At 40.2% G+C, this 102,629-nt stretch overlaps 6 protein-coding genes and 1 long non-coding RNA gene across 9 annotated transcripts; 6 read left to right on the top strand and 1 right to left on the bottom strand.

The window, feature by feature from the left end:
- The first annotated feature begins 4,270 nt into the window (after positions 1-4,270).
- Positions 4,271-5,678, top strand: LOC102784341 (uncharacterized). Its single transcript, XR_004843339.2, has 3 exons — positions 4,271-4,430; positions 4,991-5,051; positions 5,640-5,678. It is a non-coding gene; the product is annotated as an uncharacterized LOC102784341 (long non-coding RNA).
- Positions 5,679-5,864: 186 nt separating this feature from the next.
- LOC148102055 (uncharacterized) lies at positions 5,865-7,490 on the top strand. Its single transcript, XM_087843443.1, has one exon. The coding sequence runs from the start codon at positions 5,973-5,975 to the stop codon at positions 7,437-7,439; it is 1,467 nt and encodes a 488-aa protein (XP_087699569.1). The 5' UTR covers positions 5,865-5,972; the 3' UTR covers positions 7,440-7,490.
- A 21,974-nt stretch (positions 7,491-29,464) lies between these two features.
- LOC102784230 (uncharacterized) lies at positions 29,465-33,325 on the bottom strand. The gene is made up of 2 exons (XM_087843437.1): positions 33,318-33,325; positions 29,465-31,085 (listed from the first exon to the last, which is right to left on the bottom strand). The coding sequence occupies exons 1-2, from the start codon at positions 33,323-33,325 to the stop codon at positions 29,465-29,467; spliced, it is 1,629 nt and encodes a 542-aa protein (XP_087699563.1).
- Positions 33,326-37,590: 4,265 nt separating this feature from the next.
- wdr36 (WD repeat domain 36) lies at positions 37,591-50,222 on the top strand. The gene is made up of 22 exons (XM_087843434.1): positions 37,591-37,846; positions 38,619-38,646; positions 38,739-38,839; positions 39,163-39,280; positions 39,373-39,505; positions 39,931-39,985; positions 40,079-40,211; positions 40,303-40,478; positions 45,904-46,024; positions 46,176-46,241; positions 46,517-46,606; positions 46,688-46,830; positions 46,917-47,034; positions 47,548-47,713; positions 47,815-47,923; positions 48,005-48,084; positions 48,175-48,282; positions 48,405-48,636; positions 49,024-49,143; positions 49,254-49,335; positions 49,742-49,929; positions 50,024-50,222. Exons 1-22 carry the CDS (start codon positions 37,700-37,702, stop codon positions 50,171-50,173), a joined length of 2,664 nt encoding a protein of 887 aa, XP_087699560.1. The 5' UTR covers positions 37,591-37,699; the 3' UTR covers positions 50,174-50,222.
- A 2,024-nt stretch (positions 50,223-52,246) lies between these two features.
- LOC102789935 (alpha-mannosidase 2-like) lies at positions 52,247-68,093 on the top strand. Of its 2 annotated transcripts, none has more exons than XM_035914825.2 (24): positions 52,247-52,497; positions 55,419-55,561; positions 55,876-56,094; positions 57,215-57,359; positions 57,448-57,535; positions 58,152-58,235; positions 59,471-59,598; positions 59,683-59,856; positions 60,148-60,334; positions 61,021-61,198; positions 61,716-61,906; positions 61,995-62,192; positions 63,795-63,909; positions 64,205-64,272; positions 64,670-64,838; positions 64,910-65,146; positions 65,390-65,515; positions 65,597-65,711; positions 65,815-65,948; positions 66,039-66,180; positions 66,317-66,450; positions 66,714-66,908; positions 67,087-67,197; positions 67,278-68,093. In XM_035914825.2, exons 2-24 carry the CDS (start codon positions 55,421-55,423, stop codon positions 67,446-67,448), a joined length of 3,450 nt encoding a protein of 1,149 aa, XP_035770718.2. In that variant the 5' UTR covers positions 52,247-52,497; positions 55,419-55,420; the 3' UTR covers positions 67,449-68,093. The 2 variants fall into 2 exon arrangements, with proteins under 2 accessions (XP_035770718.2, XP_006782214.2); XM_006782151.3 differs by having other exon boundaries at positions 52,247-52,558.
- Positions 68,094-82,395: 14,302 nt separating this feature from the next.
- On the top strand, positions 82,396-90,358 carry LOC148102054 (uncharacterized). 2 transcript variants are annotated; one of them, XR_015719273.1, is made up of 3 exons: positions 82,396-82,752; positions 85,474-86,175; positions 89,203-89,263. XR_015719273.1 is itself a non-coding variant. In XM_087843444.1 (2 exons), exons 1-2 carry the CDS (start codon positions 82,477-82,479, stop codon positions 89,875-89,877), a joined length of 951 nt encoding a protein of 316 aa, XP_087699570.1. In that variant the 5' UTR covers positions 82,396-82,476; the 3' UTR covers positions 89,878-90,358. The 2 variants fall into 2 exon arrangements, 1 of the variants encoding a protein (XP_087699570.1); XM_087843444.1 differs by lacking the exon at positions 85,474-86,175 and having other exon boundaries at positions 89,203-90,358.
- Positions 90,359-93,639: 3,281 nt separating this feature from the next.
- On the top strand, positions 93,640-100,553 carry LOC148102053 (uncharacterized). The gene is made up of 2 exons (XM_087843445.1): positions 93,640-93,703; positions 98,745-100,553. Exon 2 carries the CDS (start codon positions 98,877-98,879, stop codon positions 99,624-99,626), a length of 750 nt encoding a protein of 249 aa, XP_087699571.1. The 5' UTR covers positions 93,640-93,703; positions 98,745-98,876; the 3' UTR covers positions 99,627-100,553.
- The last annotated feature ends 2,076 nt before the right edge of the window (positions 100,554-102,629 follow it).

The raw sequence follows: 102,629 nt of genomic DNA, 5'->3' as shown, positions 1-102,629 counted from the left end.
TTCTTTTTGTTTTCATACTTTAATTTATATTTTATTGTGTTGTGGTTTGCAGTGTTTTGTGTTGTTTCACTTTAAATTTGTTTAAAAGGAAAAAGTTGAAAAATTTAAATAGTTAAAAGTTGAAATGTAAATATTTGGTTTTTGTATTATATGATTTTTTTTTATTACATTTTATGTGGAGTTAATAAATAAAAGTATATTTATGGTGGCCCCTAGAGACAAAACACGTACGAACTCCGAAGCACATAAAAACTCAAAACACGTACAAAAGACAACAGAAGTGCTCCAGGATGCTAGGCACAGTGTTGAGCTTTTGTTACCTAGTGGCTACACAAGCCAGCAAGTACCAACGACCTGATTTGGTGTGTGGTAGTAACAGGTAAATGAACATTTTTTTGAATTATTTGAATATATATGAGTGCTTGTGTATAAATACACAAACAATACACATATGCTTTCAATTGTGTAATGTAAGTGATCTGGGTAGCTCTGTTTTGGAAGTTCAGTTAACGCTAGAAATGTGTTTTGGAGTTTGTACGTGCTTTGTCTCTAGGGTCCACAGTATATATTTATATATAAACATATATAAATAAAACCACGTTTTTTGGTTTTTTTTACATTACTAATTCCTTTTGTGCATAATTTTATATTGTTGTTAATAATAAATTAATTAAAGCAACAAAACAACCTGAAGAGCCGGTTGGGAGCCGAAAAAGCCGGTTCTCTAAAAAGAGCCGGAAATCCCATCACTACAAACTCGCAGGCCCCCTTGTCCCTTGTCCCCCTTCGCTCACATGCATAAGTGCTGTGCTCAGTCGCCTAGTGCCTGAGTTTGGATCATGCCAAAATTAGGGTGAATTTGCCCTGTGTTCTTCGAATATTGTGTGTAGTCTTTGTCAGTGTTGGTCAAGTTACTTGAAAAAAGTAATCAGTATCTAATTACTGATTACTTCCCCAAAAAAGTAATCCCGTTACTTTAGTGATTACTTATTTTCAAAAGTAATTAATTACTTAGTTACTTAGTTACTTTTTAAAAACACGATTTACAACCTGAATAGGTGATAAAGTGATAGATCTTTCAGCCCAATTCTACTTTTTCTGCAAAATCCATCATACAAAATGTAATCAAATGGAAAAGTCCCTTTTTAAAACTTGTTTTATTAGTTTTAATCTTTTAACTTTATGCATCAAGAAAAAATTTAATTATATAAAACATTCACTGACTGGAAGAAATTTGTTTAACATTTAAACCTATTTTCTGCACATTCCAGCACATAATTTTTTTGTGTGTGTGTGTGTTTACACTCACTCTTTCAAATAGATGCAAGTAAAACACAGCAGAAAATAAATAAAGTCAAAGACTAGCGGTCCTGTTGCTCTATTTTCACCTGTAAAGCAGGAGTGGGGTAGGCGGAGGTTTATCCTGGTGCAGGTGTGCCGCAGCGCTCAGTTGAAGAATCCGCGAGTTTCTCTGTGAGTTTCCCATTACGTCGTAGCGCACTCGGTACTTGCTTGGAAGTTTAGGGGGGTTTTTTTCGCTGTAAAAAGAAGTTTTCTTCCCACGCCAGGGCTCTAGAGTGCGACCAATTTGGTCGCAAATGCGACCAAATTTTTCAGTGGTGCGACTAAAAAACATATTTGGTTGCACCTGTGCGACCAACTGTTCGGGTAGCAAAAAAAAAAAAAAAAAATCTGCAACCTTCCCTGTGGTCAACAACAGACCCTATCGTGGACTAAACCAATCAGAGATAGTAAGGGGCGGGACCTCTCTGATTGGCCGTGGTCCAGTTGAAAGTGCAGGTGGAAGTGGGAGGTGAGTAGCTTGAATAAAGCTATATCAATTCATTAAATCCTGAATCGACTTTTAAATATAACTGTGTTTTGCCAGAAACGCCAGATTCTCAGATTAAAGCTCACAAAACCATTTCAACAACAACCAAACAGCAAATGAGAGCAGGTACACGGATTCCACACAAAGACGCAAACACAGAACGGACCTGACGCATCAGAATCAACTTTGTCTTTCTCGGCTTTCTCACCCGACGGCCCGAACACGGACACACTGTCGGAGCTTAGCGATTCTGATGCGTCCGGTCCGCGCTGTGATTACGTCTTTTTGCGCTGATTCTGAGCTGCAGGTTTTGTCTCTCTCCAACCAAAATTCACCGAGCCAGCAGCAAAAGAAGCAGCAAACTGCGCTTCACATTTGTTTCACACTGTTTTGCTTCCACGACTATTAAAATCACACTTCATGCACAGCTAGCTCTCTCTCCATCTCTGTACTTCAAGAACAGTTTCCCGTCTCCAATCTCTGTTTTCTGTGTTATTCATTCGCTTATTACCCACCAGTCTACCGTTGTTTACAGTGCTGTCGGCTGCTGTCTTTTTCTTTTCTTTTTCTTTTTTTCACTTAAATGACCTTGGACAAGAAAGCCTATTTTTTCTGTTGTTCAATACTGAAGAAATTTAAACTTTATATGCAGAACATTGTAGAATATTTTTAAGGTTATCTGCTATAAAAAGCCAGACCAGGAAAATCTCCTTCATGTTTTTCTGTGTTTTATTCTCAGTTACTTTCACACAAAGGCATCTGCTGTGATGTTCACAATGAAGTCAGTACTGATAAATGATCAGAATTATAATATTTCTGACTGTCTGAGGCTAAATTGAATCGAATCAGGACTTTGAAAACCGGAATCGAATGGATTATAGAAATCAGTGATGATACCCAGCCCTAGTGAGCAGCCTAGGCACGACAGAAGTGGATGTAGCTGTAATAGGAAAAGAACTATTGCTAACTTTTCTGTTAAGGCCTGATCCTTCTGAAATTCATTGCCAGTGCTCTGACACGGTGTCATCAATCTTTGAATGCTGAAAAAGCACAGTGTATCCAGAAAAACACATTATATTATATAAATTATTATAAAATTTGTGTGCGCCTAACGTTTTAAAGTTAGGCGTACCGGTACGCCCATGGCAAAAAGTTAGTCTAGAGCCCTGCACGCACAACGGACGCTAATGTTTTTGTCACTTTTTATGGAATCAAACTTAAAGTAAGGTCAGTACTTCCACGCTTTAAACGCTGCACGCTCATACTCTCTCCCGCACTCGATATATTATCCATTGTTGATCTGCACACAGCTGTTGTCACGAACGTCGCACTCGCTTACGTCACTGTCATGAGACATTCTCGCAAAAAAATCACGGTTTTAGTAACGCAGTAACGCAGCGCTCCTACGGGAAAGTAACGGTAATCTAATTACCGTTTTTGCAATAGTAATCCCATTACTTTACTCGTTACTTGAAAAAAGTAATCGGATTACAGTAACGCATTACGCGTTACTGCCCATCTCTGGTCTTTGTTTTATACTGTTGTCAGCCAGGCATCTAACTATGAAAAAATTACACTCCAAAAGACCCCGGGCTTCTGAAAAAACAACCCGGGCTTAAGCCTAGTAAGTCCACGCCCCCCTCTGCCGGTGCAACCGCCCATGTCGCCCATATCAAAAACCGCTACTGGGTGGGACTGAATCAGGATATGTTTGTCTATTATATTTAGTAGTATATTTTCTGTATTCCATCTACACAGATAGTGGCAGCCCCAGTTTGACATGTGTGTTACCAGAAAGATTAAGAAAATTGTTCAGAAATGTGTTGATTTATTTATTTCTTTTTTGTTAATAGAACTAAACTATTCAAAAAAGTTGGTTCCATCTGTGTGAGTACAGGAAGTGACAGAAACTCTCACATCCTGAGTGCGACAGAGAGGCAGAACACAGGCAGCAGCAAACATCCGGTGGGTATACAAAGAGCTTCGAGTTTCTCAAGAGAGGCAACGGCAGGGGTGACACAGGTATAGATATTCTTCACTTATCTACATGTAGAAGTACAGATACATTTGTCTAAAATTGTCTGGCATAATATCATCACTTCACAGTGATGATATTATACTTCTTATCTTAAATTAAAGATGCTTGGTCTAAAGAGCCTGGAAAGAAAAGTGTCTGGACTTCTTTAAGTTGCTTGAAAATGTTTCACCTCTCATCCGAGAAGCTTCTTCAGTTCTAGGGTCAAGCAACTTAAAGAAGTCCAAACGCCTTTCTTTCCGAGCTCCTTAGACTACGATGACCTGGATGACTGACAACCTTCAGAGATATGATGCTTGATTTTCAGTGATCTTCCATATCTCAGTTCAAAGTACAGTAAAAGTTTCTGATGATTTTCTGTCTTACTTATTCTCCTAATCTGTTTGTGCTGTTGATGTCAGCTCACTGAAAAATTTATGCAGCTCTCCAGCCCGAAGAGTGACATGATGGAGAGGACAACTTCTCAAGACGCTGAGTTTGGATCCCCTTGCCTGAAAATGGCTTCTGATTCACAACGGAGCATGGAGTCAACACCAGACTTTTCTTCATCACAGATAACAACAGGTAGAGAAACCAAAAGCTGTAACAAATACAAATATAAGACTTTGGCATGTAACGGCTTTCATAAACTTTTTATAAATCATTTTAGTGAATACAGCCAGATTGTTTAGTCAGACAACAGACCAATATTTGAACATCAAACAGTTGAGATAGATTAATCTGAATCTTCATGTGTAGTGTCTTTGGACACACCGGAGATGTGACAAGTACATGACACAAAAATGTGAAATACTTCGCATAAAAGGGTGGTTCAGCATCTTTTAGTAAAACAGTCAATGAAACTTTAGTGGACAGATAGATAGCTGAACATTGGGCAACATAAACAGTCTAACAATTGGAAGGAGGCCCCGGGGCAGAACCAGGACACGCTGGAGAGATTACATTTTTCAGCCAGGCTTAGAACGACTTGGTGTTTCTCTAAATAAGCTGGAGGTGAGGGCTGGTGCAGCTGCACCCGTGACCCAGCTCTGGACAAGGAGAAGAAAATGGATGGATGGACAGATGAATTGACATCTTTATCTCAGATTAATTTAGTTAATCTATTTTGTGTTGCTGTCATTCAGAGATTCAAGAACAGCCACCCCAATATGAAAAGCTCTATGCACAAGACCACACTGGGAGAAAGTGAGTAACAAAATCACATTTATGTGTTCAACTGAATTTTCTTTCTCTTTTCTGCAAAGTCTTCGCCCTTCAACAGATGTCTCTGTTTGAATACAGATATGACTGCTCAAATGAACAGTTTTAATTTTGTTGACTTCATGGAGTGTAGTGTAGTCAACAATGTGTGACAAAAGACAGAATGCTTGCTTTACAAAAATACCTTCTTTTTGTTAGGCAATGAAATTACAAAGACAAAAAAAAAACATTTTATACAAGAAGATGGGAAAAAATAACAGAATGGTTCAAGTTGTTGTATTTATATTTGGTGTTTAATTTATTAATTAATCAGCTTATGGACTGAGTAATATGCAATTTAAACATCCATGTTAACTAGTAATAAGTTAAAAAGTTCAAAAGCTACCTTTCATCTTTAAAACACATGATAAAGTCTAGTAAAAGCAATGTTTATGTAAAATTTAAGTGGCATTTGACCTATACTTACCTTAATCTGTACAGAACCTTTTTTAGCATTTTTTTTTATCTGCTCCCTCTTTGCTAAGGTCCTGCAAAGACACTGCAGAATAATAATCACATATTTTATTTTAACAGTCTAATCATAGCAGAGCATTACACAACAACCAGACCGGCTAATGACAGTGGTCACAGTTTCAGGTATTTCCTTCAATTTTTCATCTGTCTGTAGATATATGATTTTGAATAACTCTTTAACTTTAGAATAGAAAACAACCACATATTTAATTTCAGAAAGAATAAAATTTGTAACCCAGGTTTAAAGATTTACTGAGCTCTTTCACTTTTTTCTACAGAAACATCTCATCCAAATACAAGGACATTATATGCAGAAGTATTAAAATTCATCCAGGATCTCCTGCTGTTTACCAGTTCAGACCAAAGAAACAAGAGTTTGGAACTCTAACAAGAATGACTGTTGGTGAAAAAAACCCAAACAAGACAAATAAAACCATCTTACTTGTGGGTGAAACAGGAGCAGGAAAATCTACTCTGATCAATGCTCTGTTCAACTACAGCATGGGAGTGAAGTGGGAGGATGAAGTCTGGTTTCAGATTGTAGAGGAGGAGGAGAATAATCACGCAGGCAGTCAGACATTAGATGTGATTGTGTATGAAATCTTTGGTTTTGAAGATAAAACTCTGCCCTACTCTCTGACCGTCATCGATACTCCTGGATATGGAGACACCAGAGGGACTGAGCATGATGACATTATCTACCAAAGGTTATTGGACCTGTTTCAATCAGAGGATGGAGTTCATGAAGTTAATGTAGTGGGTCTGGTGATGAAGGCGACAGATAATAGACTGAGTGACCGATTGATGTACGTCTTTGATGCAATGATGTCTCTGTTTGGAAAAGACGTAGAGAAAAATATCATAACTCTCATCACAAATTCAAATGGAATTGCACCTAAAAATGCTTTTAAAGCTCTTAAAGCTGCAAAATTTAAATGTGCCAGAAATGAGAAGGATCAGCCCATTCACTTCCTGTTTGATAACCAACAGAAGGAAGATAGAACAGAGGAGGATGTGTCTGTCTTTGAGTTCTCTTGGGGAGTAACAGATAAAGGAATGAGAGAGTTCTCAGACTTTCTAGAACGATCTGCACCTCAAAATGTAAAGAAAACACAGAAAGTATTGACAGAACGAATCAGATTGACAGCCTCCATCCAAAACCTGAAAGAGAGAATCGAACTGGCAGAACTAAAGCAGACAGAAATCAGACAGAGTCAAGAAGCTCTGAAGAAATATAAAGAAAAGATAAAGAAGAATGAAAACTTCACTGTAGAAGTTGATGAGCCCTACAAAGTTAAAGAAGATATTGATGCTGGGATGAGGGTTTGTTTTTACAAAGCAGCTACCTGCTGTACTGTCTGTAAGGAGAACTGTCACTATCCTGGATGCACAATGGCCTGGTATCCTGAACACTGTGAGGTCATGAAAGATGGCCACTGCACTGTTTGTACCAATAAGTGTCCTGTATCAGCTCATGTGAAAGAAAAACGAAGATATGTGACCAAGACAAGGAAAGTTCAGAGGACTTTGGAAGAAATGAAGAAAAAGTATGAGAAGAATAAATCGGAAAGTGACCAGAAGTCAACTCTTTTGGAAGATCTTAATAAAGAAATGAACCAACTGACAGCAGAGAAGTCACTGTTCCTGGATGAGTCCTACCAACATGTTGTCAGACTGGAGCAGATTGCTCTGAAAGCTGATTCAGCGTCCACATTTGTCCACCTGGACTTCCTGATTGAAAAGATAGATGAGAAAGGAGACACAGAGAAGGTCCAGAAACTGGAAGAGATGCGAAGCAGAGTGGATGAAGGAACCAGAGGAGCTCTGCAGTACAAGTTTGGAAAACAGTTTAAGAAATAACCCCCCCCCTCGAATGAAGGATGATACTTTACTGTTTTGTTATAACTGAAAGGTGGGATTAAATGTAAATATGGTTAATATAGATATCAAATATGTTCATCTGCTCTTTGTTGTTGTGATAGTTTATAATTATTTTTTTTGTCAAAATAAACTGTAAAAGTGTTTGCTGTTTCAGAGCATCTTTTCACTCCATGGAGGAGTTTATTTTGTTGTTGTTGTTGTTGTGTTTCTTCTTTCAGATGCTTTGATTTTCTTCATGTTGTAAAATAAACAGATTTCATTAAGACCCTACAAGTGTTTCATGTGTTTTTGTTATTCGGCAGTTTGTGACAGGAGCTGCTCAGGTTCCTCCTCCTCCACGAACCTTCATGCTGAGAACATTAAAAAGGAGTCAAACAGGATGAGAACTTCAGCCATGAGTCTGTAAATTAAGCTCAGATTTTGAGGGAAATGTAGAAAAAGGTGAGCTCCTGTCGAGGTCAAGACGCTCCTCAGTAAGGAAACATTCCCACAGAAATTCTTTAAATCTGACGATTTTCTGCTTTTCTTTCAGCTAAACTAAAGATTATTTCAGACTACAAATAGATAATTTCACAGACTTCAGCACATCAGTTCTTCCTGCAGGCTAGATAAAAATATCTCTTCATTACCGAGGCCGGAGTTTGAAAGGAAAACGGACAAACAGCCTCTAAAGGAAAATGAAATGTTTTTCTCAGTGAGATCAGTTTGTCATCTTTCCTCTTCTTACTGCAGAGATGATTCAGTGTAACTCCTCCTTTATTCAGGCTTCCTGTGACTGACAGTACAAATGATAAAAAAGAAATATAAATCTATAAGGTACAAAAAATAATTTAGGATATAAATACATAAGAATAGAAGCTCTGTGTGATCTGTGTTATAGAGGAGCAGTTATAAAACATGCAGTTGTATAACTCCTGGTCCCTCCAGAAGTTATAGAAAGAGATAGAAGCTTTCAGTTGTTTGTCCTGAATGGCACAAATGCCAAAGCTCCAAACTTACTCCACGTGTGAGTGCACTTACTGAAGTATATATCATTCTCACCTTAAAAGTAGGAGTTTAAGCTGGAGTATAATGCCAGAATATTTTCCTTTTAAATTACACATTGTTGCCTCCTTGTTTTTCTCTAATTACCTAGGTATTTTGAAGTTAGAATTACAGCACAAGTTCAGAGAAATGAAACATTAATGTCAGTCTCCTGACGATTTGAAGTGTATATGTGGTTTTCATATATGAAAATAGGAAAAGCCATAAAGCCTTTGCATGAAAACGACTGCTTTGATGTACACTGCCTTGTTGGTATATATGTATCAATCTAATAAACTTAAACCTACACCATCCTCCCTATTCTGGATTTTAAACAGTACACAGCGGAAACAAAAAGACTGCTTGGTCGAGTTGACCTCCTGAACTATCTACAACACATGGTAGAAACCTGAAATGTTTCTACCTGTAGTTTTCTCTGGTCCCCTCCCCAATCAGACCAGGAGTGACATGTTTAGCCGCATGTTCTCCTTAAATTGCTGGCTGTCTGAGTGGTGTCCCAGAAATGATGTGGGCTTCATAGATAATTGGCAAACCTTCTGGAGGAAACCTGGTCTTGTTAGGAGAGATGGCATCCATCCCACTTTGGATGGAGCAGCTCTCATTTCTAGAAATATCGACAAATTTATTAAACCCCTCAAAACATGACTATCCAGAGTTGGGACCAGGAAGCAGAGTTGCAGTCTTACACGCCTCTCTGCAGCTTCTCTCCTCCTGCTACCCCCCCAAAAACCCATCTCCATAGAGACTGTGTCAGCTTCCAAAAAGACAAAAAACAAACTAAAAACCAGCAACAAACAACTTAAACATTTACAAAGAAAGAACAATACAGTATCCACACCTGAACCAAAGAGTAAAACAGTGAAATGTGGATTATTAAATATTAGGTCTCTCTCCTCCAAGTCTCTGTTAGTACATGACTTAATAATTGATCAACAAATCGATTTACTCTGCCTTACAGAAACCTGGTTGCAGCAGGATGATTATGTTAGTTTAAATGAATCAACACCCCCGAGTCATTCTAACTACCAGAAATCTCGAAGCACAGGCCGAGGGGGCAGTGTGGCAGCAATTGTTCACACCAGTCTATTAATTAATGAAAGACCAAGACAGACTTTTAATTCATTTGAAAGCCTGATGCTTAACATTGTCCACCCCAGCTGTGAAACTCAGAAACCAGTCTTACTTGTTATCATCTATCGTCCACCTGGGCCTTACACAGAGTTTCTGTCTGATTTCTCAGACTTTATATCTAATTTAGTTCTGAGCTCAGATAAAATAATTATTGTGGGTGATTTTAACATCCATGTTGATGCTAAAAATGACAGCCTCAACATGGCATTTAATCTGTTGTTAGACTCAATTGGTTTCTCTCAAAATGTAAAAGAACCCACCCACCACTTTAATCACACTCTAGATCTTGTTTTAACATATGGCATAGAAACTGAACATTTAACAGTGTTTCCTGAAAACCCTCTCCTGTCTGATCATTTCCTGATAACATTTACATTTACAATAATTGATTACGCAGCAGTGGAGAGTAGACTTTATCAAAGTAGATGTCTTTCTGAAAGCGCTGTAACTAAGTTTAAGAATATAATCCACCCACTGTTATCATCGTCAATGCCCTGTACCAACACAGAGCAGAGCAGCTATCTGAACGCTACCCCAACAGAGGTCGATTATCTTGTTAATAATTTCACCTCCTCACTACGTACGACTCTGGATACTGTAGCTCCGGTGAAAACTAAGGTCTCTAATCAGAAGTACCTGACCCCGTGGTATAATTCTCAAACACGTACCCTAAAGCAGATGACTCGTAATCTGGAGAGGAAATGGCGTGTCACAAATTTAGAGGATCATCATTTAGCCTGGAGAAATAGTTTGTTGCTTTATAAGAAAGCCCTCTGCAAAGCCAGAACAGCTTACTACTCATCACTGATTGAAGAAAATAAGAACAACCCCAGGTTTCTCTTCAGCACTGTAGCCAGGCTGACAAAAAGTCAGAGCTCTTTTGAGCCAACCATCCCTTTAACGTTAACTAGTGATGACTTCATGAACTTCTTCACAAATAAAATTTGTATCATTAGAGAAAAAATTACCAATAATCATCCCACAGATGTAATATTATCTACAGCTACTCTTAGTTCCATTGATGTTAAGTTAGACTCTTTTTCTCCAATCGATCTTTCTGAGTTAACTTCAATAATTACTTCCTCCAAACCATCAACGTGTCTTTTAGACCCCATTCCTACAAAACTGCTCAAAGAAGTCCTGCCATTGATTAATTCTTTGATCTTATATATGATCAACCTATCTCTAATAATCGGCTATGTACCACAGGCCTTCAAGGTGGCTGCAGTTAAACCTTTACTCAAAAAGCCATCTCTAGACCCAGCAGTCTTAGCTAATTATAGGCCAATCTCCAACCTTCCTTTCATATCAAAAATCCTTGAAAGAGTAGTTGTCAAACAGCTAACAGATCATCTGCAGAGGAATGGTTTATTTGAAGAGTTTCAGTCAGGTTTCAGAGTTCATCACAGCACAGAAACAGCTTTAGTGAAGGTTACAAATGATCTTCTTATGGCCTCTGACAGTGGACTCATCTCTGTGCTTGTCCTTCTTGACCTTAGTGCAGCATTCGATACTGTTGACCATAATATCCTGTTAGAGCAATTAGAACATGCTGTAGGTATTACAGGTATTGCACTGCAGTGGTTTGTATCATATCTATCTAATAGACTCCAATTTGTGCATGTAAATGGAGAGTCCTCTTCACACACTGAGGTTAATTATGGAGTTCCACAGGGTTCAGTGCTAGGACCAATTCTGTTTACATTATACATGCTTCCCCTAGGCAGCATCATTAGAAGACATAGCATACATTTTCACTGCTATGCAGATGACACCCAGCTCTATCTGTCCATAAAGCCAGATAACACACACCAATTAGTTAAACTGCAGGAATGTCTTAAAGACATAAAGACTTGGATGGCCACTAACTTTCTGCTTCTTAACTCAGATAAAACTGAGGTCATTGTACTCGGCGCTGAAAAGCTTAGAAATATGGTATCTAACCAGATTCTTACTCTGGATGGCATTACCTTGGCCTCCAGTAACACTGTGAGGAACCTTGGAGTCATTTTTGACCAGGATATGTCCTTCAACGCACATATTAAACAAATATGTAAGACTGCGTTCTTCCATTTGCGCAACATCTCTAAAATTAGAAATATCCTGTCTCAGAGTGATGCTGAAAAACTAGTTCATGCATTTATTACTTCCAGGCTGGACTACTGCAATTCATTATTATCAGGATGTCCAAAAACCTCACTGAAAAGCCTTCAGTTAATCCAAAATGCTGCAGCAAGAGTACTGACAGGGACTAGAAAGAGAGAGCATATTTCTCCTGTTTTGGCTTCCCTTCATTGGCTTCCTATTAAATCCAGAATTGAATTCAAAATCCTGCTCCTCACATACAAGGTCTTAAATAATCAGGCCCCATCTTATCTTAATGACCTTGTAGTACCATATTACCCTATTAGAGCACTTCGCTCCCACTCTGCAGGCCTACTTGTTGTTCCTAGAGTATTTAAAAGTAGAATGGGAGGGAGAGCCTTCAGTTTTCAGGCCCCTCTTCTGTGGAACCAGCTTCCAGTTTGGATTCGGGAGACAGACACTATCTCTACTTTTAAGATTAGGCTTAAAACTTTCCTTTTTGCTAAAGCATATAGTTAGGGCTGGACCAGGTGACCCTGAATCCTCCCTTAGTTATGCTGCAATAGATGTAGGCTGCCGGGGGATTCCCATGATGCATTGAGTTTTTCCTTTCCAGTCACCTTTCTCACTCACTATGTGTTAATAGACCTCTCTGTATTGAATCATATCTGTTATTAATCTCTGTCTCTCTTCCACAGCATGTCTTTTATCCTGTCTTCCTTCTCTCACCCCAACCGGTCGCAGCAGATGGCCGCCCCTCCCTGAGCCTGGTTCTGCCGGAGGTTTCTTCCTGTTAAAAGGGAGTTTTTCCTTCCCACTGTCGCCAAAGTGCTTGCTCATAGGGGGTCATATGATTGTTGGGCTTTTCTCTGTATCTATGAAGCGCCTTGAGGTGACATTTGTTGTGATTTGGCGCTATATAAATAAAATTGAATTGAATTGAATTGAAATTAAGACCAAGAACACTAGAGGTGAGACATGATCATTAATTAATATTAAAATTAATAAATTACAAATTTAGTGATATTTTCATAAACTTTATTTACCAAAACAGTACAAAACAGCATGGTAGCACAATATATTTTTTTAACACAGCAATCTTTAAATATGAAAGGAGACAGAGAAAGAAAGGTGAGAAAGAAGAATAAGAATAACACTTAATTGAGTTTTTGATGGCATTTTACACACAGTACTAATACAGTATCTAGAAAATATGGGAAAATACTGGCATCATATACAGTACTTTCTTCTGAAGAAATTATATGGGACCCTGAAAAACAGGACACAAGTAAAAGGACAAAGAACAGTGAATGGCAATTGATGGACTTGCTCAGATGATCACAGTACTGGCATCTTTATTCCACAAAATTAGAGGAATCATATACAGCAGTACTTACGTTGATGAACTTAAAAAGTTGAATAGTCTAGAGAACCTCTTAAACAAACAAACAATGTATGATTTGACCCTGAAAAACAGGACAGAATGGAACAAAGATTAGATGAATATTAAAATCGATAAAGGACAGATTGTGATTGAATTGTATCGCCAAAGACTATTCACTCATCAATAAAAGGTCACCTACAACACTTCCACAGCAGCAACACTGAACAGATCTTAAGACATGGAAACCTTTAAGAAGTGAAAGGACAGACAGTGAAGGTTGAGAAAGAATTGCACTTAATAGATTTTTTCAGATGATGACAGTACTGGTATGCTTACTCTAGAAAATGGTTGAATCATATTCCATATAGTACTTACTTAAAATGAACACACTTCAGTCCTCCTTAAATGACTGACAGCATCTGAAATGAAACAATGACAGATTAAGACTGTAAGAATATATGTTTATAAATGCCTAATGCTCCAATCTCATATTTATTCTATCTATTAAGATGGACAAATTCTAAGCATTTACCGAGCACTTGACTTGTTTGAAGTGACGGTAGATACTAAACGTATTCATTTGACTGCACTTTAGGCAATAACAATAAAGCTGAATTTAATATTAACAATAGATAATTAGGAATGTTTTGCTCATTTTTATTTCACCTCACCAGGTTACAAAAGGAGCTTTCTCAGCAGGTCACTCTTCTCAGCTCCCCTGTCAATGACCATGTCAGAGTCCAATGACACGAGAATGTCCTTTGCAGTTGCCATCAGCATAAACATCTCCAGCTTGTTTGCAGACAGGCTGCTTCGGAGTCTGCTTTTAATGAACTTGAGTGTAGAGAATGTTCTTTCACAGGCAACCTGAGTGAGGGAGAGGGTCAGCAGGTACTTGTATGCCAGCCCAAGGAGACGATAGGCATCAGACAGCATGTTGAACCGCCTGAGTATTTGATAGCAGCACAGTGGGCAATTTTTGCAAGAACCACAGCTTTTGGTCACAATTTCACTTTCTTCGTCCCATTCTTCAGGTCTGTCCTTTGCTGTTCTGGTTCTGTAGTCATCTACATGTGATGTCTTAAGCCTTTCCCACTGTTCAGCAAAACGTTTCAGTTCTGACTGAAGGTTATTAACTGTAGCCCTGCTGTCAAATTTAAGTAGACGGGTGCTGAGGTTTTGAAATGCATTACTTGGAAGAGAAACTGTTCTGACCTGGCTAAACTTCCTGGGGTCCAACCATGCCAAATCCGCAAGAAGAGGGCCATGTATGACAAATCGTCTGTGGATTGCTTGAATAACTGTATCCAGGATGATGTTGTGCACTTTTACCTCATATGATTTCTCAGCATTGATTTGCGACTCATCTTCAGGCATCTCTCCAGCCATGCCTTTTCTCTTCTTGGCTCTCTTTTCAGGTAGTTCAGCCTCCACTTCCATGTCTGCGTTGTTCTCCCTCTCCTCTAGTTTTTGATTTGTCTGTTTCACAAATGTGTCTGCAGCTGCCTTCACAGTTGGAAAGTCCCTGGCAATACTTTTGAGGCTATCTTGTGTGGCAGTCACCATATGATGGGCAGAGAGAATGTCCATCCCCTTTGACTGGAGGTCCTTCGACAGAGAAGTTGTTTGCTCAAACACTCTAAGAAATATCTGTGCTGTTAACACAGTTTCATGCTTCAAGAGACACTCTTTAAAGCCTCGTGCTTTGGCGCGAACAGCTGGCTTTTCTTTTTCCCTCTTTTCAATGGCTTCCAGGGTCAGCGCTACATCAACGAAGAGGCCATCATCTGGTTTTCCAAAATGTCCAAAAATTTTTTGGAGGGCATCGTGCTTGGCCCACCACCATGTCTCACCTATTGGACTGAGGCATCTGTGACTTTTCTCTTGGGTTTGCTTCTCCCACAGATTAACCCTGTGATAGGACTCCTTGATGAACACAGCTATGTCATTAAGTAAATTAAAGAGTGATCCACTTTCAATGACACTTTGTGTTGTGTCAGCAAGCACAAGATTAAGTATGTGTGCATAGCACCACACATGCACATGAGTTGGAGACTGGGCAGTCATAAGTGCTGAAAAGCCTTTGTACTGGCCCTGCATATTTGAAGCACCATCTGTTGCATTCCCAATGCACATGGCCTTGTCTAGATTCAGATGCTCTAAAACTCTGGAAAGCAAGTTTACAAAAGTACTGCCCCGTGGATGCTTCGCACCTCACTATGGAGACAAGCCTCTCCTGCACAGCCTCAGTAACATACCTGATGATTACTGAACACTGATCATAACCTGTGATGTCTTGGGTTGTGTCTACCTGAACAGAAAACATCCCAGCTTTCTGGACATCACTGGCGATGCTCTCTTGAATGAGATGGCCAAGTGCATCAATCACTGAGTTGACAGTTGTTTTGGAGAGTAGGGTGATGAGAGATCCTCTACCTCTTGATCTACTGGTCTGATGCAACTTCTTGCTTTTTTCAATGCAGTCATTCAAATGTTCTCCAAGGCACATATCATACTTGCCTAATAACACAATCAGTTCCAGAAAGTTACCATGATCGATGGTGTTATCACCCAAAGTGTATGCAGCCTCATTCTCCACATGCCTATAGCTGAGTCCCCTCTTCCCAAGTACTTTGATCACATCCACTATACGCTCTAAAACTTGCCGTCTCTTTTTCACTTGTGCTCTGTGAGCTGACAACTGACTGCCAGCAAACAAGCTCCTGATGTTGCCTTTTGAGCACCTTAAGAAAAAAGCTTCAGCACAGGTCTGGTGTGTAGTGCTCTTTTCATGCTCCTCTGTGCACAGATGTATATGTTGCCAGTCACTCATGCCTGTTATAAATGCGCTGGTGTCAGTCCGCCTTGCAAATGCCAGACACACAAAGCAGAACAATAAATATCGTTCTTTGCAATAAGTAAGCCACTTCCTGTTGGTGCCATCTTTACAGCTGAACACCCTCATAACAACTAGTGATGGGTCGTTCGCGAACGAAATGGCTCTTAGAGCCCGCTCTTTGAAGTGAACGACGCGAGCCGGCTCCTTATTGGGAGCCGTGAGGTTTTTTTTTTCTTTCTCTCACCCTCTCTCTCGCCCTTTTTTCCGCTAAACTCGGGCGCGGCCTGTACCGGCAGAGGGGGGAGGGGCGTTAGTTACACTCGCAGTAGCACAGGATCAGAGCCAGAGAGAAAGAGAGCGAGGGACAACAACGTCATATTAGAAAGGTATAGTAATCATCCACTATTTTCAGTTGCAGATGATAAAGGATTCAGAAATTATGCAGGCCCATATGACAGAGAATGTGCATCTTCTTTTTGTTTTAATATTTTAATTTATATTTAATTGTGTTGTGGTTTGCAGTGTTTTGTGTTGTTTCACGTTAAATTTGTTTAAAAGGAAAAAGCTGAAAATTTAAATAGTTAAAAGTTTGAAATGTAAATAGTTGTTCTTTGTATTATATGATTTATTTATTACATTTTATGTGGAGTGAATAAATAAAGTATATTTATGGTGGACCTTAGAGACAAAGCATGTACAAACTCCAAAACACGTAAAAATTCAGAAGCACGTACAAAAGACAACAGAAGTGCTCCAGGATGCTAGGGCGCAGTGTTGAGCTTTTGTTACCTAGTGGCTACACAAGCCAGGAAGTATCAACAACCGGATTTGGTGTGTGGTAGTAACAGGTAAATGAATTATTTTTTTTTAATTATTTGAATAAATATGAGTGCTTGTCTATAAATACACAAACAATACACACATACTTTCAATTGTGTAATTTAAGTGATCTGGGTAGCTCTGTTTTGGAAGTTCAGTTCATGCTAGAAATGTGTTTTGGAGTTTGTACGTGCTTTTTGGAGTTTGTATATGCTTTAGAGTTTGTACGTGCTTTGTCTCTAGGGGCCATATATAAACAACCACTTTTTTTAACATTAGTAATTCCTTTTCTGCATAATTTTATATTATTGTTAATGATTAAATAATTAAAGCAACAAAACAACCTGAAGAGCCGGTTCGGAGCCGAAAGAGCCGGCTCTTTTTAGTGAGCCGAGCCGAAGGAGCCGGATCTCTAAAAAGAGCTGGAAATCCCATCACTAATAACAACTGCACTGCTGCTGTTCTGCTGTGGGTGGTAATCTAAGAAGGCCTGTAATATGGCAGGTTCAGGGCGAGCAAAGTAATCGATGCCCTGGCTCTCTCTCTCCTGCTCTTCTGTCTCCTCTGTCACAGACTTCTCCACTTTTGATGATAACTCAGTCTGATGCAACATGTAAGGATTGGCACAATTTGTTAAGATTTTGAGGAGTTTGAGAAACTAACCTTAAGCATAAAATAAAATTCACTATCAGTAACATCATAGCACCCGCCCAGCAGTATATAAACTCTGTCATGCTAGCTAGCACGCAGTACGAGTTATTCTAAGCGACTGTAAAAACTCAGCACAACGAAAATAAACTACAACTAAACTTAGTTTATATCTGACCCAGATACACTGCAGGTCATAACGTTTTACCTGAAGTTCAGTTCACCTGACACTCGGACCGGCGGCCGCCTCAGGTCTCTCCTCCTCTTGCCTCCCCTTCCCTCATCCACCTGCTGGCCTCCACCACTTGCTGATGTTGCTAAATCTGTGAAATCTCCACCATAGCCACCACCAAACAATTCAGTTATTTTTACACATTTGGCAGCGTCTGACTGAAGAGCTTGTTTCTTTTTGGCCCTAATTTTTCTGCACCTCCTTTCCTTTTTTTGTTCTCCATTTTCTTTAGTTCGTCTATAAGATTGCTAAACAAGAGGCAGGGTGCATCCGACCTCCTTGGCTGTAATTGGTCCAGCCCAGAGTCGATCATGACCAATTGGCCAATCCAACACCTTTCATTATTTATACCCTTCCAAAAAAAAAAAAAAAAATCCATCGGCCCATAAAAACAAAAAATCGCCAGCGGCCCACCTTGCAAATGCCCAATATGCCCGATGGCCAGTCCAGCTATGATTATCTGCATTGCTCATGGTTTAACACTTAGTATTTTTATAAGATGAATTTAATGCCTAGATTTTAAAATGTTTTTTTTTTTTCTTTGCTTGTTTTTAGCATGACAGACGAGTTTCCATTTGATGCCCCAATTCTTTCATTCCCAGAATTACTGTGGGCTACAAATGAGTTAAGGACAATTAAAATAAGAAAAAAGAGGTGTTATTAAAGTTTTTTCATTTATTTTGAAGGGTGGAAACTTGTGCGTAATGCTACAAACAAGCAATAAAAAAAAACACTTTGACGTGTAGACATAAAACTCAACTTATGAAAATACAGAGAGTTAAACCATGAGCAATGCAGATAATGGAAAGTGAGACCAAAGTGAATCTGATGTTTAGGTCTTAGTTTCACAGACAAAGCTAAAGCCCTTCCTGCAGGATTTCCTTTAAAGAAAGTTGCCTTCTAAAAGGAAAATACAAAAGAAAACACACACACAACTTCTTTAATTCGACCTCAGAGCTGTGGCTTATTTATAATATATGTATTATAATGTAATGTATGAATTTAACACAGCTTCGTAAATTGTACATTTCTATTTCTTTCTTCTTCTTCTTTTGTCTATTTTTACATATGCTACGGTGGGTGCTTTGGTGTCTACCATATGAGACAGGGAGTGCTTCTAACAAACTTATTCCACTGCTTTCATCTGGAGCCCAAAGATCTGCAGAATAGTTTAATTGAAACCAGCGAGTAAGATCTTCTGGTTTTTGACTAAATTTAACCTGATAACCTCGGTAGCCCACTGCGATGTGCGCATGTGATTCGTCTTTAGAACAAAGGTACTGTTTTAGAAAACAAAGTTACACAATTAAATACAAAGGCCTGTCCTTACTTCCTCCTGCTCCTAGATCAAAAACTTCCAAACCCTAACCAACCGACCTCAATCACTCTGACTCAGCCCCCTCCTCCTTTAAAGAAAAAAAGAAGAAAAGAAATTTATAGAAAAGCTGACAGGATGCCACGTTGGATGGCATGGCAGCTCCTCAGCACATGTACAGTGGGGCAAAAAAGTATTTAGTCAGCCACCGATTGTGTAAGTTCCCCCACTTAAAATGATGACAGAGGTCAGTAATTTGCACCAGAGGTACACTTCAACTGTGAGAGACAGAATGTGAAAAAAAAATCCATGAATTCACATGGTAGGATTTGTAAAGAATTTATTCGTAAATCAGGGTGGAAAATAAGTATTTGGTCACCTCAAACAAGGAAAATCCCTGGCTCTCACAGACCTGTAACGTCTTCTGTAAGAAGCTTTTCTGTCCCCCACTCGTTACCTGTATGAATGGCACCTGTTTGACCTCATCATCTGTATAAAAGACACCTGTCCACAGCCTCAACCAGTCAGACTCCAAACTCCGCCATGGCCAAGACCAAAGAGCTTTCGAAGGACACCAGGAAAAGAATTGTAGACCTGCACCAGACTGGGAAGAGTGAATCTACAATAGGCAAGCAGCTTGGTGTGAAAAAATCAACTGTGGGAGCAATCATCAGAAAATGGAAGACATACAAGACCACTGATAATCTCCCTCGATCTGGGGCTCCACGCAAGATCTCATCCCGTGGGGTCAAAATGATCATGAGAACGGTGAGCAAAGATCCCAGAACCACACGGGGGGACCTGGTGAATGACCTGCAGAGAGCTGGGACCAAAGTAACAAAGGTCACCATCAGTAACACACTACAACGGCAGGGAATCAAATCCCGCAGTGCCAGACGTGTTCCGCTGCTGAAGCCAGTGCATGTCCAGGCCCGTCTGAAGTTTGCCAGAGAGCACATGGATGATACAGCAGAGGATTGGGAGAATGTCATGTGGTCAGATGAAACCAAAGTAGAACTTTTTGGTATAAACTCAACTCGTCGTGTTTGGAGGAAGAAGAATACTGAGTTGCATCCCAAGAACACCATACCTACTGTGAAGCATGGGGGTGGAAACATCATGCTATGGGGCTGTTTTTCTGCCGAGGGGACAGGACGACTGATCCGTGTTAAGGACAGAATGAATGGGGCCAAGTATCGTGAGATTTTGAGCCAAAACCTCCTTCCATCAGTGAGAACTTTGAAGATGAAATGAGGCTGGGTCTTCCAACATGACAATGATCCAAAACACACCGCCCGGGCAACAAAGGAGTGGCTCCGTAAGAAGCATTTGAAAGTCCTGGAGTGGCCTAGCCAGTCTCCAGACCTCAACCCCATAGAAAATCTGTGGCGGGAGTTGAAAGTCCGTGTTGCTCGGCGACAGCCCCAAAACATCACTGCTCTTGAGAAGATCTGCATGGAGGAATGGGCCAAAATACCAGCTACTGTGTGTGCAAACCTGGTAAAGACCTATAGTAAACGTTTGACCTCTGTTATTGCCAACAAAGGTTATGTTACAAAGTATTGAGTTGTATTTTTGTTATTGACCAAATACTTATTTTCCACCCTGATTTACGAATAAATTCTTTACAAATCCTACCATGTGAATTCATGGATTTTTTTTTCACATTCTGTCTCTCACAGTTGAAGTGTACCTCTGGTGCAAATTACTGACCTCTGTCATCATTTTAAGTGGGGGAACTTGCACACTCGGTGGCTGACTAAATACTTTTTTGCCCCACTGTACATCAAAGAGAAAGAACATGAATTTGTTGCATATACCTAACTCCAGTCCTCGAGGGCCAGTGTCCTTCAACTTTTCCACCTGTCCCTGTTGCAACACACCTTAATATAATTAGTAGGTCATTGGCAAGACTCTATAGAACCTGACTGCATACTGAGGTGGCAATTCAGCCATTTGAATCATGTCACAGCAGCTCATGAGTGAATGAACATGGTGCAATAAAAGTACTTTTAAAAGTACATTTTTCCGAACACTTACATTTACTTAATTTTACTTGAGTAGGGTTAAGAGTTGCCATTTCAGCATGCAGTCAAGTTCTATACTCTTGCTAATGACCTACTAGTTTTATACAGGTGTGTTGGACAAATGGAAAAGTTGCAGGACACCGGTCCTCGAGGACTGGAGTTTGAGACCCCTGGCCGAGGGGCTGAGACACTATCATGAAACTTTTCCACACCGTAGTGCCAAATAGGATGTTTTTGAGACAGGAGTACATGATCACCCCCCAACAATTATCCTGATCTGCTACATTTCCTACGGCTTCGTTCCAAACCTTATAACACAATAGAGCCCCCCAATGTGGGGTGGTCAGAGGGGTGGGAAAAGTACATAATACCTACTACTAATTATTTTACTCATTTCATATCATTTTTATTTTTGATTTTAAGGGTAAATGAGCACAGGACCCAGAGCATGTTAGTTTGTTTAGGTACTTGGGTATATATATGGATATATGGATATATATATATATATATATATATATATATATATATATATATATATATATATATATATATATATATATATATATATATATATATATATATATATATATATATATATATATATATATATTTATTTATTTATTTAAAGGAAAGAACATGTTGATTTTTTTAATGTGAAAATTTTGTTACAATTTCTTTGCTGGTTCAGGTTTTTTAAGATAAGATAAGATAAACCTTTATTAGTCCCAGACGTGGGACATTTTTGGTAGAAAGTACAACACCGTAAAAAAAAGAAAAAATCTTAAAAAAACAGTAATATTCCGGCAGCTGGAGCGCCAAAATAATACCATGAAATTATTTAATTGAAATAACAGAAAATAACTTTCTCATGAAAATACGGTTATTTTCAGTAATGACAATACAGTTTGTTGCCCTAATTTTACATGGGATTTTGCCTTTTTCAAGTACCTTTAAACATTAAATTAGGTACATTTTAATATGATCAAACAATGACATTACCTATAAACAAGGTCAATGAATGCGGCAATATGAATAATAATACTTAAATGTACAGAAATATACAGTTAACAGTTGGTTTAAATAATAATGGATTGCATTCATATAGTGCTTTTTGAGACCCTCAAAGCGCTTTACAATTCCACTTTATAATTCCCCTCTGGCCATCACCAGTAGGCAGTGTTGGGGAGTAACGGAATACATGTACCGCCGTTACGTATTTAAAATACAAAATATGAGTAACTGTATTCCGTTACAGTTACCGTTTAAAAAGGTGGTATTTAGAATACAGTTACTTTGTTGAAATAAATGGATTACACGGCGGTACTTCCCTGTTTCATATTGTGGCGGGTCAGGACTGTTTGGGTTTTGTTTGACAGCTACGTTCTGTTGCTCCAGGCGGCAGCGTTACGGTTGCCATGGTTACAGGGTGACGCTCTCTCTCTGCGTGTTTCCTGGGTGAGAGAGGCCTTTTTGTTTTTGTTGTTGTGCTAAGCTAACAGGCAGAATGCTACCGGTATAGCTCTAAAGAATGTAGCATCATAGGCAGTGTAGTCCGTGCTGCAGGGAGAATGGACTGCCATACAGTGTCTGTGAGCGAGGGAGGGAGAAAAAGGAAAAGTATGAGCTGTCAGCAAAAACGGGAGCTGGAAGCATGTAAATATATTAATAACCACTGCAGCCAAGAAGAGTGCCTGACGAGCCCAGTTGTAAGTAAGCTATTAAGACTCGACTGTACACCGTGTTCGTGTTTTCCTCCAAAAACAATAAGATCCGTTGGAGCAGCCTTTCAACGCCTCTCTCTGTCTCTCGCTAGCAAACTTGACCCAGACAACAAAGTAAAGCTATTTTTCGGCTACGAGCCCAACACGAACCCCAGGTATTAGCCAGAGGTCCCTTTACTACGGTTCGGAGCCGCGGACCTGTTTTATATACGCGCGGAATAGTTTTAAATCACACAGCAATAGTACATTCATGTAGTTGTAAACAGCATGATAATATATTAAGTAATCCAAAGTATTCAGAATACGTTACTCTCATTGAGTAACGTAACGGAATACGTTACAGAATACATTTTGAGACATGTATTCTGTATTGGAATACATTTTAAAAGTAACCTTCCCAACACTGCCAGTAGGTGGTAGGTGAAGTGTCTTGCCCAAGGACACAACGACCAAGACGGGGCTGAACCGGCAACTTTCTGATTACAAGGCAAACTGCCAACTCTTGAGCCACGATTGCCCTAAATGACAATAATAATTATTATTATTTGATGTAAAAAAAAGGTTATAAGAATCATTTTATTTTTTCCATAGCATTAAATTTGAATTTAACAGTTCAATCTTTCAAATAACGGACAAATATTTGTGAAATTATGATACATTTGTGAATGTATTTTAACAATCTAAATATGCATATGTACAGAAAAATACATTTAAAAAACAAGAAAATTATGTTTTATTACATTTACAGTGATTTTACGTTGATTTACATTTGAAATGTAAAATCACAGTCTATTTATGTAAATTAAGAGAAAAATAATAGAATAGAATACGATAAACAGAATAACATACTATACAAAACAGAAAGAATACTATATACAATAGAGTGAGTACTATACAAATAGAATAAAAATAAAATACGTTGTTAAATAGAAAATATGGGGAAAAATTGCACTTCATACAATTCCAAATTGCACATGTGTGTTTGGAGTGAGCTGTGAGGTTTTTATATATATATATATATATATAACTGAACATGAACCATTCAGACAAAACATCACTGCAGAACGTCAGACCCACATCAGCAACTGTTTCAGTCAGTTAAGATAAAGAAAAAATGTGTGCAGTGAAATATTCACTGAGATTGAGACTTTCAGTCAGTCAGTTTAAGAGTGAATGACATGGCCGGCTGGGGGAGCAACATCACAGACCAACAGGGCCTGCACACACTGAAGCATCTCAGCTTATGTTGTCTTATTGCTCATCTGAGGTGGTATTTAAATGACGCCAACTAAAACCAGATGATTTATTTTCTCTTACTTCAGGATACATTATATTCTCATGTATGAAACCTTGGAACTGATGGAGGTTGTACTCTCTTTATCTTAACTGACTGAAACAGTTGCTGACGTGGGTCTGACGTTCTGCAGTGATGTTTTGTCTGAATGGTTCATGTTCAGTCTTGTTCACTGACGTGATGAGATTTCTCAGAAAGAGTTCATGCCGGTAGAAGATGAAAACTTCTCAGGTCCTCTGACATCTTGAAGAGTGACTCCTCTGAGATGCTCAGACTCATGGCTTCTGCAGAGAAATAGGTGAGAATAAACTCATGATATCAAACTAAGTAGGTAGGAGAGAGAGAGAGGCTGGAAGGACTCACATTGTAGGATTTCTGCCTGTTAAAGAAGCAGCACAAACTTAATTTGGAACTTAATGCAAAGCTTTGAACGATTGATTAGTTTTCTGCAGATCTGTGTTTATTCCTGATGTATGAAGCACAGCACTGAGTGCAGTTTTTATCGACTGATCAGTGGTTTTAACTGAAGGATGAGCATTTGGTGGCGATGGAGTGACCGTGTGAGGGGATGATGGGACTTTGCTTTGCACATGCTTTGTTTGTTAAATGGGGATTTTTACATCCAGATCTGTTGAGCTTTGTAGATATGAAAAAGTTGGACCAACAGTAATCTGGGGTTTGATATTTCTTATTTGCTAATTTGATTAATTATTACTTCTAATTTGCATTAACCTAAGGTAAATTTCAAATGTAAAGATGTTTTAAACATCGTTCTAGTTTCTTCTCTGCTGCTTTTGGCGTGGACACTTTGTGATCACATACTTGTAATGGTTATATCTCCACTCCACCATTTTTGCACATGAACTAATGTCAGCTGATTGTAGACGAATGTGCAGGAAAACAAGACATTTATTTTTTGTTGTTGTTGTGTAGATAACTGAAGGCCATTTGTAATGCAAATAATGGCATAATTGTGATTATAATGCAATCAGTGAGTTTAATAGAACATTACATTAATGACAAACAGAAAAAATGTAATGTGATTACAGTAACTTTACACTCAGCAAAAATCAGTAAACGCAGAGTTTCTTCATGTTCTGCATCTCTGCACCTGAACTATGTGTGTGTGCTTTTTGCCAACTACATCAAAGTCTTACATTCAGGACATGTTCAGACAAGAATCACTGCTGTGTGAGAACAAGTTTTCACATCTGTGCATTTAACTTTTCAAAACTGGAGGTATTGGCTTTGTTTTTTTTTTATTGTATTTTATTCTATGTTAGTCTAGTGCATTTAACACATTCTATCACTGCAATACTTTCTTATATCTACTGGACTAAGCTTAAAAATACATAATTGTTATTTCAGATTTATGCACCATGTGGTTTAAAAGCTTTCAGCACAAATTTCTCAGGAATTTATAGATAAAGATAAATTCTTAGCACAAATATCAGTCTGCATTCAATGAGAAACATTTATTGCTTTCTTAGGGAGACATAAGAAATTCTGTCAGAATGTGATTGATTTGTCATTAAAACACACCCTTTCTTTTAATCATTTATGCTGAATAGAGTTAATACACCTGCACTGAAATTAAAGCTTTACTAAAGTCACAGGACCAATAATATTTCTATTAAAGTTGTTGTCCTCATATGGGTTAAAGTATAGTTGTTGATATGAAGTTCAAGTCTAGTAAAGTAAAAATCTAAGAGGAACAATTTGATGTTAAGCTCCTTTACTTTACTATCTAGGCCTTTATTGTGAAACACTTCCAGGAACATAATGTGAATAAATGTAATCCATGAGGTCGAATAGAGATTATCTCTGGGTGACAACATTTACTTATTTTACCAGAGAAGAAGAGAAAGAGACAAACTTCACATAGAGGAAGATGAATATTAGAAGAAAAAACCCTCTAAATAACAAAAAGGTCTTGAAACTGTGGAGGTTAATGAATTTAAAGGTTCATTAACCTGTACTAATGATGAAGGTCTTTCATCAGGAGGGACACACGCACAGTCTCACACTGGATCTGTTTTCACTGCTTTCACTTATCATACAGATTTTAATTTGTAGACTACAGTTTGGTCTCTTCCAGTCCGTGATGTGTTTGATTCACCTACAGTCACCCTGTAAAAACAATATGTTTCTGCTTGTGTCCGCAGAGTCTAACTGACCAGAGTTTGATTCACAATCCAAAGCAAAAGGTCAGAGGTCAAGCTGCTCATCAGACTGTCCAGAGGAAAACTAGTCAACAAGTTTTTAGTTTGAAGGAAACTTCACAAAATGTCCTTGGCTCCCAAAAAAAGAGGAAGCAAAGACCTGCCTCCTAGTTTGTCTGACTTCATGGGCAAACGTGTTAACGATGCATCTTACATCCAGCAGTTTGACAGCAGAAATCCAACACTGGGAGAAAGTTTAAGAATGTTCTTGAGGATGTCTAAAGATGTAAAAGTAATACAGAAGGCTACAGATGTACAAAGGACAGCAGGAGGACTGGGGGAGCAGGAGGCCGTTCATTCACTGGAGGACTGACTTCAGCTTTTGGATTTTAGCTGCTGTTGCAGGTGGAAGTGCTGTTGTGTAGGAGTTCTAACTACAAAAATATAAGTGCTGAATGTGACCAATCAGCTACTAGCTCTCATATCTGGAATCTTCAGAGTCACTCCTGAAGAGCATAAAAAGGTATGATGTTGCCATCTAAGTCAGCTGAACAGAGTCAAATGAGACAAAGAACAAACTCAGAAATTTTTCCTACAATTAAAGAGAATGAAAATAAAACCCCTTCCTGTTCCTCCACCCTGTGAGCCTGTACTGTTCACACTAACTAAGAAATGAAGTATGTGAATAAAGGATCATCAGACTGTGAACTGGACTGTATGACGTGTTCCCTTAAAGTCATTTAAAAAGCAAACAGAGGATAGTCATGCTCTGTAGAAATATATTATGAACTAGAGTGGAAACTTTACAGCGACAATGGAAATTTGGAGAAATATGACTGGAAAATAAACCAGGGGAACTCTAATCTCTAATCACATCTCAGTCAGAGGAGACACCCGACTGGCCTGAGGACTGCCACTGCTTCCCTTGTACAGCTTCTTGATTCCTCAGAAGGAACATTTCAGAGCACCACATAAAGATATTTAATAATCTGACTCAAGGAGACTGAAAAGTGTTTTCTTATTGGTTATAATAGCTGTGTTCCACCACAGGGTGCAGCTCTGTATAGTAAAGCACATTTCCACTGTTTTCCTTAAAGTTTCTGTTCCATGTGGTATCATCTCTAGTGATTACCTGTTTCTGTTCATGTTCCTTTTATCTGGCTTAATAAATGGCACGCCCTTGGTTAGAGTACAGCTTTGTCTCCTGTAGTCTGCAGCTGCAGATTGTGGGTTGCAGATAGAGAATAATTTCAGTTCTGGGATCTTATTTAATCTGATTAAACAGATTTTTAGGTGAAATAAATCTTTTTAAATCCTTAAAGCTGGATATAGATGTGTTTTTAAATTTTGTAAAAGTGTTTTATTCTAAGGTTTATTATAATGTCTTAGTTAAAGTTAATAGTTTATTATTAAATTACATAAATTACTGACATCTGCGAAGTTCAGCTACAGTGGGGCAAAAAAGTATTTAGTCAGCCACCGAGTGTGCAAGTTCCCCCACTTAAAATGATGACAGAGGTCAGTAATTTGCACCAGAGGTACACTTCAACTGTGAGAGACAGAATGTGAAAAAAAAATCCATGAATTCACATGGTAGGATTTGTAAAGAATTTATTCGTAAATCAGGGTGGAAAATAAGTATTTGGTCAATAACAAAAATACAACTCAATACTTTGTAACATAACCTTTGTTGGCAATAACAGAGGTCAAACGTTTACTATAGGTCTTTACCAGGTTTGCACACACAGTAGCTGGTATTTTGGCCCATTCCTCCATGCAGATCTTCTCAAGAGCAGTGATGTTTTGGGGCTGTCGCCGAGCAACACGGACTTTCAACTCCCGCCACAGATTTTCTATGGGGTTGAGGTCTGGAGACTGGCTAGGCCACTCCAGGACTTTCAAATGCTTCTTACGGAGCCACTCCTTTGTTGCCCGGGCGGTGTGTTTTGGATCATTGTCATGTTGGAAGACCCAGCCTCATTTCATCTTCAAAGTTCTCACTGATGGAAGGAGGTTTTGGCTCAAAATCTCACGATACTTGGCCCCATTCATTCTGTCCTTAACACGGATCAGTCGTCCTGTCCCCTCGGCAGAAAAACAGCCCCATAGCATGATGTTTCCACCCCCATGCTTCACAGTAGGTATGGTGTTCTTGGGATGCAACTCAGTATTCTTCTTCCTCCAAACACGACGAGTTGAGTTTATACCAAAAAGTTCTACTTTGGTTTCATCTGACCACATGACATTCTCCCAATCCTCTGCTGTATCATCCATGTGCTCTCTGGCAAACTTCAGACGGGCCTGGACATGCACTGGCTTCAGCAGCGGAACACGTCTGGCACTGCGGGATTTGATTCCCTGCCGTTGTAGTGTGTTACTGATGGTGACCTTTGTTACTTTGGTCCCAGCTCTCTGCAGGTCATTCACCAGGTCCCCCCGTGTGGTTCTGGGATCTTTGCTCACCGTTCTCATGATCATTTTGACCCCACGGGATGAGATCTTGCGTGGAGCCCCAGATCGAGGGAGATTATCAGTGGTCTTGTATGTCTTCCATTTTCTGATGATTGCTCCCACAGTTGATTTTTTCACACCAAGCTGCTTGCCTATTGTAGATTCACTCTTCCCAGTCTGGTGCAGGTCTACAATTCTTTTCCTGGTGTCCTTCGAAAGCTCTTTGGTCTTGGCCATGGCGGAGTTTGGAGTCTGACTGGTTGAGGCTGTGGACAGGTGTCTTTTATACAGATGATGAGGTCAAACAGGTGCCATTCATACAGGTAACGAGTGGGAGACAGAAAAGCTTCTTACAGAAGACGTTACAGGTCTGTGAGAGCCAGGGATTTTCCTTGTTTGAGGTGACCAAATACTTATTTTCCACCCTGATTTACGAATAAATTCTTTACAAATCCTACCATGTGAATTCATGGATTTTTTTTTCACATTCTGTCTCTCACAGTTGAAGTGTACCTCTGGTGCAAATTACTGACCTCTGTCATCATTTTAAGTGGGGGAACTTACACAATCGGTGGCTGACTAAATACTTTTTTGCCCCACTGTACATGCTTAGCTTTTGGCTTTCAGAGATGGACATAAAAGACTGTAAAGCGTTAAATTTAGGGTTTGTTGGGGTTTTTTTATTGCGGAGTCAGAACAGAATATAGAGAAATTGAACAAATCAAGTCCAACGTGAAAGAATCCAAATGTTTCCACTCGGTCTGAGTCATCAGAAATATTTCAAGCAGTCATTCAGAGCATGAACACACATGAAGAATCCAAGGTATCAATCAGGTGAAAGAAGATCAGATTTCAGGACTGGACTTTTCTCTTTTTCCCATATGCTGTTAGTTTGTCAAAAATGTTTGGCCCTGATTTGTTTGCTTCAGCCACTCTCTTTTTCATCTCCTCCAGTTTAATGACTTTCTCTGAGTCTCCTTCACCCTCCTCCTCCTTAATCTTCTCAATCAGTAAGTCCAAGTTATCAAGAGTGGACGCTGAATCAGTTTTCAGAGCGATCTGCTCCAGTCTGACAAGATGCTGGTAGGACTCATCCAGTAACTGTGACTTCTCTGCTGTTAGTTTGTTCATTTCCTCTTCAAGATTTTCAAAAAGACTTTGCTTGTTCTGACCTTTAGTTTTATTCATTTCATATTTGTTTTTCATGTCTTCATTGGTCTTCTTAACGTACCTTGTCTTGGTCTCATAGATCCACTTTTCTTTCACATGAGCTGATACAGGACACTTCCTGGTACATGCAGTGCAGCGGCCATTTTTCATGACCTCACAGCTTCCAGCAGACCAGGCCACTGTGCATCCAGGATGGTGACAGTTCTCCTCACAGACTGTACAGCACACAGCTCCTTCATAAAAACCTAAGCCCCACCACCCACCATCAATGGATTTTTTGTCTTTGTAGTACTCTGGAACTTCTACAGTAAACTTTTCATTATTCTCCATCTCCTTTCTATGTAGTTTCAGAGCTTCTTTTGTCTCTGTGATTTCTTTCTGTTTTTCCTCCGTGAACTTGATTCTCTCCTGCAGGTTTTGGATGCATGCTTTCAGTCTGATTTGTGAATTCAACACTTCGACCATTGTCTTCAGTTTCTGAGGAGGAGTTTTTTCCAGGAAGACTTTGAATTGATTCATTCCCCTCTCTGTCACTCTCCATGCTGTGTCCAAACCAAACTCATTATCCTCTGTTATTGCTGTGTTCAAGCAGTTATTAAACAGAAAGTGAGCAGGCTGGTTCTTCTCATTTATGGCACATTTAATGTTTGCTGCTTGAAGAGCCTCAAGAACATTTTTAGCTGGCATTCCATCTGAGTGTGTGATCAGAGCTTCGATGTTTTTCTCCACATCTTTTCCAAACAGAGACATCACTGAATCAAAGATGTACTTCTGTCGGTCACTCACTCGATTCAAAGCTGCCTTCATCACCAGACCCACTGCATGAACTTCATGAACTCCATCCTCTGCTCGAAATAATTCAAATAACCTTGTAATGACGATGTCATCTTTTTCAGTCCCTCTGGTGTCTCCATATCCAGGAGTATCGATGATGGTCAGAGAGTAGGGCAGAGTTTTATCTTCAAAACCAAAGATCTCGTACACGATCACATCTGAAGTCTGACTTTCTGCCTGACTTCTCTTCTCATCCTCTACGATCTGAAACCAGACTTTATCGTCACACTTCACTCCCATGGTGTAGTTGACCATAGAGTTGATCAGAGTAGATTTTCCTGCTCCTGTTTCACCCACAAGTAAGATGGTTTTATTTGCCTTGTTCATGTTTTTTTCACCGACAGTCTTTCTAGTCAGAGAACCGATCTTAGTTTCCTTTGGTCTCAGCTGGTAGACAGCAGGAGGTCCTGAACGGATCTGAACACTTTTGGAGATGATGTCTTTGTATTTGGGGGAGATGTTACTGATCCTAAAAGCAAAAGTAAAACATTCCTTATTTCACATTTACACTTTTAATAGATAATATCAGTAACATTTCTATCTGCATTCAGAGTCCAAGATTATGGAGATTCCATTTTGAGTCTTTGTTTACCACTAAAGTTTAAAACTTAGCATTTTATCTTTTAATGGTTCATAGACGTTGTTCTAATCCCTAAAATTAACAGATACCTGGAGTATTTTTTTCCTGGCTTCTAAAGTACAAACTAACTATTTTACCAAGAACGAGGATCTATAAGAGGAGAGCTGCCATGAACAGGTGTGGCTGTTGATTGCACTTAACTACAAGGCTGCGAGTGTGTTGCATCATCAAAGGTTAGTGTAATCAGCATCTGGATGTAGGCAGTTAGAGTTAAATTAGTTTCTGAATCACCTCCAAGGGTAATACTCTGTTTGTAACTAGAATCTAACAACTCCCGATGAGTGTCTCTGTCAGGGTTCTTCTGAAAACACAATGATCAAGTTGTTCCGTACGTAGACCCGACTGCTCAGCTGATTTTACATCAGGACTTATCTCACCTACTCCTCGTATCCAGTATAAGAAACAGTCAGAACTAAAACAAGGCTTTTGTGATTTCATTGATTTACATTAATGTACTAAGATCATGTTCAATGGACAAAATAATCTCTTTACAAAATGTGTTCAGAGTTTGTTTGAAATTAAAGTTACAGCATGAACTTAGACAAAAAAGGTTTTTAAAACAGGAGAATAAATAATAATAAAGATTTATATTATTAAATGTGACGTGGAATAAAGAATATGTTGTTTACTACATAAATAAATAATAATTTAAAAGTAAGGAAATACATATAAAGCATATCAAGCATATCATTAAATATTTGTTTATTTATTTATACTTAATCACAGTTTTTCATTTGTTTGTGGTGAAATCTACGCATGAATATCACAAGAAGAAACAAACCTTAATGAACCTCAGTCTGTTAACTGTCAGAAATATGACTCAGGGATGGACCAAAGTTAATAAAATGCAGGAGTGGAAAGAAGTGGAAGTGGATAATAAAGTCGGCCAGCAGCCTGAGCCTCAGACTGAGGGGAGTGTTTTCTGTTTGCTGATGTTTTCTTTAGTCAGTGTATTTCACCTGCCAGAGCCACTGCAAAGGAGTGATTATGGTCCTAATTAAAAACAGTGTAACACAGTTTTTACTTCTCTCTGAAAACATTGTGACGGTGAATGGGTGCAAGCAATAATATCTACATTATTGCTGGTACTATGCGAGCTCTGAAACTCTTCTGGATGAATCCTGCACTTCACCAGAGCTGCAGAGATCTCTGTTACTCTGACATTAGAGATAAATATACTGCTTAACAGATTTATTAGACCACCAAACAGCACAAGGTTTATGCCACAGCTGCTCTAAATTAAAAGTATTGCTAATTATGTACGAGCTCTTTTATCAAAATGACATTTTTATTGCTAAAATGCATTTGTGTTAGTAAGTGTTTTACACAGAAGCAGAAAAAATAGTAAAGCATGTTATTATATTTTCATTAAAATGCCAGATTGCAGTTATTTAGTTGCAGAACCCTGGAGAACAGATCCTGAAGACAAAGAAATTACAAATGGGTGGCTGTAGCTCAGGAGGTAGAGCAGGAAGGTGATCGGAAGGTTGGTGGCTTGATCCCTGGCTTTCTCTAGTCTGTATGACAAATATTCTTGGGCATGATATTAACCCCAAGTTGCTCTCCGATGCATCCATCTGATCTGTTTGTGAATTGTAATAAGCACTTAAAAGCATAGAGGACAGTCCTGGTGTGAATGGGTGAATATGGCATTACGTATAGAGTGCTTTGAGTAGCAGAGGGTAGAAAAGCGCTATATAAGAATAATTCCTTTCTTGAACAGAAAAACTTCATTTTAGTGGTTGAATTTTGCACTTGATTAATTTCTGAAATGATAAATTTGTTTGATATTCCTGTTCAAAATAGTAAAATGCTGAGAACTCACTAAAAAGCAGAGTCCACATTAAAACATTTCATGAAGCTGAACGGCCTTTTTGTTTTTATGACAGCTGGTCTAATGAATTTGCAAAGCACTGCATATCATCTACCTCTGAAAATCAGTGGAATTCAAAATTCACTAGAGCATAAAGAAGGGATAGAAACTGTGTGTGTATAAGAGAGAGGACACCATCATAAACATGAAGCTGGAGTAAAATCTTAACTGTTCGGTGTCATACTTACGTTGCCATGTTGATGAATGAGATCTACACAGTCAGGTCACAGTCGGCTCTCTAGTTTACAAAATATTTACTATTTTTTCTGCTTCTGTGTAAAACAGTTAATAACATAAAGAAGAACAGAATTCACCTGCTTGTTGCATACAATGCTACTACTGCACATTCACCTAATGTATATAATATATAATGTTCTTCTTCTCTCCCCCTTTTGCACAAGTCGAGGTGCGGGTCAGGTTATATTTCACTGCTAGTTCTACTTGTATAATGTGCATGTGACGAATAAAGAATCTTGAATCTTGAATATATGAATTGAAATATGCAGATTTTTAAATAGGTTAAAACATTTGCGAGATTTTAATGGCATGAATCTGCATAACAGAACGATGTACCTGCTGCCTTATTGGTTAATCTGCGCTGTCACATTCATTCATGATTGGAATTAAATTAGGAGAATAAATGAAATTAGGCTTTTCTTGTCTTTCTCAATTAAATAATCTCTCTCTTTAATTCATCACTAATTTAATCTCCTGAGACTAACATTTGAAAAGATCTTACCTGTGCTGTTAGTGTCAGGAGGCCCTCTGATTCTCAGGAAGCAGAAAGAGTAGAGGACTGAGAATTCAACCTTTTTATATGCTCAGAGCCATCCTATTGAAAATGAAAGTGAGTCTAGAAATGTTGTTACACCTAACTAACAGTTGCACAGTTATTGTATTAGAAGTGAAAGAACAGTGGGGAACCCCCACCCACCAAACGTGAACACACACCTAAAAATGTTGTTTTACTAAACTTTGCAGACAGACGGTTATTTTTCTTTTGCATGTTCATTGTAAATGTTGTCAAATGTTCAGTTTCTTTGCCTTAAGTCAGAGCAACAGGGTCTGATTAAAATGGTAAGTGAATTCAATTACACTTTTAAAAAACCATTTTAGTCTAACAGCCACTTAGATGAATTGCTGAGGCCACTGTATTAAACATCTGTGTGAATAGCAAAAAATATTATGGTGTTTTATGTTTTCCAGTTAGGTTGCACAGGGCTGTGGTTTAGATCTTCAGTGGATGAGAGTTAATACAGCTGCCACTGCTCCTCGTCTATCTCCTGATCAGTTAGTTCCCTTGATATCTTTCCTCTATTAGATTTAACAGGAAATCAGATTATAGACAGTAGAGGGATTTTTCACTGTGAAGGCTGCTGGTTGTCTCTGGGTTGGTGACTTGTTAGTGAGAGGTGGTGCTGCAGGAAGTACTCTGATCCTGGCTTACAGTCAAAGTATTGAGCCCACTCTGTAGCAGTCCTCCATAGCACACAGTGGTGTTTTGTGGAGCTTATCTGTTTAATTAAAAATCTATAGAGAACGACTCATTTCATAGTGTAAACTTTACATGCTTTATCCAACACACAGTCTTTGCTGAATCACCTGCTAATTTTATTCACAGTGTTCATTTACTGGGATTTGCTAGCTTAGCTTGTAGCCAAGTGACTACCAGCATGGCTTCTCCTCATGTAAGTGAAGTTATCCCCCCCCCAAATCCAACAAAAGTGGTGTCACATGTTTGTGCTACGTTTGTGCTGGTTTGTGCTGCAAAAATTGTCATTTGTGCTGCTTCTGTTTCAAAGATATTAATGAAAATGTAAAGGTCAAAAGGTCAACCAGCTCCCCCACATTACCCAAATTTAAAAAACAATTGATGTCAAACATTTGTGCTACGTTTGTGCTGTTTTTGTAAGCTGTTTGATGCTCCAACCTGAGGCCTGTTGGTCAACAAAATCTTTAATTCGGGTCCGACTGATATGCACCAACTGGCAGGCTCCTTTGAATTTCTTCAGAAATGTTCTTTTATTAATGATTTTAAAACAGAAGCAGCACAAACAACAATGTTAGCAGCACAAACCAGCACAAACGTAGCACAGTTGATTGACACCAATTCTGTTTGATTTCATTAATGTGTGTGTGTGTGTGGGGGGGGGGGGGGACCTTGGATGACCTCTAGAAACTTTAGTTAATATTTTGAAAATGATAAATTATGTCAAACATTTGCACAAATGAAAATTTTTGCAAATGTTTGACATAATTTCTTTTTTAATTTGGTTAATGTGGGGGGGCTGTTTGACCTTTTGACCTTTACATGTTCATTAATATCTTTACAAGAGAAACAGCACAAATTACAATTTTTGCAGCACAAACCAGCAAATCCACTTTTGTTGGGTATGAAGAATTTGGGGGGGGGGCAACTTCACTCACATCGTCTTCCACCTGCTCCTCCTGCGCTTTTTTGCTCAGTGTGTCAAATTTTTCGTTAGTATGCTTTAGTCTCCATGAGTCCGGTTATTGATTATCTGCATCTGGACACATCAAATCAGACATTTCACCTCATTTCATTTCTGTATTTTATGTATATACGTTTAGATTAGTTACTTATAGTTGGTTTACACAGCGTTGTGTGTATGTATGTGTATGTATGTGTAATGTGTGTATATAGACACGTGTGTGTGTGTGTGTGTGTGTGTGTGTGTGTGTGATTTACATTGCTGTGCTTGAGAGCCACCATCTACCGGAACCAAATTCCCTGTATGTGTCTGCATATATACTTGGCCAATAAACACGATTCTGATTCTGATAAAGGGAGTCCTCCTGCTCTGTGTGACACTGATGGGATAATCTGTGAGGGTTTTTCTCCTGTCTGTAACGTCTGTCCTCCTCTGGGCCAGAAACCAGCGTTGGCCCTCCATGTCCAGTCTCCTTCTTACATCATTAAACAATAATGATGTCATCATGTATTAAACTACCAGCTCCTGGTATTTATCAAACCTGTATCTCAAGGCTGCTCTGCTTCCTTACCCACTCTGCTCCTCATCTCCTCCAGTGTCTCGACCATCTCTGTCTCCCTTCTGATTTATTCTTCTCAAACTTCTTCACATGTTTTATTGTCTTCTGAACTTGTAGGGTGTATTCCACATAGAACTGGCTGTCTTACACACGAGCATCTGCAGAAGACTTGTTGATACAAATTGTGCATTTTCCACTTTTGATTTTCTCACAGTCCCTAGGGTTCTTTGCCTTTTTGCATGGCTTGTGACAGTTCTCCTCACGCTTAGTGCACCAGGTAACTCCATAACATTAACTCAAATCTGCATACTCAAATATTTTTGTATCTTTGTAGAACTTAGCTTCAGGTCCTGTATAGGTTGATTGTTCCCCATGTTCCTTCAGAGCTTCTTGATCCTGTTTGATTTCTGCCTGTGTCCCTCAAGCCAGGTTGATTCTGTCTTTTAGGGTTTGGGTGCTGGCAGTGCACTAAGAAATTTGGAGATCAGTCTATAGTTAACCAAGACAACTGGATTACAGCCAACTTAAAACTTAATACCAATTTATCAAATTTAGTATTAAAGCATTAAGTCTTGTTTGATCAGTGTTGTAACTTAAGAATGGGACCTGTGCTGCTTATGTGTTCAAACTGTTATCTATTTAAATAGTTATAACCTGTTACTCTAATGTAAATAACAAAGTCATAATAAAAGTCATCAGTTATACTTTCATGTGCCAGCAGGTTCTTATCAGTCAGTCTGAATAGCTCAACATAATATTATTATTGTAATTTTGACCTCCAGATCAGAGGTCAAATGTGACTTTTATTTTCTTCATGTCAATGACACACACCACATGTGTAAAAAATTATAGTTCCCGGGTTAAAAGTCTTTTGTCTGTTTTCTACCAATTAATGATTAAGTTGATTCATTTGGTTTATGTTGTCCTGGTAACCTGGATAAGTGACACAAAGTGGAAGGATGAAAGCAAACATGGCTGAAACACTGATGTCACCTCCAAAATGGACCCAGAATAAAACCTCCCTCACACAGAGAAAAAAATATAAATCAGATTATTTCAAAGAATAAATTAAATGTTTTTAATTAAATGCTACATTTTAATATGAACTGACTTCACTCAGGAGAAATGAGTATACATCTAGATTAGATATAACTCAAAAATGAAACCAGTTCAGTTTCTAATGCGTCTCAGCTCTAATGTAAGATCATCCCATTATGCAGAGAACTGTTTTCTGTATTGTTTAAATCTGAAGCTCCTTCACAGTTTGAGCTCCTTCGGCATAAAACCAGGAAAACCAGGCAGAATATTCCAAAGTTGTATTTCTCATCCTGTTCCGACTCTGCGCTCACGGTTCTGTCCTGTTTCCGTCCAGCAGGTGGCGGCACTGAGCCGAAGCGGAACCTTGCTGAGCCGGCGCGATGTGTTTCCTGCCGGACTTGATTCCTCGTGGCTCCTTCGTGTGTGTTTTCTCTGCTGCTCCTCGCGGTGCCTGCTGTTTACCTGTGTCTCCCTGTCTATTCGGTGCTCTCTCAGGTGTGCTGTTCTCTGGTGAGCCGACATGCCGGCCGGCGGCAGCTCTTTGTTCTCCGGTTTCCGGGTCCTGGGACTTTATTCCAACCACGTGCCGCACGCGCTCCGGTACCACTCGAAGCACCGGGAGTTCTATGTGGTGACGGCGGTCGGCCGGAGCTTCCACACGTTCAACGTAAGAACAGCCGCACGTGCTCACACACACAGTCTCACACTCAGTGTAAACCTGACTAAGACCGCCTGCAGGAGGGGGAAAGGCCGAGACTTTATAACCGCTTATAAACACACACGGAGTTACAGTGGCTTTACTTTAGGTTATGACGTTATGTCCACTCACCGCCCACTTTATTAGGCGCACTTTGCTGGTACCGGGTTGGGCCTCCTGCTTTAAAATATTTTGGTCCATGTTGACATGACGTCATCACTTAGCTGCTGCAGATGTGTCAGCTGCATCCATGATACAGATGTCTCAGCACGTCCCAAAGGTGCTCTATTGGATTAAGATCTGGTGACTCTGGAGCTTACTAGAGTGCCGTGAATGCACTGGCATGTTCAAGAAACCAGCTTGGTATTAAATGAGCTTCATAACCATGTTCATCAGAAGATGTTGATCCTCATCTGAGCGTCTGAGCTCCCTCTGTTTATACTCCTTACTGATCTATGCTCTGATTGGTGGATTGCTGGTAAGTTTTTTAAAGTGCACCTGCAACCTGAACACATTTGTAAGACCCAGGTTTAATCAGGGTGGTGATATGATAATCTTGTTATGACTGAGACATACAAAGAGGATCAGCGATGAAGGTTTTATCAGGAGTATTGTTTTATTTGCGGATTTCTGATCAGTTTCCTGTGTGGAGTCCATCCTGAGCACCTGTTACTCTGAAAATAACCTGAATGCTGTGGCTGATATCTGTTGATTATTGATGATCTGTATTGGTCTCCTGCAGGTGAACAGGTTGGGGATCGTTGCTGTCAGTGAGTACTTAGATTTTTATTTTATTTTATTTCTCTCTGATTGGCTGCTCTGTTGTGATGTACTGTAATGAAATTGTGATGTTGCTGTCCAGGTAACAGCCTACCAGATGAAATCACCTGTTTGGCAGCCGACAGGATGTTGGTGTTCGCCGCCACCGGGCGGCTCATCAGCGCCTATGCCAGGAACAAAGAGGTACCAAAACTGTAACCAAACATTATCTTTTTTTTTTTTTTTAATTTTAAATTCTGACTTTTACTTCTCTTTTTTTTTAGTTAAACAAATTATTTAATTTTCAAACATAAAAACAATAAAAATATTTATAATGTTTGGTGCTTTTGCTTTTCTGAAATTCAAATTATAAAACAAAATATTCAATTTTATTTAAATAACTAATTTAAAAATCAGTTTTATTTCTATTTGAATAATTTTTTTTCTTTATGGTCAGATAAATTTAAATTTAATAATAAAAACGAGCAGAAAATAAAAAATGAACCAGTAGTTTGCTCTCCGTACAGGTGGTGATGCATTACAACGGTCATGAACAGGAAGTGCGCCTGCTGCTGCCTCTGGGTGATCAGCTGATCTCTGCTGACAGTGGCGGTGATGTCATCGTGTGGGATGTCCAGAGTGGGGGTGAGTCTGAAGTGGTGTGGCTTGCCCTGCACTCACCTGCTGTAGCATACATGTGCTCTTACCCATCATGCCTCACTCTCTCTGCCTCTCAGAGGTGTACCTGCGGCTGCACTTTGACCCAGCAACCTTTGACGTATCGGCCATGATGCACCCGAGCACCTACCTGAACAAGGTGCTCCTGGGGAGCTCCCAGGGTGCACTGCAGCTCTGGAACATCAAGACCAGGTGAGGGTGTAGCGCTCGACTCTGAACACTGACAGAAACTCACATTCAGAAATTCCCAGAGAGTCTGTCTGATTTTAGGTTTCCTTCCATGTCTCTGTGATGGTCGCTGTGTAAAACATGCAAACTGCATACAAACACCAATGACACAACTACCATCAGCATGTTCAAAGGAGCCTCGACTGTCTCAGCTTGTGGGCCTTAGTCTCTTACAAAAGTATCTTCTGCTGCAGCATGCTGTCAAAAATTAATTATTTTAAAATCTTAAACATTTTTTATTCTTTTATAAAAAGTGACACACGTACATGTGTTTTAAATAAATATTTAAATTGTTGATGTTAATACTGTAAGCTACATGTGTATCCATATTCCTGCGTCAGTGTTAATGTTAAAGTGATGAGGTGTTAGTAAAGTTGTTTGATCCTCAGTAAGCTGCTCTTCACGTTCGCTGGCTGGTCGGCAGGAGTCACAGTTCTGCAGCAGGTCAGGAACTTCACAGACTTTTATTGTTGGAAGTAAATACACACCTGATTCTTTTATTTTGAAAGATTTGTAAATGAACACTTAACTTTCCAGAGTCCTGCGGTGGATGTGGTTGGTGTTGGCACCGCAACAGGTCGCATCATTATTCACAATATCCGACTGGACGAGACATTGATGAGCTTCACACAGGACTGGGGACCAATCACATCGCTCTCTTTCAGAACAGGTACACGTGATTATGTCATGCCCGTGGCGCTCGTTGCCCTTGGCTCCGTCTCTCTTCACGTATTCACCATATCTTTACCTCTGTCTGTCAGACGGCCCTCCCATTGTGGCGTCCGGCAGTCCTCAGGGCCACATTGCATTCTGGGATTTAGAACGTTGCCAGCTCGTCACTCAGCACAGACACGCCCACAGAACGTCCATCGCCGGGGCAACGTTCCTGCAAGGAGAGCCGATATTGGTTACCAACGGCGCCGACAACGCCATCAAGGTAAAAAACAAAACAAGCGAGAGAGATTTATGAAAACCCTTTGATAACTTTCTAATGTTTAACTTTATTTTTAAATATTAAACAAAAATTAAAAAAACACAATCCCATTAACAAACAAACACACAATTTTAGATGTGGTGCTTAAAAGTGCTTGAAAGTGTAACTGTATTTCATTCACCACAAACAACTGATTGAATAGTTTTCTTATCAGATAGAAATAAAATGAGTCGCAAAATGTAAAAGCAAAATTTCCCCACCTGGGCTGCCTTGCGTCTGTTTCAATGTGTGACCCCGCCCCTCCCTCGGTCAGTCGGGGATGAGTGTGCTAACATACCTGTAGGTTGCTGTTTTAATGAGTGTTTGATGGAAAACGACAGTCGCATGATAGGTGAGTCCTAGTAAATAATTTTCCAGTACGCGTACGGTACACATGCTATTTTTTAAAATTATGATTATTATTTTGCTGTCAAACTCACTGGAGAAATGATTGAAATGAACTGAGTGTGATGCAGTATGGCAGCGCTATTATGGAATATGCTGTGAACTTAGCTAACATTACTTAGCAGCAATGTTCCCTCTAATTTTTCATGTGTCTGAGCGAACACACAAACTCCTTGAGCGATCCCTTGGACCACTGTGAGCGACATCAGACGTGTGCACTGTGGTCACGGCAGCCTCGAATCCATCCAAGTTACATGGTTTATTAAAATAATCAAATTACAGCATTTACATTTATGTTAGACTACTTTTAATTAACTGCTTTAGCCCACTTACAATGAAAATTTTAAAAAATCTTGTTCATGACCTGTGTAGTATGTTAACACTATTGGAAGTAAAAATAACTTGAACTCCAATTTTGAAAACACAACTTTTTTTTTTTTTTCTTTTTTTCTTTTTTTTTAATATAAAGCTCTGACTTGTATTATGAGTCTGTGGTCTGGGAGAGAGTCCTGTAACTCTGTCTGCAAAATACAGTATATAATGACCAATGCTGGGCAATTAATTATATAGTTACTTCTTCAAAAAAGTTACTGAGTTTTGCAAACAACAAAGTTTTTTGCAGCTGTTTACCTAAAAATGCAGCCAAGTTTTTTTAAATAAACATTTGAAACTATTTACAGAACAATCAGCTGTTCTGCATCAAATTTGATGCCACACAAATTATTTGTGCCACTCCAAAAATAATTTCTGTCCACTATGAGATAAAGGAGAACAACAGCCTGATACCTGCAGGCCTGACAACAGGAGATGTATCACTCCTGTAACATCTGTAACATTCAGCAGTCGCCTCATTGTTCTGACACACACAACAAAACTATTGACTACACTACACACTAACTACACAAGATTTCGTCGCAAATTTCTCACATCTCAAAACCGCCGTCACTCCTAAAACTTCCTCCCGTTTCTTAACAACGAAATGCCATGTTTTGATTGGTCGACATGGTACATTTTTCGACCAATGGGAAAGGGTGGCTTGTTTTGGTTTCGTCTTTGCTCACAGGCGGAGAGGGCTTTTGAGCGTTTTCCTTATAAAACGCCGTTTTTACCATTTCTTCCCGCACTAAATATAAACAGCGATAGTATTCAGGAAGGAAACCAAACATTGCATATATTTTTATCATAACTCTGGTTTTACGTGGCCTATCAACACTTTAAAAACTGGTATAAAGTCCACACTTTTTCCGTCAATTGTTCGTCTGTCCTGCTCACATCTCCAATGGTTGTACACGTTGTCATTAACGTGGCTTCACTCCTCATCGGCCGCTTTGCTAGCTAAAACACCGGTGTCGGCACATAAGGACGCTGTCATAGCCTGTCAACGACGTTGATTAGCTGCGTATATACGAATGTGAATCGCATCATTGGACTGGACTATGGGATAAGGTGGCATCGTTCTAATCCCATACTGGAGCAGCCAGTCACTCACTGACTAACACTGCAAAACAGAATTGTTAACGTATTTACTTTAATTTCAATTCAGGTTAGATTTTTTTTTGTGTGTGTGCGCAACGCAGACTTTTTCTGCGCAGAGACCGTGCCAGCAGTGCGCAAATGCGCACGCACGCAGCTTAGAGGGAACATTGCTTAGCAGTAATATGAGTTAATTTACTCAAGTGAAAGCTTTAAACATTAGCCCGATACATAACTAGCTAACTTAAGGCTTTCTGATCAACCCTCTGGGGTCGACGGACCCAGAGTCTCCATTTCAACTTGGGTCGAACATGCGGACTTCAAACTATATACCAGTGTTTAAACTGTGTTGATAGGCCACGTAAAACCGATGTGTTTTGAATAAAACAGTGGCGTTTACTCTGGGAGGAAACGGTATAAACGGCGTTTTCTAAGGAGGGTGCTAGCAAACACGCTTTGCTTATGAGTGAAAAAAGAAAAAACACTTCTTCCCTATTGGTGGAAAAATGTACCATGTCGACCAATCAAAAAAGGTTATGGCAACATGTGACATCTGGTTGTTTGGGAAGAGAGGGAAGTGAGAGAGCACGAGTGAGCGAAAAAGAGAAAGAGAGTTTTGATACGTGAGAGATTTGTGACGTTTGCCGTGCTTGGAGTCTCAAGTTAGTGTGTTGTCTTGTGTAATTAGTGTGTAGTTGTTGTTTTGTTTTGTGTGTCAGTTCTACTAGTGAACGTCACAGTTGCTGCCTTAAAGCCACCAAAGGCAGATTGCAGTGTAAACGCTGAGTGACACACCTGCTGTCAGACCTGCAGGTTTGTCCCTGTGCTGTTCTCATCTGTGTTATAGTGGACACAAACTATTTTTTGGAGTTGCATAAATAATTTGTGTGCTTTCTTATTTGATGCAGAACACCGGATTGTTCTGTAAATAGTTTTAAATGGTTATATGAATAACATCTAAGCCTTGGCTGCATTTTTAGGTAGATAGTACCATATAACTTTGTTGTTTGCAAAACTTGTGCATATTTTTAAAAAATGTACAATTTCAATTTGCATTACAAGTTATGAAAATGATTCCTTAAACATGCTTGTGGTTTTTACAGTCAAAAATATCACTTTCTACTCGTATTTTAAATTATGTCTGAATTTAGATAAATTGTGCTGACACATTATGTCATAACGAGAAAATAACAGATTGGCAGGATAAACAGTTTTTAAAGGTAAAATATAGAGGCCAAATCAAAAGTAGTCAAAAATGGCCAGTTATACCCTGGACCCCAGAGGGTTAAAGGCTAAAAGCAAAGTTGTCACCAAGTACTGTTTATATTTGTGTGTATTGCTGCAGCTTTTTTGAATATTAACTTGGTGCCTTTGGGTGAAATAATGGTAATATGAGGGACTGATCCATATGGTCACAAAGAATAGCCACTTGTTTCTGTGCTAGCAAAGTTCCCCGGCTTTCATTCAAAATGTGTTTATCGTCAGCACCGACACATTAAGCTACTTAAACATTATAAATGTCTTCACGCTCACACTGAGGCCTGTGGGGCACTATCAGCCACTGAGACAGTTCACACATTTATGTGTTTTTGTATATGAATATTTCATACTTTAAGGCTGCCTGTTTATTTAAGGGAGATACAAAATACACTGGAATTGTACATAATAATATCATGGATGATAAATTAAATAGATTTTAAGTAGATGCTTGTGCATTCTTAAAGTCGTATATGTTGAATTGAACTATGTTGAACTATGTTTGTTCAAAGCCTCCCAGTCAGTGCTGTTCTCCATGCCTGTCTGACTGTACATGATGTTATTAGCACAAATTTATCATCATGATTTGTTCACATTTTCTTAATTTTTAAGTGAAATGTGCATTTTGAGTTTATACACTATGTGTATAAGGCGACCGTTTCCTTTTGCAGTATTTTTGTGTGGTGCTTTTTTTTTTTTTTACGGGGAGTGGGGGGATGTGCTTGAAAAGGGACGTTGAAAGTGCTTAAAAAGTGCTTGAATTTGATCCTGAAAAAGGCGTATGAACCCTGAATAAAGTGATTAAATTTAAAAACAACAAAAATACAACTTTTAAAATTAACTACATATAACTAAATAATAACTAAATATAACTAAAATCAGAGACTACAATGAATAACCCTCTGGGGTCCAGGGTATAATTGGCCATTTTTGGCTACTTTTGATTTTATCTCTATATTTCACCTTTAAAAACTGTTCATCTTGCCTTGTTTGGTATCATTATTTTCAACACAACCTCAAATTAGGGGATTGTAGAGTTATTTTTTCATTTTGACATACTGTATTAACACAGTTGATCTAAATTGAGACAAAAAACATAAAATCCAAGTAGAAAAAAGTTATAATTTTTACTGTAAAAGCCACAAACATGTTTAACTTGAAATGCAAATACAAACTGTATATTGCACAAGTTTTGCAAACAACAAAGTTATATGGTACTATTTAACTAAAAATGCAGCCGAGGCCTCAGGTGATAACCATTTAAAACTATTTAAGGAGCAATCGGGTGTTTTGCATCAAATAAGAAGGCACACAAATTGTTTACTCTGTCCACTATAAGACCGAGGAGAACACCACAGGCATAAACCCTGCAGGTCTGCCAGCAGGAGGTACATCAGCCCTCCTGTTTTTTAGCTGGAGACAGTTAACAATACATTCTGCCCTTGGTGGCTTTTTTGCACCAACTGTGACGTTGAGCAGTATAACTGACACACAAAACAAAACAATGACTACACCACACACTAACTACAGCCTCCAAACATGCTAAATGTCACAAATCTCTCACGTATCAAAACACACACTCTCTCTCTCTCTCTCTGTCTCTCTCTCTCTGTCTCTCTCTCTCTCTCTCTCTCTCTCTGTCTCTCTCTCTCTCTCTCTCTCTCTCTCTCTCTCTCTCACCAGTGTCGCTCCTAAAACTTCCCCCTCTTCCTAAACAACCAAATGTCACATGTTGCCATAGAATTTTTTTGATTGGTTGACATGGTACACTTTAACACCAATAAGGGGGAGGGGTGTTTTTTCTTTTTTACTCCCAAGCGGAGAGTGTTTGCTAGCGCTGTCCATAGAAAACACTGTTTTTACCATTTTTTTCCCGCTGTAAACATCACTGTTTGAAAAAAACATTGCTTGTATTTTTTATGATAACTCTAGTTTTATGTGGCCTATCAACACGATTTAAAAACTGGTATATAGTTTGAAGTCTGTGCATTCGACACAAGTTGAAACAGAGACTCTGGGTCACTGCATCTTGACCAGAGGGTTAAAACCAGAGATCAATAAACAAAAAAAGAAGTATAAACAAGAACTGCAGTAATAATAAAAACAAAGCAAAAAAAAACTCCCAACCAAAGTCAGACATTGAGGAAAATATAAAAAATAACTTATATTATAAAGAAAATAATGAAAAGCAACATTCTCAATTAAATAATTACAACAAAATATAAAACAGTAAAAAAACCTTTTCCCCCCTCAGGTGTGGATTTTTGATCAGGAAGGAGGCGGAGCCAGACTGTTAAGGATCCGTCAGGGACACAGCGCCCCGCCCACCACCATTCATCACCATGGCAATGACGGAAAAAACATCCTAAGTGCAGGTAAGATCAGATGATAGTATACATATTTCTTTATTTATTGTGCCATTTTTATTTTTTCTGTCCTCCTGTTTTGAACCCGCTGTTTATATTTTCTGATATTTTTTTAACTTCTTTATATTTATGTTTTGTGTTGCTTTTGCCCGCCCTGCAGGTCAGGATGGGACACTGCAGTCTTTCTCCACCGTCCACGAGCGCTTCAACAAGAACCTGGGTCATGGTAAGCTCAGCCCTCCCATCAGACTCTTTCAAAAAATGTGACATTTTAGAGTCGCTTTCTCAGACTCAGTGTGTCTGTTGGCAGCCGCTTGATAACAATAACACAAAAATGATGACACAGAAAACTGAACTCTTACTGTTCAACCTATTTCCTTTATTGGTTAAGAACATCCTCCTGACTTCACCCACTGCAGTTTCATGTTGGACACTAAATGCTGCTGCTTTAATAAAAATCTTTTTTTTTAATTGAGTATGGTTTACATTTATTTCTTTTAGGCTCTGTTAACAAAAAAAAGGAAAAGAAGAAGAAGAAAGGACTGACGTATGAGGAACTGCGACTTCCTGCCATCACAGCGTTCTCCTCCTGTGAGCACTATGACAAGCTGTGCAGAAGTCCATACACAAAACGTTCCATTAAAGCTGACACTGTCCTTTTTCTGTTCACAGCTGTCACTCGTCAGTCAGACTGGGACGGCATCGTCGCATGTCACCGTGATCGCCTAGCAACAACCACATGGAACTACCAGAGGTGCACGATGGGAGCGCACCATCTGCAACCACCAGGCTCACGAAGGGGTGCCATTGCTACGGTAATAGCATCTTTAAACCTGTGTTTCTCTAAGCTCCTCTCCTGGATGGCTCTGAGGGTCACATGACTTCCTGTTTCTGCTCCCAGGCTGTTGACATCACTTCCTGTGGTAACTTTGTTGTAATTGGGTCATCTTGTGGCCGCGTGGACGTCTACAACCTGCAGTCCGGACTGCATCGGGGTTGCTACGGTGACAATGAGAAAGGTGTGTCTTTTTTTCCTGTGATTGCAGAACTGTCTCATTTTATTAACCCAAAGCCCCCGGTAACTGCAGTTTAATCTGTCATGCTATCGAGCCTTTTATGCAAATATGAACATGTATACACAGAAATCTTAGAATCTCAGCTAAATGCTCATATAAATCATTTCTACAACTACCAAACACAGCAAAAACAAGCGATGATTAAAAGAGCAGTTGCGTATTTGCTAAAAAGTCCACTAAGCACAAACAATGGAGCCCCAAACCAACCCCACTTCATGTAACACGGTAAACAATGCTCGTTAGCTCTCAGAGACCTCCGTCAATAATTGCACAACGCCTGAATAGTGCTGTCATTTTTCACTTTTTGGCTTCAGAAGCATAAATCTTTGCACATAAGATGTTTATATGTTGATTAATGATTTTCTGGATTAAGATGTGAACTTGGGTGTCATTTTCGAGCAGGAAGCTCAGAAAGCCCTGTAGTAACAGGTTAACCCCGATGTCTTGCTCCTCCAGCTCACAATGGTGTGGTGCGAGGCACCGCCACGGATACCCTGAACCAGCTGACCCTTACCACAGGCTCTGATTGGCTGCTGAAATTCTGGCGCTTCAAATCAAAGAAGCTGGAAGAAGAGATGAAACTAAACGCTGCGCCGGCTAGCATGAAGCTGCACAGGGAAAGGTAGCTAGGAGCTAGCATGATGCTAATAAACTGCATGATTAGCTGCAGTGAATGCTAACAATTAGCGTTCCCTAACACTGCTCACTCTGTTTTTCTGTTAGTGGGATGCTAGCATTAGCACTGGATGACTTCACTCTGGTGGTTGTCGACATAGAAACCAGAAGAGTCGTTAGGAAATTTGCAGGTCACCACGGCAACATCAACGACATGGTGGGTTGGATGAAGGTGTTAGCATACATACACTACGTCACACATTATGCTAACAGGAAGCTAAATGTTTTTATTCCTCAGACATTCAGCCCTGATGGCCGATGGCTGGTTACTGTGGCAATGGACTGTACCATCCGTGCCTGGGACCTCCCCTCTGGAAGGTAAGACTCTGAAAATTTTAATGAATGACTGCGACAACTAATCAGAGACATTAGCTGATCATCAGATCCATCATTTTCTTCTATCCTCAGTCTAGTCGACTGTTTCCTGGTTGCCACGGCGCCAGTGAGCGTGTCGTTGTCCCCGACAGGTGACTTCCTCGCAACAGCTCACGTTGACAGTCTGGGCCTCTACCTCTGGTATGAACTAATCACAATGCAGCCTTTGCTACAGCAACCAATCAGGGGCTTTTTTTCTTATTCACAATTGGTCACATGAAAGTCCATTATCAGCCAGTCACAGTGCAGTTGTCCTCCTTTAGGACCAATAAGAGCCTGTGTGGGCCTGTGGGGCTCCGCCCCCTCCCAGCTGACTACCAACCAGTTGTGGAGACTTTACCGGGCGTCACGGTGGAGGAGACAGAACAGGAGGTGAATTCTGAGGAGGAGGAGGATGTCTATCAGTCAGCTGAACAACTGGGGGCGGAGCTTGTAACTTTGTCTCTGCTGCCAGAGTCTCGGTGGAAGAGTCTGCTGCACCTCGATGAAATCAAGGTGAGGAACTGTCACTTTATTAGGAACACTGTGAGCAGCTGTGGTCCTTGATTTCAAAATCATTTTAGTGGGGAGGACAAAATATAAGAACCAGTGATAGCAGTTAAAACGTGAAGTGAAATGATCACTTTTTCACTTCGGTTGTTGCCAAAAATAAAAACAACATCATCATATGTTTTGTTTTTTTCATGTTCAGTCTGCTTCCTTTTAAAACCTCCCTGCAGCACATACTGTTGATTCTTCCACATACCAGCTTCACCTGGGAGTGTGATGAGTCAGCTCATGAACAGATTAATTCTTTACATGATCACAAATCAGCTGATGCTCTCTAAGGATTGAGTACTGATCATGTAACAACCTCTCACCTGTGTGATTTGGTGTTTGTAGAAAAGAAATAAACCCATGGCGGCCCCTGCTACTCCAGCTGCTGCTCCCTTCTTCCTGCCGACAGTTCCTGGACTCACTCCTCGATTTGCGACACAAACACAAACCGAGCACGAAACACAGGTAACATATGCCTGGGACCCGCTCACATCGGGACACGAGTATGTTTTAGTCCAAACTGAGGATGTGCACTTTAATCATGTGTAAATAAAGTCGTGTTTCCTGTGTCTCAGTCTAAGGTGCTGAACTGGGGCATGCTCTCTCAGAGGTCAGAGTTCATCTGCACTCTGGAGTCAGCTCTGACCACGGGATCATGTGAGTTGGGACAGGATTGGCTCACCTTCATGCTTTTATTTTTTAATACTAAAATCTAAAGCTGGTATTTAATCGGAATTTCAAAATAAAAGCTGCTTACTGAGCTGACAGAAAAACAAAATTAATGATAAAGAAAGAAAACAGCTTAATTTTTTTATACCTGAGGAGAGTCTGTAATGACAGTATCTGAATCAAATGTCCAGTGATTGATTAAGATGTTTTTGTGGTTTTTAGTCCATATCTGATATTGTCCGTAACATTATACTTACTTTATCAGAGTTATATATTATATATATATATATATATATATTATACTTTTGTATTTTATCAGAGTATAAATAGATGGTTTTCATCAAAGTTTGAAACACAAACCTGAGTTCTGATCAGAGATAAATACTCTCTGCAGTTGTTCAGCCGCTGCGTCTCCTGAAGGATTGTGGGCCAGCGGCGCTCTCTGTTGAGCTCAACTCTCTGGCTCCAGAGGGGGGTGGAGCCAGAGAGCTCCTGCTAGTGTTCATTCAGATGATTGACAGCATGTTGGCCAGTGGGCAGGACTTTGACCTGGCCCACGCTTACCTGGCGCTCTTCCTGAAGGTTAGCCAATCAGAACACACTCGTCAACTGTGCCGTCTTTTATTGTGGAAGTCTCTTCACGATTTCCTGCTAACTTTTTTTTTTTTTTTTTTAGCTCCATCTTCGCTCTTTATCACAGGACGCCACCGCCATGGAAGCTTTGAACCACCTCTTGTCCCGGTTGGAGAAAGGTTGGGCGGAGCTACAAGCATCATTTGACCAATCGTTATGTCTGCTTTCATACGCAAAGAGCGCCCTGCTGTGACACACATACATACACTTTTTGTATTCTAATAAATTTGTTTTGGATTCTTCTTCTGTGTTTTTATTTCAACCATTCAATGAATCTTCTTAATGAAAGATTTCAGTGCTAATGTGCTTTTCTTCATCACTTTCCTAATGCATGATCTCGATGGCAACATCTCAAGCTGAAGGAGAATAAATGAGAAGTTTGGTGTTTGAACTACACAGTGGATGTCTGCCTTATATAAAAACTACAATATCCAGAAATTGGACTACAAAATGCATACCTTACTTCACTCAAATGTTTTTACTGAGATGTTTGAGCAGTTTTTATAAACGTGACATTCAGAGTTCAGTTGTGGGTTTATCAGCCGTTCAGGAAATAAAAAACACCATTAATGAACATCTTTGTGATCTGAGTCTGTCTCATGAACATTTCTGTGGATTATGAGTTGGTATCATGTCCTATTGCGAATAGTATGTAATAATAGAATAGAATAAAAATGGTAAATGGCCTGTATTTGTATAGCGCTTTACTTAGTCCCTAAGGACCCCAAAGCGCTTTACACATCCAGTCATCCACACATTCACACACTAATGATGGCAAGCTACATTGTAGCCACAGCTGCCCTCGGGCGCACTGACAGAGGCGAAGCTGCTGGACACTGGCGCCACCAAGCCCTCTGACCACCACCAGTAGGCAACGGGACAAGTGTCTTGCCCAAGGACACAACGACTGAGACTGTTGGAGCCGGGGCTCGAACCGGCATCCTTCCAATTACAAGATAAACTGCCAACTCTTGAGCCACGATCGCCCAAAAACATAAACCTTTAATTGTCCCACAGGGGGAAATTTGGTTGTAACAGCAGCAACAAAAAAAAACCCCAAACACATATACATACAGAACAGGACATAAATTTTTTACATATTTACACAATCTGCACTTTTTGTGTATTGTACCTCTGCATTAAAAAGTGACATGTAACTTCCAATAAGTTAGTATATATAAACTGAGAAAAGTAATGTGCAATAAAGGGAGAATAGAAGCTGCTTATGTCAGAATTTAGGATTTGAGCATCTCTGATTGAGGCTGCAGAGACTTTGAACCTCAGTTGCTCCACCCGAGAAGTGGAAGTGGTAGTGTCAGGAACAGTGGATGAATAAACCCCTTTGAGTCTCCGCCGTGTACAAACAGAGCATGTGTCTGTATTATCAAGGACATATTTACACACATTTGAGAAGCAGTTCTACACACCAATATTTGTATGGGAGAGTGAAAACATATTCTACATTAAGAGCTCGTTCAGTCCTTTTCTGTGTAAACGCCATTATTGTTCTGGGACTGAGGGATGTTCTGATGGAGGAGTGTTGAATTTTTAAAATCCCAGATTGAAATGCTGTTGTCAGCTGTGATGGAGTAGTTGGTTAACGTTACAGCGTAGTCGCTTAAATCTGAACTATAGTGTGATAAGTATTTAACTTGAGTGACAGTTACAGTCACCAGGAGCTGTTCATAATTAAAAAGCTGTTCCATAAACATGTTTTCAGACCAACAAAGATGTTTTCTGTGTGTGATGGTAATATTGTTTCATATCAAACATCTGGGAGGAGAACAGCTGTGCTGGTGCAGAACACCAAAGAAAAACATCTGCACACATTGGCATTTCTGGGTAGAGCCACAGGAGTCGCCCCCTGCTGAACATTATTTTCACACATTGGGAACATAAAAGGTTTTTTACATTAGAAGTTTCCCGATGAACACAGAAATGTTTTAATTATTCAACAGGTTCCCAACAACCAGATAACACCTCTGAACAATGAAACGAGCATAAAACAGAGCCACCTTTGTTTTTCTTTCAGAACGTATTAAACAAAGAATGTTACTGAACAAAGATCTGTTCCCAATGTCAGCAGGTGACAAGAAACAAAAACATAAAGGTATAAACAATGATATAAAGTATTTTGGTGATATTCAAGAAAGTTGCAATCTGCTTACTGAAAAAAGTCAAATATAACAGGGCCACCTTTACACCACGTGACTCAACGGAAGTGACGTCGTGCTGAGTAAGCTCAACCAAGCAGGAAGGAAAACAAACGGCAGTGCGCAGGCGCAGCAGCAGAAGCAGGCTGGTCTGACTCTGCCAAAAGTCCGAACATTATTTTTGTTCGAGTTTAAGAAACTTTTAATTTATTTATTGTTTTTTATTCGGTTCGTTTTCGCGGGAGGCTGAGGTCACGCAGTGTCGTCATTGCGCACGTAAACTGCGGCACAAGACGCAGGGAGAGCGCGAGACCCGCCAGCGTTTGTACCACCCGGAAGTAAGGAAGGAAAAGTCTGAGTGGAAGTTAGTAAAGTTTGATGAATTTTTTGTCGGAGATTCTTAGACCTGCAGCGGAGAGCATCAGGTGAGCCGGCAGGTGAAAATATTCTAAATTATTTCTATTGGTCAGTTTTACTGCTGCGTGACAAGTTTGACTTAAAGAGCAGCTGTTTGGTCTCCGGAGAGCTGACGGGAAGATTTTACTGCAGGAAACGTGTGAAAGTTTCCTGTGAGCAGGAAAATTGTGAAACATCCACAGAAACCCTGCAGACTTGCGCAGTTTATCCGAGCTCGGAAACTCACATGTTCATCACTTGCTCACCTTTTAATGTCCCACAGAGGGAATGACACTCTGCTGCTGTACACGAGACACGAGGACAGGACATAAAGCCAGTGAACACATCAAATAATACAACATAAAACACATGGGAAACCTCAGAGTTTATACAAATAATGTAAACCTAAAGAAAAAACACACACTTAAACAAACGTAACTTTATGGGTCATGCTCTGTGAGCGCTTCAATACTGTGCTTTCTCCTTCATATGCACTAAAAAGTGAAAAGTCTGCACATATTAAATTTCTTCAAACGCACCTTTAAACTCAGAGTTTGGAGCCAGAGGATGGTCTCCAGATGTGCGTCACATGATGCTTCGTTTCCTGTTCGCTAGTAAAGTTTTTGGCAGGAATTTTGTGCTTTTTTAAATGAATCAACTTACAGAAAACACAGAAACCAGACAGCAGCTGACAACATAAAGATTAAATATAACACAGCGAGTCTCACATTTAACTCTTTCCTCCTGAAAGTGTGCTAGGAGGAACCGTTGAAGCTTTTTTCTGAACCATCACATTTCAGAACAAAATGACTGCATGTGTACAGGCTGCTCTGGTACAGAGGAGGGCGTCAGATGTCGACTTTATGGGAGAAAAGCTTAAAAACTTTCAAACAGCCAGGTAAACGGTCTGTAATGTGCTGTAACTCACTCTCTGCTTTGGAGGGCACAGCTGGATCCTAGAGGAGGACTTCTGAGAGTCCGGCCTGTTTTTCCTGCTCTGTGATTAATGATGATATTTTGATGTAAATGTTTTTATCTGTGTAAAGGGAAATTCAAATGGCAGACAGCAGGTTGTACTTTATATTTAAAGCAGAGATTCTGCGTCATTTACTAATGATTATTAATAAGGTTTCAGTTCATTTTCTGCCTGCTCAGACTCTCTCTGCTCTCCTCTGCATGTTTGCTTTTAAATGTGTAAAGAGTTAAACTTAATGCTACAGTTTGTAGAGCTAGTAGCAACTTCATGAAGAAAAGTTCCAAGTGTGCAAAAAAAAAAGTGAGTGTGTGTGTGTTTTTTCTTGTTAATAATATCAGCAGCAGTGCCCTCCTGAACTCTATTAATGTCTAAAAACTTAGCCTGACTCCTCCCTCAGAGCTAACCTGCTGGTTTTAAGACTGAAAACTTTGCTTTTATGGAAACGACTGATCTTCCTGGACTGAGCAGTGACACAGAAATGAAAAACAGGTTCAGCAAAAGTAAAAAAAAAAAAAAAAAAAAAAAAAGTTATTTCAGCAGAAACTCTGAGTTCACTGTCCTCAGGAAGGAAAGTGCTCACATCTGCACGGACAGATTGAAACATCCAGATCTCTGAAGGTTTCCGATATTTAAAAGCCCCAGCATGTTTAAAACTGAGTTTTCTTAGATCTTCTGATCATATCTTTTATTTCTTTAAAGATTCCCCCCCCCCCCTCCTTTTTTTAAAGGGAAAGACTATGAAATTCATCCTGCAACATGACTGACTTCCTGTTGTATGTTATGCAAAGCAGAGGACAAGTAAAGCGAGTCAGGAGAAATGCACAGAATTCATTAACAAGTCAAAAATCGTCTCTGTGAGCTGAGCCGCTCCGTTTGAGCCATGGAGGCAGCGTCACTTCCAGACTAAGAAATCATGACTGAGTGTTTTCAGATGCTATCTCATAGCCTTAGATCTGAACACCTGCAGCTTTCATGTGATTGGTCCTTTTCTTCTTTGTATTTGTGGCCATAAACTCTTTACTTATCGGCTGATAGTCTGTCATCAGTGTCAGCCAGTCAGGAAGTATTCATTCAGTATTCCTGCAGGAAGAGGTCACGCCAGGTGAAGCGACTGCTTTAACCTCCAGATCTACAGAAGAACAAAAACAGGAACCATGTGTTAGACTGCCAGGTCAGCCTGGGGTTCACCTGTCAGGTGTCCTACCTGTCGGGCAGACCCTGTCCATCTGTTGTGGTCCCATTGGTCACAGGGTCTGTGGAGTCTTTAAAGAGGTCAGACAGTGAATTAACACATCAAGCCTAAAAGTAGTCTGATTACTCTGCGGCACTAATATAGAGATGATTGTAAACTTCTGGGCCGATGCAGGCGGTTAGAATATCAGTAATTTATTTTTAGTTTGTTTATTTTAGTCCCTCTGAACTCTTGAGCAGTGAAACATTACAGAAATAAAGTCCTTCAGCTCTCTGAACATTTAACCGGTGCAGCAGTGAGAGCAGACAGCTGCTGGGCACTGATAAGAAAACATCAGTCAATAATTCTGATATCAGCTCTGAAATATTTACTTTGACAAACGGACTCTGAGGTTCAAAGTCTCCACAGTCTGTTTGTGCTGACCTGACTTTAAACTGTTTCCTGCTCAGAACGAGCCTCGACTGCACCGCTAAGCATTAACGATCAACCTGTTGTTTTATCAGTGAAATTAAATTAAATAATTTTATTTGATCATTTTTAATACATTTCCAGCATCGAGCTCATGAGCCTGATTTTTTTTGCACATGCACATTATAAAATAAGTGTAATGTATAAAAATTATTGCATGACATACAACTTACAGTTTTCCTAAAAATCAAAGCAGAAATTATTGAAAAAAAAAGTTAACTGATAGAAAATGTGTTTTTTTTTGTTATCATAGCGATGAAGAGGAGTCGGATGTTGGCGGTTCTGGTGGGCGGAATCTTCTGCGTGGCTGTGATGTCACTGTACCGCATGCTGGACCTCATGCAGGGGTCAGACTCTAAGCGATATGGGGAGCCACCTGGTGGACAGGTGGATGCGGTGCGTCCATAAAAGTTTTAATTTTTTTCACAATAAGAGCCTGTGGATTTTCAAAATAGTGTCATTTGTGAGAAAGAAAATTTAAACTCTTTTTTTCACATTAACTTAAATTTTCTTTTTAGCTGTTATTCTTGTCATTATTCATAATAATAATAAAAATAAAATTGGCCCATAATAATAATAATAATAATAATAATAATAATAAAGTGGTAGTGGTAACTTTTAAAATTATATAAATATTTCATTACCAAGGAAAGAGAAACGAATTCAAACTAATTATAAAAATTGAACCAATCAGATCTGTGTTTTTTTAGGATTTGGCCCACCTCCAGCAGAAGATTGACAGGTTGGAGCGTCTCCTTAGCGACAACAACCGATTGGTTGCCATGCTCCGTGACACTCTGCTCCAAAGCAAAGCATCAGCGTGGAAAAGAGCCAACAACAGTATAGACTCCGCCCTCGGCAGGAGGGGTGAGGCTCTTCCTGGCTGCCGATTGGCTGAAGAGATGAAGGATGGCGTGGACGGAGTTCAGGTCTGCAAAATTTTACATTTATATTTTGTTCAACTTTAGAAGATTTTTCTTTTTAAAATGAAATTTTAAAAATAAAATTGACAACATTTACTCAAGTTTTTCAGTTTTTAATTTTTTATTACTTTTTATTTAAAGACGTTGATATCAACACTTTATCAAACGGGAACCAGCAGTTTAACGTGTGACTAACATGGCATTGGCGTGGATCGGCTGTAATGTCAAATGAATCAAACACTTATTTAAGATCAAATTTATTGATCTTAAAAGTATTTGACCCTGAACACAGGCAGATATGGTTAGCATGTTTAGCATGTAGCTGCTGAATAAATAAAAAAGTAAATCAATGATGTTCAGCATCCAAACACAGGCTCAGGGAGTCTTTCAGAACACACTGGTGTGGATGTAAACGAGCAGCTCGCACACACTGTGTCAGTTTCATGGATGTGTTCGTGCTTCCTGTTTACCTTTGGTTCCTTGACGTCACAGTTACGTGATTCTGGTTTGGCACCTCAGGTGAATACACTGTGAAAGTTCATCCTCCTCACATACTGACACACATTCTGATCTCTGTAGATTATAATACACTAAACTATGAAAGGTACACTGGCACACATCCAGCCTGTAAGGACAGAAATGTCCCTTTTTCACTCTCTGAATATCTAGAATAACATCCCAGCAAATATTTCTATGCAGAGTAATGGTTGTTTGAGTGTGTCCACCTCTAGTTTGAAAAGTCATGCTGACATCAGAGGGGTTACCTCACCGTCTGCTGGACATCCTCCTTGGTCTTCCTGTGTTTGAGAATTGTCTCCTTTTATTGATTAGAACAAAATTAAATAAAAGAATCTTAATGAGAACAGCTTGAAGGGTTCATAATGCTGGAGTCTGGAGACAGAGAGTTTCTCTTATTGATAAAATCATGATAAAATCATCAGTTGCTGACTGATACAATAATGATTTTATTTTTTAGTTTAAATGGGTTTCGTAAGTTTGAATGAAGAACTGAAAGTTACAATAAATATAAATATTCATAGGAAAATGTGTGTAAATCTGTATTAACATATTCAAAGTTTTTATTAACATAGAAATAAAGTTTTAATAATAACCCCTCCTCCCTCAGCTGCTGGATGTTTATGACCTCCTGCCCTTCGATAATCCCGATGGCGGTCCCTGGAAGCAGGGCTTTGAGATCACTTACAAGGGCGACGAGTGGTCGGAGCAACCTCTGGAGCTCTTCCTGATTCCACATTCACACAACGACCCTGGTGAGTGAGACTATGAGACTCTGATGGCGTGACGGTGGCTGAACTAACACGTGGAGGTGATTTGTTTTTTTTGTTCTTGTTGACACAGGCTGGATAAAGACGTTCGACACGTACTACCACGACCAGACGAGACACATCCTCGACAACATGGTGGTCAAACTGAGCGAGGACAGCAGGTACGCCCACTTCCTGTGCACTGACGCGCCTCACAGACGGCTTCCTAAACCTAACCCTAAAGTCAGGTTTAATATTAAAGCAGCATTTATCAGCAGATTTGTATCTTATTATATTAATGTTTTTATTAACCACAGAGAGGGTTTAGAGGTTAAAATCAACCTTCATAACCAGGCTAGCTGAAAACGACCCCACCCAACATTCTGTTCTCTGATGGTGTAAATGTATTTATTTATATTTTTCTTTGGTTTTCCCACCATGACACAGAAATGAGATCATTTTAGACACCTGTTAAAAATGTTTGGAGCTTTCAGAGTTTTATAAAAAAGTATGATGTGAAGTATGAGTTTTGCCATCATCCAATGAGATCAGGAATAAAATACAGATCAGAGTGACAATAAAACAACAACAATAAAACACAAAAACAAAAATCATGACGTGAAACAAAGACACAGCAGCACAGACTGATGTTGGTTTGACTCTGAATAGGAAGAAATGATGTTCATATTTTTAAGTTCATCAGAAGTTTGATTTCTTTATCAGTTTGTGCTTCGTGATGCTGTTTATTGATCGAGTTCCTGACAGATTATTGATCATGTCATGTTTTCTGCTCCTCAGGAGGAAGTTAATCTGGGCTGAAATCAGTTATTTCTCCAAGTGGTGGAACGACATCGACGACCAGAAGAGAGCAGCAGTCAAACGGTAACTTCTCCTCAAGCTTCCTTTCATTTTCATGTTTGTTTGGGGTTTTTTTGTTTGGTTGGTTGGTTTTTTTTCCAGTCACTTTTGAACATGTCCAGAAAAAATGAAAGTAATTATTGTTCATTTCTGTTTCTGAAAATTAAACAATTAACCAATGTTGTTTAAATACCAGAAACATCTGGAAAACAGGAGGAAGCACAAAAATAAAATGTGATAAAGTGATAAACACAGGCAAGGATGTGCAGAGCTCAGGAGTCGAGCCGCAGACAGTTTTGGTTCATTGAGTCTGTATCTGATGCCATTTCTCCTCTCTCTAGTCTGAGCGTCTGCTTTGAGTCTCATCTCTTTATAACATGCTGGATGCCTCCATCCAAAAACCCACCAGTCATCATTCTCGTCCTCTCTGGCTTTTTATTAGCACTGTTCATGTGCAGCTCGTCTGTATGCTCAGTTTTTAAAATCACAGCCCATCACAGCTTCCCAAATATTTGAAGGATTTAGAAGATTTCAGTGGACATGAAGCTCAGGATCAGGACTTTCTAATATAAACATAAAGCGCTCAGCAGCAGATTAATAACAACCTCGTGCTGTGGGGGAATCCTCTCAGACCTTTTTTGAACTTTGGGTCTGTTTTCAGCGACTACTTCCTGTCTTGTGATGGCGGCTGTTAAAACAGTTTAACCCTCATCCTCTATCTTCATTAATGCTAATGTGTTAATGTTAGTCTAACCAGAGCTCTGTAGCTAACCATCAAGTAGCATAATGTCAGCTAACATGACTTCACTGACCCTGCAGACATGGCTGCGGTGTAGTTTTCATCCTCTTTTACAATCAGAGTGATATCAGTGCCTTTCAGTGTTGTTGAAATCCTTCAGTCAGACCGTCGTACAAGATGTCATCCTTAGATGGACGCTAACCCCAGAAAATTGTGGCTGTCTGAATGTTAAACTTTATTGTAACAGCTGGGAGGAAACAAACAGAAGCAGACTTTATTTTTTTAAACTATAACTAAAATTGTAAGCTGTTTCTTGCTTATTCTGAATTTTCCTTTCAGTTTAATTTCACTTTTTCTCTTATGTCATATTTCCTTTAAAAAAAACTTGTAAGTTTTAACCTGCTTAAATAAATGTAACTAAATAATTTCTGTTAATTTTTGTAATTAAAAAAATATATATTTTCATCATTTGAAGCCATTTTTTCCCCTGTTTTCTGTTTCCTTTCGTGTGATTGGCCAGCCTGGTGGAGGCGGGGCAGTTGGAGCTGGTAACGGGTGGCTGGGTGATGCCCGACGAGGCAAACTCTCATTACTTCGCTATGCTGGATCAGCTGATGGAGGGACACCAGTGGCTGCAGAAACACCTGGGTCACATGACTCCCCTGGTTGGCACGTTGTTGTGATGATGTGTTTCCTGTTCGCGTGGTTAACCCTGGCGTTTTCTCTGTGCAGGTGTGAAGCCGAGGAGCGGCTGGGCCATCGACCCATTCGGCCACTCCCCCTCTATGGCATACCTGCTGAAGGGGGCGGGGCTTCACAACATGCTCATCCAGAGAGTTCACTACTCTATCAAGAAGCACTTTGCCCAGCAACAGACCCTCGAGTTTCTATGGCGACAAAGCTGGGGTAAATAATGTTTTTTCAGTGATGGAAAAATTAATCATGAACAATACAAAAGACAAAAAACATTTGGAATTTTGACAAAATATAAAACAAATATTTGAAATAAGAATTTAAATGATTAAATATTGTAAGTCATTTAAAATGTGGATTAAATTCAGATTTTTATTAAATTTTTTAATTTAATGGTGTTACTGAAGAAAATATAGTCAAAAAACTTTATTAATAACCAATGAAATACAAAAAGGGAAAGGGGCAGTTAGAAGTGTTTAACTCTGCCCACTTCCTGTCCATCAGACTCCTCCTCCCGTAGTGACATCACATGTCACATGATGCCCTTCTACAGCTATGATGTGCCGCACACGTGCGGTCCAAACCCAGCGGTCTGCTGTCAGTTTGACTTCCAGCGGTTGCCTGGGAGACGGACCTTCTGTCCATGGAAGATCCCACCAAAGCCAATCACAGACCAGAATGTCCAGGAGAGGTGAGCAGGAAGCGGGGCCAAAGAGAATAACAATATTATTATTATTATTATTATTATTGTTATCATTAGGTGTATTATTGAATTTTGGAGCTTTCTTCTTTTTAAAAGTTATGAATAGATGAGGTTATTTTATTTTATTTTACTTTCATTTTTAAGGAATTTTCGTGATTCATTTATTTATTTACCATTCAAATTTAGGCAACTTTTAAAATTGTTTTAAACTTTTTTTTTACATTAAGCAATTTTATTGAAAATAAATTGAAATTTTTTATTCAAAACTGTTTCATGGATGTTTTATGTTTTAACATAATTTCCACCTTTTTAAGTTTTTTATTTTTCTTCCTTTAAACTTTTTTTCTTGACATTTTAAATTTTGATTGCTTTATTAATCTTTTTTAGTTTTATTTTCCTTTTCTTCTTTTAATTTTTCCTTGACATTTTCTTTTTTTTTAACCGTTACTTTGAATTTCAGGTATTCTAAGTAGAGTAAAGGTTATTGTATCATTATCATTGTCATTTCCTAGAATGACAGTGATAATACAAATAGTTTTCTAACAAACTTCATTAATTTAACATAGCAGCTTCTCTTCTTCTTCGGTTACTTTGCTGTATCTCTGCTAGTTTTGTGGTTTAATAATCACTCTGATTGATCAGAGCTTTTATTGATCCACCTGTCGTCCTCTCAGAGCGCTCCTCCTGCTGGATCAATACCGTCAGAAGTCGCGACTCTTTCGCTCATCTGTCCTTCTTGTTCCTCTTGGCGATGACTTTCGATACGTGGAGTCAAGCGAGTGGGACGTTCAGTTCAACAACTACCAGAAACTCTTTGATTACTTCAACCAGCACCCAGAGCTCCACATCAAGGTGAGCTCCCAGGACACCTGGTTCCCAGGTGGGACCGAGTATGCAGCCATGTGGAACTCCACGTGTGATTTTTGCCTGCTAATATTTATCATTACTGCCTGACAAATAGGTTTCTCTTTGCAAAAATGATTCAGACAAACTTGACGCAGTTCCACAGGGTCTCGATCACTTTTCTAGAATATTTTATTTTATTTTCCATTTGTTGAATGTCACACTAATATCCAGTAAATACCCATGCAAAAGAGTTTTTTAAATTATTATTATAATGAATCACAACTCTGGCCATTGTTGTTTCAAAAATTTATGTGATTAAAAACTATCAGTGTGTTTATGTCTCATGTGAAAAATGGCAAACACAAATATGATTCATGATATCTAAAATATTCTGAAACAACATCTGGACATACAATACAAAAATGACAAAGGAAAGCAAATGAGGTTGTTATCAGTGCAAACAGTCAAGTCAGTAACATCAGCTCTTCGCTGATTGACAGCTTTCTTCTTCTCTTATTTTCAGGCTCGTTTCGGGACGCTTTCTGATTACTTCCAGGCTCTTCATCGGCGTCTGAGCACCACGAGAACGACTCTGCCGAAGCTCCGAGGAGACTTCTTCTCGTATGCCGACCGAGACGATCACTACTGGACCGGGTACTTCACATCCCGGCCATTTTACAAACGCCTCGACAGGAAGCTGGAGGCCACGCTGAGGTACCGCCGCTCTGTGTGGTTACACGATACACATCATGATGTTGTCTTTATTTTTATCGTGACTGTCTGAGTCTTCTTTCTGTGTCAGAGCAACAGAAATCCTCTTCAGCCTGACACTGGCTGAGATGCGTCGTTCCCATAGCGATGGTCGTCTGGCTGAAAATTTTCCAGCACGTGAGTACTTCCAGTGGCTGACAACGGGGAGGCGGAACCTGGCGCTCTTCCAACACCATGACGCTGTCGCTGGCACCGAACGGGAACATGTGGTGGTTGACTATGGGACCAGGTAGTTACTTCATGATTAGCAAAGTAGCATGTTAAGATAATCGGGAAATAAAAGCAATACATTTAACTTAATAAAAGGTCAATCAAACACAAACAGAGCATTAATCTCTGCCGTGTGAAAGAACAGCCAGGTAAACGTAGAAGTTTGCAGTAGACACATTAGCAAGGAGGGTGGAACAATAGAAGAAAATATGTACAGCACTTTCTTTAGTGAATTGCTTTTATAACTTTTTTAAACTGACAAAAATGACCTGAGAAAATGCAAAATACGGTGTTTTAAATAAGGATATCTAAACGATTTCATTTATTAAGCAAAAACCGCTGATCTGTTCCTGTGTTTAAAAAAACTTAACAAAAATGTCCCTTTTTGTTAAAAAACAAATTGTGAAATAACAATTTCACAAGAACTGGAATGTAGCATTTGAGATAAAGTCTTGTTTTTCCCTTTTATCATAAGAAGTGATAGTGTTGGCCCATTCCTCTCTGCAGAATTGTAATAATTCAGCTACACTGGAGGGTTTCCTAACATGAATGGTCACCTTAAAAATTAGATTTTGTTTTGAATTAGAGGGGTGAGTTGCTAGTGTGTTTTGGATCATTGTCTTGCTGCATAACCCACAAATGTGTGGTTTTATTAATTACAGCAACTCGTACAGGTCCCAAAGGACCAAAGCAGCCCAGACCGTCACACTACCACCCCCATCTGTTGCTCTGATGATCTTATGAAGTGCTGTTAGTTTGATGCCAGATGTAATGGAACGGAATCAAGGTGCAGCTTTTTTTCCCCCCACAGAGTATTTTCCCAGCAATCTCGGGATCATCCATATGTTTTCTGGCATATGTGAGACAAGCCTTTTTGGTAGCAGTGGTTTTCCTCTAGAATTCTCCCGTGAGATCCTTTAGCCTGCTTCAGTTTGTAAAACAATTTCTGTTTAAGTGAGTTCTGATTCAGCAGGTCTACCAGGAATCAGGTCTGGGAGTGGCAGTGAAACTGAGCTTAACTTTCCAAAAAAATGTGCTCAATCACAGTTACTTCATAATTAAACAAGAGGGATAATTACTTTTTCACACAGGATAACATTTTTTCTTAATAAATAAAGTTATAATTTAAACAGATTCATTTTCTATTTAAACAAATTGCCTAATATCAAAATTTGTTAAACATGTAATTGTAACAAAACTGCAAAGAAATATCAGGTATGGGGAAAAAATGCCTTTTCACAGCACATCAGTGTTAGCATCACCTGTATCTGTGTATTATTTTTAGCATTAGCCTGTTTTTTGTCTCATTTGTTTCCTCCATGCTTTCTGTTGAAGGACGGCGTCGCCACTGGCAACGGTAACAGGTACCACCACATCTAGTGTGTGCAGTTAGCATTTAGCATTAGCCTCCCATGACACCCATTCATCTAGGTTTAGCATCTAACACTAATAGTCCATCACTCCTGTTAAATAAGCGTGTTGCTGGCATGTTTTTGCCGTGTAGACTCTCAGTTGTCTTGTGTTTGAAGACTTTAAATATTGAACTGTTTCCTGAATTTAAAATTAAAGGAAAAAACATAAAGAAACAGAAAATTTTAGCTAATGTTTGTTTGTTTTCCAGGTTATTCCAGTCGATCCTGAATCTACACCAGGTGTTGCAGAGCTCCGCTCATTGGCTGCTCCTATTGGACAAGAGCCAATATCACCACGACCAATCAAAGCCCTTCTTACAAATGGTGACTTTTAACTTTCCTCTGGACTTCATATATTTATGAAGAACCTTTTTAATGCTTTCATCCTTTAACGTGATTTATATCCAGGTCCATGTTTTTATTCTTGGTGGAGCAGCTTAGTTCATAATAATCCTTCTTTATGTCATACTGAGCCTTGGTGCAGATCCTCAGGTCATCCTCCATTTCTTTACTCCTTAAAGAGGCTTCACTGACTTTCAAAGAGGAAGTTAAAAGATGAGTTTAGACAGTTTTAATGTTAGAAACGATAAACTGTTTTAATGTTGTGACTTTCCTCCAGGACGAAGTGATCTCGGCGCAGGACGCTCTGCCTCAGAAGACCACGCTCTCACTCAGTTATGAGCCCAGGTAAGTGGGTGGAACTGAAGAGGCCTTTTTTTCCCCTTTTTTAAAAAAAAAGTTAAGGTGTGAATTTAATAATGAAATAATCCGGTTATTTTATTATTTTACTACTGCTGTTTAAACTGAGCTTTATTAATACTTTTGATATTGTGAATGTGTAAATTGAACAAAGGGGGGAAAGAGCAGATATAATCTCAATTTTGTATTTACAGTTCAGATTTTAGACGATCGTCTTTATGTCAAAACACAAAACAATAAAGTAGAAAAAGTGTCTTTAAAAAGTAATAAAATTAGTGAGAAAAAAATGGCGTGCCTCTGGGAGTGTAAATGTCAGTAACTCCTGTTAGCGGCTGACTTCAATCACAGAGCAATCACTTCTATTGATTATTGGATTCTGCTTCAGGTCATTGATCATCTTTAACCCCACCGAGCAGCTCCGTACCTCTGTCATCAGCGTCGTCGTTGACTCTCCGGACGCACGGGTTATTGACGCTGAAACGGGCCGACAAATGTCCACTCAGATCTCTGCGGTGTGGGCGGAGCCTAGCCGGCCATCCACAGACACTTTCCAGGTGAGAACCAGCTCACTGATCAGGTTATTGATCACTGCGGTTTGCTTTAAGTTCCTCTTCTCTCACTCTAGCTCTCCTTCGTGGCTGAACTTCCTCCTCTGTCACTTGTCGTGTACCATGTGACCAAAGCATCCTCTGGCTCCACCCCTCGGACACGCTACACAGTTTATCGTCGTGGCAACCCGCCAGATATCCACACCGAGCACTTCCAGGTGTCCAGCCTTCAAGGATCTGAGGCAGACGCACCCGTGTCGCTTAGCAACAAACACGTCCAGATATGGAGCTCACCTGAAACGGGCTTGCTGGAGGTCAGGATTTTCAAACTAAAAGTCTGTTGTGTGAATGTTGTTGGCAGACTTCCGTATTCTTAGTAACAAACTGTAAGAACTGATACATTCAGTAAAAGGGATTAAAAATAATGAAAATTCAAAAACATGATTATAAATTGTAAAAATCTGAGTCAGGATTGCTTCAGTCTCTGTACGATTACACCTTCAAAACCAGCAAAGAAGAAAATCATCTTGTTTACCAGCTTTTATTTTGAAATCCAGAAGCTCCGCCTGCAGTCCGGTCTAGTCCGTAAGATCCAGGTTCAGTTCCTGTGGTACGGAACCAGAACCGGATCCCGGGACAAGAGCGGGGCCTACCTGTTCCTGCCCGCGGATGAGGGGGCTCAGGTAAGACAAGCATGAACACACCTGAACCTCTCGCTCTCTCTCTCGCTCTGTCCTCTGACTTGTTGTTAATGTCTCCTGCAGCTCTACACATCCTCTGAACCTCCATTGGTCCGCGTCTCCAGAGGTCCCATCTTCTCTGACATCACTTCCCATTTCCCACACTTTACACACACAGTGCGACTCTTCCACCTGGATGGTAATGACTTCATTCATAAATTTATAAAATAAATTATAAATGATTCTAAATCTGAATTTGCTTTGAATAATTCTTAAGCATCTGCTCTGCCTGCCTGTCCCAGGGCATGCTGGGAAATCCCTGGAGATTTCAAACTTGGTGGACATTCGGTCTCAGGTCAATCGTGAGCTCGTCATGAAGATTGTTAGTGACATTGCCAGTGGCAACCGCTTCTACTCTGACCTCAACGGTTTCCAGGTTTTTACACAATTCTGCTGCTTTTAGTTTGAAATGCAGTCCCTTCATCACTGTGATTCCTTACTGAGTATTGATCTGTTATCGGTATAGATGCAGCAGCGTCGAACGCTGGCGAAGCTCCCCCTGCAGGCTAACTTTTACCCGATGACATCAGCGGTGTTCCTGCAGGACTCGACAAGTCGCCTGTCACTGCTGTCGGCTCAGAGTCAGGGTGTCGCGTCACTCAAACCAGGTGAGCCCACAGTTTACATCACATTTCTATTCTGTTTTAATAGTAGCAAAATTATCAGATCAGTAACGTTGCTGTTTACAGAATCACTGCAGACGGTGTGTTGACCTTTGACCTGTGTGACTCCTTACCTGTGCAGGTGAACTGGAGCTGGTGTTGGACCGGCGCCTGCAGCAGGACGATAACCGTGGCCTTGGGCAGGGTGTCACCGACAACAAGCTGACAGCGAGTCTGTACCACTTGCTGCTAGAGGACCGTGGGGGCGGGGCTAAGGTAAGGGACAGAAATAATAGGTGGCAGAAATAATAGCTAGATTTGTGGGTGGGGCCTAGTCTCACGGCACGGTGTTTTGTGAGATCAACGCTCATCACTTTTTCGCTTTTGTTTTTAAATCAAAGGTGACCCGATTACTTTGAGCAGATAATACTCGGAGTAAAGTTCTCGATATGACACAGAAACAAACCGCCGTCGGAGCTTCGACAATAACAACAAATACTTTTTCTTACTCTGGTTTTATTGTGTTTTTGTTCTGACAGGAAGTGGGAGGAGCCTCAGTTGATCACCTGTCGCTGCTTGCCCACCTGGCCTCCCTCTCCCTCTGCCACCCGCCCATGATCATGGTCGCCCCCAGCAACAGCCAGCTGCCAAAGCTCCGCCCTTTCCAGCCGCTCCACTCGTCGCTGCCGTGTGACATCCACCTGCTGAACCTGAGGACGCTGGAGGACACGCAGGTGAGAGATGCACCTGGAGTACAGGTATAAAATGAATGATGAGATAATAACCTGTGTGATGTCACTGCGGTAACAGTAAGGAAACACCTGTCGCTCAAGCTTCCTGTCAAGGTTCTTGATCAGCACAAATTGATCACCTGTCAGAAACGAGGTCATTTTTTTGTGTTTGTGTAAACAGGAAGCAGATACACCATCACAGGAAACCGCCCTGTTCCTCCACAGGAAGGGGTTTGACTGTAGCACCGCCCCCGAGCCGACACCTCAGTGCACGTGGAGCGAGCATGAAGAGGTGATGACACACTCGCCATTTATTTAAGATTTAAAATGACAAGATTGTATGACTTGATTTTCTTCTTGTTGTGTTTCCAGGTGAACCTGGACGACCTTTTCTCTCCGCTTCAGTTCCAATCAGTCCGTCGGTCGGGTCTCACGCTGCTGCGAGCTGACGACGAGCCAGAGACCGCGCAACAGCGGCATCCGCCGCGCATCGCACAGCTGCGGCCAATGGAAATCAGCGCTTTCCGCGTACAAATGGACTGAAAATGATGACGCTGCTGCAGCCACTGAGCAGAGATTGGTACTCATGGTTCTCACAATCAGAGAGCAGACAAACAGGGACTGAAAAAAGTCTAATTTAAGGTGAAAAGAAGCGGAAAATTAGAAGATTTAACAGAGAATTTTTTTTTTTTATCTCAGATGATTGTCAGATTCGGAAAGAAAATCTTTCAGGGACTAAACAAAACAGGAAACGATAAATAGGAAGAAAGGATTCTTTCAAAATAAAAGCCATGATGTTTTCTAGTTTTAGTCCAATCAAAGGTCACATTATTTATTCAAATGAAGAAACACTGAAACTGTGATCAGTTGGTTTGTCCGTTCGGTGTCCAATGAGCATGTGCGAGAGTGTTTCTATGGTGATGGTCTGTTACTGCTGTTTTACCTGTGAGAGTGAAAGTGTGTGTAATTTTGTCTCATTCCTCTGCTTCTAAATGCACATATTGATATTTTTTTATGATTTAGTTTGTTGTCGCTGTGAAAAGAGAAGTTGCTGGGAATTCTGGGAAAGCTTTTTTTAATGTAGAGATTCTCTCGGGTGAAAGAAAAAAACAGAAACGATTTGTTAAAATGCTTTTACTGCTGGATAAATTTGTGTTAATATAAATAAATAAAAAAAGTTGTTTTATACTTCTGAAAATTTTTTTTACAATAAAGTTCCGAGTTTCCTGTTTAAGGACTCAGTGATGCTTTGTGTTTGAAGGCTTCAGTCTGGTCACATGGGTTCATTTTTAAGGTGGTAATTGTAATTTAAATATCTTTAAAAATAGTTTCAAACCTTCAAAATTAAAAATGACAAAATCGGGGTGAAAACAAAAAGTTGTCGCATTTTCTTAAACGACTCGTTCCTTCTCTCTGCTTATCTCTTCCTGTGCCCGCCTCTCTGGTTGGAGGGGCCACAAATACAGATAGACAAGAACTGAACTAAAAATCAGTGAAAACAGGTCTAAATTTGAAATTTTTGGTTCGAATTATTGTCCGCATGTACAAGAGAAGTCCAACAGTGAGTGTCTAGCCCTCTGTAAAACACAGTAGCGGGTCAGTCGTGGTTTGTGTCTGCGTTTGAGCCCGTGGTGGGAGATCTTTGGTAAAGATTTTGATTCACCATGTTAAACCATCTGGAAAGAATCTGATTGGCAGACGCTTCATGTTTCAGTGTGACAGCGACCCTAAAACACACCGACAGTGCAGTAAAAGCAAATCTGAACAGAAAAACACACAGTGGGACATAATCAGTCAAGAATTGGCCTCCCAGAGCTGCTTCATTAAACACATTTGGCAGTTTATCTGGATACAGATTAAGACAAGTTAAATTTTACGCTTACACTGAGGCTGAATTTGCAGCTTGAGGGCCCCCTAGTGGCTGTGGGATAGTCTGAAAATGGGGAAAAAAACAGCTCAAAAACTAAGTATGAAAATGAAAATAACAGATTGGCTATGGTTTATTTATTTATACATGGCAGATCTGTGTAAGCTCTTTAGATAACTGTAAATTGTAAGCTTGGATCTTCTTAACTTGACTTAAAATAATAATATTTCTTCATTACATTACAACTTAAAAATCAGAAAAAAAGGTACAAACAAGGAAGACAACATGAAACATTAGAAAGCAATTTAAGGTTAATCCACTCCCATACATGCCAACCCTCCCAATTTTTCCGTGAGAATCCCGAATTTCAGTGCCCCTCCCGAAAATCTCCCGGAGTCACCATTCTCCCGATTTTCCACCCGGACAGCAAAATTGAAAAACCATGTCTCAGATTGGCCCAGCCAATTCCAGTTTCCAACAATGGCTACTACTACTGCAGCTACTTAGTTTTAATATTACTCTTATTACTCTTTCTGGGTCGCAAAATAAACTTTTGACATATTTTCATGCAAGAATGTAGCTGTGTAAACTTCAAATATCTCCTCGGTTTATCAAGACATCACATATTTGCAAAAGTGCTCTTAAGGCGAGAAGAGTGGACTCCTGGCACAACGTTTTCAAACCCCCCGCGGTCTTTCGCTACTCAGGCTAAACATGATATATAACCCACATAGCAAAATTGGTATGGCCCAGATCTGGCCCACACAATGTGCTTACACATGGCCCACATACCACAAAGAATGACGGCCCTTTGGTGGCCCAGATCTGGTTTACCAGAGTCAGCATGGGTCAGCAGTCACATGGGTCAGCACAAGGCCAGTTGCAGACACACTGGTGGTCCTGTGCTGGGCCACGTGTGGATTACCTGGCAAACCTGATCTGGGCCACCAAAGGGCTGTTATTCTTTGCGGTATGTGGGCCATGTGTAAGTTGTGTGCAACCACGGGCCAGTTTCAGACACACTGCTGTCCCAGAACAGTTTTAGCTCTGGCCCCAGATGTCAGCCTAAAGTGTACCTTAATCAAACCATGTAATAAAAATGTGCTGGAACATGATAGTGCAAAAGAAATATGACGAAACTCTGTTCAGACAGTGAATGGACTGATTCTTATATAGCACTTTTCTACTCTCCCGGATTACTCAAAGTGCTCTACAACATACCGCATTCACCCACTGTCTCTAAACCAGGGGTCAGCAACCCTGGGCACGAGTGCCACAGTTGGCATGCGAAGGGTTAACTGATAGAACGACCATAGCTGGACTGGCCATCGGCCCACCGGGCATTTGCCCGTTTTTATGGGCCGATGATTTTTTTTACATTTATTTTTATAACAGTATAAACAATGAAAGGTGGTGGATTGGCCAGATGCTGGCAGATGTGTAAAAATAACTCAGTTGTTTGGTGGTGGCTATGGCGGAGCTTCCACAGAGGCCAGCAGGTGGATGAGGGAAAGGGGACGCAGGAGGAGGAGAGACCCGAGGCGGCCGCCGGTCCGAGTGTCAGGTGAACTGAACTTCAGGTAAGAAGTTATGACCTGCAGTCTATCTGGGTCAGATATAAACCAAGTTTAGGTGGAGTTTATTTTCGTTGTACTGACTTTTTACCGTCAGTTACAATAACTCGTACTGCATACTAGCTAGCACGACAGAGTTTCTACAGCTGGGTGGGTGCTATGTTACTGATAGTGAACTTTATTTTATTCATAAGGTTAGTTAGTAGAGTTGTCAACCGTCCCGTAAAAACTGAATCCTCCCGCATTCAGAGAAAATATTACACGTTTTGTATTAAGGTGAAAAGGAGCACAGCATGTCCCGAACTTCAGCTAGAATGACACAAAGCTGGAGTTATTCTGTGTCTTTACGCTGTCAGCTGCCTCTTCTTCTCTCATTCAATCTTGAAACTGATCAATAATCAGCTGATCGGCTTTTCTCTCTTGTTTGTTTATCGCCCACTTTGCACCAGAAAGAGGAAACCAGCGGATGTTGCCTTAAACAACAGCAGCGCGTTTAAGCTTGATCAGCTGTGGTTAGAATTTATTTAATATTAATTTCAAGTATCAGCTGATGTTTGCTGGAGCCACAGCTGTAAAGCTGCTGGTCATGATATCAGTTTGGATATGCAGTGAGAGGGAAACATGAAGATGAAACCAGGAGATGTCCTTACTGAATCATCAGAGCTGAACAGGTGATGGAGAAACAGGTTTACCTTTGAGGTGACATGAATGAGTTGAAGGGAAGTTATGAACTGTTTCTGAGAGACAAATAACACCAGGATCCTTTTCTAAGTAGCTGACAGCTGGTAACTGTGCAGGGGCGGGTCTAGCAAAGTTTTGCCAGGCGGCCAGGTAGGGCATTAACAGGGAAAGGGGGCACAAAGAAATACTTTTCTTTCTTATTCTCATTTAAAATGTCTAGCTTTTAATAAATAATTATCTGAAGATTACAACCAAAGTTTTTATCTGATGTACAATGTATAGAAATCATACATATATACCAACAAGACAGTGTCCATCACTGTCACAACAGCGTTTGTTTTCATTCAAAGGCTTTATGGCTTTAATACCTGGTGGGCCGGTCTCTAGTCAAAATGCCTGGGCTGATTTTTTGTCCCAGTCCAGCCCTGGGCACGACACGCAGTGAATTAATCTGAGAGGGTGCATTAAAAAATAAATGGCTGCGCCAGCGGTGCACATCGCAAATCAGCTTGCATAGACGCATTAGTTGTGTCGCTTCTTAATGACAGTATCTTAGCTAACAACCCCAACTACCAGATTCAACTTGTAATTGGCTAAAAAACACTTAGCCTACTGGTTAGAGGGACGTTGCTAGCTGTCAGTTTTTTCAAGCGATGTTGAAATTTCCACATTTCGACACTTCAAATGCCTCAGGAGCTCTTAGCTCAGCGCAGCAACTGTTAATATAGAGCGTTATTAAATTTATTGCTAATGCAATTATAAGGCACATTGACTTCTGAGGAAATTTTCGATGGCACTCGTCATCAAAAAGGTTGCCTACCCCTGCTCTAAACTGAGTGCTTCCTGACTACATTCATACACGTTCACACTTTTGACATGCAGACTGGATTAGCCAGGGATCGAATCACTAACCTTCTATTCAATAGGTGTCCTGCTCTACCTCCTGAGCTACAGCCACCCAGTGATAAGCATGAGTAAACCCTCACTAGGTTTTGGATAAAATGTACACTCACAAACCTGTCAAACCTGCATTTGAAACGTTGGCTACCATAGCACTATAGTATTGCAACATGGCATATGGGTCTTCTAACTAAGACAGGAAAATAGGAACATAAATAGCACCATCACTGCCAGACCTGGCCCACATCTGGTTAACATACACCCTACCATGACAGGCATCAGGTAACAGGTTTTATCGCTATTCCTGGTGCCTTTAGGTGCAAATTCAGCAAACCATTCTTCCGAAGACATATGGTTGTTTAAAAGGCTGCTTTGGTTCATTTTCCTTAGTTGGAATAAACATATCTGTAATCACTTTGATGTTTTTTTTGATGTAGCTACTTTTTAAAAACAGCTCAAAGCACATCTGTTTAGACAGGCATTTAGGTAATATTGATGTGTAGTAAACTGTTTTATTGGATATGCTATTATTCCCATGTGAAGCACTTTGAAATAACTTCCTGTTTTAAAAAGTGCTATATAAATACATTTTACTTACTTACTTACTAGTGTTTTATGTGAGTTAGTGCTAAAATCATAGCACTGAACATGCAGTATAATGTTTCTCCAGACCCTTCCACGTCTGTTACGTGTGAACCTGTTCTCATCTGTAAAATTCTGGAATTATGTGGCAAATGCCCACCAGGCTCCACGGTGCTGGAGTGTGAGTATATTGGATGTTCAGCCTCAGGCCGCCCTCATGAAGTCTGGTTGTGATTGTTTGGTCAGAGGTCATCATCAGTTTTGCTCCCTTTAAAAGGTGTTTGCTGTTGCGTTTAATAACTTCTAACAATTCTCTATAGAAGTTGATATTCCTTAACAAGCTGGTTTTGTTTAGAAAGTGTAAGACTCACCTGAGAGGTGTTATATGTGTTGAGACGAGACGCGTAAGTGTGATGCGTAAGTGACTGAATAAAAATATTGGTGGCGGCCAGTGGTACACCTCAGCCTCCTAGGAGATGCACTTATGGTATCAATTAAAAAAAAATCATATATAGCCTTATTCTCAAATTATTGCATTTACAGGTTTAAAAAAACTTGACCTCTGACCTTCAACCTTGAGGACAAGCTCTCTTACATTCAAACTCTGAGATCTGAGATTTTTAATAGTCACACCTACACACCTATGGTATCAATTTGAAAGACCTACATCACTTCATCCTCGAGTTATCGCATTCACACACTCGGGTGTCAATGTTTCCCACCTGGCAGGGTTGTGATAACACTCCATCAAAGGCTTCAGCTTTCTGAAGACTTAGTGTTCCTCAGGCACACAGCTTCTACAGCCAAACAGGTAAGAATCAGCACACAATATCAAACTAACAGCTGACAGCAGGTTGGAGACAAAGGGCTGGTTGGCAGACAGTACATAAACTGTGGAACTGAAACCAAATGTTACCCAAAAGGTAAATCTGTGTTTCTCTGCAGGATTTTGGGAGTAAATCATAAGGCCAACACTCATAAACATCAGTTTGAGAACTGATACTGACGCTGTTATTGTGATACCTGTGGGTGTGAATGATTTTCTGTTTCTGTTTTACAACAAAGGGAGGGAGAGGAGTCTTCCAGTACCGATGTTTTTTGTTTCATGGAGATGTGATAAAGTGGGTGATCAGGGTTGTTCAGGGTGGCTTCAAAGGTCTCTAGTGTGCATCTTTCCACCTCCACTTCACCTTAGTTATTAGTGTGCTGATAGTGTTAGTGCAGCTGTCCCTTTAATAGTTCTGATACCTGGTGACATCACAGGAAACAGGAAGCAGGAAGTAGTAAGGTTTAGTGAAGTTGCACATGGCCAAGGAGACTGCCATGAATCCACATGCATCTGTCCTCAATCCTTCGTCTTTTGGAGCATCGTCTGTATGTATATTGTTTATTTGATACTTATCTGTAGTTCTGTGGTTGTATTTTGTGACATGAGGGAAGTTTAATGTGTAACTTTGATACGTTGTTGAAGCCACATGTTCAGAGCACGGCTAATGCTTATTCTTGCAGCTAAAGTGCTACGCTATGTTGATTTAGATTATTGTAGACTTGTAGGTACAGTGTATATGTAAGATTTAAAGAATATACTGTAATTGTAATTGTGTTATGCTTGTTTCAGTTTCACACTTTCTACATCATTAAACCTGTGGACAAAGAGTAATGGTCTTCAGAGTCTTGATGGAAGAAAAGTGTTGAACCTTGCTGCCGGTTCCTCTTCTGTGCAGTGCGAAGAGGGAAAGACAGTACAGTGAAAAGACGTTGAGTTACAGACAAGGTAACACAGTGCATGTGACAACAGCTACTGCTATCTCGCTACATAGCCTCTACTTGCCTACACTATGGATTCAAAGCCATTGTCAGTGAAGACACGGTCTTATGCTTCTATGTCAACCACACGTTCTCATGGATCGGCTACCAGCACTGCAGCTGCAAAAGCTAGGGCTAATGCTGAAGCAGCAAAGGCACGTTTAGCGTTTGCAGAGCAAGAAATGAAGTTAAAAATGGAAAAGGCTCGTCTGGAAGCTTCTATAGAAATGCTGACAACAGAAAAGGAAACTGCTGCAGCTGTAGCGAAGGCGGAAGCTTTAGAAGCAGCGGTTGGCGTTAGCGAAGGAAAACACAGTTGTAAACTTCCTCTCATTGCAACATCAGTCGACTCTGCTGAGCGTACAAAAGTGTATGTGGAGAAACAAGCTGAAGTATCAAGAGACATCCAGATGGCATCACAGGAGGATTTACCCTTGCAAGACGAGACACAGCAGCCGCTTCCTGAGGAACCTTTGCATAATACGGTGTGCATGCCACGTCTCAATTCGCTGAGTGATGGTCCCCCCGACGCTGCTATTACTGTCTTTGATACTCCACTGCATCCTCCACGTAGCCTTAACCCCTTTGTCACATCAGATGTGAATCGCAACTCAGCTCAACAGACAGAGCACCACTACTACGGAGTACTCAAAGAAAATGATTATGAAGATTTTCTAAAGCCTTCATGCAGTGTAACTGCACAGCAGCCACCCTGGAAGACCAACAGCGCCATGGAAGCTCTTCCCCATCACCCATATGGTAACTCTCAGCGGCCTAGTTACTCCACTGAGCCACATGTGACAGACTTTGTCAGATTTCTAGCACGACGTGAGCTCGTTACAAGTGGTCTACTACAATTTAACGATAGACCGGAAAACTACAGGGCCTGGCGACGTTCATTCCAGAATGCGGTGAGAGACTTGAATCTAACAAGTGATGAAGAAATGGATCTTCTTGTCAAATGGCTGGGAAGTGAATCAGCTGAGCATGCAAAGCGTATTAGGTCCATCCACATAAATCAACCAGCTAAAGGGCTGAGCATGATCTGGAACCGACTAGATGCTTCTTACGGTTCATCTGAAGCTATTGAGAAAGCTTTGTTCCAAAAACTGGATAGTTTCCCCAAAATTGGCAATAAAGACTACTCCAAACTCCGGGACCTCAGTGATTTACTGATGGAACTAGATGCTGCCAAGGCCGAGGGAGATCTGCCTGGTCTTTTGTATCTTGATACCCCCAGAGGTGTAAATGCAATAGCCCAAAAATTACCATATGGTATACAAGAAAAATGGCTTTCTCATGGATCCAGTTACAAACAATCACATTGTGTAACATTCCCCCCATTCTCAGTGTTCGTTTCCTTCATCTACCAGCAAGCACAGATGAGGAATGATCCAAGTTTCAACTTTGTTTCTCAAACCGAGATGGTTAAAACGGAAAAACCTCCTTGGAAAAACAGTAGACAAAGGGAGATTTTAGTCAACAAGACAGAAGTGTCACCTGCTGCTCGCTCAGACAACAGAAACAAGAAGAATGTGGAGGATCCAGATAGGAGATGTCCTATACATAAGAAACCTCACACATTACAAAGGTGTCGTGCCTTTCGAGAGAAACACTTCCAAGAAAGAATGAACTTTCTCAGGGAGAATGGCATCTGTTTTAAGTGTTGCAACTCCTCAACGCACACCGCGAGGGAATGCCAAAGTATCATTAAGTGTACTGAATGCAACAGTGATAGACACTCATCTGCTCTACATCCAGGTCAGGCACCGTGGATAAAGAACATAAGCATGCCTTTGGAGCATGGCGGGGAGCCAGAACATACACAAACTTCAGAAGTTACTGTTCAGTGTACCGAGATCTGTGGAGAGGACCGCACTGTTAAGAACTGCTCCAAGATCTGCCTGGCCAGAGTCTATCCTAAAGGAGAACGTGAAAAGGCCATAAAGGCCTATGTTATTATAGACGAGCAGAGTAATAGATCTTTGGCTCACTCAGATTTCTTTGAGAAGTTTGACTTGCAATGCCCTACTGCATCTTACACACTGAAGACATGCTCTGGTATGACTGAGAACATGGGGAGGATAGCTTCAGGCTTCTGTATAGAGTCAATGGATTGTAAAACAGTTCAGCTACTACCAAGTCTGTTGGAGTGTAATGAGATACCAGACAACAGAGCAGAGATTCCATCACCAAGTGCTGCTCTCCATCATGATCATCTGAAACCAGTTGCTCACCTTATTCCAGAGTTTGAACCTGATGTTCCCATTATGCTCTTACTTGGACGTGACGTCATTAGACTTCATAAGGTTCACAAATACATCAATGGCCCCCCTGATGCCCCCTATGCTCAAAAACTTGAGTTGGGATGGGTGATTGTGGGCAATGTCTGTTTGGGACGTGTTCATAAGCCACGCAGTGTAAACACGTACTTCACTAATGCTCTTGAACAGTCTCGTCCTACTATTTTTGAACCATGTCCGAGTGTTCTCCAGGTTAAAGAGAGATACGGTCCCGAACATTCAAAGTGTGCCTATGATGTAGAAGATGATGGGCTAGGCTGTACAGTGTTCCAGCTTACCCGAGAGGATAATAAACCAGCACCATCGTTTGAAGATCTTGCCTTCATGGCAATAATGAAACGAGAGCTCAAGAAGGATGCCAGTAACAGCTGGGTAGCTCCTTTGCCATTTAGGCAGCCAAGACCACACCTCCCTGATAACAGACAGCAAGCTCTTAACCGCTTCAGCTCCCTCAAACGCAACTTAGCAAGGAAACCTGAGATGTCCCAACATTTCTTCTCATTCATGGAGAAAATATTCGAAAATGGTCATGCTGAAGTTGCTCCTCCTCTCACTCCAAACCAGGAACGATGGTATTTACCCATTTTTGGAGTGTACCACCCAAAGAAGCCTGGCAACATCCGTGTTGTTTTTGACTCAAGTGCACAGCATGAGGGAGTGTCTCTGAATGATGTTCTCTTGAAAGGACCTGACCTCAACAACCTACTCCTGGGAGTTCTGATGAGGTTTCGCAAGGATGCCATTGCAGCAACTGCAGACATCAAGCAGATGTTTCATTCCTTTCTTGTGAGAGAAGAAGATCGTAACTTCCTACGGTTCTTCTGGTTCAGAGACAACAGTCCTACACAGGAAGTCATTGAGTACCGCATGACTGTACATGTGTTCGGTAATAGCCCTAGTCCAGCGGTTGCCATTTACTGCCTCAGGCAGTCCACGATGGATGGAGGACCACATCATGACCCCGAGGTGAAACAGTTTGTTTGCCATGACTTTTATGTTGATGATGCACTTAAATCTTTTTCAAGTGTAAAAAGTGCTGTCTGTCTGTTGAAGAAAACTCAGGATGTTCTGGCAAACTCCAACCTGAGACTCCACAAAATCGCCTCTAACAGCAAGGAGGTCATGGAGGCTTTCCCACCTGAAGATCGCGCAAATGACTTGAAGGATTTGGATCTGAGCTCAGATATTCTACCTGTACAGCGCAGCTTGGGACTAAATTGGAACTTGGAGTCCGACATGTTCGTTTTTAAAGTCAACAAAGAAGAGAAGCCTTTCACACGCCGAGGCATCCTATCAGTGGTAAATAGCGTGTATGACCCCTTGGGATTTGTGGCTCCCGTGACCATTCAAGGGAAGCACATTCTAAGAGAGCTCACACAACAAAGATGTGACTGGGATTCTCAGCTCCCTGAGGGGATGCAGGAAAAATGGAAGTCTTGGCGGGATTCACTGAAAGACCTAAGTGGCGTGATGATCCCAAGACCCTATACCAAAGCCTTTCTTTCAACAACAAAGACGAGAGAACTGTTTGTCTTTTCTGATGCGTCAACGATGGCTATTGCAGCAGTTGCCTATCTCAGGGTGGTGGACGAAGCAGGGAATACTCATACTGGCTTTGTTATGGGTAAGGCGAAGCTGGCACCCAGACCTGAACACACAATCCCTAGACTTGAGCTTTGTGCAGCTGTACTGGCCGTGGAGTTAGCAGATTTCATATCATCAGAGCTTGACATGCGCATCGATGCTACCACCTTCTACACTGATAGCAAAGTAGTGCTCGGATACATAAATAACGAGACAAGACGCTTTTATGTGTATGTCAGCAATCGTATTGTCCGCATCAGAAGGTCCTCTCATCCTAAGCAGTGGAAGTACGTGTCTACAGGGGAAAATCCAGCAGACTGTGCGACAAGGTCTGTACCGGCTGCCTTTCTCTCAGATACCTCTTGGCTCACTGGACCTCCTTTTCTGACTGAGCCTATGCAAGATTCTCTAGAACCAGACTCCTTTGAGCTTATGGATGCAAACATGGACGCTGAGATCCGCCCGCAAATCTCTACTTTGCAAACACAGGCTTCTCGCACACTACTTGGGTCCCACCGTTTCTCCAAGTTTTCTTCCTGGCAAGCTTTGAAACGTGCCATTGCTAATCTCCTTCACATTGTGAACAGCTTTCACACACGTAAGGCCAAAGGGACCATGCAATGCAAGGGGTGGCATTTCTGTCAGAAAGCAGGTACACCTGATCAACTCAGTTTATCAGAGCACGTCATTATTCAAACTGTGCAGGAAGAGGCATATGCTGAAGAGTTGGCCTGTCTCAAAAAGAATAAGGTGATCCCTCAAGGGAGTCCTCTTAGGACCCTGGATCCCTTCATTGACGCACACAACGTCCTCAGAGTTGGTGGTCGGATAAGACATGGAGAGGTTCCTCATGAAGAAAAGAACCCTAAGATCATTCCTTGTAAGTACCATATTGCAACATTGCTGGTCAGACATTTCCATGAACAAACCCTGCACCAGGGACGCCACTTCACAGAGGGTGCCATCCGTGCAGCAGGCTACTGGATAATAGGTATGAAGAGATTGGTGAGCACTGTCATCCACCATTGTGTCACATGTCGAAAGCTCCGTGGTCTCCCTGAACAACAAAAGATGGCTGACCTGCCATCAGATCGCCTCTCTATGGAACCTCCATTTACCTACATTGGACTGGACGTGTTTGGCCCATGGAGTGTTGTTGCACGGCGTACAAGAGGTGGTCTCGCCCATAGTAAGAGATGGGCAGTTATATTCACTTGTATGGCCGTTAGAGCAGTCCACATAGAGGTCATAGAATCTCTGGACACCTCATGCTTCATCAATGCCCTCAGGAGGTTTCTAGCTATTCGAGGTCCTGTGAAACAAATACGTTCGGACAGAGGCACAAACTTCGTGGGTGCGTCAGCTGAACTAAAGATTCCATCCAATATTGATTCCACGTCTGTTGAAAAGTACTTAGCTGGAAAAGGTTGTGCATGGGTTTTTAACCCTCCACATGCGTCTCACATGGGTGGCGCATGGGAGAGGATGATAGGAATAGCCAAAAGAATCCTCGATTCAATGTTCCTGCATCTTGGGACATCAAACTTGACCCATGAGGTCCTTACTACGCTGATGGCAGAAGTGGTGGCAATTATCAATGCCAGACCTCTCATACCAGTATCTACTGATCCAAGTGACCCAGTTCTACTAACCCCAGCCACTCTCTTAACTCAGAAGATGGGTACTCCATCAGCTCCACTTGAAGACTCCAATGTCGAAGATATGTGTAAACAACAATGGCGTCAGGTTCAGCATCTGGCCCAGACTTTCTGGAGCAAATGGAGACGACAGTATCTTTCTTCACTGCAGCCAAGAAGAAAGTGGCAGGACAGTCAACCCAATCTGGAGCCTGGGAGCGTTGTACTTCTCAGAGATCAGCAGCTCAAGAGAAATGAATGGCCTCTTGGAGTAATCACCCAAGTCTTCCCTAGCCAGGACAATAAGGTCCGCACAGCGGAGGTGAAGGTATCCAGGCAAGATGGGACAAAGGTATTTTTGAGACCTGTGTCGGAGCTCATTCTTCTGTTACATCCAGACAAAGACTGAACTGTTACTCTATATCTATATACATATATAACCATGTATAACTGTTCTGTATTGTATGTTAGTTGTGGCATTCTATCATGCCAGGCGGGGAGTGTGCTGATAGTGTTAGTGCAGCTGTCCCTTTAATAGTTCTGATACCTGGTGACATCACAGGAAACAGGAAGCAGGAAGTAGTAAGGTTTAGTGAAGTTGCACATGGCCAAGGAGACTGCCATGAATCCACATGCATCTGTCCTCAATCCTTTGTCTTTTGGAGCATCGTCTGTATGTATATTGTTTATTTGATACTTATCTGTAGTTCTGTGGTTGTATTTTGTGACATGAGGGAAGTTTAATGTGTAACTTTGATACGTTGTTGAAGCCACATGTTCAGAGCACGGCTAATGCTTATTCTTGCAGCTAAAGTGCTACGCTATGTTGATTTAGATTATTGTAGACTTGTAGGTACAGTGTATATGTAAGATTTAAAGAATATACTGTAATTGTAATTGTGTTATGCTTGTTTCAGTTTCACACTTTCTACATCATTAAACCTGTGGACAAAGAGTAATGGTCTTCAGAGTCTTGATGGAAGAAAAGTGTTGAACCTTGCTGCCGGTTCCTCTTCTGTGCAGTGCGAAGAGGGAAAGACAGTACAATTAGGATAACAGGATGATTAAAAAAAGATGAAGTTTCTGAGCAGTTATGAATGTGATTCTTGGTCTAATGGTGTAGAAATGAATGTCTTTTACAGTGTTAGTCAGTAGTTGGTTCATCCACTCTACCTTTTCCCCTTTCTGTTGTGTCATTGCAGCTGTAACCTTGAGTCTAGTTTCAAAACATATTTATATTGTCTGGAATGTTTCCCTTTGCAAAACTCTATTAAAAGTTGCAGTACTGCCTCAGGGTTGTACATCTCCACCAACTGGTTCAACTGCAGTTTCCATCCGTCTGTCAGACTGCCTGCAATAAGTACAGTAACGAGTCTGCAGGAATTTAACAGGTGGGCCCCAAAGATTATAGTATCCATTCGGTTTTTAGGTCAAATATAAATTATAGTCACAGTTTAACTTGGAGCTGGACATTAAGCTGGACATACAGCTGTTTGCATCAGCTTAATGATTGTGACAGCAAAGAAAGTGATGCTATAAGTTTCTAGGTGTTGGCTCAGGAATGTGGAGTTGAATGCAGCTTCTAGAGGTTTGCCCTACTTTCATAATCACAAACTGTCATTTTCAGTGTTGATGTATAACCGAAGAATGCTCTTTGGTGTTGTCATTACATCTTGAACTATTGCCACTGGCTTATTGGGTTTCTCAGAGTAATGTTGTAGACTCTTTACCAGCGTTGAGTGTAACCCATTACCCATTATTCAGTAATTACTTTACAGTTACAATTATGTTGTTAGTTACAATAAAAAGTGTTTTCAGTTATCTGTATGCCAGGTGGATAGAAGGGGAGAGAAAGAGTTTTAGTTCACATGTGAGGAGGAAAATGGTGGAGTGATACAATAATAAGGCTTTTGAGCAGTGGGGATATAGACATTACTTTTATTTTTATTGCAGAAAAGGACGAGAGTGCGTGGGTGAAGTGCAAACTACGTCCAGGACAGAAACATCTGCATTATACTGTTAGCACAACTTTGGCTATTCGCAAGCACCTGCACAAGCTAGCCAAGAACCCAGAGTGATGACACAGCTGAGTGAATGCAAACCCCAGCACGCCCTGAAATTTAACAGGTAAGAAACTGATGAGCAGTTAGGCTTTCTACAGTAGAATCACCGAGACAACCGCTTTAAACTCTCTTTGTGCTGGTTTTCATCTTTGATTTGTGCTGTTGACTTTGTGTTCATACATGAATACTAGGAGGAGGATAATAAGTGTGTCCTCATTAGGATAGGGATCTGTGTTGTTTGTGTAGGGCTGTAGCCTCAGGTTAATATTGTTAAATGATAATTATGTGACAATGTAGTTTATTTTTGTTTAAGTAACATACTAAATTACTTTTATGAAAAGTAACAAGTAATGTATAATACATTACTTTTTTCAAGTAACTACGCCAACACTGGTCTTTACTTTACAATATAAAGTGTCTTGACTTTCTTTGACTGGGTTTTTCCAGTCTTGAATGTGTTTAACTCACCTGCATCAACGCTTATCCACAGTTAACCTGTCAGACATGAAGCTGTTCACCAGACTGGGCAGAGAAAAACTTGTCAGTACATCCAGTTTCGAGGAAACTGCAGAAAATGGCCTTGGCTCCAAAAACAGCAGAAGGCACAGACATGCAATGCTTATCTAGAGTAATGGAAAAACTTATTAAAGATGCAGATTCATTCTTCCATCGATTTAAAAGTCATCAATCAAGGATGAGAGAGATTGTAGAAAAGCTTAAGGGGATTTCTGAAGAAGTACATTCAACCCCTGAAGAAGATGAAAAGTTAAGAAATTGTATCATCCAATCAGCTAACAAGACTCAGACCCTCGTTGATGTGTGTGCTGTAATGAAGACTGACCTCAGAGAGGTAAGTAAAAGCAGAGTTTCCCATCACACAGTAATCACTAGTAATCTCTAATCACAGTGTAATCACACTGTGTTCACATTTTTTTAATTGATGAGTTCCATCAAGAGGAAGACCAAAATGTTGGACACTTAAGAAACAAAAGACACACTACAAGTAACACAACTGTAAGAGAATAATTACAAAGATGTAAAACTGAACACTAGATTCTGTCAACACAGACAACAGGATGACTGACAGAGAGAAACCTCACAGACCAAACCCCCTCTACACTCTTTTCATTAAGCAAACTTAAATTTCTTCCTGTGATAATTCACAAGGTGAATTATGCGTGTTGCTTGTCCTGCTTCCTTGCATCTCTTCTCCCCCTGCCCGACAGCCTCACTGGGAAGATCTAAGATGTGTAGAAGATACATACCGTAAATTAAATTCTGTGCTATATCAAAGTAATGATAACAGCAACATTAACATTTACACAGACATATATGAGGCTGACATGTTTTATAAAATGATCACCATAAAAGTCTTAATATTTCTGCTTCTAAATAAGCTAGAAAATTAATTTTAACTAGTAAATCTACACATTTAAAGGCCAAGTAATTCAGTTTTGCCAAATAAAATTAACCTAAAGAGACTATAATGCACTGACTGTACAGCACAATGTGAAAGAGAAGATGAGAGTATGATTAAGAAACCTCAGTCCTTTGTCATAATCATAATGTGCGTGCATCAGTGCTAGAAAACTGTCATCATTCTTGCACTAGAGCAAAATATTAATAACAAATATTTTCACGCCCCATCTCAACAAATAATACAATAAGAGAGGTGTAACTTTATTTAGATAATAACTCATTCACATTGAATTCTTCAGTAGTTTTTCTTGTAAAAATAAAATAAAAACTTTAATTTCAAACAACTGTTTGCATCACTATACTGCTACATCAGTCTTCCCTTTTCTTTTTTTTTTTTTTTTTTAAAAAAAACAGTGACAAATTAAATAGACTGGGTCCTTTATCAGAAATGCAACAATAAAGTTCAGTCTTATAAAAAAGAGCAAATCCAGAAACTTGTGAAGAAAGATGGAAAAATTGTTTAGTGAGAGTTTAAAACGTTTCACTCTTAGTGGCTGCAGTGAGCCTGTTTTTCACTGCGCAGCTTTTCAAAATGTTTTTTGAGGCTTAATACTGCTGCTCTCAAGTCATGTTCAATATTCAGCCTCAGTCACTGATTTTGTTTGCTACAAGGAAGATTTTTGTCTCTGCCTTTAAGCGGAAGATTTAAATCATATAGCTTTCCAAATATATCGCTAAGATAGGCCACTTTCATCAAAACGTTTTCATCATTAAGCTCCACCTCCAAAAACATCTGAATTTCCTCTCAGAGCTCATCAGCTGTTGCTGTACTTGGGACATACTTGCAAAGCAACACATCCTCACACAGGGCCTCTGACATGACAAAGCGAACATAAGAAATCAAAAGACAGTCTTTATTGCTGTCTGTAGCCTCGTTCGCCTGTAAGATGAAAACTTTGTCCTTCAGCACTTCCAACTGTGTCACAGGACAGAGAGAGAGCCTTTAATTTTGCAGCGCTTGTCTCATTGAGCATCGATGACACCATATCTAAAGTTGCTGTATGAGCTTCTCTGCTATCCTGTGAGGTTTCTTGCTCTGGGCAATTTTGTATGTGACTTTGTATGATGCCGTTAGTGCTTTGCTGTTGACTGATGCAGATTTTAGAAAGCATCTTCCTGCTGAAGATATTCTCCAAATAGAGTGGATTGTTCATGTCACTGGGGTGTAATGTCCCTAAGTGTCTTCCTAATTTGTTGGGCCTCATACTGTCAGCGTGCAGAATGTTCAATCATAAGATACACTCGGGTCTCTCCTCATCATGTACCACACTCACCATGAAAGCAAGAGAAAGATAAGATTCATCATCTTTCCTTTTTGGCTTGGTTTTTGGCTTATTATTGGTTATTATTATTGGTCTCAGACGTAACACCTCTATCTCTTGATTTTGATGTCCATCTACAGTGAATGAGCAGATTACTATACCTGAGATTAATTTCTTTGTTCTGCTGTAGAAACTATGTCGATATTAAACATTAATTCCCACATGACATTTTTTGTCATGTAGCTCACACTTTAAGAATCACAGCGCTGGCTTTAATATCTGCCAAAAGAACCGCTAGACTGATATTTGCATCAGACCTTCTCACTGATCACGGAGGTGCTGTGGTTGATGTTTCAACTCAGCATCTGAATGATTGACATCTCTATTTACAGGTGAACCACAAATGGAGTGGGTGTGGTTTTCAGATTCATGTAAACACAGTAGACTGAGTGTGCTCCATGCTATCTTACTTGTTCATTTTGTGGCTCTTTTCTCAGTTTTTATACAACACAGACAAAATGTTTCGATCTTAAAATGCTCAGTCCTGTGGCAAATGTGTTTCTGACTCAGTAATCTCGCAGCGGAGTAAAACAGTAAAACAGTAAGTGGCCCTGAAAGTGAACTCCCCGACAGTCTGGGAGGTCAGCTGCAAACTCCCAGACTTGATAACATTCAAAAATCCACCAGCTGTAATCAGTGTGTATGACTGAGCTTTTAGCTTAAACCTCAGTGTGTGACTGAAAAAATTTGGATTCCCTGATATGTTTGATGAACATGTTTATTCAGGTGGTAACTCTGTAAAAATTATGTCTCTCTTTGTGTGTCCACAGATACTAACTGAACCTGAGGATTTTTACAGCCGTCACACAGCTTCATTTATCCAGCACGCAGCTTCATATTTCCAGCATTCAGCATCATTTATTCTATATGCAGTTTCTTTCCTCCAACATGGAAATTCAATCATCAAACAATTTTCCAGCCAAGACACAAAGGCCAGAGAGATTTTATCCAAGAGGATTTTTGAAGACATAAAAGAAATGCAGAGGAGAATAGGAGCTAAAGTCTTAATGTCAGCCGCCCTTGCAGCTCCGCCAAATCAAGGACTAAGTTTAGTTGCTACTGCTGATGGTGGAGCTACTGCTCTAGATGTAAATATACTCATTTCAGAGGATAGAAATTTCATAGAAAATGTTGAACTACTGAAAAAGAGCCTAGAAGAAATAAAGAGTACATTTAAAAAGCTGGAGAAAGAATCAGCTGAAGCTCGGGTTGAAATTACTCCAACTGACATGAAAGAGGTTTGGATATCACACATCTACGTGTTTACACTGAAGGAGATGAATGAAGGATTGATTGAATTTGAAAAACTGCTACAAGTCATGGATAAACTAGTCACACTTACTGGAAGAACCATCAGAGTCCATCCAACCCATGAAGTGGTCAAAGAGTTAAAAAAGTCTATCCTGCTGTCAGCTGATCAATGTCAGGTTGTTGTCAGCGAGTGTAATAAGGTGAAGATTTAACTCCTAGTGGTACGTAAAACGATATCTACCACCACACAATCATTCATACAACCATACTACATAACCCCTGTTGGAGTTTGAAGTGATTTAACAATTTAAAGATGGATCAAAATGTCCCAAATTTAGAATTATAAATGAAAAAATGCATCACATAAAGCAGCAGTTTGACTCTTAACTTTGTGTTTACAACAAAATCCCAAACCAGCTCACAGCCAGTGATGAAGGGAGAGATGACTGTTGCAATGCTAATTATTATATTTATTACCAAAGAAGTCACTAAGGCTATGTCTACACTAGCCCGGATAAATTTGAACGCTCCGCGTCCACACTATTGTTTTCCGTCGTTTTCACAGAGTTGTGCGCCCACATTGAAACGTCCAAAAACGCTTACGTTCCAGTACTGCGCATGCGTGTGAAACGCAAGACAATTCGACCTATGTATCCACTTTGGACAGCATTTTCAAAACGCTGCGTTTTCCTTGACCGAAAATGCCGTCTCAGTGTGGACAGAAGGCTAAAACGGAGAGAAAAAGATGCGTTTTCAAACAAAAACATATTAGTGTGGACATGGCCTATGAGCAAATGATGAGCATGTGTGGAATCAGAAGGAATAAAAAAAGCATATCAAGCCTTTGTTTGGATGAGTGTAATGGTCTGTTGTGTTGTCACGGGAACACAAGAGTTAAAACAAACCTACATGTATGGAACCCAATAGGGAGTAAGAGAACGTATTTGACCAGGGCTTTGGCTGAATAGTCCAGTTTGTCCAGTATAGTCCAGGCTCCTAACCGAATGACATGACCTGGAATCGTCTGTGGTAAAATTCAACAAGTGCAGGTGGAATTCTCTAACTATTGAGGAATTCAGTGCTTCCTTTATAACCCCCTTAAGCAGATTAGACACTGAAGCATTACTTCATTTGATAACTCCCACTATAAAGTAATTCATTACATTACTCGTTACATTGTCTTCATGTTTCTCTGTAAATCAGCTGAAACACACCATCCTATAATCACCATTTAATATAAATTTGAGGCTACCCCTTGATGCGCCAACACAAATCTCTATCCCGATGAGGACACACATATGATCTTACTCTTTGTACTTATGTATGAACACAAAGCAGGCAACACAAAGCAAAGAGTAAACCAGCACAAAAAGACTTCAAAGTGATCACCATGACGATTCTAATGTAGAAACGGAGGCTGCAGCCTGACTGCGCATCAGTCTGGAACCTGTTGAAGTTCCAGGTCTGGCTGCTGGGCTGGGGTCAGCATTCACTCATGTTAGATCCCAGTTAACCCTGTACAGGTGGTCTGGACTGGCTCTCCATCCTTTGGGTCAGAGTGCCTTACTCCCTACGGGTATTACCCTGTTAGGTGATGTTGAGACTAGTTTAAGCCGGTGGCGAGGAGACTCGCTCAGCCTCTAAATGCCTTCGTCTAAGCGCTCGCCCTGCACTACCTCTGACTCTATGCTCTCATTGGCAACCTTAATGAAACATATTTGTCAATCACACTTATTAACGGCAGCTCTCCTCTAATGATCTATGGCACTTGTTATTGTGCTGAGTAAAATTTAGTGACCTGGACAGTAGGTCCCAAGGACGTATTATAATGATTGACTAGAATAACCTATAAGAGCCCTAAATCTGATGTTATGAGTTAACACACATAAAGTCTTACCATTTACTGTTTTAAGGAAGTAATAGAATGAATGTCCACAATTCTGACTTTGAATGCAGCTAGATAATTTTTATTAAAGCAAGGTTCCAGCAGGGGTTAGCAACCAGCTTAATTGCAATTTAATCAATTCAATGAATCAAATCCAAATAATCAATTTATCATACTATAAACCCTAACTATTCTGTTGCTAAATGACTACAACTGTTGTTGAGGTGGGTCTTCTTTTAGGAGGGAAGGAAGATCATTGTGCACACCGATAGAATCCAGCTCCCTGCTGTGTTGGAAGAAGTCCAAAGGAAAGATAAACTGTAGCCCGGTACAAGGCTCCCCGACTTCACCTTCTTGACTCCGATCCTAACTCAGCATACGATGAGTAGGCAGTTCAAAATTCATAACCCAATCAGTCGATCCACGGTGAAGCGTTATGACTTCTTCTCTTGCCGTCCCTCGCTCGTCTTCTCACCGCGGATCTTCAGTCTCTTCTCTACGTACTCACCGGCTCGGGACTAGAGGAAAAAAACCCTCTCTGTTTTTGCCTCCCATCTTTATACACCTCTACAGACCTGTCCAGACATGTCAAGACATCTTCTAGACAGAAACACCATCTATGGACATGTCATGTTCCTCCTCCACTCCACCCAACAATGCTGCAGCTCAACTTCCCTAATAACCTTCCTTTCCTAATAATTCCCTAATAAGTTTCATACAGACAGAAATTCTCCTTTTTTTCATGTCTTAAGGACCGTTTAACTCATACACACACATTATGATTTTTTATTAATCTTTTAGCAATGCAATGCATACATAACTCTTTTTATTGGATTCTACGCTTTAACAGACACAACAACTTCCCTTATTTCCATTTGTGACAAACATGCCGGAGACTCACATTCTTCTGACACTCAGCTGTATCATCACTCTGGGTTCTTGGCTTGCAAAGAGCCAATTTGTGTTAGCAGCATAATACATGAAAAAAATGTTGCTGTTTTAGTTTTACCACTGCAAAACCATCATTTGCATCAATAGATTAGGGTAATTATTAAACTGTGTTATGTAAGACCAGTCCGATTCTCTGTGCAACACACATAAATTATCTCTCACCCTTTCCTTGACCTTCTGATGGTGTCTTGGTGGAGTTACAACACTGAGGATGCTAACTCATGGCTGACAGTTGAGCTTCCAGACATCATATATTCTGAAACTGTGATCAGTCTTTATTGCTGAACTCTGTTTATTTCAGGTTTCTCTTTTGATAAATGGGGTAAATTTGGTCTACTCCAGTCTCAGATTTTTTTTAGATCCACTTATTTAGTTTGGTGGTTATTCTGTAAAAATGTTCATGTGTTCACAGGTCGCTTCTTTCGTCCGACATGCAACTTCATTCATCCAACAGTTCAACAGCAGCGAGTCAGAGATGAGAAAGATTGTGAAAGAGTTCCAGAAGATTGCAGAGGAAGTCAGAAATATGCAGAGTAAAACTGACATAATGAGAAAATTAGGAGTTGAATTTCTTATTGGTGGGGTCTTAGCAACTCCATTAACTGCAGGAGTGAGTTTAGCTGCAGCTGCCGGAGGTGGAGCCACTGTTGTTACTACCAATGTAGTAAAAATTCTGTCAGAGAAAGGAAAAGCAAAGAAAGTAGAAAAGTCGGGAGAAGAATTCATGGCCAAAGTCAGACCACTGAAAGAGAACCTGGAGGACATAAAGACGATATGTGAAAAGCTGGAGAAGGAATCAGCTGAAGCTCAGGCCAGAGACACTCAGACTGATGTGGACGAGTTTCAGAGGATCCTCAGACGAGTGTCTCACCTGAAAGAGATGAGTTCAGGACTTCTGGTTGTAACTGAAACCCTGCTGGATGTTATGGACAACGTGGTAATGCTCATCAAGAAAGTCATCAGAGTGACTACGACTCCTGAAGAGGATCAAAAGTTAAGCAACGCCATCCTGCAGTCAGCTGCTCAGAGTCAGAGGGTCGTTACTGAGTTTGATAAGATGAGAAAAGAACTGAGAGAGTTCACATGAACTTACAGACAGCAGTAACTAACTAACTAACAACAACAAATAAAGTTTTATGAATAATGTATTATGTCATTGCGACGCTACACTATCCGGTCGACTGCTGTCTGCTTATTTCTACTCGTCTGTTTTACTTTGTTTCTACTTGAATAACTGAATGATTAATACATGAAAAATACATCTAACATATAATGTATTTGTAATCAGGTATTTCTGACGATCAGGGCATAAACTAGTCGAAAAAGTGTCGTCTATGGATTACTAGATAGTGGAAAGGGAGTGGGATTAAATAAGGTTATGCTTCTTCCTGCTCCTTTTTGAACATGAAAGTTGTTGTTTTTTGGGGGGAGGGTGTAGTTGTGGTTGCTTGTTTTCCTTTTGTTTTCCTTTGTTTGTTTGTCTCTTTTTATTTCTGTGTTGATGTACTTTTTTTTAACATGTTCAAAATAAAGATTCAATATGATTTTGACAGCTAATGCTTAACATGCCTTTGGTTCAGACAGAAAAGATCCCAGCTGGAAAGTCAGATATCCAACCTTTACCAAATCCAGGAGAATGTACTCCTGCTGGATTCCCAGGCTGCAGAGGCCCCCTGCGATCCTGACAACACCACACTTCCATAGCTCGGTCCTTAAGCAAACCCACAGGACCCGTGGCTCAGGCTTGGAGCCAAGGCCAAAGTGCTGACCTGCTCTACACCTGCTCATTCTGAACTCTGAATTGTTGGTGAAGGAGAGAAAAAACGAAGAAGAAAATCCACTCACACTCCACCATCATGATCCATTGCCCTGACCCTGGACAGGTTTGATGTTTTCATCGAGGTCAGGCAAACATAGCGAGAGAAAAGAGTTTACGAAGACACCTCTCCAAGGTATTCAGGCTGGCCTGAGCACCTTTTAAAGCTTCTGGATGGAACCAAAGTGTAATGAAGGCAGTGGTAAAATTTGCTTTTCTTTTAGATGATAGGCTAAAGGTTGAGGTGATATATTTAAATGAGAGATTTAGATTAAATACAAATCTCTTTGTTTAGTTCATTAGTTCAGCTGATCAGGCCTGCCTGTACAACAATATGACTTACCAGCAGAGATGGGCAGTAACGCGTTACTTGTAACGCGTTACTGTAATCTGATTACTTTTTTCAAGTAACGAGTAAAGTAAGGGATTACTATTGCAAAAACGGTAATTAGATTACCGTTACTTTCCCGTAGGAACGCTGCGTTACTGCGTTACTAAAACCGTGATTTTCTTGCGAGAATGTCTCATGACAGTGACGTAAGCGAGTGCGACGTGTGTGACAACAGCTGTGTGCAGATCAACAATGGATCATATATCGAGTGCAGAGAGAGTATGAGCGTGCAGCGTTTAAAGCGTGGAAGTACTGACCTTATTTTGAGTTTGATTCCGTAAAAAGTGACAAAAACATTAGTGTCCGTTGTGCGTGGGAAGAAAACTTCTTTTTACAGCGAAAAAACCCCTAAACTTCCAAGCAAGCACCGAGTAGCTACGACGTAATGGGAAACTCACAGAGAAACTGCCGTATCCTTCCACTGACCGCTGCGGCACACCTGCACCAGGATAACCCTCCGCCTACCCTACTCCTGCTTTACAGGTGAAAATAGAGCAAAAGGACCGCTAGTCTTTGACTTTATTTATTTTCTGCTGTGTTTTACTTGCATCTGAAAGAGTGAGTGTAAACACACACACACATATATATATATATATATATATATATATATATATATATGATGTGCTGGAATGTGCAGAAAATAGGTTTAAATGTTAAACTAATTTCTTCCAGTCAGAGAATGGTGCATATAATTAAAATTTTGCTTCATGCATAAAGTTAAAAGATTAAAACTAACAAAACAAGTTTTAAAAAGAGACTTTTCCATTCGATTACATTTTGTATGATGGATTATGTAGAAAAAGTAGAATTGGGCTGAAAGATCTATCACTTTATCGCCTATTCAGGTTGTAAATCATGTTTTTAAAAAGTAACTAAGTAACTAAGTAACTAAGTAATTAATTACTTTTGAAAATAAGTAATCAGTAAAGTAACGGGATTACTTTTTTGGGGAAGTAATCAGTAATTAATTACTGATTACTTTTTTCAAGTAACTTGACCAACACTGCTTACCAGTAGCAGTTTGTAAAGGGCCGTCAGCAGGAGTTTAGTTCAAAAGAGAAGACAGAGACTGATTCCTGCTTTTTCAAACTTTTGCAAGTTGCACTAACCCTAAAAATACAACATCAAAAATTCAGATTAGCAGCCGGAATCAAATAACCTGAAAAGAGGCATGAAGAAGACCACGGCTGCTTACAAGAGGAAGACTGGGAACTACTTCTACAGCAGTAACACGGCAAATGTGGCAGTACAGATGTGATTCAAAGCTGCTAATGGTTACGCTTTGCTAGCGGATGAGTTGAACCACTTCTTTGCCCGAATGCTTGGGGCTGCAAAACAGGTCGTCACCATTGGCTGACATCACTGTAGCTACATCTGTCTTTTATAATGCCTGTGGTTACAGGTACAGGTATTCATCAACATTGAGATTGTTAGAGGGTCACATGTGGACAGAGAGGACAGACAGGCTATGTACATGTGGACAGACACAGCGATGCTTCTTGTGACAGCACATATGAAGGAGCTGGGGCTGCAGGTACTATCTCATGCTAACCATTCCCTGTTTGTAGGTTGATGTGTATTCAGTGCACCTGTTATTACTGTCAGTGGCAACAAAGCAGGTGAAATGGAGTCCCAGTGGTTTATGATTTCTAACCCGACAGATTGATATGTCTGAAGTTTGTTTCCTAGACTGATGATTGAGGGTTCCCATGATAGCTCTCAGCAGCAGCGACTGGAAAGTGTTAAATCCAAAAGTTGAAAAAGGTGATGCTGCTGTGACTTGGTGATCCTGTGCAGCCATATGTACTGTTAAATATCAACACTTCACCGAGTTTTTTTGATTCCTCATAGGCATCTGATGGAAGACAACACACTGCTCAGTAGATCATTTTAACACTTTTATTACTTCCGGAAGGGAGATGCGTCCTGCATGAGACTCTGACGCAAATCTCGAAATGGCGGTGTGCGCTTAACAGTTTTATTACAAGCTGTCCCACTCTAGTCTAAACAACAGTGTTACACATGCATTCAGTAGTCACGTTGCATAGTGTACTCAAAGGTTATTGTCTATTAGCTGCAAAACATCTTCACTCAGCTCCAGCGAGGCTGCATTCTTGCCCTACTCTCTTCTAGTAAATTTCCACTGGCAGATGGTTCCTTGTTATCAACTCCTGCAGACAAGCGTGGGCGAGAGTCTCCTACATTTCTATCACTAAAGGACACGTAGTCTAAGGCCTTTAATATCAGGACCGCTTCCATTCAATACTACACTATATAATTATATGACACTTTGGTAAATATAAAGCACAGCATTGAGGCGCTTCAGGCAATCTCATCTCAACAGTACATACATACAAATGTAGTTCTGATCACAGACGGCTTATCAAAGCCAGTCTTTCCCTCCCTCGTGTGTCTGCACCTCATTAATAACCTCTCAGAAACCCACCAATACCATATGAACAGTTTTATCACTGTTTAAAGAACTGTGAATTACAGATTTCAATCATGGTCAAAGTTTAAACTGGATTCCAGCAGTCCAGCATATCAGATCAAAGTTAATCACTGTTGTAACTGAACACAAACATGTGACTGATGAAGCAAGGTGGAGAAGTTAATAATTCACCTCACAGCTTATTCCTGAAGTCAGACCACTCAAAAGCATCCTGACTAACTCTCTGCCATCAATCCACAAGCTCTGCTGTCTAAGTAAGTGCAGAATTTTCTCAAAGTTCTTCATTAAAAAATAAAATCTTTTCAGTGTTTTAGCTTTTCCTTTGCATTTCTATTTCTCTTCCTGTGAGAGTTTGAGTTTAACTACTGCTCAGTCATTAAACAAGGTGCAGCCAGTGCACCTGAACCTAAACTCATCTTTTTCTAATCCCAACCAAGGAGTTTGCTTTGATGCCTAAACGTGAGCAGTGAATTATTTATTTCTTTAAGTCTGTCAAATTATGAACTCAACAATTTGTGAACAAGAGTGATCAAACATTTTCACGAGCATTTCAGACCATGTGAAAGGTAAACATGACTCAACACACCTGTCCGCCTTTGTGTGTAAAGCAACCTTAGTTCTTCTTGAAAGACGCTGTATAAATAGTTGTTGTTAGTGTTATTACTACTATTGTTTTTATTGCTATTGCCAATGTAAGTCTATGCGTATATACATTTTTTACTTGTTGATGAAAAAAAATTTAAAATCTAGTCCTAGTTTGTTTTAATCGTTGTTTAATTGTTATTGTCACTGCATGATGGTTTCATTTTATATTTTTATTTATTTTCTTGGAGAAAAAGTGGTGGAGGATCACTGTGACAGAGAAACGTGAAGGTGAAGTACTGAATAGAAACTGGAAAACATTAATTTACAGCCTTCCTAATAAAAAAATGCCAGCAAAGTAGGGCTGTATGATATGACCAAAATCTCATATCCCGTTATAAGACATTTCTCATCCCGATAATGACATATATCACAAAATAGTTCTTTTTCTGTAATTTCTGTGAGCCTTGGCCAACTCGGCTTGTGTGAAGTGTTTTCAGCTGGGTGTTATGTCCCTGCAGTCGAGTGTTTTGAGATAGAAGTTGTAACGGCTGCCATTTACTTTGTATTTATTACACGGTTTGGTGCGGGGAAAGCCTGTTCTAAAGTTTGAGTCTAAGGTTTATTTTGAGCACCTGACAGCTCTTTTTTGCTTCTCATCCGTAAACTCTCTCCATACTCTTTCACATGATTCTTGCGTGGATGGTAGAAGAGGTTTGTTTGAGTCTGTGGTGGGGACCTGTTTGCGGCATAACCAAATCATGTGCATGCTACAGAGGTCCTTCTGTTTGGAGCTACCTGGTTCTTCCTCATCTTCACTGGCCATGCTGGTATTCTTCGGGCATCAACACGGTGACGATCCAAACGATGAAAAAATATTGCTGTAAATAGTGTATTTTGCAACACCACGAAATGAACAATAGTGTATAATATGAAACGATAGACGTTTTAATTTCGTCATCTGATATATTTCGTCATATCGCACAGCCCTACAGCAAAGTCATAAATCCATATCAAACCAGATTAAATATTAAAAGAGAAAACACAAAGCTCTATTGTTGTTAGAAACTGAAGAAACACTGAGGTTTAGCTTCTTTTAGATGTGAAATGTTCGTCTTACTGTCGCTGACATGCTCATTGACTGGAATGAAGCTGCTCGTCATCACACACAGAACAGTTTGTTTAACTGTGAAATCTCTGCAGTGATGTGCAGAACGTTTGGAGCTCACTGATAAAAGAATGAGTGTCTTGCCTTTGTGTTTCCTACTCAAGCTGTTTGAGTTAAAAGAGTCCCAAGCTGGCCTGTGCACTAGTGATGGGATTTCTGGCTCTTTTTAGAGATCCGGCTCTTTCGGCTCGGCTCACTAAAAAGAGCCGGCTCTTTCGGCTCCGAACCGGCTCTTCAGGTTGTTTTGTTGCTTTAATTATTTAATCATTAACAATAATATAAAATTATGCAGAAAAGGAATTACTAATGTTAAAAAAAGTGGTTTTATTTATATATGTTTATATATGGCCCCTAGAGACAAAGCACGTACAAACTCTAAAGCATATACAAACTCCAAAACACATTTCTAGCGTTTACTGAACTTCCAAAACAGAGCTACCCAGATCACTTAAATTACACAACTGAAAGCATGTGTGTATTGCTTGTGTATTTATAGACAAGCACTCATATTTATTCAAATAATTTAAAAAAAAAGTTAATTTACCTGTTACTACCACACACCAAATCCAGTTGTTGATACTTCCTGGCTTGTGTAGCCACTAGGAAACAAAAGCTCAACACTGCGCCCTAGCATCCTGGAGTAGTGATGGGATTTCCGGCTCTTTTTAGAGATCCGGCTCTTTCGGCTCGGCTCACTAAAAAGAGGCGGCTCTTTCGGCTCCGAACCGGCTCTTCAAGTTGTTTCGTTGCTTTAATTAATTTATTATTAACAATAATATAAAATTATGCACAAAAGGAATTACTAACGTAAAAAAAAGTGGTTTTATTTATATATGTTTATATATAAATATATGCCGTGGCCCCTAGAGACAAAACACGTACAAACTCCAAAACACATTTCTAGCATGAACTGAACTTCCAAAGCAGATCTACTAGATCATTTAAATTACACAATTGAAAGCATGAAAGCATGTGTGTATTGTTTGTGTATTTATACACAGGCACTCATATATATTCAAATAATTTAAAAAAAAGTTTATTTACCTGTTACTACCACACACCAAATCCGGTCGTTGGTACTTGCTGGCTTGTGTAGCCACTAGGTAACAAAAGCTCAACACTGCGCCCAGCATCCTGGAGAACTTCTGTTGTCTTTTGTACGTGTTTTGAGTTTTTACGTGCTTCGGAGTTTGTACGTGTTTTTGAGTTTGTACGTGATTTGAAGTTTGTATGTGCTTTGTCTGTAGGGGCCACCGTAAATATACTTTTATTTATTCACTCCACATAAAATGTAATAAGTAAATCATATAATACAAAAATCAACTATTCACATTTCAAATTTTAACTATTTAAATTTTCAGCTTTTTCCTTTTACAAATTTAAAGTGAAACAACACAAAACACTGCAAACCACAACACAATTAAATATAAATTAAAATATGAAAACAAAAAGAAGATGCATATTCTCTGTCATATGGACCTGCATGAATAAACTTTCTGAATCCTTTATCATCTGCAACCGAAAATAGTTGTGGATGATTACTATACCTTTCTAATGTGATGTTGTTGTCCCTGGCTCTCTTTCTCTCTCTCTCCCTCCTGTGCTACTGAGTGTAACTACCGCCCCTCCCCCCTCTGCCCAACGTAAAGCACAAGGCTAGCGTGCAGAGTGAAGCGGAAAAAAAGTGCGAGAGAGAGAGAGAGAGAGAGGGTGAGAGAAAGAAAAAAAACCCACGTGACGGCTCGCGATAAGGAGCCGGCTCGCTTCGTTCACGTCAAAGAGCCGGCTCTAAGAGCCATTTCGTTCGCGAACGACCCATCACTACTGTGCACCTTTTGCACATTGTGGATGGAGTCCATAATCTTCTCTGTAATCTTCCACCTGCCTGACACCTCCACTCTCCCTCCTCTGCACGTGTCTAAGTCATGTCAGACTCACCTCTCTAACTTTGTCTCCAAACTGCTCCCTGAGCTGTCCCTCTGATGTCCTCTAAGCCTCCAGTTTTTGCCCTGAGACCTGGATAGCTCCCTGTGTTCCTTTTGTCTGATCCTTGTATCAGGTCCTTCTTGTCTTGTCTTCAGTGATTATCTCAGCATCTCATTAGCTCTCATGTATTTATTATGTAAATCTTCCTCTGTTAGTTGTCGCATCCTCCCTCGTGGTAGTGTTTCATTGCTCTGTGTTTCCTGTGGTCTCCTTTGAATCAGCTCAGCAGATATTTTTTGTCTTCCGGCAGGCTTTCAGCAATAAAGCTATATTTTTGAGTTCATTCCTGGTTTCCAGAATCCTGCCTGATCCTCCCGCAGAACCTTGACAGTGTTTGTATTTCTATCATCATCAGTGAGAAAGATTAATCAATCAAGCAACGCAAAGAGGATCTGCTGTTGTTTAAAATTTATTTTCAGGTAAATGTCAAAAAATATTTTATATACTATTGACTTTTATTTTCTTGCAGCAAGAAGGCCGTGAGTTCAATTCCACAATTTGCATTGTGTTTGCATGTTCTCCCTGTGTCTGTGTGGGTTCTCGCCGGGTACACAGGCTTCCTCCCACAGATGAAAGACAGTTAGTTAGTGGGGTTAGGTTAATTGGTGACTATAAATTGCCCATAGGTGTGAATGTAAGTGTCTGCCACTCTGGCTACGTCCACACTAGCCCGGATAAATTTGAAAACGGCGTTTTCATCTGAAAACGCTCTGCATCTACACTATCATTTTCAGTCATTTTCACAGAGTTGTGGGTCCACTTTGAAACGGCCAAAAACGCGTACGTTCCAGTCCTGCGCATGCGTGAAGTGCAAGAAGATTCGGCCAGCCTCATTTCTGTCTGCCGTTTATTTACTTTCTGGCTCTTTGAGACGTCACGGCAAAAGGTCGAGGAAAAGCATCGAGTTTTTAAATGGACTAACAATGAGGTGGAGTTGTTGCTACGAGTAACACAAAAGCACAAAGTTGCAAAAGCGAGTGAGAATTACAGAATTTGAAGAAAAGCTATCTGGAGCATGTACAGACTGATATTAATCTTTAATAGAACTGTCAAAACTGAGAGCAAACAAAACAACTGCTGTATAATGCCCTCCTCTATCTTTGTTTAATTGGTCACGTGACTGCATCACATGACTAAAATGCGTCATCATTTTTGAAAAGGCTCCGGGTTCACTGTCCACACGGCAACACAAAAACGGCGTCTATCCGCTTTGGAGAGCGTTTTCAAAATGCTGCATTTTCCTTGACAGAAATCGTCGTCTCAGTGTGGACAGGAAGCCAAAACGGAGAGAAAAAGATGTGTTTACAAATGAAAACACATTAGTGTGGACGTAGCCTCTGTGTTAGCTCTGCCACAGACTGGTGACCTGCCTTGTAGCAGCTGTAATAAGCTCCAGCCCCCCTCTGTGACCCTGAATTGGATAAGTGGAAGGAAATGAATACATTTAAATCAGTGCATACGGGGTAACAGCTACTGGCTGCCAGCTAACAGCAGATGTGAGCATCAGTGTTTTAACGTTTTTGAAAATGACCTGTTTCTGTTTCTGTTTGTGTCCACAGAGTCTTGCTGAACAGTTTGATTTACAATCCAAACCAAAGGTCAGAGTTCAAGCTGCTTCCCATAAGACTGCCTACCTACTTACACACGGTAAAACTTTCACCACACGTCCACTTCAGAGGAAGCTGTGCAAAATGGCCTCAGCTCCAAAAAAAGCAAGAATTAGCAATAACCCGTCTCCTGAATTGCATAAATTAAAGAACAAACTTGAAGATTCTGCAAAGTCATTCACTGCAGAGTTTGACAGGAGTGAATCAAGCATGAGAGATATTATGAGAGAGTTTAGGAGGATTTCTGATGAAGTAGAACAAATGCAGAGAAAAACTGACACGGCGAGAAAAGTGGGAGTTGGATTTCTTATTGGTGGGATCTTAGCAGCTCCGTTTACTGCAGGACTGAGTTTAGCTGCAGCTGCCGGAGGTGGAGCCACTGTTGTTACTACCAATGTAATAAAAATTCTGTCAGAGGAAGGAAAAGCAAAGAAAGTAGAAAAGTGGGGAGAAGAATTCATGGCCAAAGTCAGACCAATGAAAGAGAACCTGGAAGAAATAAAGACGATTTGTGAAAAGCTGGAAAAGGAATCAGCTGAAGCTCAGGCCAGAGACTCTCAGATTGATGTGGACGAGTTTCAGAGGACCCTCAGACAGGTGTCGCACCTGAAAGAGATGAGTTCAGGACTTCTGGTTATAACTGAAATCCTGCTGGATGTTATGGGCAACGTGGTAATGCTCATCAAGAAAGTCATCAGAGTGACTGCGACTCCTGAAGAAGATCAAAAGTTAAGAGACGCCATCAAAAAGGCAGCTGATCAGAGTCAGAAGATCATTGAGGAGTTTCATAAGATGAGAACAAAACTGAAAGAGTTTACATCAAAAGAAAAGTAAAGTCACCTCCACCCATCCCCCCCCCCTCCACCACCCTGTGAGCCTTACTGTTCACACTGACTAACCAATAAAGTTTTATTAATAAAGGATCATCAGACTTTGACCTGGACTGTATAAAGGACTTGTAGAGTCCTCTGTTCATAGACTGGATGTTGTTGTATATTCATGTAAAGCTGATCCACAGCAGCCTGACGTCACAGAGAGGTCGTATGAAGAGGATCCACAGCCTCACAAAGAGCTGCTTTCCTCCATGTTCTCTGCTAATCTCACATCAAACTCATTTCACAGTGTGGGCCACTTACAGCCCACTTTGATCTTCAGTGGGTTGGACCAGTGAAACCCTCCTTTCTGTCAATGTAAAGAAGCTTAACTGAACATTTAATCACTGAGATATATTAACATAAGAAAAAAAGGGTAATTTCAACATTATGTCTTTTTAATTTTCGTCCTAAAAAAAGAATTCTCCTGTATTAAAAAAAGATATCCGCCAGCATGACTCTTTGGACTTAAATTGTAAGAAATAAATCTGTAAAATTACAAGTTCTGGTAGGTCATTGATTAGTTGTTGTTTATTATTATAATGGGGGAGGCTGGAAAAGCTGTAAAACTAAAACAAACAAACAAAACAAAAACATTGTTGTGGTCTTTTTCCATAAAGTTAAAAGTCCAAAAACTATGCCCTCCCTCATGTTTTCCATAACCATACAGTGTTGGCTGATTCTGGCCCCTCCCAGCCTGATGTTGACACCCCTAATCAACACCATTTATCTGACAGTTTTTACTGCACTTTTAATATGACTGAACTCTGAGCTTCATCACTGACTGTTTTTATTTTCACTAGAAAAGTTATGTTCATGTATTTCTTCCTTTATAGAATCACAGATTAATATTTGGGCTGAAATATGTTTTGGGTGTTGTTACAGTTTCCAAAGGGAGAGTTAATGCTTTAATGTCTCTGTTATGAGAGCTTTATTACTCTTATTTTTAATGAATCATGGTGACAGTTTGTGTGTCTATGTTTGATTTTTCCTTTTGTCTTTGTGTTTGAGGTTAGTGTTTAGATCTCTGCTCTTATTTCAGAGCTCTTTGTAAACTTTGTTTAAAAAAAAGTTATATAGACCAATAATCATTAATCAGAAGCTTTTATCCTGTTCTATGTGAACTATTCAGATGAAGCTGAATCCCAGCTGGAAGTGAAGAACAAAACAGTGTGTGTGTCAGTGCTAATGCTTTCCTCTCATTTTGTTTGTCCTGGTTAGAAATAACGAGAATCTGAGACGGGAGGCCTGACAGAGGTTCACTTTCACCTCAGTTAAAGTCTCTTTATTACAAGTTCATCAGCTAATGACTCTGCATGGAAATGTCCTTAAACTTTACTGTCTGGAGCTCCACCCTTTGGATAAACAACTATTACAACCAATAAGAGACTTTTCAGTCTCCATAAGTCAGGTTATTGATTGTCTGAAGCTGAACACATTAGACACCAGGGAACCATCCTGCTATGTTTGACACATCTGCTATGGTTTTTGTCCTGTCTCTAATTTGTGCCTTAATCTTCCCTCCTGAGAGAGGTGTAGGTGCTCCATGTTGAAAGATGTCTCTGTTCCTAAAATGAATCGGGATTAGAGAAGAGGCAGCAGGACGACCTTTGTTGATGGTGACTCAAGTAAAGACTCAACACTGAATTTTATCAAGGTATTATTGTAACTAACCAAGACTTTATGCAGCTTATTCCTGTGCATGACAGATTACTCTATACAGGTTATGGAGCATGCCTCCGAGCGTGCCCGTCACTAACGCTACTGCGCACAGAGCTCCAAACCACTCCAGTATTGGCAATTTATGGAACAGACCGGTGGTTCATTACAAGCTTTACTACAGTGTGCTGGGATGGTTAAATGGCTGTATCGATGGCTTTGACCAGTCATGTGATTTAATCAGAGCTTCCTATTCCGGATGTCATCAGTCACTTGTAATGGTCCATACCGAAGCAAGCTTTGAAGCAGTAGTAGTTTGAAGCCTCTAGAGATCGCCTGGGGATTATTTCCCTCCATGGATTATTGATATATTTTTATTCTGTGCCATACTCTCATTTATTCTCCTCGATAATAAACAGGTGAGCAGAACTCTTATTAGCCGCTGTCTCCGAGAATCAGGCCTTTTGATCGGTGTGAAACTTTGACTTTTTATGATCTTAGCATTACTGTCCCCATCATTTTTACTTTACATGAAGTTTGGTTGGGTGGGTGCTTGATGGCTTTACAGCGGGGCGCTGCTGCTTTGCCCTTCCTTTCTTATTGTTATAATTTCTCTTCTGAATAGTGACGGAGTGGGCACAAAATGGCTTTAGAGTCTGCTCTCTGTCTCATGGACAACCAACCTGGACTGGTGTGGTGGCCCAGGATGTTTGATTTTTGTGCAAAGTTGTTTTCCACTTTTCATATGGTGTTTGTGTCTCATGCATGAGGGATATGTGTGTGTGTCACACGTGTATCCCCCCCCCCCCCCCCCCCACACACACACACACACACAAAAAAAAAGCCGGGGGACTGGGGACTATGGCGGTTTTTGTTTGTCTGTTTGTGTGTTTGTTTTTACATACATAAGACTCAAACACTATAAATTCAAACATCCTAGCTGAAGGCAAACATAGATGCTGTATGTTCTTTTTCATTCTCATAGTGATGAGACCTTTGTCATCCAACTCTGTTAAAGAGCAATTTAATTCTTCTCCTAAACTTCCTGGCAGAATAAATAAATGGTTTGTGTACTATGAATGCTTTCAGATCATCTCACCCCTCACATGAACAAAGTTTGGATCCAGTTTTCTCAAAATGGCCTGCAACGAAGAGTGAGCAAGGACTCAAGTTGCGTCACCAAAACAACAACACATAGCGGGACAGCGAAGCAGCCGGCAATTTCACTATGTTTTTGGAAAGTCGAATTTCTTTTATGTTTATGGTAAGTTATTGATTCTAAGACGATCCTGGATTTAGCTAAAAT

This window comes from Neolamprologus brichardi, chromosome 7, assembly GCF_056152115.1.
Source record: "Neolamprologus brichardi isolate AB-2024 chromosome 7, ASM5615211v1, whole genome shotgun sequence".
Classification (NCBI taxonomy): Eukaryota; Metazoa; Chordata; class Actinopteri; order Cichliformes; family Cichlidae; genus Neolamprologus; species Neolamprologus brichardi.
The sequence above is the reverse complement of the archived record's forward strand: the minus strand, read 5'-3'. Positions and strand labels throughout refer to the sequence as shown.

Coding starts and splice junctions, on each gene's coding strand:
- LOC148102055 (XM_087843443.1), top strand. CDS start 5,973: ATGACTGTTGGTGAAAAAAACCCAAACAAGACAAATAAAACCATCTTA.
- wdr36 (XM_087843434.1), top strand. CDS start 37,700: ATGCCGGCCGGCGGCAGCTCTTTGTTCTCCGGTTTCCGGGTCCTGGGA. Junction 37,847..38,618: donor GGAGCTTCCACACGTTCAAC/GTAAGAACAGCC, acceptor GGTCTCCTGCAG/GTGAACAGGTTGGGGATCGT. Junction 48,637..49,023: donor TGCACCTCGATGAAATCAAG/GTGAGGAACTGT, acceptor TGGTGTTTGTAG/AAAAGAAATAAACCCATGGC.
- LOC148102053 (XM_087843445.1), top strand. CDS start 98,877: ATGGCCTCAGCTCCAAAAAAAGCAAGAATTAGCAATAACCCGTCTCCT.
- LOC102789935 (XM_035914825.2), top strand. CDS start 55,421: ATGAAGAGGAGTCGGATGTTGGCGGTTCTGGTGGGCGGAATCTTCTGC. Junction 57,360..57,447: donor ACATTCACACAACGACCCTG/GTGAGTGAGACT, acceptor TTGTTGACACAG/GCTGGATAAAGACGTTCGAC. Junction 61,907..61,994: donor AAGCTGGAGGCCACGCTGAG/GTACCGCCGCTC, acceptor TTTCTGTGTCAG/AGCAACAGAAATCCTCTTCA.
- LOC148102054 (XM_087843444.1), top strand. CDS start 82,477: ATGGCCTTGGCTCCAAAAACAGCAGAAGGCACAGACATGCAATGCTTA. Junction 82,753..89,202: donor TGAAGACTGACCTCAGAGAG/GTAAGTAAAAGC, acceptor ATGTGTTCACAG/GTCGCTTCTTTCGTCCGACA.